The sequence below is a fragment of the Nicotiana sylvestris genome, chromosome 6, assembly GCF_000393655.2.
Source record: "Nicotiana sylvestris chromosome 6, ASM39365v2, whole genome shotgun sequence".
NCBI classification, from domain to species: Eukaryota; Viridiplantae; Streptophyta; class Magnoliopsida; order Solanales; family Solanaceae; genus Nicotiana; species Nicotiana sylvestris.
The window spans coordinates 141,132,731-141,276,909 of NC_091062.1; the positions used below are offsets into that span (position 1 = coordinate 141,132,731).

A 144,179-nucleotide genomic window follows, 5' to 3' on the forward strand; every position below is an offset into this window, starting at 1 on the left:
TACCCAATATTTTCCAATAGTTTGCTAGTATTTTTTCTTTATGATTTTCCCAAATATAAAAGTTACAATTAAGAACCCTCAATATATGCCAAATAAAACCCACTTATTCCTAACCAATTCTATTAAACAAGGTTTAAAGCCTTGAGTTTTTGTTATTCAATTCTACCAAGCCCTAACCCACTTTTCCAAGTAAAGATAGAGCGAAATGGCATTAGTCAATGTTTACAACCACCAACATTAAATGAAGCATGAGAAATGAATAAATATCAACCAACCATTATATATATATATATATATATATATATATATATATATATATATCAATAGTAACACCCATTTAGAGTCCACAATCTTAGTATTGAAGACTAGCTACTCATACTAGAATCCAAGAACAAAGCAATAAATAAAGCCATAAAGCTTATAAAGATGACAAGATTCTCTCTTCAAAAGCTTCCAAAATAATGGAGTATTCAATGCTCTCAATGTAGTCTCTTTTTCAGACAAGATACCCCACAAAATCCCTAGTTATTCTATTTATAATAGGCTAAAAATCGGGGTCAAGATATGACAAAAATGCCCCTGCATATCACATCTGGGACTGCAAAATAGCCGCAGAACACTTCTGCGGCCCACAGAGTTACAATTGTCATCGCAGAACTTAATCTCCAATTTCCCAGTTCTTCATCGCAGATCCATTCTGCGGTCCGCATATTGGTTTCGCGATCTCTTTTGATGTTGCAGAACTGCTCACGCAGAAATTCTCTTTGCAATTATGTGGTCATTATGCGGTCCACACAAGAGTTATGCGACCGCAAAATTGACTGCAAAGTTGATTCCAAAAATTGTATTTATCTGTTTCACTATGCGGTTGGTTTGCGGCCCGCATATCACTTTTGCAGTTGCAAACCTGCCGCGTTTCTTCACTTCTATGTATTTTTTTCGTCTTTTCCTTATTTTTGGTTCTTGAAGTCTAGTTTACTGCAGAACACCAAACTAAATAAGAATTGACTTAAAATGCTTTAAAAGACGAGCTACAGCCTATGTAATTAGTATCAAAAGTGCCGCAATTCTACGGCACACCAACACCCCTAGGTTAGACTTTTGCTTGTTCTCAAGCAACTAAAACAAAGTCATCTTATTACATACTAATCTATTTCTGATAGATCACAAAGCAGCAAGGACTATGGATGGTGCTGACTGTTAGCTAACAAGTATGTAATTTCTTTTATTCACCCTTCTTGGAAGACAAAGATCACTTAGCAGTTCAAATAATCAATTTGTAAACTTCGAGCCTCAAAAGCAATGACAGAGTGCTACCCACAGCTTGGTATGAACTTGTATCCTACTTCAAGAAACCCAGCTTCTACTAAATCTTGCAATTCATGCATGCTCACATCAAAGAAAATCCCCCACTCAGCAAGTATGTAAAAGGGATACAATCAAACACTCTTGCACACAGAAAGAAAGCTAAATGCTACAAGTATCAGTCCATATGCTTGCCCTTATTTTAACTCATTGCTATCCCAGGGATGATTGGTTATAGATTATAAAGGACTTTTCAGAGGTTGTAGTGTAGTCTTCGGGATGGGTTGGATGAATATTTGGGAATATAGTGGTTGTACCCTCCTTGAACTCTACCTATGCTTTGCTTCTTTACAATATAGCCCTTATTGACCTCTAGTTACCGACATAGAACCACCTCAACGTATTTCTTCAGTTTTCACAAGACTCTAAACACACATATTTGCTTCTTCTTTTTTATACATATGTTTTTCTTTTGTTTTTCTTTTTGAGCTTGAATATCTTCATATACACAACTTTGAGGTAGTTGTTTCTACACATAATGTACAACCCTACCAATTTCTAATTAACACTGACACCCCCAACTTAAGCTTTTAGCCTCATTCTTAATTGTTCTAGGAGGGACGGATTCAAAAGAGGAAATTATTTCACAAAGCGATAAAGGTTTGTAATGTAGTAGCCAAATAAAAGGATTGAAGGCTCAACGGGGGTAACTAGGATAATTCATTTACCAGGGAGGTTTATTTGGTCAAAACTTAGTTAGCAATCATAAAGAGGGTTTGAGATCATTTCAACACCCAATCATCAACTTGAGAATTGCATTGAGAAACCAACGGGGCAAGTTCTAGACATTTCAAGTTGAGCACAAGCATTATTTACACAAATTCTCACCCACTCACAATGCATGAACTGTTCAATTCGGCATAATTTCAGCCCTCAAGTGAATACAAGGCAACTCAAAACTTCATCACATGGTATTTGAGATTCTAGGTAATCACAAAGTCAAAGAGCGAGCCTCGATTTCACAAGAATGACTAATCGTTTATTTACAACATTTGAAGGGTGCAATTTTATTCAACAAAAACTTGTAACATGCTTAAAACTAGAACAAATACCAAACAAGTCAAAACATTTTCTGCTACCGCCATGGTTCTACTATTACACCATTGGAAAAGAACCCGATGAAGAAAAACCAAGGGGAATTCATTGCTATATACACGTCTACACTATTAAGGTAAAGAGTTTATATACATGTTGTGAGCACGTGATTTTTGCCTTACGAAAAACTACTCCAAAATAAATCAAAATAAATTTCTTTTACTGTGTAATTTCTGAATTTGCGTGATGTTAAAAATTTGTTTATGTCCGTAAAATGTTTGCTTTGTCATAATTAAACAAAAATAAAATAAAATACATATTTGCATGAATATAGGATTTAATTATGCATTTAAGAGATAATTTAAATAAAATCACAAAAATATGCATTGGTTTTATTTTAAATGTTTCACTGTGTGATTGATGTTTTTGTCTATGTGTTAAATAATTGTTATAGAATAATTAATATATTTGTGAAGGTAAAATTGTTTTATAATTACAATTAGAAATTTAAATTAGAAAAAATGAAAAAAAATAATAATAATACATATACATAAAAATCGGACCTGGATTTAAATCCAGGCCCAACTAAATTAATTCCCTTCACAGCCCAATCCCAACAGCCCCATGTCCGGTCCAATTCAAGCAGAATCAAACGGCGTCGTTTGGTCACCCCTTATCAAGGGCCGTTGGATTAAATACAACCAACGGCCAAGATCTCATCACCCTAACCCGTGATCAGTACCCGACCCACTGCCCCGTTTCAACCCGTCCCCCAACTTAAACCAAACGACATCGTTTGGTTAAGTGAAAAGATCCTAGCCATTCATTCTACTTGATCCAACGGACAACAACAATCCACCCCACCTCTATATAAATCCCAAACCTTACCCCGACCCCTAACCGAACACCCCCCTTCCTACACTGTTCATCATCGTCCCAAACCCCCACTCCTAACCCTAGCCGCCCTAGGATTCCACCGCCTGAAACCCGGCGGCATCAACGCCGCCGGTCACCACCTTAACACCCTAGGACCTCCTGAACCTCCCCTACACGAATCCGACCTTAGTTTCCTTCGAATCAGGCCCCAACTCTTCGAATCTTAAATCGAAGGTTGGCTTGAAAACCTGATCTAAACCAATCAGCCCCAAATTAACACCATGGCTTTCCCTAACAACCCTTGTTATGGATCTGAAGTTAGTTTAGTTCGAATCAGCTCTGAACTTCTCGAATTTTCTTTTGAAGATTCGGACCAAACAAGGACGAACTCAGATCCGTTTCAAACTAACACCAAATGACCCCTAGGCTACCCTCACCATTGTGTCATGTTTGGTTCTTCTCGAATCTGACCAGAAATGGTTAAATCCCAAATCGAGTTTTTAAGAACCCTAAAAATACCAAACTTCCGGATTCTGTGCATATTAAATGAAGATTGAGGTTTAATCGACCTTAGTCGAAGTATTTTCAGTGGAAAATACTTCGACTAAGGTCAGTTTGATTTTGAGTTCGAGTTTAATTGAAGATTTAGAGTTATTTTCTATTTCTTTTTGTATTATTCTACGTGTATTGTTGTCTGTTTTAATAGCTTTTTAATTTTTCATATTTGTTTTGATCAATTCTGTCATTTCTGTCTCCTACCTATCTACTTGATCCGAATGTGAATTGTTTCTATTGGTTGTGATTGTTTACAATGTGTGTAATCGACTCGATTAAGTTCGTCGATTAATTATATTACGAATTCTCATAATACTGATTGAAATTATCTGTTTTTATTATTATGTACTGTTAATCATCCTGGTTTATATGAATCTGTCAAAATAAAGGTTGTATATATGTTACTGTCTGAACATTAAAGTTTCAGGACATTGTCAGTATTGACAATGATCCTGTGTGTGTTTGATTCTAGTTCAGTGTTAGGTCCAGTCTGAATTGTTTTGATAATTTCAGTAATATGTTGTTAGTTCTGAATTCAGTGAAATATTGTTGTAATGTCAAGTTTGGATTCAAGTTTACAAAAGTTGGTCAGATACAATTGTATTAGGAGGTTAATAGGATTGGTTATAGCTGTAAATCTGAAGAATAACTGAGTTTGTACAGATTTTAGAATCTGTTTTGCTGTAGGTTCTGATTTTTCAGTAATAACATCAGGATTTCAGGGGCACTTTTGGGAATGAAACAGTAAAAAACAGGGTGTTAAGGCTAGTGTATTATAATGTAATGTTAATGGCTATATTTAAGTAATAAAGGGGGAACAAGGGATAATGGGGCTGCTGAAAATCATGTTAGGATCACATAAAGTATTAAAAAGAAGTTTCAATGGAAACTTTCTGGTTGTTAAAGGGATAAAGGGTCCCTCCAATACTAATGAGTATGGAACCAGCCCTGTATAAATACAGGAGCTGGACAGACTTTAAGAGGATCAGTTTTTAAGACCCTAGAGAATTTTTAGGAGAGTTTGGAAGGAATTTTAAGAGGGCAGTCTTTAATAGTTTTAAGAGAAAAAGAGAGTGTGAAATTGGGAAAGCAAACAGATTTTAGGATCAGTTTTCAGGATCAGTTTTTAAGGGAGAGAAAGATTTTTGAGGAGAGTTTTAAAGGAATCCTAAGAGGGAGTCTTGATCAGTTTTAAGACAAAGAGAGAATTTTAAGAGAGAGAGAGAGAGAGAAATCTGGACAGAAACATACAGAGGAAAACACACAGAAGCAGAAATAAAAAATCTGAAAAGAAAGAAGAAAAACAGAAAAAAAAAAATTCTGAAACATTATTTTTCTGGAATCTGTCCGGGTTTTGTTTGTTGATACTGCTGGGTTTTAAAATCTGAAATACTTCAAGAAGCTTTACTCTTGTGCATCTGGGTTCCTCGGGTCCTGTTTTTTGTGGCTCAAATCTGTGGAAATACTGATATATTTTGCTGCTTTGCTGTTGTTGTCACTGTTGAAATTCATTTCTTCTACCTCCATTTTCAGGTACATGCCTTTTGAATTTTAAGTTGGAAAGAGATTCAACATGACTCATCAATGAAGTTTGAATTGAAATTCTGTTTTTATTTGTCCAAGTTCATCAATTTAAATTTCATTTTTATTTTATGTTAGTTAATTAGTAGTGAATTCAATTTGATAGCTATGAGCTAATTGTCTTGCTGTGAAAGTTCGTATAAAGATTTGTAATAACATTAGCTCATTATCTCATTAGTTTAATCAATAATAATTGTCGAAGTAGGGAATATGGTATGAATGTTGGTCATTATTTAAATTTTGTTGTTGGTTAAGTAAAAAGTGATGTAGAAAGTGCCAAGATAACTATAGTAGTGATATTTATTGTTACATAAGGTTAAGATGGTGATGTTGATAAGATAATAGATGTGTGTATAAAAGTGGGCGAAAGGCGATATGATGTAGCTTATTACAATACGTTATGAATACGATATACAGTTAAGTTGCATGTAAGGTAATTTTATTGAATTAACTTGTATAATAATTCGGCCATTATAGCTCGATGTCTATCTACCTTCATAAAACAAATTAACCAAGTAATTAGGCCTATTAGATTAAAAGCAAGCATATAAGAATGAAAAGAGATGTATAAGCATAAATTGCCACACTTCATACCAATGATAATTAGAAGTAGAATTTGCATTAAGTAAATAATGAAAATTCTCGGAAAATATTTCCTTCCTTTATGAATCATTTATTTTCAGTTCCATATGCAATTTATTATTTGGCATATATATATATGTCATATTTGTTTAAAAATAGTATTAATCATATTTTTATTCCGTTCTTTGAATTTGAGTAGTCTTGGATAAACATGTTATATGCGGAAATTATAATCAATGGGTAACATTCAATAAATTGTGAATTCTTTTTTTTCAAAAATTAAGGATATCTTAGAGGAAAATTTCTCATAATATAATAAACATTTTATGGAAAAATCCGTAATATCGTTCCAAATATGTCGCGCGATTAGGGATACGTTCGCGTACCCTGATTATATTTTTAAAAAAGCAAAAATTCGGATTATGCGTACGCGCAATTTCGAACGAATATTTGACAAAAGGATTTTTCCAAAGGCGTTGAATCAATTTCATAAAAACCGAGATGTACGGTTCACTATTTAAGAAAAACAAATATTCTTGATTCGACACAATTTCGAAAAAATGATTGTTTAATAAATATATTATCAAAAGTTATCGTGTACACGTACGCGTGACACAATTCCGCATTTTTAAATTTATAACACGAATATACGTACGCGTAATTCGATTCAAAGAAGGGTCCTCAATCACAATAAGTATAAGCGGTAGTAAAATCATGTAACATCAATATATTTAATAAAATCAAGATAATTAAGCCAATAATAAAAACAGTTAAGCGACCGTGCTAGAACCACGGAATTCGGAAATGCCTAACACCTTCTTCCGGATTAACAGAATTCCTTACTCAGGATTTCTGGTTCGCAGAATAATAAACAGAGTCATATTCTCCTCGATTCAGGGATTGAAATTGGTGACTTGGGACGCCTTAAAATTCCCAGGTGGCGACTCTTAAATAATTAAATAAATCCCGTTTCGACTGTCCTTTAATTGGAGAAAACTCCCCACGCGCCCCGCGGGCGCGGCAAAAAGGAGGTGCGACACATGTTTTACAAAAAATGACTACCCCACCCCCAAGAAAAAGGCATGTATTGTCCCCAATGCATTGAGAAAGTAAGAGCAAATTTTAGGGGCATCCTGGGGAGCACTAGGCACTTGTGGAGCTGGGAGCTGACACTCTGGAGGCGTTGGGTGGATCATCTGACTGGAAAGTAGATGGAGCATCCAAAGTAGCCATGGGGCTGGAGGCTGACACTGTGGAAGCAGTGGGTGGAACCTCAGACTATACAGCAGTGCTTGAGACCAACAGAGGAAGATCTGCCAATTGCAAAGCTGGGTCTTGGAGATGGGAGATGCTACCCTTACCCAATGATGGTTGCATGGTTGATGGAGTGTCTTTTGCGACCATATCTGCAATGGAATGTGCAATAGCTGTCTGCACAACTGCTTCCTCCTCATCCGGTGTCTCTGTAGAAATATCAATATGCTTGCCTCTGTTGTCCCGCTGACCCTCATCCTCCTTAAGTAACCCATCTTCATCGTTTTCCTCCTCATACCCTTCGAACTCCTCTTTTGAATGCTCATCGATGTGCACAATAGAGCCTGGAGCTTGTGAAGTTGCAGTACCCTGGGCCACCTTACCTGCAGTGAGGTTTGTGATATCAAGGTTAAAGCTTGGAATGTGGGAGGTACCAGTGCCCTGCTCCTCTCCTCTAGAAAAAAAAGGGTCAAATCAAATTCCAAGTTCTGCATTTTGAGTAGATCTGACTTTAGCTCAGCTACCTCCTTTTTAAGTTGAGGCATGTCCCCAACTTCACCTCGCTCAACCCTCTTAAGGTGCACTTCAAAGTGCTTGAGTCGATCCTCATAAGATAGATGTTGTTTTTGAAGAGCAATGACTGAGGTTTGGATCGGGGCCAGTGCTTGCCGGATGAGAGATGGAAGTTCTTTCGTCAATTTGTCTACTATGGCATTTGCATGTTGTGCCAGTAGACCAAGCTTTGAGAGTGCAGACAATGAGGCGGGTAGTGGTGCAGTGGCTGGTCTAGGAGTGGATATTGAAGTAGCTGGTATGGAAGGAGTGCCTGATGAGGTAGCAAGTGTTGCTGAGGCTGGAGGAGGAGTGAGTGAAGGCTCTGGTGGATTGTCGACCACTTTATCTGTAGCATCATTGATCCGGGAGATGTCGATATCCTGCACAGCTTTTGCTATGATATCATGTTTGGGGACAGGAGGAACTGTCACAACTTTACACAAGGCATGGATTAAGTATGGAAAAGGGAGCGAAGTTGCTTTCTGGTTCGCCCGAATCCCAATCTCACGGTATATAATCTCTCTCACATCAACCTTGATGCCCGTCATCATGCATGCAATGAGGATCGCCTTCTAGATGCTTATATCTATTTCATTCCTTAAGGGAATTAGACGGGAACAGACAAAACCTAGCCAATGTCGACCTTCTTGGGTAAGATCCCTCTTGTAGATCGTTTGGCTCGGTGCAATCCAGGACGGAGTTCCCTTGGCTATGACAAAGGCTACCCAAGCATGCTCGGATTACTTGTTTTTAAGCTTTACGTCATATTCTGTGGTGCCTGGCTCCCAACCCTCGAAATATACATCATTAATTGATATTCCATCACAGAGGACTTCAACTCTTCGGACTAAAACAGAGTCAAAGAACCTACGGTTTCTCTTTTGTTCTGCGTTACTGGATGCAGCATAGGCAGCATAGAATTCCCTCGTGAGTGTCTCGTTGTACTCTCCTAGGACCTAACTGAAGGACTCCCACCCCCTATTTTTGATGTTTTCTAGTACATGGGGATAGTGTTCTTTTACACCGTTCAAGCTTAGCTACTTCTATTCAAGGATTTTTCTCTTTGTTAAGCCATCTCTGTACATGGTCCTATAGCCGGAAACCCCAAACCTGAGATCTTTATCACTTTTTCGGCGTGCTTCAGCATGAAGGTCAACGGGTGGCACAAGATCAGTTTGCCTCCTCATCTTCAGACTGGGAGGAACGTTCAGATGTACTTCTAGCTATGTCAGGCCAGGTGCGTTTGGATTGCTGTGCTTGTTGGCTCAAAGTAGCAGCCCATTTCTTTCCTTGAGTGGGAGGTTATCATGATGACACAGATTTCTTTGGTGCCATTCCTGCAATTCACCAACGAGTGAGTATATGATATGGCATGGATAATATGTTAAGAAAGAAAGAACAATGAATAACAAAGTTGGTTTTGCGATTAGGTCTGCTACCGCGTAACAACTCTGCGAGCTGCAGACCCCATCGCATAATTCAACACTCAGAAGCAAAACAAGTTTGCGGTTTGCAGAAGTGGTTGCAGACTAACTTCTGCTACCGCAGATTGGTCGCATTTTTCTCTTTAGACTTAGCATTTTGTTTGCCTCTGTCTGCAATCGTTTTGCGGTCCGCATAATGCTTCTGCGATCGTGAATCCCATCGCGCATGGACTTTTGAGGCAACTACTTAAAATGCAACATGCGATGACTATGGGGACCGCGAAACAGTTATGCGGCCCGCAAAAGTCATCGTTCTCAATCAAAAAGTTCCTCTCACTCAGTCAAAAGTATATAGGCTTTCCTAGATTCAGTTATTGTACTCTCATACGGACGAACTCTAGGCATAATGCTACAACTTTCCAACCCTTTTTCGTTTCTCCTACTCTTCAATTCAAATCCCCACATATCAATTTACCCACAGTAGCCCCTAACCTAGATTTTCAGTAGAAAGCCCCTAATCTAGGTTTTTAGTAGAATCACTCTCGATTGATTACCCTTAGTAAGGAGTTGGGGGAGATAGCAATGAGAGAAAATGGCAATTTTCACCTGGCAATATCCAATTGAAAGAAATAAAGAGGGGGAAAGCGACCATACCAGATATCAAGAGGAACGATGTTGGTCTGAAAGACGAGCAAGGTAAGCCCCTTCCTTTTCAATTCCTCATTGAATCTTCTTGTTTTGTTGTTTTAATATTTTTTATAATTTTTATCATTTCTTATGTGTTGTGCGGTGTGTCTGTGTGTGAGAATGATGAAAATGATTTAGGGAGTTAGGGTTAAATACCTGAGAGGTTCGCAGTGATGCAGTGTATCGCATAACACATTATGCGACCGCATATGTGTTATGCGATAGGTTAGCTACTGATCATTTCAACCCAACTTTGCGATAGGTTCTGCGGTCACATGATCATATGCGGGGGGCAGAAAGCACTTATTTACCGCATTTTTGAAGTCCCAGATTGCAATTTTTTCTACTTGTGTATGCAAACATTATGTGGTCCGCAAATCCATTATGCGGCTGCATATGTGGCCGCAGAAAACAGGTCTTGCTTTCCTTCATTTTCCTCTGCCCTTGCATCCTGTTTCATTGTATTTTGTGTCACCTGCATTCTAACACACACATCAAACTGCTCAACACTTACAATTAAACTTGCCAAAATTAATATCTAACCAAAAAGTGTTACCACACATGGGTTACCTCCCAAGAAGCGCTTGATTTAACGTCGTGGCACGACGATGTGGCCCCCCTTTTAGTTAAGCATTGGTGGGGGTTGGTGTAGGACCATATTTGAGTGTGAATTGTTCTATCAAATGCCTTTCTCCACTGGTTCCAAGGTAATGCTTGACCCTTTGGCCATTTACTTTGAAGGTTCGAGTCCCATCATCGGATTCCAATTCAATGGCACCATAGGAAGACACATTCACAACTTTGAACGGGCCAGGCCATTTGGATTTGAGTTTTCCCCGAAAGAGTTTTAGTCTTGAGTTGAAGAGCAAGACTAAGTCACCAGATTTAAATTCTCGCTTCTTTATCTTCCTATTATAAACAAACTTCATTCTTTCCTTGTACATGGCTGCATTCCCATAGGCATGAAAACAGAACTCTTCCATCTCATTGAGTTGTGTCAACCTTAGATTAGTAGCTTCAGCCTAGTCAAGATTTAACCTTTTCAATTCCCACATAGCTTTGTGTTCAAGCTCCACTAGCAAGTGACATGCCTTATCGAAAACCAACCGATATGGTGAGGTATCAATGGCAGTCTTGAATGCTGTTTGATATTCCCACAATGCATCATCTAGCTTTCTTGACCAATCAGTCATGTTTGCATTGATAGTTTTTTCTAGGATGTTCTTGATCTCCCTCTTGGACTTCAACTTGACCGCTCGACTGAGGATGGGAAGGGGTGGCCACCTTGTGCTTAACTCCATATTTCTCGAGTAGCCCGGCAAAAGCTTTGTTGCAAAAGTGAGAACCACCATAACTAAGGATTGCTCTTGGGGTACCAAACCACGTAATATGTTCTCCTTCAAGAAGGCGGTTACACTCCTTGCCTCATTGCTAGGCATGACAATTACCTCGACCCATTTGGAGACATAATCTACTGCTACCAGGATATATGTCATGTCGTAAGAGCTTACGAAGGGACCCATAAAATATATCCCCCACACATCAAAGATCTCCCCTCCATCACAAAGTTCATAGGCATCTCATGTCTTCTAGAAATTGACCCTTGTCTTTGACATTGATCACATGCCTTGACCATTTGGTTTGCATCTTGGTAGATCGATGGCCAATAATAGCCACATTCAAGCACTTTTGCCGCAGTACGATTTCCACCATGATGTCCCCTAAATGGGGAGTCATGACATGCTTTGATAATTTCTATGACCTCATCTTCCAAAACACAACGCTGAATGATGTTGTCGGTGCAAATCCGGAACAAAAAAGGTTCCTCCCAATAATATTGCCTAAGGTAATTTTAAATTACGCGCCTAAAGCAACTACGCATTTTTCAACTTTGCGAGGGCCATAGAAAATTCGCTAAATGGCATGCCTCGAATTCTAAGGATTTAAAATTAATTAAATGAGGGCCATGAGTTTTGATGTTTTATTGTGGATGGAGTGGTATAAATTGATAAGTACAAAAGGCCTAAAGAAATGGGTTAGCTACATGTATATCACTGGAGCCTTTTGTTATAGCATACTACAATTCAGAAAGGTGGAGTTGGCATTTATGTGAAAATAACAAAAGACAGGTGCCAGCTTTGGGTTCATCTCCATATCATCTTCAAAAGACCGACTTTCGTTTTCAAATTCTAGAAAGAAACTAACAAAATTTTATAACAAAATAATGAATCTTAAATGACCATATGAGCACAAAAAAAACCATGCTGAGAACTATTCGGATGAACCAGAAGGAACAAAACAAACATGGACATACAAAAATGCATTTTAAACTTGATTATAACAAAGAACACTTAAAGTAATTAATTTATTTAACACTATGCTAAAGAGAAAGTTGTAGTATCACCACTATAACTTCTACAGTACCATTTTGAAGCAGAGGAAGTTGAATCTTCACATGGTTAATTTAAGAAAATATGCAGCCAATAACATAAACTGAAGATAAGATCCTTCCACTAACGCAATTTTTTTTTTACATCTTAATGTTGACAAATTGTTCAACTTCACATACTTCTTTAAATTTCAAAATATGAACATGGTTCAACATGAGCTTGAAATCTAAATGTAAACAAAATAATACCTGCTAGTTACAAGTCATGAGCCAAGAAAAAAAAAAGTAAAAAAAAAATGAGACAGAGTCATGAACATACTAAAATAACGTTAACATTTGCAAATCTCAATTCACTCAATCAAAGAAACATCATTCATGCGAACAAATTAAATACGAAAGAAACTTTATCAAAAGAACCAAATCAATTTGCTTCTGCTTCAATAAAGATGCTCCGACATTTTTTAACTCAAGAGCTTGAATTACATACCTACAAGAGAGTGAATTCAAATGAATAAAATCTGAAAGTTGTAGAGTCAATACAGCAGCAACAACAAAATCCCTATCAACTCTTCTTCAAACCCAAGATTCAAGGCCCGAAATATTGAAAGAAAAATTTAATGAAAATTTTCAACCTAAATTTCTCTCCTCCCCCTCTCTTCTTTTTTTTCCTCTCTTCTCAAATTTTCTCTTCTATTTATAGCAAAATTTTCGAGATATTTCATATTTTATTTTTAAAAATATTTTATTAATTTTTAATTAAAAGAAATCCCACTTACAAATTGCTTTTATTTTTTTTATAAAAAGAAATCCCACCTTTCTTTACTTTTATTTTTTAAATTCTAACTTTAATTACTTTTATCTTATTTAAAATCTCACTTTTTTTACTTTTTAAAAGAGAATTCCACTTATTTAACTTTTCTTAAAAAAACAATCCACTTTCTTTTGCTTTTCTTTTAAAAATTCTACTTTCTTTTACTTTAAATTTTTTTAATTTTAATATACCTTTATATATTTTTTTTAATTCCAACTTTCTTTTACTTTTTATTTTTTTAAAATTTCCACAAAACTTTACTTTTATTTTTTTAATTTTCTACTTTCTTTTACTTTTTAAAAGAGAATTACACCTTTACTTTTATTTTTTTTATTCAATACTTCCCTTTTTCTTATTTTTTAAATCACTCCTGAAAATTAAAAAAAAATTAATATTTTTTCGGAATTTTTTTATTATTTTAAAATAAAAATAAAAATAAAATAATATTAATAGTAATAATTCTCCTTTTAAATTTTGTATTTTTACCCTATAATAAAAAGTGTAACAAAGCTAAAAATTGTAGGTTAAAACCCCTAAAATATTTACATAGAAGAAGTGATAAAAAATTAAATATTATCAAAAATTTGGTGCTCACAGCTGCCACTCTTTGTTTGGAAACATGAAGAGTTTTCAAACAAAGATAAGGTGAGCCATGTGACTAATTTTTGAACATATTTTTATTCAAAAGGGAAGAAGTAAGGATAAGAGAAAAGAGAAAGGGTGCAACCGAGTCTTGATTTTGGACAGCCTACATATCCCGGGTTATAGGGGAATCAGGTTGTGTGTAGTTCAAGAAGTTTTGGTAGCTGGTACTACCGAAGAGCTGTGATTTTGCTGCTATTGCTGTTGTTTCTGCTTACTGAACTCATTATTACACCGTGACAAAATAAAAGAAGCCAGACTAAACTATGATATACGAATTACAAGAATCCTATCTATATCTTGAACTTGCAGTTTCTGCTGCCCTGCTAACTTGTACTCTCTGAGTGAGATTCCTTTGTTGCTGACTTGAATTGCATTTTGAGATGCTTTCCCTTCGTTTTTCAGGTGGTTTCCTGATTGCTGAACTCCTTTGAACCTTGTTGCTTCCCTTTGTTCTCCAGGTGGGCTCCTAATTGCCAACACTTGCACTGCTTTTCCTCGAAACTTGAACTACTTCCCTTCGTTCTTCAGGTGGGCTCCTGATTACCAATACTTGAACTGTATTCCCTTGCTCTCCAGGTGGGCGCCTGATTGCCAAAACTTGAATTGTATTCCCTTGCTCTCCAGGTGGGCGCCTGATTGCCAAAACTTGAATTGTATTCCCTTGCTCTCCAGGTGGGCGCCTGATTGCCAAAAATGGAATTGTATTCCCTTGCTCTCCGGGTGGGCTCCTGACTGCTAAAACTCGAATGTATTCCCTTGTTCTCCAGGTGGGCTCCTGACTGCTGAAATTTCAACTGTCTTTCTCTTATTCTCTAGGTAGGTTCCTGATTGCTGAACTCGAAATGTATTCCCTTGCTCTCCAGGTGGGCTCCTGACTGCTAAAACTCGAATGTATTCCCTTGTTCTCCAGGTGGGCTCCTGACTGCTGAAATTTCAACTGTCTTTCCTTGTTCTCCAGGTGGACGCCTGATTTCTGAAACTTAGTCCATCTTCTTCTTGAAACTGCTTTTCTTTGACTTGTTCTCCCTCGTTCCTCCAGGTGGGCGCCTGATTACCAATACTTGTGCCAATCTTCCTTGAAACCTGATTTGTTTTCCCTTGTTCTCCAGGTGGGCTCCTGATTGCCGAAACTCGAACTGTTGTTCCTTGTTCTCCAGGTGGACGCCTGATTGCTGATACTTCAACTGTTGTTCCTTGTTCTCCAGGTGGACGCCTGATTGCTAGTACTTGGTCACGCTCTTATCTTTGATATCCGTGTTGTTCTCCCTATTCTTCAGATGAGCACCTGACTTCAACAAAAATAGACAAAACAAAAGAAAATTTTCTGCCCCAGTTTGGTAGCTGGGCGCATCTGTGAGTTTAAACTGAATCACATCACCAAATATTACTAAGAATTTGAAAGCTAGGTCCCATTATCCAGGGGGTCCTGACAACTCTTAACTAAACGACGATTTTAAATCTAAGCTATATCTTGTTATCTAAGGAGGTCTTAAACTACTCCCCATTATCCAGGAGGGTCCTGGCAATTCTTAATTAAAAGACAATTTTAGAGCTAAATTATATCTACTGAAGGGTATGTCTTATGCTAAATCTTGTTATCCAAACCAGTTTTAAACTACGTCTCATTATCCAGGCGGGCCCTGACAACTCTTAAATCAAGTCTTATCTTAAGAGTGACAATTCTACGGCTAAATTATATTACCCTACAACAAGAACTTATGCTAAACCTTGTTATCTAATGGAGATCTCAAAGCTAGGTCCCATTATCCAGGAGGGTCCTGAAAACTCCTAATTGAATCATATCTTAAACATGCGAACTTTAAAACCATCTTATTCCTTGGGATACATTTATGCTAGATTTTACTACTCATGACTGTTTTAAATTTTAAACTAGGTCCTATTTTCCAGGAGGGTCCTGAAAACTCCTAACTAAATTCTATCTCCAGAATGAAAATTTTGAAACTAACTTATATTCTTTTGGGGTACATTTATGCCAGATCTTGCTACTCAGTCGTGTATTTTGAATTTTAAACTAAGTCCCATTTTCCAGGAGGGTCCTGAGAATTCTGCGATCAAACCTGCATGGTACTTGTCTTCCTTACAGGGTGTTTCCTAAAACAAATGCCATCTTTGCCCTTGTTTCAAATCAAAGAAAATCTTGTCAGTTTAAACGTGGCGGTTAGTTGTGGCATTCTTGCTGGGGGTGGTTTTCTCTTTGCTAGGCTCTACTTCGTTTCGACTGCCTTGAACATGGTCGAAGGATTGTTTTGACCTTCTGACTGATCCTTAACTGCAGGATCCCCAACTATTGTTCTCCATTTCTGACCTTTCTGTCTGAACTCGTATACCTCCCACGACATTACTGAACCATTCCACCGATTTAACTTTTGCTTACACTATATGTCCCACTTTTCATCATATCATCTCTGGCATGTTCTAGCCGCATTTTGCTTTGTGCAATTTCGAAACTGATAGTAAGATTTGAAATTCCTTCTTATTTGTTGAAATAAGGCAAAACTTGGAAAAATTAACAGCAATGAAATGCAATGATTTTGGGAATTAAGAATAAAGAAGAAAATCCAAATTTGGATGACTGTTGGAGATAGGAAAAAGGAACTTATCTGAGTGGAGTCACTGGCACCAATGATCATGGTATGCATTTTGGATTAATCGGCCCAGTCTATTTAACCAATCTCTTTTCCAATTGTTTTACTTTGTGCTCCAAGATGTTCCACAACCCAATTTACTTTCTGCTAACTTTACGGATCTTGTTCGACTGCAGTGCCCTGAAGGGTTTTCACCGACAAACCTCTCTCATTTGTTGATTCCTCAATTCTTTGTCGCCTGATGGTGCCCGTGAAGGTTTTCACCAATAAGACTCTCTCATTTTATTTTCTCTCAGCTTTCATCGCCTCATGGTGCCCGTGAGGGTTTTCACCAATAAGACTCTCTTATTTTTATTACTTTCCCTGCTTGGACCAGAGTGTTACCCTGATATGAATCACCTCTATTTGCTCGACTTGGCATCTCTCAAAAACTGATCGGAAGGTCTTTCTTTGGACCGTAATGTGGGCTTTTGGATGGGGTTAGAAATAAAGGGTATCAAAGGCTCAAAACAATTTGACATGGGTTTAAAATTACAACTTTTGGAATCACATTTATTATTACAAATACAACCTCTGCCTCAGTTTCTTGCTTGGGGATCTTTTGTCTTTTATTTTACTATGGCCGAACCGTAAAGCTGCCTACGTATCCTTAATAGGAATCAGGTCAAACGTAGTTCACACCTGAATTTCCTTGTTGTTATACTTTTCACTTCTTTCTTTTCCCTTTTTCTTTTCTTTCTTTTTCGTGATTGATTCCAAAAGAGGGGTATGAAAGAAATAAATAAGGCTCATAAAGGGGAAACAAAGGGTAAAGTGTTTAGATAGCAGAACAAATTACCTTCATCATTTCAATCTTCGAAATAATGCCAAATACAAATAATCAACAATTATAACAAAGAAATCATACATAATATCTTTTTACTACATCAGAATTGATAGTCATGTCTATGCATATTCCTTCGATATCTGTTAAACATAAAGCACCATTGGACAATACTCTGGTTACAATGAATGGCCCTTGCCAATTCGGGGCGAACTTGCCTTTTGCCCCAGCCTGATGTGGAAGGATGCGTTTCAGCACTTGCTGGCCCACTTCAAACTTCCGGGGATGCACCTTTTTATTGTATGCTCTTGCCATTCTCTTTTGATACAACTGGCCATGACACACAGCTGCCAATCGTTTTTCATCAATCAAGATCAACTGCTCCAAACGATTTTTGATCCACTCATCATTATCAATCTCATCCTCAGCGACAATCCGAAGGGACGGGATTTCAACTTCCGCAGGTATCACTGCTTCGGTTCCATATACCAACAAATAAGGGGTTGCACCTACTGAAGTACGGACAGTAGTGCGATAATCTAGCAACGCAAATGGTAACTTTTCATGCCATTGCCTGGAACCTTCTACCATTTTCCGAAGTATCTTCTTTATGTTTTTGTTGGCTGCCTCAACTGCTCCATTCGCCTTGGGACGATATGGGGTGGAATTGTGGTGTGCAATCTTAAACTGTTGACATACTTCTTTCATCAAATTGTTGTTAAGATTAGCACCATTATCCGTGATGATCACCTTTGGGATTCCAAATTGACAGATGATATTTGAATGAACAAAATCGACCACTGCTTTCTTGGTTACAGACTTGAAAGTTTTGGCCTCAACCCACTTGGTGAAATAATCAATGGCTACCAGAATGAATCTATGCCCATTGGACACTGCTGGCTCAATTGGTCCAATGATATCCATGCCCCAAGCAACGAAGGGCCATGGTGCCGACATCGTGTGCAATTCCGATGGTGGAGAATGAATCAAATCTTCGTGTATCTAGCACTGATGACATTTGCGCACAAAACTGATACAATCTCGCTCCATGGTGAGCCAATAATAACCTGCTCGGAGAATTTTCTTTGCCAGCACATATCCGCTTATATGTGGTCCACAGACTCCTGAATGTACTTCGAACATGACAGCCGTAGCTTGTCTAGCATCTATGCATCTTAACAATCCAAGGTCTGGTGTTCTTTTATACAAAACTCCTCCACTTAAGAAGAATCCACTTGCCAACCGTCGAATTGTTCTCTTTTGGTCCCCCGTGGCTTGCACTGGATATATCCCCATTCTGATGTACTCCTTGACATCATGGAACCATGGTTCGCCATCAAGTTCTTCTTCAATCATGTTGCAGTAAGCATGCTGATCTCGTACTTAAATGTGCAAAGGATCGACATAGGCTTTGTCCGGATAGTGCAACATTGATGCTAGGGTAGCCAAAGCATCGGCGACCTCATTATGGACCCTTGGAATATGCCTAAACTCCACTGATCGAAACCGTTGACAAAGATCATGCAAACATTGTCGGTATGGTATAAGCTTCAAATCGCGTGTTTCCCATTCTCCTTGAATTTGATGTACCAGAAGATCTGAGTCTCCTAAGACCAAGACTTCCTGGACATCCATGTCTGCAGCTAGCCTTAAACCCAAAATGCATGCTTCGTATTCAGCCATATTGTTGGTACAATGAAAACGAAGCTGAGCTGTAACAGGATAGTGATGCCCTGTTTCAGAAATAAGCACGGCTCCTATTCCCACTCCTTTCATGTTAGCAGCCCCATCAAAGAAAAGTTTCCAACCTGGTTTTTCGGCCTGTTCTAGCTCGTCAATATGCATCACCTCTTCATCGGGAAAATAAGTCCTCAGTGGATCATACTCTTCATCGACCGGGTTCTCGGCCAAATGATCGGCCAATGCTTGGGCTTTCATCGCAGTCCAAGTCACATAGATGATGTCAAATTCTGTGAGCAAAATCTGCCACTTCGCAAGTCTTCCTGTCGGCATGGGCTTTTGAAAGATATACTTCAATGGATCTAAGCGTGAAATGAGGTAAGTAGTGTAGGATGACAAATAATGTTTCAATTTCTGTGCCACCCAAGTTAGGGCGCAACATGTCCTTTCCAGGTGAGTATACTTAACCTCATAAGCCGTGAATTTCTTGCTAAGATAGTAGATGGCCTGTTCTTTTCTGCTTGTGATGTCATGCTGCCCCAGTACACAGCCAAATGAATTTTCTAGGACAGTCAAGTAAAGAATCAAAGGTCTCCCTGGTTCTGGTGGTACCAGCACAGGCGAGTTAGACAAGTACCCCTTTATCTCGTTGAATGCTTCTTGACACTCATCAGTCCACTTGATCGCAGTGTCCTTCTTCAGCAACTTAAAAATAGGCTCACAAGTTGTCGTGAGCTGAGCAATAAACCTGCTGATGTAGTTCAACCTTCCTAACATACTCATCACTTTAGTTTTGTTCCTCAGAGGTGACAATTCTTGTATGGCTTTGATCTTTGATGGGTCCAATTCGATGCCTCACCGGCTGACTATGAATCCCAACAGCTTTCCGGATGGAACACCAAATGCACACTTGGCAGGGTTAAGCTTGAGGTTGTACCTGCGAAGCCTCTGGAAGAATTTCCTCAAATCCCCAACGTGGTCGGCCTGACGCTTTGATTTTATGATCACATCATCTACGTATACCTCAATCTCCTTGTGTATCATATCATGAAACACGGTAGTCATGGCCCTCATGTAAGTTGCCCAGCGTTCTTCAAACCAAATGGCATTAACCTATAGCAATAAGTCCCCCATGGCGTGATGAAAGCCGTCTTTTCTGCATCTTCTTCATCCATTAGAATCTGATGATACCCGGCATAGCAATCCACAAAAGATCCTATCTCACGCTTGGCACAATTATCGATCAAAATGTGAATATTGGGTAGTAGGAAGTTATCCTTCGGACTTGCTTTGTTGAGATTGCGGTAATCGACGCATACTCTGATCTTGCCATCCTTTTTCGGTACAGGCTCATACATTAGCCAACCAAACAAGATATCGAGTGACCCGAATAACCTTTTCATCCAACTGCTTGGTAATTTCTTCTTTAATCTTCACACTCATATCAGTTTTGAATTTCCTCAACTTTTGCTTCACGGGAGAGAATGCTGGATCAGTAGGCAATTTGTGGACCACTAAATCAGTGCTCAAACCCGGCATGTCATCATATGACCATCCAAAAACATCTTTGTACTCGATGAGTGCTTTGATTAACTCTTCCCGGATCTCTGGCTCGAGGTGGACACTTATTTTAGTCTCTCGGACATTGTTTGTGTCCCCTAAATTGACAACTTCTGTATCATTCAGGTTGGGTTTGGGTTTTTCTTCGTAATGAATTAACTCCTTACTAATCTCTTCGAAGGCTTCATCCTCATCATCGTATTCTGATTCGTAATCACAATCTACTTCTTGAACTAATATTTCGGAATCAGATTGATTTTTAAGACTAGGCTGAGGATTCCTTATGCATGCCATGTCATTAGAACCAGCGTAAAAAGAATTGTATAGAAAAGAAAAGAAAACAAAAAGGAAAACCATCAGGAATGATGAAGAAAGGGAAATTGTATTTCATTGAATGATAAAAGATAACAAGGTTTGCACACTCAAACAGACTGAAAAAAATGAAATCTGGATTACAACCCTGGAATAATCCGTACAAACTTAAAAGAAAATCAAAGCAAACTACCAAGACTCCTTCCGAGTAGGGAGAGGAGTAGCCTTCCAATTATTAAGCTTTGTTTTTGGCCCGACAAATTGCACTTCCGCGTTGCTAGAACCTTCTCCAATTTCCACCATGTTCACACTGTCGAACAACTTCTCAAATCTTTCAATTAACTCCTTGTCATGATCAATCACAGAACTGGGAATTGCTGTTACTGGGCGACTCCTCGTATCGGACTTGACAAATGATCTGGAAAGACGTGGGACCGGCTTTGGAAGGACACATGCCCTCTATTTCAATTTCCTGGCTCTTTTTATGTCTGCGGCTGTGGGCTTGAATCCTAGACCAAATGTTCCCAAGTTTTCAGGAAGAGACACGGGCTGTATGATGCCTTGCAGAGCTGATCCCAAACCCTTTCCTGGTACAAAACCATTCTTCAGCATTTCATACGCTACTATGACTGATATGGCGGTTATCTTTGGATTTGGGATACACTTCCCTTCTAGAACTTTCTCGACTGACATTGCGTCAGAAACTTGGTAGACCCATGGTCCCTTGTCATCTTCCATTTCAATGAATGGCACAATGGTGTTGCTGTGAGCGCAAAAATTATCTTCGCCGTGCACAACTATTTTCTGTCTGTCCCATTCAAACTTGACCATCTGATGGAGTGTTGATGGTACTGCTTTAGCGGCATGAATCCACGGTTGCCCTAATAGCAAATTGTAGGAAACAAGTATATCCAGCACTTGGAATTCCATTGTGAATTCTACTGGACCTATAGTCAGCTCCAACATTATGTCCCCGACGGAGTCTTTGCCTCGGCCGTCAAATCCCCACACACAGATATTGTTCTTATGGATCCTCTCATCTTCTACTTTCAGCTTGCTTAGAGTGGAGAGAGGACAGATGTTCGCACTTGAACCATTGTCAATCAATACCCGGGTAACCACGGAATCCTCACATTTCACTGTAAGGTAAAGGGCTTTGATATGCTCAGTACCCTTTACGGGCAATTCATCATCGGAAAAAGTGACTCTGTTTACTTCAAAAATCTTATTGGCTATCTTTTCCAGATGGTTTACCGAGATCTTGTCGGGGACATGTGCCTTATTCAAGATTTTCATCAGCGACTGACGGTGCTCATCTGAATGGATTAGCAATGAGAGCAATGAGATCTGAGCGGGTGTTTTCCTCAACTGCTCTACAACAGAATAGTCATGCACTTTCATTTTCCTAAAAAATTCCTTTGCCTCTTCTTTAGTTAGAGCTTTCTTTACCGGCATTGGATTATCTTTAGCTCTTCTTAACTCCTCGGGAGTGAAACACCTTTCTGAGCGAGTCAAACCTTGTGCTTCACAAACTTCTTCTTTGATTTCTTTCCCTTTGTAAATCACTGTCACCCGTTCATAATTCCAAGGAACAGCCTTGTTGTTGATCACTGGAAGCTGAGTTACTGGTTCTATAATAACAGGCTCTATGCGAGCACCCTTCACGACCACAACAGGTTTACTTGCAACCCCTGGTACTACCAAGCTTTCTCTGGTTTCACTGCAACAGTGTTTGACGACCCTTTCTCGGCTACCACAGCTGGCTTATTGTCTACCCCTTTCAACTGGACCACTGATTTCCCACTAGTTACCTTCTCCTTTGAACTGGTTTCGCTGGAACGGATCATCATTACCATCTGCGAGGGTTTCTTAGGCTCTTCTCCTTTGTGTATCAACTCAATCATATGGGTCTCATGGTGAGCTGGCAGTGGATTATGATTGATATTTGGTGATTCTGGGGCCTGGACCTTGATCCGATGAGTATCAATAAGCTCTTGCACAACTATTTTCAGTTTCCAACACTTCTCTATATCATGCCCAGGGGCCCCTGAACAGTACTCACAACTCACTGAGTGGTCAAGATTTCTAGGAGGGGGATTTGTCATTTTAGGCTCAATTGGATTTAGCATGCCCAACTTCCTCAACCTGTGGAAAAGACTGGTATACGATTCCCCTAGTGCAGTGAAAGTATTTTGCTTTTGTAACCTCTCATTCTTGAAGGCATGGCTTGGTCGGAAACCCGTTCTGGGGGAATTTCTGTAGGCTCTTGGGGGTGGATATGTGTTTTGTGGAGCTAGGTATGGATTTTGTGGAGCCGGCGCACGCCATTGTGCGTGTGCCGGGGTTTGGGTATAAGTTTGTGCCTGATGAACGAAAAAATGGGGATCTGGCGGTGGGTAGTATTGTTGTAGAGGGCTATATGGAGTGTGGGGGTAATTTTGGTGGTAGAGTCGGGGTTGGTTATAGTAGGGTGATGGGCCTCTAGATCTGAACCAGGCTCCGGACTCAATTGTCGCAACATCTTCTTTCTTCTTTTTCCCAAGTACACCCCCACTGCCGTTTTGGATGGACTGGGTGGTTGCCTTGATTGCTGAATAACTCATGATCTTTTTGGACTTAAGTCCCTCCTCGACCATGCCTCCCATTTTTACAACCTCATTAAAAGACTTGCTGATTGCGGACACCAAATGACAAAAGTAGGTCGGCTCTAAAGCCTGCAAAAAGTAATCAACCATCTCGCTCTCTTTCATTGGGGGATCTACCCTTGCTGCCTACTCCCTCCATCGGAAACCATATTCTCTGAAGCTTTCATTGTGCTTCTTCTCCAGTTTAGTCAAGGACAGTCGGTCTGGAATGATCTCAAGATTATACTGGAAGTGACAAGCGAACGATTGTGCCAGATCATCCCATGTGTACCATCTTCCGTGATCTTGGCGGGTGTACCATTCCAATGTTGATCCACTCAAACTCTGACTGAAGTAAGCCATTAACAATTCATCTTTTCCTCCGTCTCCCCTCATCTTACTGCAAAAATCTCTTAAGTGTGCTACTGGATCACCGTGCCCATTGTATAGATCAAACTTGGGCATCTTGAAACCTAGCGGCAATTGCACATTTGGAAATAGACATAGGTCCTTGTAGGCCACACTTACTTGACCTCCTAATCCTTGCATGTCCCGGAATGACTGTTCTAGGCTCTTAACTTTCCTGAACATCTCCTCATGTTCGGGATTTTTGGCTGGTCTCTCAGCTTCTTTCGGGAGATCAGAACGTGGATTATAGTGGTAGGTTTCGGGAGCTTTGAAGGTAGGCTCTGGGGGGTAGTACTGGTTGTCCTGAGCTTGGAACATAGGCTCACTCGAGGATCTATAGAGTGCAGTTGGTGGAGATGCCACAAAGACAGGGGTGACTGGCGGAGGGGGTATGGAATTGATTTTGGTAGTGGAGCTTGTGGCATATGAGAAGTAGTGCCATGGTAATGTTGGTAAATGGGAAAGCTTGGATCGATGGCAGGATGATCTTGAGCCTGAGCCGGTGGTGGGGTGGAAGCAGGGTTAGCAGGGTAAGCTGGGGGTGATTGTCCTTTAGACTAGGCCTGATACATCTCGGCCATCTGTTGCTTAAGTTTGAGCATCTCCTCTTTCATTTTACTGACGTCCAACTCCTTTACCTCAACACTTGTGTCGACATCCGGGATAGACATGATTTCTGGTATTGGTCCTTTTGATCTGGTTTGGTAATGATAATGTGCCATCCTCTAGATAAACTAACTGCTTGAATTCTCTGAAAAACAACAAACTTGTTAGTTTTTAGAGTTTAACACATATGCAATTACCGTTGGGATGCAATGCACCTAGGCAATTAACCATTTTCTATCATGCATTTGCTTCGGTTGCGTGCGTCATTCCGGCCTCTCATAATTGTGCCATTTATTTTAAGCTTCCTTTATTCTATCCTTTTTTATTTATTTTTCATTTCCCCCTTTTCTTTTTAGTGGTGGTCGAATCCTATAGAGATTGCCTACGTATCATGTCCCTGCATGAATCAGACCGTGCGTAGTTCTGGCAGATAAGTGCACAAGTAAACAGCTCTAAAAAAACAAATGCTTCCATTACAAAACTCAAAACTAACAAATTCCAAAAGACTAACAGATTCTGATGCAAAGACGAAATACAGACTCCGAAAATAAGCTATCATACTCCAACAAAAGGAAATACAGAACAGAAAGAAAATACAAGCTCAACATGACTGATAGACTTTAACCGAAATGGAAATACAGACTTCATGAGAAATCATGAATACATCAATGCTCCTGGTGCCCGCGGGACATCATTCAGTCTCGCCGCGGGCCTATATGCAAGATCCCTTTGAAGTCGATCCAAGTCACTCATTATCTGCTTAACAAATGTCATCACTGCTGCAAAGAAGGTAGTGCGAGTCATATCCTCACAGATCTGGCACTTCATAACGACGTAGTCGGTGATGTTTCTAATTCTCTCTCTTATGATGCCTTTTTCTTGTAACAAACGCCTAATCTGCTGGGCCCTGGCTTCCAAAGTTTGGTCGGCCACATGATTCTGCTCCTGAAGTTGTTGCAAGTCTATTTCTAATTGCGCCAAGGCCGTATAACAATGTTCCCTTTCAACCCTGAAGTCTTTTGCCTGTTTGATCATTTTGTTTTCTGTGGCGATGACCCTTTTCTTTAGCCCTGCAACCTCATTGTCATACTTTTCTTTCAGCTGTTTAACCAGACGTGCTCGTTCTGCCGAGTTTTTGGCCAATTGTTTTCGAGCCCTGGTTAACTCACTTTCTGCTTTGTTCAGATCAAAATTATATTTGCCCACTTTCCGCCTCAGGTTATCTATAAGTTTTTCATCTTTGGCACTTCGGGCGGGGTTTTTTGCAGCTATTTTCATCTTTTGAATTTGGGCTCGAAAGGCCTCATTTTCTTTAGCTAGTTTCTTTTTCTCCCCCTCATCTGCGGCGGCCTGCAGATCTTTCTCAAACTGCAACTCCATGACTTACTTCTCCAATCTGCCTATTGTGGCCCTGTACTCATGTTCTTTAGCCAACCAATCCCACTATTCTTGCGACGCCTCGACGAACTCCTGGAGATGGGGTCTCTTGGTCGGCCTCCCAAGCTCGATTTCTCTCCTATACCAAGCAAGGTATCCCGGCGAAACTTCACATTTGGACCGATCACGTACACATGTATTTGCCGTTAAGTATTGACACTCGCTCCAAATTTGGCGGACTGCTGCTTCGTGAAATTGTCCGTTAGGCCCAATCTCGACCACTTGGCCACTAAGATCTTCATCTTTCGGAACTATTTGGCATCTCCCCAACTGCCTCAAAACTCGATACGGGGCATAGGGCTGGATACTCCTGAGTCCCATCAAAAGGAAATGGGGTCCAGTGGCTGGCATATATATGATTTCATCCACAGGCAGCCATCCAAATGTCCACTCTATTTGGCTTGCAGTGACGGAACGGAGGCGCGCTATCCACTTTGTGACCCCTTCTGGCAAGCTGATTCCATCAACCCTCGTAGAAAATTCCTCTATGCATGTTTTCTTTGTCGACCCATAACTCATAAATTGAGGACGACGGCATAGGTGTTCGATCATCCACATCTGCATCAACACGTTGCACCCCTCAAAAAAGTCTCCCCCAGCTTTGCAGGCTGTGAGAGCGCGAAAGATTTCAGCTACTATCATGGGTGCGAGGGTGTCGTTGGCCTGAGTAAACAAAGTGCTGACAACCCCGGCTGCTCGTATGTCAATATTCCCATCTTTTCTAGGAAACACCAAAAGTCCCAAAAAGACCACCATAAATGCAAAACATTTGTGTTCTTCCCACTTAAGGCGGTTTCCCTTGCTGCAGATTTTGTTTTCCGGCTTGTTGAACCTCCCTATATGACCATATCTGTTGTATATAAACTGCAAAGTACAAAAACCAGCTGCCAAGTCTGGGTTGTGGACCTCCCTACTTATTTTCAAAGAGTCTAGGAACCTGTGCACGGCTATGGCCCTCGGAGCAATTAGGTACTGGTGTCTCAGAGGAACTTTGGGACCCCCAATATATCCGGCTATTTCTTCCAATGTTGGGGTAAGTTCAAAATCTGAGAAATGAAATACGTTGTGAGCCGGGTCCCAGAATGTGACCAATGCCTTTATGATATCCCCTCTGGATTAATTTTCAGCAACCCAGTGAGGCCTCCCAAGTATAGATTGACCGTGTCTCGCCCTGATTTGCCCAAGTCATCCCACCACATGTGCAACTCCAAAGGGATCTTGTTCATAATTGTTACTGGTAAATTCTGGCTTGTGCTCATTCTACACATTTATTAAGGTGATTAATCATGATTTACTCTATTTTGAATCAAAACTGACCCTTTTTTCAGATTTTTGTTTCTAAAACCAAAAGCCCAACTTTGCAAATACGGCCTTTCAGCACTTCCGGAGGGAGATTTTAAGACTGTGTCTGCTAACTGGCCAAAAATTGAAAAAAGACCAAAGGTGGCTGTTTATGCGAAATCAGCCTTCCGGCGTCCCTTTCGGGAACATTCGGCTATTTTTGATAAAAACGGCATCACCTTACCTATTTACAGTAAAATAAATTATTATTTTTTTTCGTTTCAGGCTATTTTTGGCAAAAAGAAGTTGGACCCGATGAGGGTTGCCTACGTATCCCACACCCTGTGAGAATCAAACTGACGTAGTTCAGCAAATAAAACAAACTATTTTTGAAAACAAGATTCTTTTTTCATTTTATTGGCAAAATAAACAAACTATTTTTGAAAACAAATCTTTTTTCTTTTCCTTCTCCTTTTTTTCTTTTTTTTTTTAAAATTTTCTCAAAAATTCTGCAGAGTTTTGGCATTATTTGGACATTGATTTTTTTTCAAAATAGGCGATTAACTCTGTTTAACCCTCATACTACTATTTCTCTTTCCTCAAAATATTCAAAAGCCGGTTAGCATGCAAGTCCGAAGTAAATAAATGCACAAGTAGCAAGTAAGATGCATCAGGATGGTCTTTTTCATTTTTGGTACACCTGTCCTAGACAGACCCAACCCCTGTGTTGAGCCTCCAAAGTCAAATGCACATGATGCACACAAACGTTCCTATTAGGGATCCGGCATGAAGCTAAGTTATTCTAGGTTCAAAGCCTGGGTATTTGTTCTAGACTGTGTACCTGAGCGGACAACTCGAGCCAAGGAGGGGGCTACGTACCGGGAACCAAAAGGTCATCCGGCTTAGTAACTTGTTCGAGCCTCTTTCTTATTTCAAGGTATGACACTAACAGAATAGGGAGTCTCGACCAGCGAGCACATCCCCGAAGGTGAGAAGAAAAGGGTTTCATAGCAGTTTATATACAGTTCAGATAATATCAAATCGGTAAAAGCAGCATTTAGCACATTAGGCCCAAACATGTAAAAATCAGATAATAAACAAAGCCAATTATAACAATTATTCCAAGCTCGAATTCTCGAACCCTGAACCAGAAGTTCTGGGTTCCAGTCCCCAGCAGAGTCGCCAGGCTGTCACACCTCCTTTTTTCCTACACCCCGAAAAGGGTATAAGGGAGTTTTTTCCAACTTAAAGTGACAATCGAAACGGGATTCATTTATTATTAAGAATTCAGAGTCGCCACTTGGGATAATTTATGGTGTCTCAGTCACCGGTTCAAATCCCGAATCAAGGAAAAGATTGACTCTGTTTTACAGTCCGCGAACACAGAAATCCGGGTAAGGAATTCTGTTAACCCGGGAGAAGGTGTTAGGCATTCCCAGGTTCCGTGGTTCTAGCACGGTCGCTCAACTGTTATAATTGGCCTATTATCTGATTTTAATACATGTTTTAGCTTATGGTTCAATTTTAACTTATTAACCGCTCTTATTCATTTTTAGGAAGATTGCAATGTCATTTAAAATATGTCTTGAACCACGTCACATAAATGCACCCGCGGTCCACGACACATTTTATTTAACGTTGTTAGGATTTGGATTTGGGTCATATGAAATGCACACCCGAGTTTAGGAAGGTAATTTCAAATTACGCGCCTAAAGCAACTACGCATTTTTCAACTTTGCGAGGGCCATAGAAAATTCGCTAAATGGCATGCCTCGAATTCTAAGTATTTAAAATTAATTAAATGAGGGTCATGAGTTTTGATGTTTTATTGTGGATGGAGTGGTATAAATTGATAAGTACAAAAGACCTAAAGAAATGGGTTAGCTACATGTATATTACTGGAGCCTTTTGTTATAGCATACTACAATTCAGAAAGGTGGAGTTGACATTTATGTGAAAATAACAAAAGACAGGTGCCAGCTTTGGGTTCATCTCCATATCATCTTCAAAAGACCGACTTTCGTTTTCAAATTCTAGAAAGAAACTAACAAAATTTTATAACAAAATAATGAATCTTAAATGACCATATGAGCACACACAAAAAAAAAACCCATGATGAGAACTATTCGGATGAACCAGAAGGAATAAAACAAACATGGACATACAAAATGCATTTTAAACTTGATTATAACAAAAAACACTTAAAGTAATTAATTTATTTAACACTATGCTAAAGAGAAAGTTGTAGTATCACCACTATAACTTCTACAGTACTATTTTGAAGCAGAGGAAGTTGAATCTTCACATGGTTAATTTAAGAAAATATGCAGCCAATAACATAAACTGAAGATAAGATCCTTCCACTAACACAATTTTTTTTTTACATCTTAATGTTGACAAATTGTTCAACTTCACATACTTCTTTAAATTTCAAAATATGAACATGGTTCTACATGAGCTTGAAATCTAAATGTAAACAAAACAATACCTGCTAGTTACAAGTCATGAGCCAAGAAAAAAAAAGAAAAAAAATGAGACAGAGTCATGAACATACTAAAATAACGTTAACATTTGCAAATCTCAATTCACTCAATCAAAGAAACATCATTCATGCGAACAGATTAAATACGAAAGAAACTTTATCAAAAGAACCAAATCAATTTGCTTCTGCTTCAATAAAGATGCTCCGACATTTTTTAACTCAAGAGCTTGAATTACATACCTACAAGAGAGTGAATTCAAATGAATAAAATCTGAAAGTTGTAGAGTCAATACAGCAGCAACAACAAAATCTCTATCAACTCTTCTTCAAACCCAAGATTCAAGGCCCGAAATATTGAAAGAAAAATTTAATAAAAAATTTCAACCTAAATTTCTCTCCTCCCCCTCTCTTCTTTTTTTTTCCTCTCTTCTCAAATTTTCTCTTCTATTTATAGCAAAATTTTCGAGATATTTCATATAAATATTTTATTATTTTATTAATTTTTAATTAAAAGAAATCCCACTTACAAATTGCTTTTATTTTTTTTATAAAAAGGAATCCCACCTTTCTTTACTTTTATTTTTTAAAATTCCAACTTTAATTACTTTTATCTTATTTAATATCCCACTTTTTTTACTTTTTAAAAGAGAATTCCACTTATTTAACTTTTTTTTTAAAAACAATCCACTTTCTTTTGCTTTTCTTTTAAAAATGCTACTTTCTTTTACTTTAAATTTTTTTAATTTTCAGATACCTTTATATTTGTTTTTTAATTCCAACTTTCTTTTACTTTTTATTTTTTTAAAAGTTCCACAAAACTTTACTTTTATTTTTTTAATTTTCTACTTTCTTTTACTTTTTAAAAGAGAATTCCACCTACTTTTACTTTTATTTTTTTTTATTCAATACTTTCCTTTTTCTTATTTTTTTAAATCACTCCTGAAAATTAAAAAAAAATATTTTTTCGGAATTTTTTTATTATTTTAAAATAAAAATAAAAATAAAATAATAGTAATAGTAATAATTCACCTTTTAAATTTTATATTTTTACCCTATAATAAAAAGTGTAACAAAGTTAAAAATTGTAGGTTAAAACCCCTAAAATATTTACATTGAAGAAGTGATAAAAAATTAAATATTATCAAAAATTAGGTGCTCACAGGTGGGAAGCACTATTTTGTAACCTTTGTTGATGATTTTTTCCGAAGAGTGTGAGTGTATACAATGAAGAGCAAAGATGAAGTGTTGGGAATTTTTCTCAAATGGAAGACGATGGTGGAGAATCAAACAGGCAGGAGGATCAAGTGTATTCGCACGGACAATGGAGGTGAATACAAAAATGATCATTTCAATAAGGTCTGTGAAAATGATGGCATCGTTCGACACTTCACTATCATACATACACCACAACAGAATGGAGTGGCAAAACGTATGAACCAGACCTTGTTGGAGAATGTACGGTGTATATTGTCCCATGCTGGCTTGGACAAAAAATTTTAGGCTGAGGCAATTATATATGCATGCCACCTTATTAATCGTTTACCATCTGCTGCTATTGATGGCAAGACACCATTTGAAAAATGGTATGGAAAGCCTGCTGTAGATTATGACTCTTGTCATGTGTTTGGCTCAACTGCATATTATCATGTGACAGCGTCAAAATTGGATCCAAGGGTAAAGAAGGCTATTTTTATGGGGATTACTTTTGGAGTCAAAGGATATCGCTTATGGTGTCCTATGACAAAGAAAGTAATATTCAGCAGGGATGTTACCTTTGATGAATCTGTTATGGTAAATAAGGTAACAGAAGATACCAAACAAAATAAAGGTGCTTCTAAGCAGGTGGAGTTTGAGGGAAAATTTATTTTTCCTACACAAGAAGCAGAGGAGGAAACAAATGAAGATTATCCTCTGGAAGAAGAGCCAGTAGAGAGGGAGATTCCAACTCAGGAACCTCAAAAACAACTTGAATCAATAACAACTAGCAGGCCAAAAAGGACAATAACAAAACTTGTTCGTCTTATAGAAAGGACAATAACAAAACATGTTCGTCTTATAGAGATGGTTGCTTGTGCTGCCTCAATTGTAGCTGATGATGTTCCTACCACTTATAAAGACGCAGTCCAAAGTTCAAAAGAATATAAGTGGAGGATTGCCATGAATGATGAAATACAGTCCCTTCATCATAATCATACATGGAGATTGACCAATCTCCCGAAGGGAAAGAAAGCAATTCGGTGCAAATGGATATTTGAAAAGAAAGAAGGATTTCCTAACTAAGAAGATGTTCGCTACAAAGCAAGATTGGTGGCCAAAGGATATGCTCAAAATGAGGGAATTGATTACAATAAAGTGTTTCTCCAGTTGTAAAGTATTCCTCCATTAGAATTATGTCGGCTTTGGTAGAATAGTTGAATTTGGAACTAGTTCAGATGGATGTAAAAACTGCATTTTTACATGGAAACTTGGAGGAGGAAATTAACATGACTCAGCCAGAAGGATTCAAAGTTGCTGGAAAAGAAAATATGGTATGCAAACTTGAAAAATCATTGTACGGATTGAAACAATCTTCTAGACAATGGTACAAGCGATTTGACAAGTTTATGTTGCGACAAGGGTACAAGAGAAGCAAATACGATCATTGTGTGTATTTGCGCAAGCTTGAAGATGGTTCCTTTGTATATCTTCTCCTATATGTTGATAGCTTCCAAGAATTCGGAAGAAATTGATAAGTTGAAGATTCAATTGAAGAAGGAGTTCGAGATGAAAGATCTGGGTGATGCAAAGAAAATTCTTGGCATGGAGATAAAAAGAGATAGACGTTCAAAGAAACTCTATTTATCTCAAAAGGAATATTTGAAGAGAGTACTACAACGTTTTGGCATAGATGAGAAGACTAAGCTAGTTAGTACTCCACTTGCTCCCCATTTTAAGCTAAGTACTATTATGTTGCCAAAAGATGAAGCTGAACAGGAGTATATATCAAGGGTACCATACGCAAATGTTGTTGGTAGCTTGATGTATGCAATGGTCTGTACGAGACCTGATATTTTACAAGTTGTTGGAGTTATTAGCAGATATATACATAATCCAGGAAAGGAGCATTGGCAAGCTGTGAAGTGGATTCTACGGTATATTCATAATAGTGTAGATGTTGGGTTAGTTTTTGAGCAGGAAGGCAATCAATCTGTAGTTGGATATTGTGACTTAGATTTTACGGGTGATCTGGACAAACGAAGATCAATTACTGGTTATGTGTTTACTTTTGCAAAGGCACCAGTTAGTTGGAAGTCTACTTTGCAGTCAACAGTTTCTTTGTCTACAACAGAGGCAGAGTACATGGCTATTACAGAGGCTGTGAAGGAGGCAATTTGGCTTCAGGGGTTTCTAAAAGAGCTTGGTATTGGACAAAAAAGTATCACAATTTTTTGTGATAGTCAAAGTGATATTCAATTAGCGAAGAACCAAGTTTATCATGCAAGGACAAAACACATTGATGTTCGGTATCATTTCGTACGAGAATTCATAAAAGCAGGCGGAGTCACGGTGAATAAAATTCATACTACAGAGAATCTTGCTGATATGCTGACAAAAGTAGTGACTGCGGTCAAGTTTCAACATTGGTTGGATTTGATCAACATTGTTGAACACTGAAAATTGAAGATGAACACACAACCAAAATTTGTTATTGAGAGAAAATTAAAGATGTGGAATTTTGCCAAGGTGAAGATTTGTTAAAGTTTTCAAATATCCCACATCGGTGGTTGACACTTTTGTTTGGGATTTTTTCCCTATAAAAGGAGGCCTAATGTTTAGGATTTAAACACACCACTCATTTGCTTTCTTATCTTCTTAAGGCATTTGTGTCTTCTCTCTTTAGTATTATTTCACTTGTATTTTTGGAGTAAAATAAAATATTGGTTGTGTCCGAGGAAGTAGGCAAAATTGGCCGAACCTCGTAAATTCAGGAGTTCCTTTTATTGTTGCTTTATTGTCTTATTTATTATTTGGTAGCTGCCATAATTTTTGGTAGAGTAGTTGTGACTCATTCACGCTACACATTTGGCTTCCGCAACATTGAACTCCTCCTTATTCTAAATTGATTTGGTTTTATAATTCTATTTCCATATCCAATAGGAAAACGACTAATAAACAGTTTGTCTGATGAAGGGATTAATCAGCCAAGTTATATCATCTAAAAAAGATAAAGGAGTAAAATAAGAGTATTATTTATTCTACCAACAAATTTGGTGCCCCAGATATGACAAGAATTCGTTCCTTTTATTCCTTTTATAACTAATGAACATACTTTAGCTAGATATTATTCTTTTTAGTGTTCTACCTGGAGAATGCATTGCATGATATGTTGATTTTAGTGTTGTTAAAAATATGCAAAAGAAAATAAAATTATACTGAGAGAGTAAAAAAAATTGCCTAAAACTTTAATATTATGTCAAACTAATAAAACAAAACCATGAGAGACCATTTTGGTCACAGAAACTTAACAGCTATAGAACTTCTGTTTCATGAGAAACCATTTTGGTCACAAAAACCAGGAGTATGGTAGTAATCATGAAACCTTCCTTATTTTATTTTTCCATTCCTTGCGTTACTTTTTCAAATAAGGAAGGTTTCATGATTACACAAAAGTGGGTTTTAGTTGATTTTAAAGTGTTAAATATTAAAAAAATAATTAAATTACAATTTTGTAAAATATAAAATACATTCTTAGATGGTAACAAAGACAATGCCATTTAGCTAAGAGTTTTTGTGCTTTTAATCATATAATATATATATATATATATATATATATATATATATATATATATATATTTTCGCGTGCATCCTGTACTAATAAGTAAAAACTTTAAAAGTCATTTAGAAAATGTGTTTGAATTATAGAATTAAAGAAAAAATTTGAGGTCTTGAAAATGAAAAATTAATGTCGATCTTTTAGTTCATCTAAATCCTAAAAGGTGAGTTTGAGTGCAAAATAATTGAATACTTTTTAAACTTGAATTAATGAAAATTTTAGTTTATGGTTACTTTCTTCATACAAAGTCCTAAACTTTTAAACCCGGAGAAAAAAGAAACATAGAACAGCCAAAAGGAAATTGTATGCCTGCAGGGCGTGCACGCATATTCTTGGTCCACAGTGGCCCTTTTATTCTTTAATGTTGTTGAAGATAAAGCTAAAAAAATTATTTGCTATCTTATTGTAAATTTTGTCATCTACATGTAAATAAAGGAAGCGGCCATTATTAATAAACAAAAGCTTAGAATGACTCTTTCTTCCTAAATCGCAACGGAATAAAGAGTGCATACATGCAAGTATGAATTAATTATCTTGAAATTCAGGAAAGCGGAAAAGAAATACTAGCAAATAGCTCATATAAAAAGAGTATTTAAAGAAAAGTAAGATGCAAACAACTACTACTTAATATGAGCATTCAAGAATTATTTATGTCAAATATCCCTAAGAATATTAGTGGGACATAGCGGTGCTTATTTACGGTACACGAAAGAAATTTTACTTAGCTCAGTGTATAAAATTACCATAAAAAATTTAAAAGGAAGTTCCAACTATCATAACAATTAAAGAATAGCTCAGTGTATAAAAAAAGAATATTACCTTTGGTTGCATTCACAGCGAAATCAAAAGGCAACCCATTGTTTATTCTTTATAGAGTCCTAATTGCCCATACATATGGACCAATGCGCGGAAACAGATTCCTTAATCCTAGCTCCTTGCTTGCTCCTTCTCTCTTGAATCATAGAACTTTCTTTACTCCTTGTATCCCTAAGACTTAAACCGCTAAAAATCTTTCTTACAAAATTTACAAAAGAGCCAATAGAAAATTTGGTCATAATAGGTAACAACCGAATCCGCTTCAGTTTTGAATTCCCTGTTCCCGTTCTCTTGGTTTTACAAAAGCAATTGTAATATTTGAGGCATGAGCAACAAAACTCAGATAACCAGACACTTTGTATACTGGTTGAGATTGAACCGGAAGTAAAACTAAGTTTAAGACTTAAGTAACAAAGCATAAAAGAAGACTTAGAAGAAAAGATATTTCTAAGAACTTATGTAAAACATCTAATGTAAAATTGTGAAGAAGATATAAATAACAAAATACTAATCTCAATTCTCAAGCCCAAAACTCAAAATACATGAGATTTCTTGTAGCTTGCGGTATCGAAAATTGCTTTTGTAACTTCTATCTCTTGGCCTCTTGAATTTCTCAACCTTCAAGATCATTGTTCATCCACCAAAAAGACGAATGATCCTGTAAAAAAAAATCAGGTGAGTATGAAGCAGACTAAGATTATTTTTACATGCATCTTTAAATGACATTAATGGATGACTTTCACATATTAATATCCAGAGTCGAAACAATTGAATTAGTTACTGCAAAAAGTACAAGGACGTGTATATTTGTTGGATCCTTGTGATAATCTAATCCTCCTTAACGAAAGATTTATCTTGCGACTTTTGCGAAGGTTAAATAAATGGAAGTGATTCCCTTGGACTGATTCTTTATTTTTGATGCATAGAGAATTAAATTACAAGTTTAGTATCTTTCTGAATGAACACATACTTCCGGCTTCCGCATATGTAAGTGAAAACCAAAAAGAAAAAAAATGAAGGTTATGGGAGGCGCAAGGATGAACATAAAGCATCTAAGAGACGTGTTCCTATTTCTTCCCTTAATATAAGAACTTAAATTAGATCATTTTCCTTGTCAAATAAGGTAGTTAATTAATTTTAGAGTTCTAAATATTATGACTTGCTATATTTTAGTAAAAGAAATATAATATAATTGATTTCAAATCTTAAATGTTAATAAAATAGTTAAATTACAATTTTGTCCAATGAAATATTAGTATTTTTAGGGTAAAAAAAGCGAATGACATTTCGCTAAGGGTCTTCGTACTTTTAGTTTAATAATAGAATACGTGTGTCGCGCGTGTACCTATATCAAGAAAGATAAATTTTTTAAAATAATATAAAATAGTATATCCACAATATATATTTATGATATAAAATAAAAATTAATAAAAAATTACAAGTTTTTAAAAATAATAAATATTAGTCATATTTAGGACTTGATATTAATCTACATATCAACGAAAATGAACTTTTTAAATAATTTAAATAATATTTAAAATTTGTGATTGAGTTATAAAATAAAAATTAACAACAGATAAGTTCCTAAACTAATAAATGTTGATCATGTTAGCATTTTGGATCACTCAAGTGATTTTTCATTCAGTTTGCTCCCGTTACTTAATTTTGTCGAATATTCTTTCATTTTTTAAGTTCTTATTTTGGCAAATAAGTTTTATATGAGATTAACAGTATTTAAATTCTAGAAGAAAATTTCTTGTTGATAGCAAGTACTATTATTTTTGGTTCTTTTTCCTGGTTGATTGTGTTAATTACTCAGTCGAATGATTGGCATTGGGCAATTTTAAAAAAAATCCTAAAAAATCAAAAAAAAATTAACAACAATTAATAAGTATAAACATTGAATAGAAGAAATAGTCCACCTGGCAGAGTGTCAATGATTCGGAAACTTATTTTGAGTGAACAAATAAAATTTTAAAATGATTGAATAAAATTTAGTGTATAGAGAAAATCTTAAATTAATAGAAAGATATTTAATAATAAAAGAAGATGAACAATCTAGAAATAATAATAATAATAAATTACAATCTTGAATAGACTTTCAATTTAGATAAGATGACTCTCCTAATATTTTATAATAAATTAGTTAATATATAAAAAACGATATGGAGTCATATGTTGGAAGGGGTGAAAAATGAAAGAAAATAATTAATTACAACTTACTCGGAATACATGTTGTCTAATGTCTTATCCACATTCCTTCAAGCACAGAACTATTCAACTTGAAGTAATAAAGGTTAAAGATAAGTTGATTTCAAACTTCGAAATATTAGACATAATTAATTAAAATACTATAATTTTGAAATCATTCAAAACTATAAATCTTGTTGAAGTCTAAAATGCATATTAATACCTCTTAATTCTGTCCAGGACACCTTTTTATTAAAAAATTTAAATTAATATACAACTTTTTATTTTTTATAAAAGAATAAGATGAGTACTATGCATATTGGTGTCTCTTTGTTTTTTCTCTTAAATTTATTATTTCTTTCTTTTATGAGAACATACCCTTATTGTTAGATAATTGAAAGAAGAAAATTTAGATTTAAAACACATATATTATATAAATAAATGAAAAATCAGTGAAATAATATACAAATAAATTTTTTTGTTAAAATCTTTCTAACATTTTGTTTATAAGAATAATCCTTTCCTATTAAATTATTGGATGTTCAAAGTAATTAGCTCGTCCGGAACTTAAGGTTTTCCTTTCGTTTCTTAGGATTATTTTAGGTTTATGTTGTCTTTCAAGTATAACTTTTTCTAAGGTTATAGCTTTCTTATCTTTTTTGCTTATACATTTTTACTGGAATTTAAAGTCAGAAATATTTATAATTCTTATATAATTCAAATTAAAAAAAGGATTTAGTGACTAATATTAAATAATTAATCAAATGACTATTCTTATAATATTAAAAAATTAATTAAATGAGTATTTCTAGATATTGAGAAATAATTAAATAACTATTTCATCCAATATCATATTTATTTTAATAAATTTTAGTTCACAAGTCTTTATGGACAGGAATACTAAATCGAAAAGAAGAGAATATGAGAGAATCCTAATCCCACACAAAAACTAAAATCAACCGAAACTTATTGTTGTCTGTAAAATTTGATATGATCAGAGGCGGATCTAGGATTTGAGGCTTATGGGTTTCTACCGTAATTTTAGATTAATATGCAATTATAATTGAGTTCACGGTTAGATATTTACAAATATTTAGTAAATTTCTTAATATGAATACATGGTGTACGCAAAAGTTACTGGGTTCCCGAAAACCCGTATTCTACACTCTAGGTCCGCCCCTGGATATGACATAACATTTAATTTTAAAAAAAAAAACTAAAAATACATAGTCACATCAACTTAAATTGGACCATTACGTAAATAATTTTTACATCTCATGAAACTTAAACTCTTTCTTAAATAATATTAGAACGTTACTTTCTTATGACTCCAATTAATATCATTATTATCAATGATCTAAATGATCATTTATTCAATTGAATATAGTCTAAATTATGCATGCGATGATTTTGAATACTTCGCCTTTCCTTTTCCATGATGAACTATTATAAAGCACGAATCTTTCAATGACTACACTAATTAATCACTAAATTTAAATAGGACTGAATTGTTAATGTTGCAGCACATCTCAGTAATAATAATTTAATTAGGATATGCTAGGTTTGTTAAATCGCACAGATAATTCAAGAAGTCTTTCAAATATAGACAAAATTAAATTATTACATTCCATTAATAAATTATCTATAATTATTAGTCAAGAATTTATAGAAATAAAATATTACTTGATTTTTAAGTTCTTAAATATTAGGAGTTTTTACCTAATTCAAATAAGGAAAGATTTAATAGTAAATTTTTAATTAATTTCAATGTCCTAAATAGTAGGAATATAATTAAATGATTATTTTGTCCGGTGTGAACTCTATTTTTAAAGGGTAAAAAAGACGAACGACATTTTACTAAGGGCCTTCGTGCTTTTAATATAATATAGATATAGATTGTATTTACGTGGTATGATATTGTTGTTGTATATAACTGGGTGGAAATAATGTATGAAAGTTGTAGATAAATTTTATAATCAGTGGCGGATCCATCCTTTAAGGTGGGGGTGGTATGGCACCCGCTATGTTGGTAAAATTATTATGTATTTATGTAGAATTTTTTTTAAATTAGGTTAAATATTTGATCCCGCCACCCCCAATTGCAGACTAAACAAAGGTGTCATGGCTAGTAGACCTTTTTGAAAGCTTTAATTTCTCGTGTGCAAAATTCAAGTTCGAATTTATCTTGAACCTTATCTCACTTTCCCTTTTCGTTGTGCTTTTTATTTCCTTTGTCCCGGTTATTTTTCTTTTTGGCTACCTCCTAATTTCCTATTTTTCGTTCATTATTTTTTATAGTTTTTCCCTGTATTCTATTATTTTATCTGTAATCTTTAACAAGAACACTCAAAAAGAGCCTCCAAAAATTAAAATTTCATAAAATAAGCATCTCTCTTAATTTCAAATCATTTAAGTTTTTCCTTTCAAAATCAAAAACTTGGGTCTTGATATGAATTTTGGATTGAGATCAAATTTAATTATTTTTAATTATAACATAAAAAATCATGTTATCCTATAATTGTTAAATACAACTTAAATCTCTTTACTATTAAATTATGATGACTATGTTGCAAGGATTGCCTAGAAAAATATGAGATTTATTATTTTAAATTTTGGGATCTTGTAGTTTATCTAATTCTGCATCTATTGGAGATATATATTTTTTATTTTTCTTATTTTGATTGGTGAAATTCCCTTTTGAAGATGTTATTTTACTTGTGCAAATTTATTTTTAGCACACAAAAAGATGTAGTTCCCAAGTGAAAATATTAATTGTACTTGAATTGTTAATAATAAAGGTGCGATTCTTTTTTTAAAATGTTAACTGCATTTGCTTCTTGACGTTTGGGATGTAATTTCATATAACAACAAAATAGCTAGTGAAATCTCACAAGTAGGGTAGGAGATAGAGATGTAATTTTCATATTTCCAAATAAAAAAATGCCTATTAAATTACCCGAATAAACCAAAAAAATGAACCGAACAAACTCTATATTAATTATTACAAAGTGCACAAAAAAAAAATTATGGTGGCACCCGCCACCTTCAAATCCTAGATCCGCCTCTGTGTATAATATATAATTAGTTGTATGAAATTTATTTTTACTATGTATAAATAAGATACAAAAGACATATTGTATAAAAATTATATTCAAATTGTATGATATTGTAGTTGTATTTAACTGGGGTAGAAATAATAATAATAATAATAATAATAATAATAATAATAATGTAAACAATATATATTTTGTGTCAATATGTTGAATTTGGTAAAATGAGCTATTTACATGCTCGATCCCCTCAGTCTGGAAATCACCAACAGTGGAGGCATTTGAAAAAACTCTAAGTAATTTATCATCTCCAGTGTTTGATTTGGAATTGGTCTCGGAAAAACAGCAACTTCAGGACTAACTGCAATTGCACAGTGCAAATGAGATGCAAAATCACAACCAGCGCAGTAGTAAAGCCAATTGTCGCTGTTCATTATTACATTGATTGCAGACATCACAAATATATGCAATACAATGTTGAGCAGTAGTACTGATGGCACGATCTACAAATACATCTAAGATCTTTAGTTTGCGTTAAACTGTCAATTATTAATGATTATGATTATGAGAAAGAAAAAGTTTGTCCAAGTTTGAAGTTTTCCAGCTGTTGTCCTTGGATCCTTATGTACCTATATGTATATCCTTTTGCAATCTTGAATTTTCAGACTTGCCGACGATATGCCGTAAGGAGAACCCAATTGATGTGGATGTTCGTCAATAAGTATTGAGCTTCCACACTGCAATTGGATATCAAATAAAGCAGAATCCATTACCAGCAGAGCCACAAGCTGTGCAAATATACGGACGGATCGAGTAGTCAAAAGATGGGATGACTGATTGAGAAAACGAGGAGCCTTAAACCAGGAAATATTGACATGTAACTAAATCATGAATTTGATGGATTGTATATATTTTATACACTATAAACATGGGTAGGTCGGGTAACTGTGTAAATATGAACATTTTTAGTAATAAAGTTTCTAATTTTGTATAGGTATGAAAAAACCTATTATTCCGAACATCACTAATAATGTATCTTTCTAATTGTTTGAGTTTCATTTTCTTCTAAGTTAGAGCCCCTTTGGATTGGCTTATTTTAAGTGTTTTTAAGCCAAAATAACTTTTAAATCATTTTGTAGTGTTTGGATAAAGTAAAAATATGCTTTTAAGCACTTGTTTTTAAGTTAAAATAGCAAAAACAAGCCAAAAGCTAGAATTCATAACTTATGGCTTAAAAGCTATTTTGACTTAAAAGTCACTTAAAATAAGCCCATCCAATCGGACTCTTAATCGACATTATTTTCACTTTCGGAAATAATTAAGTGTGCAAAACCTCTTTGGATAAGAATTTTTTTTGAATTTTTTCAATCAAAAAGTAACTTTGTTTGTTTAACCGATCAATATTTGTTTAAAAAAATATAAAATATCTCTAAGGTAAATTTTGATATTAAAAAAACTAACAAATGATCTCTAAAAATATATTGGGGAGATCACTTTTAGCCTGCAGCAAAAACTATTTATATCTGATAGCTGCAATAATGTATAAACTTTACATTTTTTTGTATAGAACATACAAAAAGTATTTTTATAATACATACATATATATATATATATATATATATATATATATATATATATATATATAAAAGTATATATTTTTGGGATCTTTACACAAATGACCGAGCATATTCATTGTTTACTTTTTCAAGTCATACACATAAATTATACATTAATTGTACATAATTATATACATATAATACATAAATTATGCATATATTATATCTTCACCGATTATTTTTAGTTTAAGTGGTTAGACGAGCGACTATTTATTTAGGTTAATTCTTCCATATTTATTTCGGCAGTGTCATTTTCCCATATATTTTCCTCTTGCAAATGGGCTGCCCGGCCTATATGTAAAAGCGGCCCAAGTTTTTCTAAAAGCCCAAAATAAACCTCCCTTGCACGCGCCCCAAAAGCTTGTGAACACCAAACAGCTCAATTTGCAGATTCCTCTATTTCTTCAACAAATCGAAGTACGCCCTATTAGTTTTCTCCTTCCTTTTTCTCCTGTTCCCATATTCCCACTGTTCTCAGTTTGTAAATTAGGAAATTAGCATTATTCCGGGTAAGTCATCTTTTACTTGTTTTTGGACTTTGAAATTGCATAGCTATGTGATTTTGTGTTTATGAGTAATGTAAAAACATCCGATGATTTGTTTGTCTTTTGTTTTACCTAGTATCTGATTTTTGTGTTTAGTAAAGTTTCAAACTTGGTGGGTCTTGCATATTTTGCTTCCCCTGTTTGATTTTTTTGGATTTATTATGCTATTGGATTTTGTCTTAGGTTATATATATTGATTTTTTACTAGATTATTTGCATACTTGATTTGATGGGAATTAATATTTATTGATTTAAGGACAGGAGTACTTTGGATTTGATGATAATGATAAAAATTCATTGTAATTTGTTGATACTGAAAATGTCACTTGTTTTGGGGTTATATGGGAAGTTAAATCACTAAGTTGCTGGAACTTATTAATGCATTGAGCCTTGAGACAATCACTGGATGAAGTTACGGAAAAATTTGATAATGCTAAAGCAGCATAATCTTGAAAAAGAGAGACTTTTAAGGGGAAAAATGAGGTAGAGCTGGTAAGAAAAATCCGAACATATTGTAACTTATCCTTTTTCTGGATATATGATTGCGATATTCCAGTTAAAAAGCATAACAACATAGATTGGCTCCCTAGCAAAAGATCCTTTGTTTTGGTTGGTTAGCTGTCTGCATTAGCTTTTGGTAACTACAGGGTGCATGAAACTTCAGATGTAAACTCATCTTAAGCTGTTTTCAGGGGCAGATCTAGGACCTTTGGCCAGTTGGACAATTAATGTGTAACTCTTTATGTTTTTCTTTTGCAACTTTGTATCAACATAGTACTGATTAAGCATGCCTAAAGAGCAATTACTGAGTATAAAATCTTAAAATTGCTTTGATTCGTACGTCTTACCGAACTTTTGAAAAATAAACAGCTTTTTCAAGTAGTTCCGTATAGCTCACTTTTCGCCTTTCTTTCCTTCATTTTCTCAAGTGTTGACCGCTATTCATCAATTTTGAGGGGTAAGCATTTCAAATTGACATGGGAACAAATAGTTCTTTCCAAAACTTGTGAGGGTGCAATTGTCCGCCCTCAATCATACATAGAGTCCATTTCTTGCTGAGTTTACTATATTGGCCTCAGCTATGCCTAAATGGCATTAGATGGCTTTACTTGGGGTTCCTATTGGAATTCAAGGCCTGTACTGGATATATCCCGCTGCAATGAGAAAGTGACAGTGATGAGAATGTTTGCCTTAACTAAACTTTGCTCCTGTTATCGGGGTAGAAGGTTGAAATTCTTATAGCTGGTTGTGAGTATGATCATGAATTTGCGTAACCATTTCTAGTCTAAAAATCTTTGTCCTAGTTGTTAATAACTCAAATTTGCAATCTCTAGTTTGTGCGTCCTTGGGCTCAAGAAAAGGCATTATCTTTGACAGGATAAACCAAACTCGAAAAATATATTATCATATAAGCCATTTTAAGCAACATTAGTGTTTATTCACTTGATGATATAGCCGGCTTTATTTGGGAGATAAACTTAAAATCTTATGCAAGGATGGTAAGAGTGCCCCGGAGAAAAAAAAAATTCTCCGCCTGAGTACCTTTTTTTCTTTGCTTCCTTGCAATTCTAAGACCCGGAGAAGTTGTAACTTCAGTTTCCTGTCCAAGCCAACATTTTCATATATGTTTATGCAAGTGTTTGCTTTGAATCTTGAATCAATAACAGGGACTCTGCTGCCCTTTGGTTTCTCTTTTGCACTAGTCAAAATATGAAGTGGTTGAAGTAGCTGAGCCTGGATATGATGTTTGACATAGTCTCTTTTTTTTGTCTCAGTGATATGGCTGCCAGAGCTGAAGAACCAATCAATGAGCAAGCAGTTGCTAACATATATGGATCCATGAGGGCTGAGATCAACCAAATTTACTCTAAAATCACGGAACTAGAGATGGAAGTTAGTGAACACTCACTTGTGGTCAATGCTATACAACCACTTGACCCTTCAAGGCGGTGTTATAGGATGATTGGAGGTGTTCTTGTAGAGAGAACTATCAAGGAAGTCCTGCCTGCTGTTCAACGCAATAAGGAGGGAATTGAGGAAGTAATAGCTCGGCTGAATGAAGCTCTGGAGAAAAAGAAAAAGGAAATATCTGACTTTGAAACCAAGTATAAAATTAGAATGAGAAAGCCTGATGCAGAAGTAAAGGAGGAGAGTGGTCGAAAGGAAGGCTCCGCGCAAGGAGTCCTTGTTGGTCCTGCTGGTTCAAATGAGTAGACCAGTCTGTTTGCAAAATCCATTTTGAGATACTTTGTTAAATATGGTCAAGGAACTATAGCATTTTAGCATAGCTATTCTGGATATTAGCGTGTGATTTATCGTGTTCATTTAGCTTACTCAGCGTGAATGCGAGGTTTTTGGTTTCTCATGATGAGAAAGTTTATATGATCAGATCAGAGGTCTGGAACCATGCTTCATGCCCTGTATGGCTTTTCACCAGATGATGGTGACCTCTGGCAATCTTGATTTCACTTCCTTGAACATTAGCCAAGTGCTTCTAAATGTTGAGACTTGTGGCATTTTTTTGCTCTGCTACGGATTGTAGTTTAGATTTTGATTACTGTTGTAGATGGTTGAATTCAGTTGCTTTTCCAGCCTGCTAGAAATTTTGGTAGTCATTCCTATCCACCGTTTTCGTATAAATTTCAAAATGATTAGCAGCGTTAAGCATTTGATCTGGCAAAACTTAGTCGCCTCACCTGACCTTTTCCCTATCAATGATGGGAGGGACACAGGCCCGATAGCGGAATGGCCGATACAACCTAGTGCTGTATTTTGTCCCGGGCCTTAGTGGGCCTAACGGGCCGGGCCTCGCGGTCCCGGGCTTCGTGGTCCCGGGCTCTGGCGGTCCCGGTCTTCGTGGGCCTAATGGATGGAACTGGCCCGTGACGGGCATAAGCCCACATGGTCCTGTGCTTAACGGGCCGGGCTCGTGGGCTTCGCGGGCCTAGCGGGCTTTTTTTTTTTTTTAAGACAATTTCTTGTAGTATCATGGCTATATTAAAAATATATATGTAGTATATATGTATATCTAATTATTAAAGTGCTTGACGAAAAAGAAAATAACAAAACAATAGTAAAACAATAAATTGTCATGCATAAATATCACTTCTTGAAGTATATTATATTGTATCTTATGTATATATATTCTCTTATATATTTTCTTTTAGTATATGTATTGTATCTTATGTATATATATTCGCATAATAATATATTTTCTTGTAGTATATATATTGTATATTATGTATATATTGTAGCATAATATATTTTCTTGTAGTATATTATATTGTATCTTATGTATATATATTCTCTTATATATTTTCTTATAGTATATATATTGTATTTTATGTATATATATTCGCATAATATATTTTCTTGTAGTATATATATTGTATATTATGTATATATTGTAGCATAATATATTTTCTTGTAGTATATTATATTGTATCTTATGTATATATATTCTCTTATATATTTTCTTGTAGTATATATATTGTATCTTATGTATATATTGTAGCTTATAAATATATTTTCTTGTAGTATATATATTGTATATTATGTATATATTGTAGCATAATATATTTTCTTGTAGTATATTATATTGTATCTTATGTATATATATTCTCTTATATATTTTCTTGTAGTATATATATTGTATATTATGTATATATTGTAGCATAATATATTTTCTTGTAGTATATTATATTGTATCTTATGTATATATATTCTCTTATATATTTTCTTGTAGTATATATATTGTATCTTATGTATATATTGTAGCTTATAAATATATTTTCTTGTAGTATATATATTGTATATTATGTATATATTGTAGCTTATAAATAATTCTAAGTATAGACAAAGAAATATTGCGAAAAGAAGCTCATGGGTAGAAGCAATAAATTTTATTACCAAAAAATGACATATCTTTCTTAGTCATCCTTCCCCCAATGGAATGAGCACAACAAGGTACTAATACCACCATTAGAAGGAAAAAAAACTAAGGAAGATGTGCCAAAATACAAGTTACATATTATTCTATGTATTATCTCTAACAAATCTCATAAATCCTTCAAGGTTCGGAGGAGGTTGCGTTGGTGGTGGTGGAAAAGAAGCTTGTTCATCACCACTTCCGGGCGAAGCCGAATCCTCCGTAAGTTCCGCTATCATTTCTTCATAAGCTTCATCTATCGCCGGTTGTGCTTCTGCAATTCCAAAGTTTCTTCTTTCCGAGCGGATCCAATCTCTAAACAATACTGATTTTTCCAAGCTATCCCTCATAGACGCTCTATGATCACCTATTTGCAGTCTTGCTTGACTGAAAGCGCTCTCTGATGCAACAGTTGAAGCTTGAATTGATAAAATATCCCGAGCCATCCTTGCAAGAACAGGAAAATGTTTTTCCCTTGCCTTCCACCATTCCAAAAGATCAAAAGAGCCGTCTGGATTCTCCTTTTCAAGTCCCTGAGACAAATAAACTTGAAGCTCATTTAGATGTGAAGTTTCATCATAATTTTCACCTTGAGACCCCCTGAACTCCGTCCAAGATTTAAGAGCTTTTAAGCCCGCAACTCTTTTAGAGGATTGTGAGCTAGACGAAGTAGGGGTTGGAATAGTTGGCCTAGCATGCTCTAAGGCAAGTTGATAAGCATTATAAACAGTTTGAGCGTTAATCTTAATTGAAGCTTTTGCATCTGCAAGTGTCGCAATTTCCTCATTTGAAAGATCTAAAGCCTTATAAATATTTGAATACCAAAAATGAGGACCTCCCAATTTCATTGTAGGATTTAGCATTGCAGCAAGACCATAAATAGGAGGGATAGGAAAAAAATATTTTTTAAACTTTTGTTTCATTTCATTTATAGCAAGTTCATAAATATCCCCACCCTCACTAAATTCAACAAACAAATCAGATAGTGCTGCAATATAAACTAAACAGTTTGAAATAGTAGGATAATATTGCCCAGAAAATGCATTTGTTGCAATTTGAAAATGTTCTAAAAAATCTAAAAGAATTTTAACATTAGTCCAATCTTGAGTGGTAAGCATTTCATCATCATCTTCACCACCTACCCGAGAATTAAACGTTGCATTAATTGGGTTTCTATATTCATATGCTACTACTAAACTTTCGTACATACAATTCCATCTAGTCGGGCAAGGTTTAGGAACCTTTCTTTCTCTAAGGCCATATTCATCACATTTTTTAAAATACTCTCTAAGTCTACTTCTACGGTTTGAATAAAAAAGCCAATTAAGAGCCATTCTAACCTTTTCAATTTCTATGTTTAATATTCGCATACCATCACCGACAATTAAATGATAAATATGACAAATACATCTAACATGGAAAATATTAGTAAATGCAGGATTTAGTGTTGTTGTAAGCATGCCTATAGCACTGGTGTTACTAGAAGCATTATCCATTGAAATTGCCATTATTTTATCGCTAAAGCAAAAATATCTACAAATATCTGCAACAGTGTTAGCTATAAATTTACCTGTGTGACGCGAATTAATTATTCTATATGCAATTATGCGTTTTTGCATTATCCATTCTTCATCTATCCAATGACTTGTAACAGTTAGGTAATCACAATCATTACCACTTCTACCAATATCAGTAGTAATAGAAATCCGATTAGGTATATGAGTAAATAAATAACGCAAATATTGTTCATATTCATGTTTGAATTTATAAATATCACTCTTAACTGTTGCGCGAGGCCAACCTTTATAAGTAGGATTAAACACTCTTCTAATATAATGAACCCAATTAGGATTAGAAGCAAAAGTATAAGGTAAGCACATAACAGTAATCATCTTTGCTAATTCTTCACGATCTCTATTTGGATCGTAATATAAAATACCTCCAGTGACAGTGTTAATTCCTGGTTGAACTAGATTTGAACCTGTACTAGGGTTAATCGCAGAATCTACACTTGTCCCCTCTAGATGCGCTTTCATTTGAAAAAATCTAGCCTTATCTCTAGGGTGTGTTTTTATGTGCCTAGTCAAACTACCTGTGCCGCTACGGTCTCCTACATATTTATGCGACATTAATTTCCCACAAGTTTTACACTTAGCCTTATTTTTTTCTCTTACTTGAGTAAAAAAATTCCAAACTAATGATGTTTCTAAGCGTTTAGCAGGTTCTCTATTAAAAGTAGGAGTTTCTACAGGTGGGTCGACCGGTGCATCACTTGGGTTATTAAGAGGACTAGTAGGTGTATCATCTAAATCCGGTGCTTGAGTTTCATCATCATCCTCATTTTCCTCATTATTTTCTAAGATGGTTTCATTAGGATAAAGAGCATTCATAATTTCATCATCTAATCTATCACCTGGTGCAACATTATGATAAAATTCACTATCGGTAAATTGAAAACAAGGGTGATCACTATCAAGAATTACGGAAGGAGGAGGACGTCTAGGTTGGCGACTACTTTCAACTTGCTTATCTTTTCTAGGTCGGGGAGCCGGGGGAAGGGTAGTTGGTTGGCCACTACTTTCACCGGTTTTATCTTTTCCTTTACCAAACATTTTTTTCAAAGTAAATGCCATATTAATTATAATTATGCAAACTAAACCACACAAAAATATATTCTAAAAACGTAAGAGTTGAAACGAGTTTACCGGATTGCCGAACAACTTCTTGAAAATTGAAAATCGTTGAACACTTGAAAACTTCAATTCAACAACTTCACAATTTTTCACGAAATTTCAACAATAAATTAAGTAATTGTAGTAGAGAGATTGAGAGATATTGAGAGATATTGATGAATTGGTGAATAAAAATGAAAGAATGAGGGGGTATTTATAGTTGAGAAATGGGGAAAAGTGTAATTATATAAAGTTTGGGGTTAAAATAAAGTTTGGGGGCCAAATGGCCATTTTTTTAACTTAAAAAACGGTCATATTTTCAGCCCAAACGGCTAGATTTTAAATATGGCCGTTTGAATTTTTTTTTTTTTTTTTTGAAAAATAGTCGTTGGGCCCGCCAGGCCCGCCTGCCAGGCCCGGGCTAAACGGTCCCGGGCTCGTGGGCTCAACCATGGAGACCAGCCCGTGACGGGCTTAGGAGGCCCACCAAGACCGGCCCACCAGGCCCACCAGGCCCGTTAGGACCGCGGGCCCGGTCCGGTTCAGGCCCGGCCCACCGAGCAGCATTAATACAACCTCACGAGGTGGATGAGGGTGAATTCTATCCCGTCCCTATCACCAAAATATCTCATTGACTACACTATTCTCCAAAGAAAGGGATGAACCTGTGCCAACGTACTTAATACCAAAAATCGAGCACGACCCGATCCGGGGGACCCGGTGCAAGAACGTGAATATACACACTCAAGAACCCCTCAACGTATGTCGTGATACTCTCCTCGGGGGAGGGTGCTCGCAAGATCATGCCTTCCCCCCATTCACACTCTTTTCTGATCATCTCGAGGTTTTTCTCCCTCACCGATGAAATAATCCTCGACACATGCTCTCGATGGCATGGAACATTGGGAGGTCTCCCTGGTGTGACAACTTTCTTCGAGGTAGGGCGACCCGAATCTCACTCTCCCAATATTGGGGGCGAGCCGCTGGTAACAACCAAAGGTAGAGCACAGCAGGGACTCCCCTCCGTCCGAGGATCAGCAGTCGAGGCAGCAGCCATGATTACAGCATAATAAAGGCGAAGAAGATGAGGATCCTGGCAAAAACTTTCTGAAGCTGGGGAGCGGAAGGACTCGCACAAAGCGCCGGGCTCTGCAGAAGAGATAGGCTTATAAAAAATTGCAGAATTGTCGCTTGAAGGGCGGGTGGGCAAATATATAGAGGCTGAGCGACAACTGCTCGTTTGCCCAAAAGGGCCAATTTATTCTGGCCGCATTAATGTTACCTTCTCCTTGGGGAGTGCACTGGCTGAATCATTCTAGGCTCCCATATAACTCATAAAACCGAAGGACCTCAGGAGATCCCTGACGTCATAAATATCGGATGGAACTATCGATTCCACCTCGAAACGTTGCTAGTCTCGGGGCCCCTGGTCGGTCCCATGAAAAGGCCCCGAAGGGCCGGAGCCAAAACACAAAAACAAAGAAGCAAGAAGAAGGACTGACAGAATAAAAGCTCCTTTTATACATTAGCAAAGAGAGAAAAACGTCATTAACCATTTGTTTCTCGGGAGGGGGGGACACATAAAGCAAAAAGAAAGGCATACAAAAAAGGCTCGGAGACTACTCCTTGCCACTATCATCTTCACCCTTATCAGGGGTATTCAGGAGCGTCAGTCTTCCCTCCACCGTACGAGCCTCCTCTAGATCGACAGATAGCTCGAAACCTCTGGCCTCGAGTTCTTCTAGGGTCTCCCTCTTCGCCTCCACTTTGGCGTATTTGACGACTCGAATTAACTGGCATCACACATATGTTCAAATGGAAGAAACCAATCGGGTGTGACAATAATAGGTGTCGTGGTGAGCCTCGCTTTCAATTCCTCAAAAGCTTTGAGGAACTTCTCATCGAAATCAAACTTTGTATCTTTTTCAAGGAGCATGCACATGGGACTTGCAATTTTGGAAAAGTCTTTGATAAATCGCCTATAAAAACTTGCATGCCCTAGAAAGCTTGGAATTCCTTTTACCGAAATGGGAGGAAAAAGTTTGGAAATGATCTCGATCTTTGCCCGATCAACCTCTATACCTTGCTTGGAAATTTTGTGGCCGAGAACGATATCCTCGTCCACTATGAAGTGGCATTTTTTCCAATTTAGCACAAGGTTTGTTTCCTCACATCTTTTGAGCACTTGCCTAAGGTTGTCAAGGCAATGCTCAAAGGAATCACCAACTATAGAAAAGTCATCCATGAACACCTCTATGAAATCCTCCACCATGTCAGAGAAGATTGACATCATGCATCGTTGAAAAGTAGCCGGAGCATTGCATAATCCAAATGGCATCTGGCTAAAAGCAAAAGTTCCATACGAGCATATGAATGTTGTATTATCTTGATCTTCTAAGGCAATGTTGATTTGGTTGTAGCTAGAATAACCATCCAAGAAGCAATAAAATGATCTTCCTGCTAGCCGATCAAGCATTTGATCAATAAAAGGCATAGGGAAATGGTCCTTGAAATTAGCACTATTGAGCTTCCAGTAGTCCATGCAAACTCTCCACCCGGTCATTGTCCTCGTTGGGATGAGATCATTTTTTTCATTCTGAATGATGGTCATGCCTCCTTTCTTTGGCACACATTGCACCAGACTTACCCAGGGACTATCGGCAATGGGGTAGACAACCTCGGCATCCAACCATTTAATGAATTCTTTCTTCACCACCTCTTGTATAGAAGGGTTTAAACTTCTTTGATGCTCTACGCTAGGTTTGCTTTCTCGCTCCAATTGTATCTTGCTCACAAATTCCAGCGGGAATCCCTCAGATGTCCGCTATTGTCCACCTAATGGCCTATCTATGCTCCCTCAAGATATTCAACAGTTGTTCAACCTGCACATCATTCAACAAAGAAGAAACGATTATGGGTAGAGTGTCATTAGAGCCAAGAAATTTATACCTTAAGTATGGCGGGAGTGGCTTGAGCTCAAGTTGTGGCGGCTCGATAATTGAAGGTTTAACGGAAGGAGTGAATCAATTCTCTAAGTCAAGAGGAAGTTTCTTTGGTGCATAATTGTAGGACCCAAGCCCTTCCAATGCATTCACCGATTCCATGTATCCTTCCATATATTCACCATCAAAGTTTACCAAAATAGCCGCCAATACCTCACCAAGGCATTCCTCTTCCATCTCCTCGATTGCATCCTCTACCTCATCAACAACCTCAATGACTAATATACTTTCGTATGCATGTGGCAATTTCATGCCTTTACTAGCTTGAAAAGTAACCTCTTCATCATTGACTCGGAACTTGATCTCATTTCGTTCTGAATCCATGAGTGCTCTTCCAGTAGCAAGGAATGGTCTCCCTAAGATGATAGCGATTTCTTTATCAACAACACAGTCGAGGATAACAAAGTCGGCAGGGAGAAGGAACTTTTCCACTTTCACAAGAACATCATCAACAATTTCCACCGGTCTTTTTATTGAATGGTCGGCCATTGTAGGCCTAGGCATACCTAATCCTGCTTGCTTGTAAATAGCAAGAGGCATTAAGTTGATGCTAGCCCCATTATCACAAAGGGCTCGTGCAAAGTCACACAACCCAATGGTGTATGGAATGGTGAAGGTTCTCGGGTCCTCTTTCTTTTGGACGGTGGTTGTTGCAATAATGGAACGAACCCGGTGAGTCACATTCACCACTTCATTCCTGGTGGTTTTCTTTTTAGTGATCAAGTCTTTCAAATACTTAGTAAAACCCGGCATCTCTTGAAATGCTTCCATAAATGAAATATTCACCGATAATTGCTTGAGAATGTCATAGAACTTCTCAAGTTTGCTATCATCAACCTTCCTATCAAGTATTTAGGGGAAGGACGAGGAGGCCTAGGAATTGGTGCTAGAGTTTTTGGTATCTCTTTCACCTTTTCCATAACCTCTTTACAGTTCACTTCTTGAATTTTCACCTCCTTTGGGAATCTTTCAGCTTCAACAACAATTGGCACCTCAACTTGTGCCTCAACTTCTTGTTTAGAATCTTCCACTTTGATCACTTGTTCATTCTCTCCTTGAAGTAGTTTCCCACTTCGAGTTGTGATTTCCATACAATGAGAAGTCGGACCACTCCCACTACCTTTTGGGTTCACTATTGTGTTACTTGAGAGTGTGGCCTTCTGCTTCGGATTTTGCTTTCTTGATAGATCTCTCATTTGCAATTCTAAATTTGTATGGATGCGGTGTGAGAACCCACACACTCGGTCATATTCTTCATTGAAGTGTCGGATCTTTCTTCATTTTGCAATACTCGTTCAAGCATGTTTTCTAACTTGGACTCACTTGAAGAACTTTCCTTCCAATGCCGAGAGTTGGAATATTACCCCTTTGGTGGAACATAGGGGTTTGAACTCCAATTTGAAAAGTTGTGTTGTTGTTGTTACTCCAATTCCCTTGATTTGAACTACTTTGTTCGTTTCACCACTGCTGGTTGCCTTGCCCTTACGGGTCCATTGGTTTTGTTGTTCGGAACCTTGGTAGGGTTGTCTTTAATAACCTCCTTGAGAGTTGTTGACATAATTTGCTTCTTCGTAATCCTCATTTGACATGGGTTGCACATCTTCCACCACGTTCACCTTTTTTGTTTGGCTTTCAGTGAACATCTTCATCAACACATTGACGTTGGTGGCAAGCCCAACAATTGCTTGGTCTCTTTCTTGGTTCTCCTTAATCTTGTTGGTCAAGGAAGGAGTGCCATATGCAGTTTCACCTGTGGTGTCATCTGAGTGCCAAGCTTGGTAATGTTTTGCCATTTTGTCAAGGATTTGTGTGACCCTTGCAAATGATTTATCCATAAAAGATCCATCAGCTGCATTTTTGGCTATGGATTGATTCATAGGATCCAAACCCATGTAAAATTTCTCCAACAAGATAGTATCTGAAAAACCATGATTCGGCAACCTCACTAAATATAGCTTGAATCGATCTCATGCCTCATATAGATGCTTTTTCGAAAATTTCTTAAAAAAGAAAATTTTATCCCGGAGCTCAGACTTCTTGCTATGCGGAAACCATTTTGCTAGGAAAGCTCGGACAAGCTCGGGCCAAGTATGAATGGAATTATGCGGTAGATTTTGGATCCATTGTCTTGCCTTGAACACCCTCAACCTTAGGTCATCACCTGAAACGTGATTCTGCTTGTGCATCGCACACACACCTAAGAAATTTCTGAGATGTTGTGTTGGATCATCATCTGTGGAATTTCTGAAAAACCCCTCTGCCTTGAGCATTAGGATTAGACTGTGTTCCACCTTTGAAGGTAGCAGCATCAACTCTTGGAGGGACAATGGCATTTTTATCCTCAATATACTCATCTATATCTGCAAAAATATTCTCTTTTTTCAGCTCACTCATGTTTACCTAATTAGCAAACAAAATGTGATGGAATAGAAGAAGACATAAAGTAAAGCACACACTAATTAGTAATTTCAAAACCGTATTCCCCTGCAACAGCGCCAAAATTTGATACGCTCAAATTATACTTAAATAAATACTATAAGGCGGTTGAATCCCATAGGGAATAGGTGTGAAAAGGTTACTTGAATAGTGTGAAACTTGACTTAAGTCATAATCCTACTCTGTTAGCTTAAAAGAGAGTGTTGTGATTGTGAATTATCAAGAAAACTATTTTGTTATGAGATTGTAATTAATTTAACTAAGGAAACCAAGGTTGTGTCCCCATCAGTGGAATGTAATGCTATCGGCGTTAATATGATATATTTCTAGTGGAAGGTCCTTTGATATGCAAATAATTTCTAAATGACTATCCAATATTTCTCAATATTTTGGTAGTATTTTCTCTTTATGATTTTTCCAAATATAAAAGAGTTACAATTAAGAACCACCAATATATGCCAAATAAAATCCACTTATTCCTAAGCGATTCTACTAAACAAGGTTTAAAGCCTTGAGTTTTTGCTATTTAATTCTACCAAACCCTAACCCACTTTTTCAAGTAAAGATAGAGTGAAATGGCATTAGTCAATATTTGCAACCGCCAACATTAAATGAAGCATGAGAAATGAATAAATACCAACCAAACATTATATATATATATATATATATATATATATTCAATAATAAACACCCATTAATATTACATCCATTTAGAGTCCACAATCTTGGTATTTACGACTAGCTACTCATACTAGAATCCAAGAATAAAGCAACAAATAAAGCCATAAAGCTTACAAAGATAACAAGATTCTCTCTATAAAAGCTTGCAAAACAATGGAGTATTTAATGCTCTCGATGTAGTCTCTTTATCAGACAAGATACCCCACAAAAACCCTAGTTATTCTATTTATAATGAGCTAAAAGTTGGGGTCAACATATGACAAGAATAGCCTTGCAGATCACATTTTCAACCACAGAACAGCCGCAGAACACTTCTGCAGCCCACAGAGTTACAATTTTCATCCTAGAACTTAATCTCCAGTTCCCCAGCTCTTCATCGCAGATCCATTATGTGGTCCGCATAGTGGTTTTGAAATCTCCTTTGATGTTGCAGAACTACTCCAGCAGAAATTCTCTTTGCAATTCTTCGGTCATTATGCGATCTGCACAAGTGTTATGCGACCATAAATTTGACCGCAAAGTTGATTCTAAAAACTGTATTTATCTGTTTCACTCTACGGTTGGTTTGCGGCCGGCATATCACTTTTGCGGTCGCAAACCTGCTATATTTCTGCACTTCTATGGATTTTTGTCATCTTTTCCTTGTTCTTGGTTCTTGAAGTCTAGTTTGCTGCAAAACATCAAAACTACATAAAAATTGACTTAAAATGCTTTAAAAGACGAGCTACAACCTATGTAATTAGTATCAAAAGTGCCGCAATTCTACGGCACATAAGGTACCCAATAAATGTGGGTGCCATCATGTCGGCCAATATGTCAGTGGTTGTCCAGCAGGGTGAGGCTCCTACATGTATCCAAACACCATCATAGAATACCTTACGGATGCGAGAGTGGAATCAAAGCCATTTGATACAAAGGTTCGGGCAAAACAACCCTTTTTATGGTACTTTCTCAAGGACCCGAGGAACCTAAAGAATAAGAGCAAGAGTCAGCCAACTACTACCGACGACCAGTCTGAAGTGCCTTTGGTGGTAGCTACAGCTTCAGCAGCCATACTTTTAGCTGATAGGCCTGCCACCTCAACCGGGCCTTCTAGCAGTACAGTTGTCATACCTCCACCACCATCTGAAGGGCCACCATCAACTTCAGTGCCTTCATCTTCTACCTATCCACTCACAGCGCTGAGAGTCTCCCAGACTCTGGAAAGTATCAACAACTAGATGCAGACAGTTACTGCAAAGATGGCTGACTTATCCAGTACTGTTGCAGTACAGTCTTCCACCCCAGCACCCCAGACTTCTCCCATAGTGGAGGAGAACTTGAAGAAGATTTTGGAAAACCAACAGAGTATTATGGATTCTCTAGTGGCACATGGGAGAGTGATTGAGGAGTTAGGCAAAGAGGTGAAGAAGAAGAGGAAATCACAGGCCGCGAAGAAAGCACTTGACAAGCTGACCAAAGAAGTGGACAAGATAGCATCAACTAGGGATCTTCCACTTAATCTACTAATGGAGTCAGCACCAGCAGCACCATCAGTACCAAAGGCATCAGAGGCAACAACTGGCCAGTATGAGGGGCCAGACCTCGCTGCCCACACTACTGAGGCAGTGTTACAGATGTTCACCAACCCCGCTACTCCCCGAGCAGAGGACGATGAGATACAGTTGGAGGAGCATGGGGATGGTGATGATGCTATGGACATTGAGGCTACATAGGGAGTTTTTCTACTCTTTCCCTTCTTTGATTTTATTTTGTCAAGAATTGGGGACAATGCTCATTTTTATTTGGAGGGTGGAGCCTATTTTGATTTGATGACAGTTGGCCTATAATAACTTGATAGCATTCTCTTTTCTTCTTTTTATTTATGTACATATTCTTCTTTCTCTCTACTGATGTATATATTCTCTCCCTCTTCTCTTATCTTGTATATTCATTTCATTTATGCTTTTAGTAGTTTATTCTATAGCTTATTTATCTTGCTTTCTTAGTAGTTGTTGTTTAGATTAATAGTTTCTTATTTATGTTGTTAGCTTTTTTTGACTTGATAGCTTCTTTTTATGTTTAAGTGATCAATAAACCTTTGGTTTTCTTAATGACACTGTTCTTTTCAAGAGTGGTTTTTGTGTGAACCGGGTGGCTCTTCCCAACTATGGATGGCATGATAATCTTCTTAAAAGATTGAGTCCGTTTTTTATGTTTAGGTAAAAACAATAGTAATGAATAAAAGGGTCAAGCATGCTTCACTTGGTACCAACACATTTAACTACGACCTTATGGTTAAAAATAAGTTCTTGGCAAGAAATAGTTCTAGTTAGTGACCTTTTGACTCTTGTGTTGACTTGAGCAATTATCGAGTGGTTTAATTGAACCATTAGTGATTTTCAATCTTGAATATGGTTGTTGTGGGCCCTCGACTCTATCTTCTTTAACAATCCAGTGGTGTAAGAAGTGAGATATTTGTTGCAAGTCCAAGTACCCGTGCGGATGGTCTAGAACTTGCGCCGAATGTGTTTCTAGGCAAAATTCTAAGTTTTGCTCTGCTTGAGAAGTACTTGTAGGCTCTCCTTGGCCCTCTTGAAATTTTTCATGTCCCACCAATGTTACTATCCCTAGTCAACCCATTTGATCCTAAGACGTTTCTCATTTGATAGCCACGTTACAAGCCTTTACCTGTTTTGTAGTGACCCTCTCTTGGCACCCTAGCTTTCCTTGACACTCTTGAGAAGTAATTGGCTAAAACATAAGTCTAGGGGATGGACGAAGAGTTTGAAAGTGGTATCAAGTCACAAAAAGATAAGAAATGAAGAAAAGGAAAGGCAAAGAAAAAGAAAGAAATAACAAAAATAAAAATGCAAAAAGAAAGTGCATAAAGTGAAGAGTTGAAGAGATTCAAAGAAAAGCAATGATGCAAAGCATGGAGAAAATAAATAAGGAGAAAATGAATATCATGATCAAGAAAGAGTGATGTTAAGTCTTTCTAGTTCCCCAAAGGAAAAATAAAGTGACTCAAAGAGTCGGCAAAATATGAGCCAAAAAGAGAAAAAAGGAGTGCTTAAGGAAAGATGAACCCGTTTCTATTCCAATATTCTCTATCTTTGTCCAAAAGCCTTCATTACATTCCGAAAAAGCCCTACGTGATTTCAAGCCGAGTGAACTTACATTAGTGGTGATTTACATAAGGAACAAGCATATGGTACTTAGAGTCGTACTTGTGACGTTCTTTTGAGAGAGATGAGCGAACTTTTCACAAATTCTTGAATTGAGTGAAACATTTTTAAGTGAGTTATGCTAACAGAGAGTAGAGGAGGAGTTTGGGATCCATAATGACCTATATAAAAAGTGAACTTCCTCGATGAATAAAGTCAACTCTTGATGCTCTAGTGTCATATTAGAACTATTGTGCTTAAAAATTCAATTCATTGCCTTGGTGATAATTCATAAGTGTTGTGGGTAATTTGTCGGTATCAATTGATGTGTGTTTGATTCACCTTAGCATAGTTGGAATAGATATTTTCTTGTGGAGGTGGGAATTGTCTTATTTGCTTGAGGACAAGCAAAAGTTTAAGTTTGGGGGAATTGATAAGTGGGGATTTTGACTACTTATTTGTGCCTTTTTACTTTCATTTTACCTCAAAAATGTTAAAAGGTATTATCAAAAACTTATAAAATATGCTTTCTTGCAGAAGTATTGGAAGATACCAAAGTGATGAAATTCAACTCAAGAAGGAGTAATTTTTGGACAAGGACTAAAACCAAGAAAAAAGGCCAAAGTGCGGACCGCAGAATTCTGTGTGTAGCCGTAGATCATGAAGGACCTCTATCAAAAAAGCTATGCAAAGTGAGATCCTCACAATAATTGTGAGACCGCAGATGTTGAAGATCAGAGAGTTCCCAGTCTTAGTCCATCAAGAAGTGTGAACCACACTATAATTGTGCGACCGCAGAACTTAAGAGTGCGACCGCACTTAGAAATGTGCGGTTCGCAAAATTTAAGAAGTGCAGCCGCAAGTCAGAATCGTGTGGTCACAGAGGTCCCTCCTATCAAGACCTGCATCAAAGTACGGATCACACACAGAATTGTGCGGCCGCAGAACCTCTGAAAGAGCAATTTTGTCCAAAATTTTAGCTATGTATAAATAGTCTTATTTTGACAAAATTAGGTTAAGTTGGAACATCTAAAAGTTGGTAGCCATTTTTCTTAACTGGCTTTAGCAACATTAGCTTACTTAGTGATTAAACATTAGATTTTTGTCTTTTAATCTTTCAATATAAGTTTAATTATCATTTCTTCTCTATGTTCTTCATTACCCACTATGAGTAGCTAAATTTCTAGCTAGGGTTGTGACTCAACCTTAGTGTTGGTATCTAATGGGTATTTGATTTAGGGTTTGTTTATGGTTGGGATTGTAATATTTAGCTTAGTTCTTGCTATAATTGTAGAATTGGTGATTACAAACATTGATTCAAGCCTATTTGACTTAGTCTCTACTTGAGAAAGAGAGACTTAGTCTAGGAAAACTAAGCTAAAAAGAAATTGGGATGAAATCAAGAGATAGATAGTCCCAATTAAAAGGTTGAACCTAGAGATAGTAAGACCCGACTTGATCATTTATCAATTATTTTGTACAATACCCATTTGGGCTTGAGAAAGCCAAATTGGGCAAAACCACTCTCTTACCGAGAGGTATTGAGTGGGCAATTATGTATTGATTGATATAATACACCCCGACCAACGAAACTCACTCTAAAGCCCACAACCCGTTAGGTAAACACCTAAGTGGAAGTCACAACCCTAAACCTTTTAGATATTGGAAAAACAACCACAAAAACATTATTCTCTAGTTTCATATTTTATAATTGCAAACTGTAGCATAATTTAGAAGTAGAATCAAAACAAAGTTTGTGGAAGTGCAACTTAGACACTTTATGCGTTTAGTCCAAATATATACCATTAATCCCATCTACGCTCCCTGTGGATTCGATCTCGACTCCTAGTTGGATAATTATTATTGCAATCGACCGATGCACAACCTCAATTTGTGATTTGGGAGAGACTAATATATGCATGGCTAAAGGCAAACAAGTTTGCGTTAGTAGTTAAGAATTGACTAAATTTACCTAGTTCCTGAAGTTTGCAGCCGATGTAAACTTTCTTGTTGTGGTTGTTATTGTCTAATTGAATCGGGTTGAGGTCTTCTACAGTTGATCCAGCAGCTTTGACCGTATCGAGTTCTATGATGACGTCCTCGCTATCATCACATATCGACCTCGACCCTGGTGATTTCTATGCCTCTTTTTCTTTGTCCTTCGCTTGTTGATTAACCGTGCTGCGATGTGGTAGCATTCCTGGGAAGTGCGTTGTTCCAATCATATGCTGAATATTCCCCATAGAGTTGTGAAATTGATGACTTGGTATAAGCTTGAAGGGATGGCTCTCATATTATGTATCCATGGTCACCCTATTTTGACATTGTGCGTTATGACTTAGTCCATGATGTGGAATGTGGTTTCTAGAGTGACGCCACCAGCTGGGACGAGAAGTGTGATTTCGCTAGATGTTCACTCAACTGCATTGTTAAAACTTGTTAGCGTTATGCAACGCGACACTATCTTATCTTCGCGTTTCAATCGTATAAGTACTCAAGGGTGGATAATACATGCTCCACTTTTATCATCTACCATAATGCATCTCACATCGGTATCTAAAATTCGTAAAGTGATAACAAGGGCATCATAGTGAGGGAAAACTAAAACGTTGGTATGTGACTTATCAAAGGTAATACTTTCTTCAATTTCATCATACCGTTCGTAGGTGATTGACCGTTGTGCTTGTGGGTTGTGGTGAACTTCACACTATTGATGGAAGCATCATCAATGACGCCGATGATCATGTGGATGGTACGGGTTGGCGGGGGCAGTTTTGGCGGTCCTTGATATTGTTCACGTCCTCTGGCAAAGTTGGTCCTTCCCCTGTCACTCAGCAACTCTTTGAGGTGTCCCTATCGTAGTATGTTTACGACCTCCTATCTTAGGGCAACGCAATCTACGGATGTAATAATCCGACTTTTTTTTTTACTTATTAATTGTGAGACTAGAAACTTAATTTCTATTATAGCTATTGGAACAAATATAAGTTAGTGGGAAATAATTTATTAAAATAAATATAATATAATGTAGTAATAACTTTGCTAGTTGGCCAGTTCACATTACATGTGGCAGTGGGATACTCATGGGCTTTAGTTAATAAAAGTAAGGTACATGGCCCGACCATCACAATTGTTACCCACCTTTTAGTAGAACATTAGGGTATTAGAATATTAAAAGTTAATACTAACAAGTAAAGAGGCTCTGGAATACTAAGGCGGCGTACATAAGAAACCTACAGACTACGAATTGTCTTCATTGACAATCACGGTTAGGAGCTCTAACTTTTGAGCAAAGGAATTGGAGTACTTGTGAAAGCTCCAGGTATTAGTATGTTTTGTATGCTTTTTAGTTGGTGTTTGTGATAATATTAGCGTGTAATATAAATGTTAATAATTAAGCAATAATGGAAGGCATCATGAATTAATTATGAAAACAATTTGCTACTGTTAATTAGGGGAAGTAAAAGTACGTATTATGTGGAAAACCATTGTAGATGCACTTTAAGTTTTACTTCTTTCTAGTAGGAGATAATGATTTATTTTTAATTAGACAATGAGTGGATACATGTTTAAGGAAACAATGATTGAATATAGTTTTTAATTATGTATATTCCAGTGGCAACTTTCCATGTGAGTTAGTAAACCAAGTTTTCAAGGTTTCGAAACTGTTGCGTCTATAAGCCACAATATCACTTTATTCTATTTCATACTCTACGATTATTTTTCGGGCCTACCTTTAAAACTATAATATTTAATAGGTAGAGTAGTAAGAGTTTAAAAGTTAGGGATATTGAGAGTTGATCCCGACTAGCATCATTGACATTGTTAAATAATATTTTGGATAGATTGAGGTCATTGGAGGTCGTTTGGTCAGTGTTTTAGACGTTGCAAGGTTGGGAAGCGTTCCGCTAGCGAGGTAAGTGAGACTTTAAGCTTTGATACTTGCTTTTCTAAAACCCGTTGTGAAAGTGTGTTTTCTCTGCCTGGTTCATGTGTTGGGACAAGCGTGCGCTTGGCAGAGTCGGTGGTCTCAGACTAGTCGCAAATATATTATTTTATGAAAAAAAAAATTATTTTATAAGTTGTTTGATAGTGTGATACGGCTGTGCGCTAGGATATTAAGTTTGATACGGCTGTGCGCCATGATATTGAGTTTGATACGGCTGTGCGCCATGATATTAAGTTTGATACGGCTGTGCGCCATGATGTTGAGTTTCATACGGTTGTGCGCCATGATGTTGAGTTTCATACGGCTGTGCGCCATGATGTTGGGGCATTGTGTATGCCTTTGTACATCACCTGAGCATTGTGTATGCTCTGTTACATATTTGAGGCATTATGGTGCCATTGTGGACTCGTAAGTGTGTTGGTAAATTTCTTTCGCTGCAATTATGATAAGTTCTTAGTGGGTATTCTTGTTAGTTAATTCTTAATAACTCTATTGATACACATATATTGAGTTATTGTATAATTATTATATTTACTATATCATTCGTGTTGTAGTGTGTATGTATTTTCTAACACTTGTTCCAGAGGTATTTAAAGTGGCGGGTCGAGGATCTTACTGGGTTATATTTACGTATAACTCACTCCTTACCTGCACCTCTATGCAGATATCGTTGCGGGAGATAGAGCTAGTGGCTGACGAGTTTGTTCGAGTGGATTCTATTGCTGAGGTGAGCCACCGCATTGTTCGTGGAGGCTTTATTTTGGACTTTCTTAGTTCGTGTTAGTTATTTCTTTTTTTGAGGTTTGCAACACGTCAATAAAACTCATATTACTCTGTTAGATGCTCCATGGTCTTAGCGTGGGATTTGGGCTAGAGTTTGATTGTTTGAGTGATTGTGAGTTTTTCTATCAATTGACTAAGGTATTGGGCAATAATCATTACCTCTTTAATTATTAATAATACTTTAGGCCTGTACTTTTTCTCTCAGTGTTTGTGTGTAAATGGTTAAATGTTAGAGAAAGGGGTTCGCCTGGCAAGTAGTGTTAGATGGGTGCCAGTCACGTCTAGAAGGTAGTTTGGGACGTGACAAAGTTGGTATCAGAGCTTAGGTTTTAAGTCCAGTGTCATGGAGCAGTGTTTAGTAGAGTCTTGTTCATGGGTATGTAGGCGCCCATACTTATGATCTTGAGGCTGCTAAGCATTTAGGATGTTTCCCTTCTTTCATTCCTTGATCGTGCATTGAGATAACATGAGTTTGACTTCGGATTGTTTATTTCGCAGATGGCTAGGACACACACACCTTCATCTGCTAGACGTGGTGCTGGACGGGGTACTACTCGAGGTGGTGGTCAAGTTGGGGCTTGTCACACCTCCTTTTTTCGCACCCGCGAAGGTGCAAGGGGAGTTTTTCCAATTAAAGGACAATCGAGACGGGATTGGTTTATTTATTTCAGAGTCGCCACTTGGGAGATTTAGGATGTCCCAAGTCACCAATTTTAATCCCGAATCGAGGAAAAGAATGACTCCATATTACAGTCTGCATACCAGAAATCCGGATAAGGAATTCTGTTAACCCGGGAGAAGGTGTTAGGCATTCCCGAGTTCCGTGGTTCTAGCACGGTCGCTCAACTGTTATATTCGGCTTGATTGTCTGATTTTATACAAATATGAACTTATGTGCAAATTTTATCTTTTAACCGCTTTATTATTATTGTTTTTAAAAGAAATATGAACATCGCTTAAAACACGTCTTTGGACTGCGTTACATGAAATGCACCCACAATCCGGAACACGTTTTATTTGATGTTTTGGAATTTGGATTCGGGTCACATGAAATGCACACCCAGGCTTAAGAAAGTAAAATATTAAACACGTGCCTAAAGAGACTATCGCGTTATTATTTTGGGGAAGACCGTGAAATTCGCTAAACGGTCCTTCCGAATTCTAATTAAACCATACATTTTGTGAGGGCCCCGCAATCTATACGTTTTATTTGGCGAGGCTCGTCTCATTTTTATTTTTACAGGATAAACCTACAATGACTATATTTTCTATTAAGTTCGTCTCTAAACTAAAAGAAAATCTCTTAATTATTTACATGCTGAAAAACGTAACTTATTAGTTATTAGTTTACGGCTAATGCGAATGGAAAATTGCGATCGAGTTTGTACAAAGAAAAACTGCTTTCATTTTATATTCTGTTATTCAATAATACTAGAACATGAGATTGACCATAATATCAAAACAGATTAATTATTCTCCGTAATTTAAACTAACATTATTAGATGAAGAAAGTATACATATGCAACCTCATTATTCATTAATCATTCAACTACATCTTTATACGAAGAAAGAAAAATTATATTCAACCACAAATCTAAACAGGAGGAATTCAACAGGAACAAAGCCTGATTAATATTTCATTTTTTGCTTCAAGCCGAGATTGTACAAATGTGTACCTGGAAACAGCAGTACAAGAACAAAAGAAGGAGAAGTCAGCAGCAGTAATAACACAGCAACAGCAGATTCAGCAACATCGCAAACCAGTACAGTAGGAATAGCAGAAAACCCAGGAGACTATAAACGACTCCAAGTATAGTGAAGAAGTAAAAGGCAGGAAGGTTCTGACTATTTCAGATCTTAAGCGAGGCAATGAAGCAGTAACTATTTTTTTTCAACTTCAAAACTCTCCAAAATGAATTCTGCCCCTGTATATTCAGTGTATACAGAATGTATATCGGGTGTATACTTCTCACTCCGCCCCCTCTTTTTTTCTTCTCTCTATCTAGTTTTTCCTCTCTTTTTTTCCACCCTTCTTCCTAAATTTTCTCTTCTATTTATAGCAAAATTTTCGAAATTTTCAGATTTGTTTTTTTATTATTTTATTATTTTTTTAATTAAAAGAAATCCCACTTACAAATTGCTTTTATTTTTTTAGAAAAAGAAATCTCACCTTTATTTACTTTTATTTTTAAAATTCCAACTTTAATTACTTTATCTTATTTAAAATCCCACTTTTTATTTTTTTAAAAGAGAATCTCACTTTATTTAACTTTTCTTTAAAAAATAAACCACTATCTTTTCTTTTTCTTTTAAAAATGCTACTTTCAATTACTTTAAATTTTTTAAATTTTCAGATATCTTTATATTTATTTTTTAATTCCAACCTTCTTTTACTTTTAAATTTTTTAAAACTTTTTACTTTTTTTTTTTAAATTTTCTACATTCTTTTACATTTTTTAATTTTATTATTTTTTATTTTTTTAAAATCATTTCCGAAATTACTATATATATATATATATATATATATATATATATTTAAAATAAAAATAATAAATAAAATAAAATATTTTCGGATTTTTTTTTATATATATAAAAAAACAAAAAATAAAACTATTAATAGTGATAATTCACTTTTTTTTTTTTTTTATTTTTTTTTTTGGTTTTGTTTTGTGTTGGACAAAAATGAAGAAGGGGTGTTGGGTTAATGGACTGGGTCGACCCAGTTCGAAATGGACTGGGTCGTAGGGAAGATTGGGCCATTTTTTGGGCCTATAGCTTGAAATTGAAGAAGAGGCCCAATTCCGACTTTCTTTATATTTTCGCTCTCTTTTCTTCTTTTATTTTTCTAAAACTAAATTATAAAAATACTTAAACTATTATTAAGAACTAAATTAAGTTATAAAGGCGCAAATTAACTCCCAATAACAATTAACGCACAATTAAGTATTAATTAAGCATAAAATTGTATATTTGGACATTAAATGCTAAAAATGCAAACGATGCCTATTTTTGTAATTTTTAGTTTTTGTAAAACAATTTTAATTACTAACAATTGTAGAATTAAATCCTACATGCAAAATGCGACATATTTTTGTATTTTTTATTAATTTAGCGAATAAACACGCACAGACAAATACAAATAATTCTTCAAAATATCACAAAATTGTACACCAAAGAAAAATCATTTTATTTTTGAATTTTTTGGGAGTAATTCTCATATAGGGCAAAAATCACGTGCTTACAGGGCTCATCAAACTAGAGCTCAGACTAGTAGACGGGTCGCTCCTCAACCAAAAGTTGTAAACACGGGTCAGTCCCAAGCTACTATGCCAAATCGAGTGCAAGAACAAATGGTTCAGGATGCTCCACCATCAGTCCCAGTTGATGTGCCTACGGTTACCTTACCTGCAGATGCAGTGGTGAGGTTGTTGAATGTGTTGGAGGCATTAATGCCTACTGAGGGTGGACTTCCAGCTCCCCAGACTACTTCGCAGGCGCAAGCACAGGTTCAGCTGAATGTTGCAGCTCCTCAAATATCCCCTCAGCAGGTCGTTCAGCTAGTTGCAAATACAGGGCAGTCTAAGGATCTTAAGAATTTCATAGATCTTAAGCCACCAGAGTTCGATACTACACAGGCTTCTATTGAGCCCTAGAAGTTCATTCAGCGTTGTGAGAAGATACTATCTACTTTGGGGCTAAAGGAGACTCGAGGGGTGGAATTTGCCACTTTTCTATTTTCAGGATCTGCAGAGTCATGGTGGAATTTAGTTCAGAGAGGTAGACGAGCAGGTTTGTCACCTATTACTTGGTTAGAGTTTTCAGCTATGTTTATGGATAGGTTCGTTCTACTGAGCAAGCGAGACGACATGAGACGTCAGTTCGAGCAACTGCGCTAGGGTAGTATGATAGTTACAGAGTATGAGGCTAAATTCAGTGACTTAGCCAGTTATGCACCTTTTCTAGTTGCAGATGAGCATGAGAAGGTGGGGAGGTTCGTGGATGGGCTTGAGCATCGTTATCGGGGTCCTGTGGTTAGGGATGTTCGAGGTGGTTCGTACGAAGAGGTAGTGGATACTGCTCTCCGTTATGAATCTTATCAAGAGAGGGACAGGACCGAGCGAGAAAGCAAAAGGGCTCGTAGCACCGGTAGGTTTAGTGGTGCTCCATCTGGGAGTAAAAGTGGCTTTAATCGTGGGCAGTCCAGACCTACTCAGTCAGAGTCAGTGGTGCAGTCTTCTAGGAGTACTTATCCTGCTAGACAGGGGCAGCAGCAGACACAAAGAAAGGATAATAACTCATATCAGTCAGGTCAACATCCGAGGTGTTCGAATTGTGGTAGAAATCACAGTGGTCGTTGTTTTGGAACAGATGGGGCTTGTTTTACTTGTGGTCAAAAAGGACATATTGCTAAGTATTGTCCTAGAGGATATTCTGCTACTAGCCATGCTACTCCACAGCCGCAGAGAACGTTTATAGGTACACAAACTCAGACTCAGCCAGCTAGAGCCGCTCCGCAGGTTTCTCGTGCACAAGGTCGACAGGGTACACAGACTGCTGAGGGAGTGGGTGGACCTCCGAGATTCTTTGCTATGGCCAGACAAGATGCCGAGGCATCTAATGCAGTCTTCACAGGTATTATCACTATCGGTTCTTATGGATCTTACGCTCTTATTGATCCTGGTTCTACATATTCATATGTATCTCCATCTTTTTCCATATACTTAGAGCGAGGAGTTGAGTCTCTTAATGTGATTTATATTGTGTTGACCCCAGTGGGGGAGACTATATCTGTGGATAGAGTCTATAGAGACTGTGTGATATTTATTCAGGGCAAGGACACCGTAGTCGATCTACTAGTATTGCCTATGTCTGACCTTGATGTAATTATGGGTATGGATTGGTTAGCTTCATGTTATGCTTCAGTTGATTGTCATTCCAAGCTTATACCTTTTGACTTTCCTAGAGAACCATGTTTAGTGTGGAAAGGCATAACTCCTCTGACTCGGGGAAAGATAATATCATATGTAAAAGCACGTCGAATGATTAATAATGGGTGCTTGGGTTTTATTGCTACCGTTCATGATACGCGCTTGGAGGATGTTACTATTGATAGTGTTCCAGTGGTTCGAGAATTTGCTGATGTGTTTCCAGAAGATTTACCCGGGCTGCCTCCGACAAGAGAAATTGAGTTCAGTATTGATTTGGTGCCAGGAACTCAACCTATCTCTATTCCTCCATACTGTATGGCCCCAGCGGAGTTGAGAGAATTAAAGGTTCAACTTCAAGAGCTACTTGATAAGGGATTGATTAGGCCTAGTGTGTCGCCTTGGGGTGCACCTGTGTTATTTGTTAAAAAGAAAGATGGCACGATGAGAATGTGTATTGATTACAGGCAGCTGAATAAGGTGGCGATCAAGAATAAATATCCATTACCACGTATTGATGATTTATTCGACCAGCTACAGGGTGCAACTCACTTTTCAAATATTGACCTGAGATCGGGTTACCATCAGCTGAGAATTAAGACCGAGGATATATCCAAGACAGCGTTTCGGACTAGGTACGGGCATTTTGAATTTTTGGTGATGTCCTTCGGGCTTACTAATGCCCCCGCAGCATTTATGGACCTCATGAATCGGGTGTTCAAGCCATTCCTAGATCATTTTGTGATTGTATTTATTAATGACATTTTGGTCTACTCTCGAAGTGAGGCAGAACATGAACAACACTTGAGAGTTGTGCTACAGACACTTAGGGAGCGAACGCTTTATGCCAAGTTCTCAAAGTGTGAATTTTGGTTGGATACAGTTTCCTTTTTGGGACATGTGGTGTCACGAGATGGGATTCAAGTTGATCCAAAGAAGATAGAGGCAGTTCGAGATTGGCCTCGACCCACTACTCCTACAGAGATACGTAGTTTCTTAGGCCTAGCAGGATATTATAGAAGGTTTGTTGAGGGTTTCTCAAAGATAGCCACTCCATTGACTCGATTAACTCAGAAAGGTGTTGCATTTCAGTGGTCGAATGAGTGTGAAGAAAGTTTTCAGAAATTGAAGGTCGCATTGACTACGACTCCAATTTTGACACACCCTACAGGTGCAGGGTTTTTTATTATTTATTGTGATGCGTCTCGAGTCGGTTTGGGTTGTGTGTTGATGCAGAATGGCAAAGTAGTAGCTTATGATTCTCGACAGCTAAAGAACCATGAAAAGAATTATATAACTCATGACTTGGAATTGGCTGCGATCGTATTTGCACTTAAAATCTGGCGTCACTATCTTTATGGTGAGCCATGTGAAATCTATACTGATCACAAGAGTCTGCAATATATATTCAAGCAAAGAGATCTGAATCTGAGGCAAAGACGGTGGTTAGAGTTACTTAAAGATTATGATCTTACTATTTTATATCATCCCGGAAAGGCGAATGTGGTGGCAGACGCCTTGAGTAGAAAGTCTATGGGTAGCTTGGCCCGATTTACTGCTGAAGAACGACCTATGGTTATGGATATTCAGGCGTTGGCCAATCGGGGAGTGCGTATTGATCATACATTGTCGGGCAGATTACTTGCGGGTTTGGTAGCACAATCATCCTTGGTTGGACAGGTCAAGGCTCTTCAATTTGAAGATTCCCATCTTGCTAAACTCCGAGATCGAGTGCAGAATGAGGATGTTAAGTTATTTGCTATTGACAGTGAAGGTGTGTTACGTCGACATGGTAGATTGTGTATCCTCATGGTAGGTGATGTAAAACAGTTAATTCTCGAAGAGGCTCATAACTCCCGCTACTCTATTCATCCAGGTGCTACTAAAATGTATCAAGACTTGCGTGAATTGTATTGTGGAAAGGTATGACGTATGATATTTTGAAACATGTGACTAGTTGCTTAAATTGTCAGCAGGTGAAATATGAACACCAAAAACCAGGCGGTGTGATGCAGAATTTAATTATCCCGGAGTGGAAGTGGGAAATGATTACTATGGATTTTGTAGTTGGGTTGCCACGTACTTTTAGAAAATATGATTCAGTATGGGTGATCGTGGACAGACTCACAAAGTCCGCGCATTTTATACCAGTTCGAGTTACTCACGTTGCAGAACAGTTAGCAGATATTTACCTCCGCGAAATTGTTCGACTTCATGGTGTGCCTATTTCTATAATATCGGATCGGGGTGCACAGTTTACTGCTGAGTTTTGGAAGTCTTTTCAGAAGTCATTGGGTTCTCATGTTGAATTGAGCACAGCTTTCCATCCACAGACGGACGGACAGTCCGAGCGGGTTATTCAGATTTTGGAAGACATGCTTAGAGCTTGTGTAATTGACTTTGGTGGTCATTGGGACGATCAGTTGCCGTTGGCAGAGTTTGCTTATAATAACAGCTATCAGTCGAGTATACAAATAGCGCCGTTTGAAGCTCTATATGGTCGTAAATGTCATTCACCAGTTGGATGGTTTGAACCTGGTGAAGCACAGCTATTGGGTCCAGATTTGGTTCAGCAAGCTTTGGAGAAAGTTGCATTGATACGTGAACGACTTCGGACAGCTCAAAGTAGACAAAAATCCTACGCAGATAAGAGAGTTCGTGATTTGGAGTTCATGAAAGGAGAAAAAGTCTTTTTGAAGGTGTCCCCTATGAAAGGAGTCATGAGATTTGGGCGCAAAGGTAAGCTAAGTCCGAGGTATATTGGTCCGTATGAGATTTTAGATCGAATCGGGTCGGTGGCGTATAAACTTGCCCTGCCTCCGAGGTTGTCTGCGGTTCATCCCTTATTTTATGTGTCTATGCTTAGACGATATGTTCGTGATGATAGTCATAAGATTCAGCCAGAGGATGTGGAGCTTGATGAGAACTTAACTTATGAAGAAGGTCCGATATCTATTCTTGATAGGCAAATGCGGCAATTGAGGTCGAAAAAGATTGCTTCAGTGAAAGTATTATGGCGTAACCATCCCACAGAGGAAGCAACGTGGGAGTTTGAAGCGGATATGCGAAGCAAGTACCCTCAATTGTTTGAGATGTCAGGTACACTTTCTAACTCGTTCGAGGACGAACGCTTGTTTAAGTAGGGGAGAATGTAATAATCCGACTTTTTTTTTTACTTATTAATTGTGAGACTAGAAACTTAATTTCTATTATAGCTATTGGAACAAATATAAGTTAGAGGGAAATAATTTATTAAAATAAATATAATATAATGTAGTAATAACTTTGCTAGTTGGCCAGTTCACATTACATGTGGCAGTGGGATACTCATGGGCTTTAGTTAATAAAAGTAAGGTACATGGCCCGACCATCACAATTGTTACCCACCTTTTAGTAGAACATTAGGGTATTAGAATATTAAAAGTTAATACTAACAAGTAAAGAGGCTCTGGAATACTAAGGCGGCGTACATAAGAGACCTACAGACTACGAATTGTCTTCATTGACAATCACAGTTAGGAGCTCTAACTTTTGAGCAAAGGAATTGGAGTACTTGTGAAAGCTCCAGGTATTAGTATGTTTTGTATGCTTTTTAGTTGGTGTTTGTGATAATATTAGCGTGTAATATAAATGTTAATAATTAAGCAATAATGGAAGGCATCATGAATTAATTATGAAAACAATTTGCTACTGTTAATTAGGGGAATTAAAAGTACGTATTATGTGGAAAACCATTGTAGATGCACTTTCAGTTTTACTTCTTTCTAGTAGGAGATAATGATTTATTTTTAATTAGACAATGAGTGGATACATGTTTATGGAAACAATGATTGAATATAGTTTTTAATTACGTATATTCCAGCGGTGACTTTCCATGTGAGTTAGTAAACCAAGTTTTCAAGGTTTCGAAACTGTTGCGTCTATAAGCTACAATATCACTTTATTCTATTTCATACTCTATGATTATTTTTCGGGCCTACCTTTAAAACTATAATATTTAATAGGTAGAGTAGTAAGAGTTTAAAAGTTAGGGATATTGAGAGTTGATCCCGACTAGCATCATTGACATTGTTAAATAATATTTTGGATAGATTGAGGTCAGTGGAGGCCGTTTGGTCAGTGTTCTAGACGTTGCAAGTTTGGGGAGCGTTCCGCTAGCGAGGTAAGTGAGACTTTAAGCTTTGATGCTTTCTTTTCTAAAACCCGTTGTGAAAGTGTGTTTTCTCTGCCTGGTTCATGTGTTGGGACAAGCGTGCGCTTGGCAGAGTCGGTGGTCTCAGACTAGTCGCAAATATATTATTTTATGAAAAAAAATATTATTTTATAAGTTGTTTGATAGTGTGATACGGATGTGCGCTAGGATATTAAGTTTGATACGGCTGTGCGCCATGATATTAAGTTTGATACGGCTGTGCGCCATGATATTAAGTTTGATACGGCTGTGCGCCATGATGTTGAGTTTCATACGGTTGTGCGCCATGATGTTGAGTTTCATACGGCTGTGCGCCATGATGTTGGGGAATTGTGTATGCCTTTGTACATCACCTGAGCATTGTGTATGCTCTGTTACATATTTGAGGCATTGTGGTGCCATTGTGGACTCGTAAGTGTGTTGGTAAATTTCTTTCGCTGCAATTATGATAAGTCCTTAGTGGGTATTCTTGTTAGTTAATTATTAATAACTCTATTGATACACATATATTGAGTTATTGTATAATTATTATATTTACTATATCATTCGTGTTATAGTGTGTATGTATTTTCTAACACTTGTTCCAGAGGTATTTAAAGTGGCGGGTCGAGGATCTTACTGGGTTATATTTACGTATAACTCACTCCTTACCTGCACCTCTATGCAGATACCGTTGCGGGAGATAGAGCTAGTGGCTGACGAGTTTGTTCGAGTGGATTCTATTGCTGAGGTGAGCCACCGCATTGTTCGTGGAGGCTTCATTTTGGACTTTCTTAGTTCGTGTTAGTTATTTCTTTTTTGAGGTTTGCATACCCGTCAATAAAACTCATATTACTCTGTTAGATGCTCCATGGTCTTAGCGTGGGATTTGGGCCAGAGTTTGATTGTTTGAGTGATTGTGGGTTTTTCTATCAATTGACTAAGGTATTGGGCAATAATCATTACCTCTTTATTTATTAATAATACTTTAGGCCTGTACTTTTTCTCTCAGTGTTTGTGTGTAAATGGTTAAACGTTAGAGAAAGGGGTTCGCCTGGCAAGTGGTGTTAGCTGGGTGCCAGTCACGTCTAGAAGGTAGTTTGGGACATGATAGGTTTTGTGCCCTCGCTCTTGGTGGAACTCGCAAAGGGCCTTCGATTTTCTGGTACTAGGGTTTGACCTCATCTTTTGTGGACACTTCACCTTTGGTCCGAGCTTCTCCAAGGAGTAGATTATTTCTATAGGTGACACACAAAAATTGTGAGGGGATAATAAATGGGGTATACCTCTTTCATTCCGGTGAGTCCCTATCCTTCATCTGGGTGGGCCCTCTTCAGGGAGGGAGGAGAACACGATGGCAGCTCTGACATATGGTAGATGTCGTTCCCTGTTGGGTCGCGGAGCTGCGAGGTCCCTTCTGATATCATTTCTTCGATATGTCCTAGATTCGGCCTGTACCGAGTCAATCGATGAATCAGTCCATTAAGGTCGTCCTCGTCTGCTCGGACCTCGGCATAATGCGCATTGTGTATTTCATCCCAAGTAGATGGGGGTACTTCATGAGCCAACTTAATAATTTTCTTGTCGCCCTTGAACCATTCTTGCTCAGCCCGTTCTGAAAGGCTGTGACCGCCATCCCTTCCGATACATTCATCAAGGTCATCCTTACTCGGTTGAACCGAGCGAGGAAGTCCCTCAATCCCTCTCTCGGAGTGATAATAGCAAATATGTCATTTACTCTTACCTCGGCCTTCTTGGCCCTAGCATGGGCTGTGACAAACTTGTCGACCATCTCTTCGAAAGTTTCAATGGAACACGCAGGAAGTTGTGAATACCACGTTAACGCTCCCCCTATGAGGGTTTCACCGAATTTTTTCAACAAAATGAAAGACACTTGTTCTTTGGTGAGGTCATTACCTTTCACGACAGTGACATAGTGAGTCACATGATCTTCAGGGTCGGTCGTGCCATCATATATCCTGAGGTAGGGTGGCATTTTAAAGGTTTTTGGTATGGCATGGGGGAGGCGTCATCACTATACGGTTGTTCGACGAACCGTCCAGCATCTCTCTTTGACAAGAGCTTAGGGGCGTCCGACATCTTGTCGATCCTTTCCTGATGTTCTCTCATTTGGTCCCAAAGTGCATCCTTTTCAGAATGGCTGAGAGAGTGTCGTCACCTGCACTATAAATGACATTGTGAGTAATACATGTCGTTGGAGGAGGAGGAAGTTGGTTATGCTGCTTTCTGATGGTTGTATAATGCAAGTCCTTGTGCTTTCTATAGTCGTATCCCGAGCGGGCTTATGGAGGACGCTGGTTAGCATATCAGTTAGCCAAGCCTCAAGGAGCTTTTTTACAGCCGGGGGAATCTCCTCCGCCACAGATGTGGAGACTCCCTTACTAAGAGATTTTGTGATGCTGCAGTGAAGAGGAGGTGACCCATCTCGTCTAGGGGATGCATTGGGCATTGCATGTTCACAGCTCTCATTGGTGACGTTCACGAGGTTGGTTGGGAGGTCACTTATTATTCTCGTCCTTTGTTCTCTGTTACCTGCCATATTGAATTTGTGCATATAAAAAAGGAGATCTTGCTCTTGTTTTTTTTTTTACTTTAGTGATCTGTGTTAGTTATAGATCTAGAGGAAACTAAAAATTTAACTAGAAAATTCCCACAGACGGCGCCAAATTATTTGACCAAAAGTGTAGCTTTCGACAAAAACATTTGTATTTATATAATAGTGGATTAGACTTAGTTAATAACATTTCTAGATATGAGTTCCGAAAATGTGAATAACATTAGACAAATCTGGTGGTGGATTGATAACAACATGCATTAACTATTTCAAAAAGTATGAGCAATAATGGAGAAGTAACTAGCAATAAATAAAAATAAATAACATTTATTCTCTGATTTTGATGGAAAAGTGTGGAATAATATGTACAAGAATTTTGATGAAAAGATAGTGTTTGTATCTTTATAAAAGAGAGAGAGAGAGAGAATCGTTTATCAAAAATTTGTTCTTATCAAAATGAATATCACATGCCCCTTTTCATTATCTTTTTTCCTCTCTACATGGGACATATCCCTAACAAACCCTAATAGTATATGTGCAGAGAATATTCCCTCTATTATCCTATTCTAAAAACTAACCGTTACAGTCCTTTCCGCGGTGCTCGACCTCGATCATTGTTGACATCCCGACCACGAGCTTCGCCATTTCCTGATCGACCTCGACTGACTCTTTCTTCAATGCTACCTCGCCCTAAATGTTCCGTGACGGATTTCGACCTATACATAGCCGTCTTCAAGAAAAATTATGAAGAGCAGAGGAAGAAGAAAGAACAAAGTCATAAAAGAGAACATTTTCTCCTCGATTAAATTCCTTTATAATGAGCTACACTAATAATCGAGTAAAGCTAATATAACGAAGAAGGTCCAAGATTGAAATATGTCTTTTTTGTTAATTGAAATTTATTTTTTTAGATTGTCGCATGTAAAATAGTATTCACTCTTTTTTAGCTACTAGTTTTACGGTACGCGCGTTGCGCGTATAACCTATCTAAATGAGTATAAATTTTTTTAAAATATATATAAATATTATTTTTGAATTAAAATAAATGTGTAAATTTATTTCGACAAAGAATATTGATTCTATATAGCTAATTCAATAAGGAATATCAATTTATACCTTTCGCTCTCTACGTTTTCTTTTATCTCTTTTAACTACTATCTTAAATTACTTATGAATAAATGTATCTAATTTATTTCCATTAATTTCAATATATAAATTTGTCTTATCTATGTTTTACTTTTCGAGTATTGTAATTGGATTTGTAATTTAATATGTGTATAAATTTACAATATGTATTCAACTTATTCAAATAATTAACTTAAAGTACATTATAGTATTTATTACTTTAAATTAAAATACTACTATTATTTTCAAAATGTAAGCATATCGTATTAAACTCATTTATATATTTTTTCATACTCGGCCTAGTATGTTGTAAGTTTGGTTTATATATTGTTAGAAATCTTTAACTTTTGAAGAGTTAAATCATATCTAAAATTTTATTAGTAGATTTCTAAAATGTTTATATATATTTTGTCTAATACGCATAAGAAAAAGTTATAATTACTTTACACAATTTATTTAAGGAAAGGATATGTAAATAAATTTTTATTTGGTTTTAAATTCCTAAAATTTTGGAGTTTCTATATATGCAGTTTGAATAGGGAAAATTTAATGACTAAAATTTAGTTGATTTAAAGTCCTAAATATTAGTAGAATAATTAAATTACAATTACAACCAATATAAAATCTATTTTTAAAGGATAAAAAATGCGAACGATATTTCGCTAAGGGGCTTCGTGCTAGGATATGCACGATCCGCGTGTAACTTCTATCGATGCATATAAAATTATAAAAAATATAAGCCCTTAAAAATAAGATTTTTAAATATATAAGCTCTTGAATATGACAAATATTGAGCCTACTTAGTCAAAAAAGTTAGTGGATGGCCTATCTAAGCATGACAACCACCAAGATAATCTTGAAATTTTAGTGTTATTATGTATTTTGTTCTTTTATATTAATTTCGTATCAAAATAGTTGTCTAGGTACCATGTATTCTAAGACAAGTTAACTACAAAGAGAAGAAAAATTAGCAATAGATAAATTATGTAGTTAAATAATAAAATTCATCGCTAATCCTACTTAGTGACGTAATCAGCTATATATTATAAAAAATCCTATTAGTTACAAGATGAATTTAGTAATTAATTCCTGTTTTGTAAAGTTAAGTTATGTCACAAATTTTCTTAGTAATAATATTAGTTTTTTTCTTTACCAAAAAATAAAAGTCTTTTTCCATCTATTTATTTTAACATATGCATTGAGGTAATTTAGGTATCCTCTAAGTGATTGGCATTTTAAACAGGTTCAAAATTTTAAAAGCCACGACACAACAAATTAATAAGATGTTAAAATCCAAATAATATGAGGCTACTTGATTATGTGCAATCAGCTGCTATTAGATTTGTAGAAAATGCACATTTATATTATATAAGTACAAATTAATAACTTATATCTATTAAAAATAAAAAAACAACTATAAGAATTCTGGTAAAAAAGACTATAAATTTGTTTGGAGAAATTCTTTGATGTGAGAAGAATTAAGGTTGATTGATCTTCAACTTTGCTTCTTTCCTAATGATTAAACAACTCATGAATGCGACATGCTAAAGTTACTATCGAACTAATATAATAGTACTAATTAAAGCAAGCATAATCGAATTATAATTCTGCATGAAGTGTTATTATAGAGTTGTATGATATACCTGAATGGACGAAGATACATTAATAAAAATTCTCAAGATCTAAGCAGAGCGATGCATTTTACTGCATTAAAGCAATACCAACTAAAGTTTATTCTTAATTAAAAGTACTAAATCATAACAATCCACGAGTAGGAAAAATAGTTTTTCTTAACTCAACGTTTAATAATCATAAAATCTAAAATACAATCTCACATAGCTTCTATTTTGCTAAAAAATAGAGTTTGCGTGGTGAATACGTGTTCACCTTAAAAAAAATTCTCTATATTGGCATTCCCAATTTTTTCAAGTTAATATTCCCTAACCATGAAATAGAAAACATAGATAAAGCACCAAGAATTATCAGGAATTAGAAATACAACTCAAAAATTATGAATGTTGTCCACCGAAATCAAATATATAAGGTATAACGACATATAGCATAGAACTTAGGAAACCACATAAATTGCAGTAAAACCAAAGAATACATAATCAAATTTATAAAGTTACGGTATCTAATATCAAGGCGATAATCAAACCAACTTAAAGTTAGATAAATTAAAGTAATGCAGTTGATAGCTTGATAAGCAATAGAGTTGTGGGCATTGTGGCTAAACTCAGTTTTACATTCATCGTTCTTTTATAGATGTGATTTTCTAACCTAAATAGAATTTTATTTAGATCTAATAGTAAAAAGTTAATTTCAAATAAGGAAAAGTATCTTGGAATGTGTTATGGAAGTTGCGTTAATTTCAAATAAGGAAAGGTAACGTGGAATGTATTATGGTAATTTTATATAGTTTAAGTAAGAAAAGAATCTAGTTAAAAAATATTATTTGATTTGAAAGTTCTTATTATTAGGAAATTATGAAATGACTATTTAATTCAATATAAAATCTATTTTTAAAGGGTAAAAAAGATGAACGACATTTCGCTATGGAGTTTCGTGCTTTTAATATAATATAGATAAGTGCTAATAGGAGGTTACTAATGTCAAAATGGTTTAATTAATGGAGGATAATTCGGTATCACTACATATAATTGGAAGCTTTTTATGTGCATTAACAGTTTTGTGTTTCCTAAGAACTAAATGAGATCTAGATGTATGCAAATCGAAAGATTTTCATTTTAAAAATTATAAAATTGCAAAATAATTTATATAGGAGTATGATATATTCTAAAACTTTGACAAAAATAGACCATGCAAAGCAATTCTAATTTGATTTTGTATCATCCTGGGATAACGTCTCTTGTAGAAAAAGTAATGAGGATAAAATGAATTAACGGTAAATTTAGCACATTCATTCTAGTTTTAATAGAGTATATAGCTAGTGCCTCTTTTTGTTTAACAAACAGTTACTCCTAGTTACTTTACTACAACTTTCTCTAAATAGAGTAACCTATACTCTTTTAGTCTTTACTTTTCTAAAGCTAGATCTTTTAATAATGTTTGCTAGTGGATATTCTTATTGGTCCACACAGTTTGATTAAAAACTTATCAAACCTAAGCTCCCTCACCTTTGTTATTACCCTCACTCGATTTCATATGTTTGGTTTTGGTGAAGAAATTGACTGGAAAACCAAGAGGAAACATGATAATGATAACACACACAGCAAAAATCCGAAAAGGAAAACAAAGAATGAAAGACCATAAGAACTAGTCCAAGATTTGGTGGTCCAGTCCTGAACTTGACTTGCCCAAAAGACAACCTGAAATCCTGCATACATGTGGGATCTTGCATTAATTGGTAGTTTTCACTTTTTCGGTCACAATTTTCTCTTTTTGGGATCCAACTTTATGTTAATATTGAAAGGAGAATACAAATTAAACTTAATACCCAATTCACTCCTCTCAGTAATTTTAGCAAACCATGCTAATTTGCCTTGGCTAAATGAATTATACAGATATACATTCTTATACCGTCAACCAAACATAATATAAATTTAGTACCATAATTTATCCCATCTTATCATGCGTACCAAACGATCTCACATAGTATGAAGTTAAATGGCAAATGCCTTGGTCCAATTATGTGGTACTTTACCCTGTTATTTTATTTTCTCAAGCGAAAATGAAAATGAAGAAAGAAAAAAGAGGGACAAGAAATCAAGAATGATATCATTTTTATGGCCTATGATATGCAAACATATAGAGAATTTCTCTGTTCATTTCTTCTTCAGCAATTAGGGATATTAAAGGGGGAATTCCTTAAGACAATTTCCCTTCTGGTCTCCAAACAAACCAACCAAAAAACAAAGAAATTATAATTGCACTTATGGAAGCTTTCTTGTTGTTAGAACTTCCTCAATTACGAAGTCTGTAATTAATCTCATAGTTAGTGGCTTAAGTACAGTTTCAAAAAGTAAAAATAGAAAAGAGAGTAATTATGTCTAACTTCTCCTTCTTCATTCGTTTTTTGACAGAAGAAAAGGTCTCTTCCTTGTTTTAAATAGCTATGATGATACTATAAAAATATTTGTCTTTTTTTTTTTATTTTATATTTTTGTTCTCTTTATGTTTTTTAAGTTTTGTGATAAGTGATCTTACTTAAAACTTTTTTAATGGTACTTTAGACCTAATGGCAATACCTAATAAAAGTACATGTAATCATACTGTCTTTTGACATCTGCAGCAGCTTTTGGGTTCATTGATTTAACACCACCAACGAAAAGGAATCATAATGTCATCCATTTGGCATACTAAATATATGCATAATCTACAAACTCATGCCCCTCTTTCTACTCTTGACACTCCCCTCCCCCCCCTCCCAAAAAAAAAAAAAAAAAACTCCCAAGACCCCAAAAGAGATTGAAGATACTTACATAATATATCCGATGTTTAACCCCCGTTTGTCCATAAAAAAAATTCTTTTTTTACAAGAAAAATTGAAAAATGGATTTGTCCATGAAATTTTACAAGTTTTTGGAATTTTTTCGAAAATGAGTTTTTCAAACCACTTTTTCAAAATTTTCAGAAAAACTATTTTTTCTCACTCACAAAACTGCAATATTTTTTCAAATGAAATGCATGTCCAAGCATAATTTCAAATTTCAATATTATTTTTTAACTTAACTCAAATACTAATTTTTAAAAAATTTATGTCCAAACGCCTGCTAAATCTAATCAAACAATTCAAATTTCGCATTAATAACAAATTTAAAATGAGAATATACAATTAATCATGGTTAAATGATAAATATATTTATATACGTTTATTTGTTTGATGCAAATGTTAAATGCTGATAATTTATTTCCTGTACGCGGGTGCCGTTGAGATTGGCATATTTAGAATTCCAAACAATTAGGAAGCAAAGCGTGAAATCCAACTGATTTGATCTAACCTCTCGAACATATATTACCCAGCAGGAAAAGAAAAAGGGATAAAGCTTGAGATAGTACTCAATGATTGTTCTAAAGTAATAGTAAGAAGAAGCACAGACACAGAAGGCTTTAAGTACATACTCCCAATCATAGCATATAATAGGAAATTATATGATTATGAACAGCGTTTTGGTGCAGTCGAAACAGATAAATTACTACAATTTGGGATCATAACATGAACTCAACTTTCTTAATATTCTGGTAACGGGAATGAGGAAGAACTAATACCTCTGAAGGGTTGAGGAAGAATTAAAGTGCGAATGCATATTAAATAATCAAGCAGCATTCCTTTGCTTGGTGTAATATTGGGTGCATATAAGTTTTTGTCGTCTCTTATTATCATCGCTGTAGGATCAGGAGGTCCCGGTTTCGAGCAGTGAAAATAACCTCTTGCAGAAATGCTGGGTAATGCTGTATATAATAGACTCTTGTGGTATGGGTCTTCCCTGGATTCCGCATATAGCGAGAGCATAGTGCATCAGATTGCTCTTTTTTTAATTATTTAATTAGATATTACACAGGCTCTTCCTTTGATATTTTTGTTTGACTAAAAAGAGTTAGGTCTTTTTATAAACTAATTAAATAAGAAGATTTGAGGTAAATCCTAGCCAAAGATAATTCATCATAGATTTGAGACAGAGAATAAGAACAAGCAAGCATAGCTGAACATAAAGTTTAACCATAGCAATAGTTGAATCCCGTAATATAAGAAGAGGGTGATGATTTTCATAACATTGAATAATAATGAAGAATACATAGACAAAAAAGGTCACCGATCTTTAACAAGGTTGACACCAATACATTTGATATGATGAGATTAACGATGCATATTGAGGATCCGAGCTTCCTTGCTTCTTTCTCCTCAGCGAGGAGAAAGAGATGAAGATCCCTCTTCCTCCCTGAAAATATGTCTGTGTGTGAGAGTTTGTTCCGGCGCCCGTTCTTTATTCTCTCACCTAGTAGATACACTAGATATTTTTATTTACACAACGGTCATTAGCCAGAGTACCTAAGTTATTTAGTTGTTTTACCGATTGACCCTCTGACATACCGTAACATCCAATTCTCCATACAAGTATTCTGAGAACACCACCTCGGCCTTAGCCAAGGTGCTCGTTGCTATAGCATTGTACGAATACGACTTCTTCCCAAATGACTTTACCGTTCCTCTTTACGCAGATTCGTGTTTGGTCAGATTTCTACCCATACAGTTAGTCCCTCCGCCTATTGGGTTCGTCTTTTGGCGATCTCGATGGACGGACTTTGTCGATTCGAAAGTTGTGAGAAATCTGAGCACTTTGGGCGATGGGCTAATACCTCGTGGTGAGGTAGCGACGTGACATTTTGGGAGCTACATCAGACTGTCACGTCAGTTCAGAATGTCATTAAAACTCATCATATGTCATTATGGCACACATTTTCTATGTATCGCATCGTTTCCCGTGCCATTTTCGTTTTCAAAATGGCGGCGTTTGGTTTTCCCGCTCGGGGTATTTATATCCCTATAAATAAGGGAAAATCTTACATTTAAATGTTGTGCTTCCCAATCGCTCAAGAAAGACTCGCAACTTTCCTTCTTCTCCTTGGGTTTCTCGCATTTCCCTTCCTGTTAAAAATTCTTCTGACCGCTACCTTTTTCCTTTATTATTCTCGATTTTTGCAACCAAAGAAGAGATGGCTAGTGCATCCTCCAACCCCGATAGTGTCGTTGGTGCCCCGGTACTGGAAAATGACATTCCCCCACTCGAAGAAGGAGTGGCTATGGTAGAGGATGAAAGTTTTCCGACGGTGGATGAAGTGGTGCCCCGCCCAAAGAACGCAAGGACTGACTTCAAGAGCCCTGTTGAGGATGAATTTGAACCTATTTTTCATGATGGATGTTGCGGCGCTCTCGGCGTTTAAAGCCAAATGGGCTATCCCTGATCACATTGAACTGGTTCCGGCGGATCGTGACATAGTGTATATACACCGTCCAAGCTACTATGCATTTTATGCGTATCCATTTGTCATCGAATATACGCTTCCTCTTCCTTCCTTGGCGGTGGAATTCTGCCGCTTCTATGAGGTGTGTCCGACTCAACTCTCTCCGTACATATACAAGCTCTTCCTTATGCTCATCAAGTACGCAGAACTGGCCAACCGAGTAATTTCTCTACAACACATGCTTCACCTCTTTGCCCCTCCCCCCCCCCCATTTTTATAGGGGAACGATGATTCACCTTCGTCACCGAGGAACCAAGGGTTTGGTGGTAAAGATGGATGACAAGGCCAATCACCGCTTCTGGGAGAACTTCTTCTACGTCCGAACAGAGCATGTGGTATCGAATCCTGCGGGGTTTTCTAAGATGTGGAATTTTGCCTGTAGGTCTTCCTTTCTTTTTACTTATTTTTTTAAAAATGGCGGTTGGTCGTCTCCCTTTAGTGACCTCGTCGAGTGTTTTTTTTTGTGTGCTTTTGCAGCCAAGAGAGTACCTTCTCCGCAAGTTGCAAATATTTGTGAGTGGGTGATCTCGATTCTGCCCCACACGATGGTGATTCGCGAATGGGCACCTTTCCACAAGAGGTTTGGGCTCAAACCATCTGCTAGTGAGTCGGTTTGTTTCGGCCTTAGTTACTTTATTCTCCGCTCTGTATTTTTCTTTAACTTATATCTCCGTTTGATTGAATTTCTCTCCTTGGCAGGTCGGAGAGGAGTGAGAAGGGCGAGGGCTCTTGTCCTTACTTTTCGTCAGTCGGTTTCTTCTACCAGGCCCGTACCAAGGGTAGCTGTGGTGAGGGCATCCAAAGTCTGGCTATTCCGCGGACCGCATCCGTGTCTGAACCTATTCATTCGGAGGCTGCTCTTCGGTCAGACACTCCGGTCCCCACAATTCATTCGGCGGACAAACTTTCTCATGATGGTGGCGAAGAGGCTCCATCAAAGAGGCGGAGGATAGTGTCGGAAGGGGCGTCTTTGATTGAAACGCCCTCGAGGGACGACCCTATTTTGGCGGTGTCTGAAGCCGGCGGTGATGTCAACTTGGGTGTGGAGGCGATGCCTGTTTCGATCGTGGAAGAGGCTGGTGTGGCAGGGGGACAGAGTTCGGAGGCCGCCGCATTTGTTCTGAGCGGTCCATCATCGTCTCGGCAGGGCCGTGCCCGCTCTTCGGCTAATGAGAGGTTGAAGGGCGTAGTGGTAGATGATTATATCTGATTCTGACATTGATTCTGAGGATATAAGGATGTTCAAGGAAAGTTTTACCAGGGTAAATGTGAGGGCGGAAGGTCCTTCTCGTGTGCTCAAAATTCCATCGAACCTTAACCTGTTGGAGGACACGGTGAACTTGATGCCCCAATTTGACCTTCTGTGCTCTTCCGCCAAAAGCATGTCTCTTCGGGAGATTAGTGATTCCGGTTTGTCACACGACATGGTTGGGATGGCCTTCAGGGTGAGTTTCCTTTTGCTATTTTGTTGTTTTTTGCCATTTGCTTTTGCTGATTCTTCCTCTTTTTTTTAGACTTACATGCTGGAGATCGAGAGTGCTCGTCGGGCTGAAACGCGGGCCGATGTCTTACTAAAAATGGCCGCGAATTATCGCCGATATCGCGACAGGTGCATGAGATGCACGTGCAGCTTAGGGCGGGCAGTAACACTCAATCCCTCAGGGAGGAGTTGGAGAAGATGGATGATGATTTGATGCATTCTATCTGCAGATGTTGCGAGCTCGAGGGGCTACTATGGGCCAAATATGAGGAGCTCGAGTTGGGCAAAGAGGTTGCGGCGGAATGCGAGGATATACAAGTGAAGGTATTGTCTTTGTGAGCCGAGCTTGAGAAGAATGCCACTAGAGTTGCCAATCTAAGTACAGAGTGGACGAAGAAGGTGGCTGAGCTAGAAAGGAAGGTGATCGAGTTGGAGAGGGCTTAGGGAGCCCGAGTAGCGGCTTTGGCGAGGGTAGCAGAGTTGGAAAACATTATCCGCGTCCTTAGGTCTGAACGGGAAGCCGAGAGGGCGACGACCACACTGAGGGAGGCAAAGCTCGAGGAGCAGATTGGTAAGCTCGAGTGGGATGCTTCGAACCTGGGAGACCAAGTTGTGGTTCTCGAGGCCGAGAAGGCGCATTTGTTAGCTCAACCCCCCCCAATAATATGCTTTGTTGTTGTCCCCCGCCGTTTTTTGTACAAGATATGGGTCCATGAGGAGGCCCAACGAGATATATACAAGGGTTTATGGGTGGCGGGGAGCATTCCTAAGGCCACTTTTGAACATGCTCGAGTTAAGGCACGCGAGACTCGTCTTGACTGTGGTTACGACCCTGCGACACCGGAGGCTAGCGAAGACGCTGAGGTCGAGGATGAGCTTGCTTCCGATGATGACGATGTTGGAGGGGGCGATGATGGAGACAAAGTGGTCGGCCCGAGCGTGAAGGGAGGTGGTGTCATGGATAGTGTTGATGCTAAGTGAGACCTTTGTGCATTTAATTTGTCCTTTTGTACTTAGTTTAGTTTTTTTTGTACTTGGTAGGCTGGGTGGGGGGTCCGCTTCTTTGGCCCTTTGTCAGATACTTATCTTTTCTTTGAATGAAATAGTCGGCTCGTCTTCGTTTATATGTTTTTGGCTTTCCCTTCTCTTTTCCTTTTCGAATTTCTTGGATTTTCTCGCAATAAGTCCCTAACTTCTGATATTTGATTTGAGCGGGATCGAATTCGACCTACTAATTTGAAGACTTTGTTAACCCGATTGGGGTCGAATTTCATCTTGTAGATTTGAGCGAAGTTAATTTGGACTTGTTAATTCGATCGAGGTCGCATTTTGTCTTGTCAGTTTGAGCGAAGTCAACTTTGGCTTGTAGATTCGAGCACGATCGAATTTTGACTCGCCAACTTGGGCGGTGTTAGTTTTGACTTGTAAATTCGAGCAAGGTCGAGTTCTGACTTGCCAACTTGGGCGGAGTCAGTTTTGACATTGTAAATTCAAGCGAAGTTGAATTCTGACTTGCCAACTTGGGCGGAGTTGTTTTGACTTTGTAAATTCGAGCGAGGTCGAATTCTGACTTGCCAACTCAGGCGAAGTCAGTTTTGACTTTGTAAATTCAAGCGAGGTCGAATTCTTATGCAATTTTAGTTCTTAAGCACTAAATTTGCCATATCATTTGTGAGAACTTCATTAGTTCATTTCTTTCTTATGCAATTTGCTTTCTCTCGTTCCCCCATGTAAGAATTTTGAAAATGTTGTGCTTTAAATTATATTTTTCACTTAAATGGGCCCTTTTTAAGTAGTTGATCTGATAATGGGGTCCTAAAAATGACCAATGGTCTAAATGATAATTTTTCAAGGGTAAAAAAAAAGAAAGAAAAGCAACCAAATAATAATCTCACTCTCACTTTGCACTTTTGAAATTTGAATGTCAGCAAGAATCATTTGCCTGCTAAAGCAAAAAGGAAGAGCCTTATAATAAAGAAAAAGGATTATTATTATTAGGAAAAAAGAAAAAGAAAGCTCTAAATTAAGTTGCCAACCCATATTTCAGAAACTCTGTGTGTGTAGTTGATTATCATAAGTCTTTTCTTTGTTTCTTTTATAGTAAGTGTATTAGTATAATCCCAGATGAGAACAACTTTCTTTATTTATCATACTCTTCTTCTTCTTCTTCTTCTTTTCTCTGAAATTTCTCCATATCTTTATTCACTCACACCATCTTTGATCTTCTTTGTTAATGCAAGATCCAAAGAACTCTTCACAAGCAAGGTAACTTCTCTCCTTCCTCTTCTTCCTTTAATTTCAATTTTTTTTTTCTTTGAAGTTACATGCTGTCAATTTTACCCTGGGGTGGATGAAGAATCCTGAATTATAAACAAATGGTTTATCTTATACAAACTGGCAATATAAAGATTTTTACACTATTACTATAATTTAGTGTCAATTAATAAATATGTTGTAACACAAGAAGAGTTGTGATATGTGTCTTCACTAGTTATCCGGCATCACAAAATGTTTTGATCCCATTACAAAAAGAAAGTATATCGATGTTACTTAATTTTCAAATTAACCTAATTTTCATGACCTAACCAAGAAAACCTTGAGACATCAACAAGAAGAACCTGAGTTAATTTGATCAGTCGTGTTTTATAATTCCTATATAATTTACCCATAGAAAAAATACTACTACTACTCCTTCATGAGAAGATACGATCAAGATCAATTAGTGAAAGATATACTGACCTGACGAGGTAAGAGAAGACTAGTTGTCTCTTATGTTTCTCTTATTAACAACAAGGATATTTCCCTTGAATTGAGAAATGTAATATGCCTCAAGATGAGTTGTATTATTGCTCCCTAAGTCAAACTAGTCCAATTTATAAATGCGACACCTCCATACATTTTCAAGTTATTATTTTATCATATATTAGGGAAGTATTTTGGATTTGAATACGTAAATTGATACAAGACGGAGTTGCAATTAGCAGAATGCAATTCCAATCCCAAGTTGAATCCACCCCCGCCTCCCCCCCCCCCCAAAAAAAAAAAAATTGATGAAAAGTTGTTGTGCATAACTTAAAAGTGAATTCACTGCCTGTTAGTTGGGCTTTTTTACCTCAGCAAATGGCCCGATTTTCAGTATAGGCTGGTCTCTCCATGTGACGTAGAAATGACTCCAGGTAGTCACTCTAAAAAGGCTGCAATTTAGGAATTAATCAGTGCGTTCTGAATTTTAATTTTTCAGGACAAAAATATTATGAATTGTCCTAAATTCACGATAAAAATAAGTATTAATTAATCTCTAAATAGCATATATGAGAATGGGTATATGTGCACTTGCCCCTCATGTGACACAATACATTTTAGGCGCATATTAAAAGCCTTAACATCCTCTAAGATCAATGATTTCAACTGTTTGATAAAGACTGAATCAAACTTTGACCTAATCCTGAAGGACTTGTTCAACAGAACTGTCTAATGTCTATTCGTCCATCAATTAGAATTAGAAGTCTAGCCCTTTTCGAGAGTTCGATACAGTCTAGAGAATTTCAATTGACCTGCTTTTTGTGTGTCTGTGTGTGCTTTTTTTAATTTTATTTTTATGCTTGATGAGGACAACCATATTAAATACTCGTAGATGAATTAAACTTATACAGACAGACAGTATAAATATTAACCCGTTTTAGCAGGTTATTTGCATACTTCTTTTGGTTATTAGTTTATATTTACTATTGACAGTTACACGCGATTAAATTTCGTAATTATATAAATATTTTTTACGTCATATATAAAAGTTAAAACTGATCAATATATATACATATGTTTTTGTAGGAAGGCTTGGTACCAAAAAGCAATGGAAATGGCCTCTCTATGGAAAACCTTTGCCAAGCCAAGTGAAATTCCCACAAGAAATCCAACATTATGGAGAAGCATTTCAAAATCAACAGAGATTTCAACCACTACAAATAATTCCAATAATAGACAAAAGCTAAGAAGATGCACCTCTTTAAGGGTAGCAACTTCTTTTACTAGAGTTTGTCTATGTGCACCAATTTCTTCCTATACAGAAGTATTTCAAGTAGATCATGTTCCACCTAGAAAAAGTAATAGTTATCCTCCAATTAGATCAAAGCAAATCACCATTTCACAAGAAAGAATTCCAAGTGGAAGAATGAGTATGGAAGGAAGGAAAATATTTAGAGGAAAATCATTGACTGATGATGTATTAATGAGGAGATTTGTGGTTGAAGAAGAAGCAATGATGCAAGTTAGGAGAAGGAATCAAATGGAAGTTATTAGGAGAAGAAATTCTCTTAGAAGAAGAAAAAAACTTGGCCCGAGTCCTTTAAGTAGAATGGTTTTGGCTGAGGAAAATTGAACTTTTAGTTTCTAAATTACTACTTAATTTGCCATTGCCATTTGAGTTTGTCTCAGTTTTTTCTTAAATGGTGTTTGCCTCATGGTTTGTGTCTCTTGATGACACTTTTTTGACATTTTCTACCAAAAAGATAGTGATAATGAAAAATCTAAGGTTGTATCAACAAATATTATTTCGTGTAACATTAATTAATTTTTCGAGCCGAGGTTTATTGGAAACAACCTTTCTATCTTCATAAAATATGGATAAAGTTTACGTACACAGTACCTTCCCAAAAACCCACTTGTGGGCCGCACTGAATATGTTGTTGTTATTGATTAGTTATAATATTTCACGAAAACTCTAATACCAAGTAAATCGATATATATGTTTTATATCTGTATAAGCTTTTCCCATGAAGAGAAAAAGTAGGAAGTCAATCTTAGATAATAATTCCTTATTTTATTTTAATTATTCTCTTAATTAAGTTTTAGTCCTTGTCACATAGCTCATCAATCTAACATCAGAATTCACCATATTTTATGAATTTATTGTACCTTCTTAAAAGGGTCATAACTCAAACCAAAGGACAACAAAAATTCTTGGATCCTTTTGTGTAAGAAAGGGATGAAGTTGACCAGTATCTTAGTTAGGTGTTGCATCACCTAAACTACTTGATTTTGATTTAACATGACATCGAGCAAATTAATAAAAGAATATTGGTGATGCAATTGGAAGAGTATATATCAAGTAATGAACCGCAGCAACCAACGATCTCTAGCCCATGTTATGAGCATGAATTGCACCTGTGTCATTTTCAATTCCCTTTTGCTTTCGAACAGATCTAATTATTAAAGTTAGAAATGTTATAAATGAAGGTCAACCAGCTCTAATTTTGATCGTGTTGTTTTCCATTTGTATTAATACTGTATGTTTTTGTAAGTGGTTATTTCATTTATTATCGTTAATGTCGTAATTTAATTACGTAATATGGTGGTTTTACTTAAACTCAAACCTCCGCTTAAATACATTGTAATATCATGATACTTATTAGATTTGTTCTGGTAGCTTTTTTGCATTAAAATGAGTCGTGTGAATAGGTCATTTGGAGGCTATTTAGAACCACTAGGAACAGTGCTAATTTGATTCTGTCTTACATTTAGGAGAAAAACAAAAACAAAAAGTGAATGATAAAAAGTTTATTTATATTTGTTTAACGGAGCAACACGATTAAAATTAGTAGAGGACAAGAATGTCCATTATTGCTTGAGATAAGGAGATCGAAGTTCTCTAAACTGAGGGTCCAATGCCATCCATAATTTGTGATTAGAATTTGATTGCTATAAGTTTTTTCAAATATGGGCTATCGTGATGGCCAATTTTAGAAAGTAACATATGCCAAAAATTCAGTTGGTAAATTAAGCTTCAAAAGAAAAAAAAAAAAAAACAATAACACTAAAGTCAGGCGTTGGAGGAAGAAGAAAAGGAAATGCCTTGCTTATGTTATGTAGTGAAATTGATTTAGATTTTTCCAAACATAAAATTATTCAACTCGAAAGACTTAACATTAACAGCTGCAAATTTAAGCACAAATGACATAGTGATTAATTTGTAGATACTTAAAAAAAAATTCTCATGTTAGTGTCTCGTTTTACTGCAAAAGCGCTTGTGGTGTTTCGGTTGTGAAAACTAAGCTAGCGTTTGGATCAGTGGCGGATCCAAGAGTTGTCAAAATATAAATAATTAGATACATCAAAAAATCAAAGGGAGTCAATGTAAATAAATATACATAAAATAAAAAAAAATTATCTAGCAAAATAGCGTAATTTTCCGGCGAAGGTGTGTCGTTCGACACTCCTTGCTTCAATATTGCTCCGCCACTGGTTTGGATATAGATTTGGTTGAAATTTGAAAAAAAAAAGAGTTTTTGAAGATTTTGGATATGTATTTTACTTGAAAAGAATTTGAAGTTTTGTGAGTAAAAACATTCAAAATTTCAAAAACTACTCTAGAACTGTTTTTAGGATTCTGTCAAAAAAATAGTTAAAATCTATAGATAAATTGTATATATTTGAGAACATCATTTTAAAAAAAGCTCCCAAATTTTATGGCCAAATCGGGAGCTAAAAATTGTAGTATCACGTTTGTACTATGTTTCCTTTTAATTGTAAAAATAGCGCAAGATATCACTGTCATTGTCACCCCAATGTTGTCAAGACAAAAAATAATCCAAACGGAAATACAGATAAAGAACCAAACCTAATAGCTGAGGCTGGCCAAATTATTGAGTGACAAAGTGGCCAACCTCCCCTACCTCCAACCCCTGCCAAAGAAAAAAAAAACTTTTATTATTAATGTTTTTTATACTACTAATTAAGCTGCTCGGGTCAGCCTCCATTTCTAGTTTCGACTAACTAATTTGGTATTTGGGTATGTCTCCGTTAGTATTCACCAGGTAGGAGGAGTAGGGGAAAAAAGAAGTCAAAAAACGACAAAAAGAAAGGGGAAATCCAGCAAGCAACAAAGAACCAGATTCTGAAGTAGTTGGCTAATTTAGAGTCGAAAAGTCTAAAAGGAGCACCATCTTATTTTGTATATATGGAGCTGAGATTCTAGAGAGAGAGAGAGAGGACAAAAAGGGTAGCTGAAGGTGGAGGTAGCTCATCTTTTCTTCTAGCAGTTGCCTTTTGAGCTGTCGTTTCAGCTTTCTGAAAGGTTTTTATGGAAGAACTAAACCATCACTTGAGGTATACATACAAGAGTTCTTTCTTTTTTGAATTAATTTACTTTTCTGGGTCGATTTCTTAGGATTAATTCTGCATACTCTTCATGCTAATTTTAGGGATAAAAATGTCACCTTGTTTTTTTCTTTTTCAAAGATTCTTTATGGGAAAATTCAAATTTTTCTTCTTCGTTTCAAGTTAAGGATACTATTTCTTCTTGAAAAAAAACCCTTCTTCTTGTTTTTTCAACTCACTGTGTGGATGTGTGTTTCTGTATGGTGTAAGACTTGGTAGTGAAAATTGTGGGTCTGTCGTTTTTTTTTTTTTTTTTGTGAATGGTTTTTTTTTGGGGGGTTCTTGTATAATTTCTAAAATATTCTTTGTCCGTTACATTCTTCGTAACTGTCAAGGAAATAAGGACAAAGTAACATACTTTCCTTAAACCCTGTAATTTTAGCGTTACTGTAATAAAGTACCTCTCTTTATCTGTCGTATTCCTTGTGTGCTTTTTGTTAAAACCAGAAATTAAGCAGAAAAATGGACATCAAGGGTGAATAATTCTAATTATCTTGGTAGCTTGCAAAACAGCTAAAGGAATTGAAAAAAGATAAAGAAAGAGTATTATGAAATCATTTGGATGATAGATAACCTGAACTTCTGTTTGTTATGTTTCATTGCTAGTGACAAATTTACCCTTTTAGTTTGGTTCCATCTAGTTTTTGAAGGTTGAATTTGAAAATCAACTCAGATAATGAAATATCAACAGAAGAAATTAAAGGAACCATAAAAATCATTTTCCTGTTTGTCTTTCCCTTTTTCTTAATGGTTTTGTAAGCCCCCCCCCCCCCTTCCCGATCACCTTGTATCACCTGAATGTGCAAATTTAAACTTATGGAAAAGTCTCTACCTGATATCATTTACATAAAATACTAAACAAACAACTAAGGAAATTAGACGATTTGCAAATATTTGTGTTAGGTGTCACTGCCTTCTCATTGACATGCATCAAAATGCCTCCATCTGGATTTCGTTCTAGAATATTTCTGTTCAGTATAATAAGAAATTATGCGAATTTCATATGTGCACTTTTAGTATTATCAAATGTTGCTTTGGCGCTGGATGTGTTCAATTAAGTTTATTTTCCTTTTCTTCAGGTTGACACAGTAATGCTAGAAACATGGGTAAAAAAGGAGGTTGGTTTTATGTCCTCAAAAGGATTTTTGCGTGCAACTCCAGGAAGAAGCTTACTTATGTAAGTTTATAAAAATCCGATTCCTTTGAACTTGATTGTGTAAGATCATTGATGTTAGCTCATAAAGAAATAAACTACTTCAACAATTGATTCAGTTGTCCTTTTTTTTTCTTCCTAACTTCTAAAACTAGTTGAGATCCTGTTTTATAAAATGGACCATGATCGCCTTAAATATTACTGAATAGATTATATCAGGACTGGGGGAAGAACTTGCAGGATATCTATGGTTCAAACATTGTAATACAACCCTTACCTTAATTGGATGATTGTTACAGGGATCAGCGAAGAAAAATGCTAAGGAAAAGAAGAAGGCTCGTAGAATACTGAGACATGGAGAGTTCAAATCATTCCTCTTTCGAGAACCAAGCAGTATTGAGAAAATACTGGGGGAAGTTGATGATCAGAAACTACTTGTTAGGCCTCCTGCTTCTGAACAATCTGGCGTTCCATCTGCATTGCCTGTGAGACCAACTTCCCCGAGAATCAGTTCACCTAGAGCTGCATCTCCTCGAAGTTCTTATAGTGCTGCATCTCCTAGGGCTGCTTCTCCAAGGATCGCCTCTCCAAGAGCAGCTTCTTCGAGCGTCATCTCTCCTAGTGCAGCTTCTCCAAGGGCTACCTCTCCTAGGGCAGCTTCTCCAAAGGCTACCTCTCATAGGGCAGCTTCTCCAAAGGCTATCTCTCCTAGGGCAGCTTTTCCAAAGGCTATCTCTCCTAGGGCAGCTTCTCCAACGGCTACCTCTCCTAAGGCAGCTTCTCCGAGGGTCTCTTCCCCTAGAGCTACTTATCCTGAGGTGAGTAGGAACCACAAAGAGATTAGCTATGCTAAGAGACTAGAACCAACTTTGACGCTCCATCTTGCAGCAACCAAGATACAGGGAGCCTACAGACGGCACATGGTAAGGTTCAAGATAACTCCCTCATGCAATGTTTGGCTGAAAATAGCATTTAACAACATAGCTTGATTTTTGTGAGCTAGCTAGATCTTGAGTGATAAGTTATAAGTCATGTTATTGCAAACTCATGATATAACTTTAATTAGCCTGCCAAGTAATCGTTTCCATGTCTGCTGCAACTATTTATTTTTGGCAAAGATAAGCATCAAAATGAAAGAGTAAATTAATTATGTGATGAGCTTTGTGCTCTCTTAAATATTTGTGGCTCTCTTAGTCTAAGATTTGGGCGCTTTTTCTATGGAGAAATTCCCTACTGTATGTTACAGAACCTGGTAACAGGTAAACAAAGTTCTAGCCCTCTTATTAAAGCGTGTATGAGTTTCATGGTTTCAGGCACATTTCTACCTACAAAGTTAGTTTCTACCACTATTGGTCTTATTACTGCAGTTCCACTTGATCTGCAGAAATCCTTTGATCTTTGTCACTGAGTATTTACTTTATGATAGTTTGACTTGAGCATTTAAGCTTCACGATTCATTCTTATATTCTGAGCTTCTGGAGATCTTATACCTGTCACTATTTCTTTTAGTAGATTGTCTGTGAAACGGACAAAATTTAACTGATCATAGAAAGACCACTTTCCTTGGCCAGGAACTCCTTTCTTTATGAAATTTTCATAAAAATAAAGTAACTTGCAGATTATCTGAAATAGGGTATAAAACCAGAGATTGAATTTTTTTAAAATCGTTTTCAAGAAACTAGTGAGTTCCTCCATTTCTGGTACTAATGGCTTTACTGCTAAAGAATTATGCTCGTGAAGCATGGAAAATTCAGAGTCTGCATTCGTCTGTCAAAAGCTTCTTGGATATTCGAGTAATTTAGTTATTTTCAGCTTGTTAGAAAATCTTTTTATGTCAAAGAAAACAATATAGAATTGCGCGTTATGATTGTTACTCCTCTTGATTCAAGTAGGGGGTGAATAGAAGTTCACTGCTCATAAAAAGATTGAAAAGAAAAACATTAGACTCCTTTCCCATTTTCTCCCTTTCCCTGAACAGTTCATATTGGTGGGACAAGAATATATTTGGTTCCAAAGAGAGTATATCAATTGCTAATAATAAGTGTTATATGTCCTATGCGAATGTCCTCTGCTTTACAGGGAAGGAGGAGTTTCAGGTCTTTGAGGGGTTTAGCAAGACTTCAAGGAGTGGTCAGAAACAGAAATGCAAAGCGGCAGACAGCAAATGCCATGAAGCAAATGCAGCTTCTAGTTAGGGTTCAAATGCAAATTCAGTCAAGGAGAACTCAGATGTTCCAGACACTCCAAAGTCAAGCTTACACGAATGATAAAGAAGCTGAGAGCACCCTAAGCAAATGGACTCAGGTGGTAAGTTTAAACTGCTACATATCTTGAGGTGTTCACCTATTTAGTGGTGTTGATTTAGGCTGATGCCATATCTTGGAGGAACTGTTTGCGTACATTCTTTAGTTGATTTAATTTTATTCAATTAAATTGTGTGTTTTTCCTCATTATTGGTGCTTTTGCTCCTTGATTATCTTGTGAAAGAATTGATGGATTCTTCCAATGGTCAAAGATGGTATGCAGCTTCTTCAACAATGCCATTTAAATTCTAGGATTTTTGCACATATACTGCGGTATAAGGATATGAGAGTTCTCGAATCGTTCTTTTCTTTTTCAAACATATTTTGAATTACCTCTGATGTTAAAATCGAAATTTTGGTTTAGACTGAGGCAGGTAACCATGATGATTGGGATAATAGTGTGCTAACTAAAGAAGAGGTAGAAGCAAGGCGTCGAGAAAAAGTGGAGGCCGTAATCAAGAGGGAGAGAGCAATGACCTATGCATATTCTCACCAGGTACAAGCTTATGTCCTTTAGCAATTAAAGAATCTGTGGTGGGAAAGAGGTCCATAGGTGTAAATTTGCTTTTATCATGCCAGAAATTCATCATTCTATTTCGTGCAACCTGTGGAAATGCCAAGTTATTTAGATATTTTCTCTTAGCGCTTCTCTTGCTTACCACTTCTTTCTATTATACAAGTTGCAGTACTAAGTGCATCATAACAGTTTCTCGCCATCTGTTTCGCCAAGTTATTTAGATATTTTCTCTTAACAGTTCTCTTCTTACCAAGTCTTTTACATAATACAAGTCCTGGTGCTAAGTCATCACAAAAATTTCTCGCTGTTTGTTGCTCTTGTTGTTTTTGGCTAACCTTAAGCCAGCGCCTTTGCACTTCAAAGACTTCAAAAACAAAATGCCCTTGGCAAATTGCCACAAACGTCAGAACTTTCAATTATCTTGTTTCCACTTCCTATTAGTGATTATCAAGGTAGGACATTTAATATCACATTGGTTCAAAGTACTTGAACATTGTGTGTTATTGTTGGGTAAGACATGTTGACAAACTCAATACACTTATTACTCTATGATGGCTTACCGTGTCTGCGTTCCTCTTTCTATCAGTTGGGGAAAAGCAACCCTAAATCAGCTGTGGACATCCGAGCTAGTGGAATTCCTTGGTGGTGGAACTGGTTGGATCACCAGCTACCTCCAGGAAATGATTCCGAGAGCCAATCTGCTGTGAAAGACGTCCATGTAACTCCACCAAGGGAAATTTCAGAGCACAAACCAAGTCCATGGCGTCTAAGTCATAACTTCAGACGCCTCCATTTAGATAATGACAGTCATGAATCAGTTACACCGAGGTCAACTAAGTCCGCAGTTCCACTAAGGGGCAAACTAATGCATACTCCCAGAAGAGCATCATCACCAATGAGCAGCATGAGCGTATCAAATTACTCAAGACGCCGAGCTAGTGCTGCTAATTCCCCTTTCAGTCACTCCTTTAAGGATGACGACAGCCTCACGAGCTGTCCTCCTTTTTCAGGTCCCAGTTACATGTCACCAACCATCTCAGCCAGAGCTAAATTCAGAGGAAAAAGCATTCCTGAGGAGAGAAACACAGGTAGCACCCCATCAAACAGCTCAAGGAGGAGGTTATCGTTCCCTTTGACTCCAAGGTCGTCTGGCAAAGATGCTACTTCTCTAAGGGATCACGAGTCTACGGGAGATCATATGAGTGTGGGTTCTACTGCTTCGACACCCTCTGTAGTTGGAAGGAAACCATTTAACAGATTTGTGTGATTATATATCTTGTATGACTTCTTTTGACGTCTGTATTTAGCTCCGAACGTGGTGGGTTTTTTCTTTTCTTTTTCTTTTGATGTGTATTTATTGGTGTATGATGTTCACACAATACTGATGTAAAATAATGAAGTATGTCAATCTAGACGGTTTTGCAAAGATTCAGTGTGCCCATTCTCTTTATTAAGGGAAAGAAATCAGGTGTTTCAATGATCATATGCTTGAACACAGATGTTTACATTTTTTGGAACTTTAGTGTAAGATGTTAGAATGTTTATGAGACAAAATTTGCGTGTACTCCTAAGCTCCCAGGGGGTACCTTTTTTAATTTTTCATAAAATGAATGGGGGTGTCATTTGTGTTGAAGACTATTCAAAGTTGGAGTCGAAAATTTAAATTATTTAGGATTTTGTATTTGCTAGTTTTTTAGATTATTGTTTAAATATTGGTCGCCATGACCGAAATTCTTGTTCCCCAACCTATAACAAATAGAACGTACATTGATATGAAAAAAAGGAAAACTTAGTGTCATTTCTTCTTCTTTTATTTCATAATTTTTTAAAAAGTAATTTTGTTATAAATTCTACAATTTTAAAAGAAAACGTATTAGGTCACAAGGACTTACTTGGTAGCTATATTTAAACTTTAGGTAGAACATAAAAATGCCTATATTTTCACTCTGCAAATATAGTAAGTAATTTTCCTTATAGTACCACACCTTTAAATTAATGATCCCTGTTAAAGAGTTTTTGATAAAGAATATGAAATAGTGAGTATCTCTAATAGAAGTATTGAATGTTTGAAGTTGTCAAATATCCCACATCTGTGGTTAACACTTTTGTTTGGGATTTTTTCCCTATAAAATGAGGCCTAATGTTTAGGATTTAAACACACCTCTTATTTGCCTTCTTATCTTCTTAAGACATTTGTATCTTCTCTCTTTAATATTATTTCACTTGTATTTTTGGAGTGGACTAAAATATTGGTTGTGTTCGAGAAAATAGGCAAAATTGGTCGAACCTCGTAAATTCAGGTGTTCCTTTTAGTGTTGCTTTATTGTCTTATTTATTATTTGGTGGTTGTCATAATTTTTGGTATAGTAGTTGTGACTCATTCACACTATATACATTTGGCTTTCGCAACAATTGATATCAAAGCCAAGGTACTGTCTAAGTATGCTATGTGGTTGCAACATAGTCTGATCTTCCATATCAGAAAAGATTTATCTTGGTAACTGAGTCAAGGTTTTGTCTGAGTATGCTCTGTGGTTGCAGCTTAATCTGATCTTCCACACCATAAAGGAAATAATCTTGATTTGTGTCGTCAGCTATTAAATAATATTTGTGTCAAAGATGGGAGACAATAAACAAGAAGAATCTACATCAAGTGTCAACAATACGTCATTATTGGCATCTTCGCTTATGACAAAAATTGTGTCAAATGCAAAATTTGCGGTAGAAATTTTTGACGGGTCAGGACATTTTAGGATGTGGCAAAGCGAGGTTCTAGATGTCCTTTTTCAATTGAAGAAAAAAGACCAGATGTTATTGGAGAAAAGATTGGAGAATTATCAACCGTGTTGCTTGCGGTACCATTTGATCCTACCTTGCTAGAGAGCAGAAATATCCATACACAAAGGAAACTTCTGCAAGTAAATTATTGGAAAGTACTGGAGGATAAATTTTTGAAGAAAAACAGTCAAAATTGTACATGAAGAAGAGACTGTTTTACTTCACCTATGTTCCTGGTACCACGATGAATGAACATATCACCAGTTTCAATAAGTTGGTCACATATTTGCAAAATATGGATGCAACTTTTGATGATGGTGACTTGGCCTTGATGTTGTTGGGGTCACTTCCTGATGCGTACGAGCACCTTGAAACTACTCTACTCCATGGGAATGACGAAATTTCTCTCAGAGAAGTTTGTTCGGCTTTGTACAGCTATGAACAAAGAAAGGGAGAAAAACAGAAGGGCGGAGAAGGAGAAGCACTAGTTGTGAGGGGTCGTCCTCAAAATCAAATGAGGACAAAGAAAGGAAGATCCAAGTCAAGATCTAGACCCAGCAAAGATGAATGTGCATTTTGTCGAGAAAAGGGGCACTGGAAGAAAGACTGTCCGAAGTTGAAGAATAGGGCCAAACATAACAATGGAAAGGCCATTATGGATTCAAATGTAGTTGATGGTGATGATTCAGACTTCTCATTAGTTACAACAAATCCATCAACATTATCAGACATATAGTTGATGGACTCGGCTTGTAGCTATCATATGTGTCCCAACAGGGACTGGTTCGTGAATTTTCAAGAAGGAGAATATGGAGTCGTCCACACAGCGGATAACAGCCCTCTTACCTCATATGGAATTGGTTTAATATGATTAAGGAACCATGATGGAATGATCAGAACATTAACAGATGTTCGATATGTACCGGGTTTGAAGAAAAATCTCATCTCTATGGGAGCCCTAGAATCAAAAGGGTTCAAAATCATTGCAGAAAATGGAGTGATGAGAGTATGCTCTGGTGCACTAGTAGTAATGAAGGCTAATTGGAAGAACAATAACATGTACCGTTATCGCGGTAGTACAGTTATTGGGACAACGACAGTAACATCCAGTGACGAAAAAGAGGCAGAAGCAACCAGGCTATGGCACATGCGCTTGGGACATGCTGGAGGAAAATCCTTGAAAACTCTATCAGATCAAGGATTGTTAAAAGGAGTAAAGGCTTGCAACTTGGAGTTTTGCGAGCATTGTGTCAAAGGGAAACAGACAAGGGTTAAATTTGGTACAACGATCCATAATACTAAAGATATTTTGGATTATGTACACTCTGATGTTTGGGGTCCTTCCAAAACACCTTCATTGGGTGGTGTCACACCTCTTTTTTTCCTACACCCCGGAAAGGGTATAAGGGAGTTTTTTTCAACTTAAAGTGACAATCGAAACGGGATTCATTTATTATTAAAAATTCAGAGTCGCCACTTGGGATAATTTATGGTGTCCCAAGTCACCGGTTCAAATCCCGAATCGAGGAAAAGATTGACTCTGTTTTACAGTCCGCGAACACAGAAATCCGGGTAAGGAATTCTGTTAACCCGGGAGAAGGTGTTAGGCATTCCCGGGTTCCGTGGTTCTAGCACGGTCGCTCAACTGTTATAATTGGCCTATTATCTGATTTTAATACATGTTTTAGCCTATGGTTCAATTTTAACTTATTAACTGCTCTTATTCATTTTTAGGAAGATTGCAACGTCATTTAAAACATGTCTTGAACCACGTCACATAAATGCACCCGCCGTCCACGACACATTTTATTTAACATTGTTGGGATTTGGATTTAGGTCACATGAAATGCACACCCGAGTTAAAAGGAATGAAAAGCTTTACTAAGGAAAGAAAATTTCCCATCTATTCTTGTTTGTGCCAAAATTTAAGTAGATGCCAAAAAGCTCTGCTACAAGCTCGGTTTAAATGGATTGCAAAAGAAATCAAACAATTTATGGCTTAGCAATCCCTTCACATTTCGCTTAACCTTGCTCGAAGATAGAATACGAGCGAACAAAGTTTAAGACTGGCACTGCCTAATTGGTTGAGAAGTGAACTTAGAGAGAACTAGAGAGCACTATTACCTTGCTATGTGTAACGGCTACAAAATGGTTGTTACATTTCTTACGGTCCAACTTAGCTATGGCTAATAGCTACCCTTACAGACCATTCATCGGAAAAGAATCTGCAAGTGTGAAAAATTGTAAAGCAATTGGTCTATTAATTCTGAGAGTTATCAATTTCAGTTTTGCAAGGGCTAGATCGAATACAGTACGATGGTAGAATTGAAACTCATGATATTCCCCCATCATTGTGAAAGAGAAACATCAATGCTAGCTATCATAATAAAAGAAAACGTTTCTCGTTTCACTAGTCAATTTTGTCTTCTATTTCAAAAATCTCAAGAGTAGCTGGTTGTTCTAAAACCTCAAGAAGAAGAAGTTGCAGCTACAGAGTTGTTCATCACTTTCCATATCAGAGTATTCAAGAATAGGAACACAAGCATAGCAAGAATGTTTCAGACGCCACAATCAAGTTACTATGCAATCACTCTTCATCAGTGATGGAAAAAGATTCAGTGGTTTCAAAAGTATCCTTTGTTGTAGTGGCTTCCTGTATACCGCACATGCCATGCACCTCTTAAGAGTATATCTAACTGGGATTTTCAGCTACATTGTACTCAATGCACAGATACATTACGAAGATGGTCCTCGAGGTCTTGGCTTTGCGTAGCCTAGACTGATAAGCTTTTGCATCAACTTTTTCTCAGCAGCAGCCTGAATCCGCAATAAAGGGAGAGTGAGAATCATACCAACAGTTAGGGAGATACGCACAAGATCCAAAAGATAGAAATCTACTATTCCATGTAGTTATCAGCTATATAAACTGAAATGACATCCAAATAGAATTTTGGAAGAGGGATAACAATTACACAAACATGCAGAGGGGGAACCTAGAAAAAGGAGGATAAACAGAGTGGAAGTAGAAAGAGATCAAACCTCAAGCATGGGGCTGTTCTTGGGGATATTACAAGCTAGTACAACATTGAGTCCAGTCTTAAGAACTGCAAAAAGAGTCATGTCAGACAATATATCTTAGAAAAAGGAATGAAAACTGACTTAATTTGGCTGGTGACATACCTAATCTACGGGCAATACCAGATCCTGTATTATCAGATGTTCCTCCGGTCAAGGAACTGACCGCAACGGTACCGCTCTGCACAAGACAGAAAGAGTGTAACAACTGAAATAGACAAGCCAAATCACAGCCATCGTCACCCTCTCAACGATAACATACATCCCCCACTAAAAAATCTATTTGTTTAAAGGGATACGAAGAAAAAATCTATTTGTTTAAAGGGATACGAAGAAAAGTCTATGTGCGAGTATATTTCTGTGGAGGTTTTTGAAATCTCATTTTGAGTTTTCCTTGTTCTCAATCCAAGTTATTTTCAGTGTTCTTTTCAATTTTGTTTCGGATACTTACATAATCAATATAGCGTTTTCTTTAGGAGTATAATCCAATATTACTATCTCTGTTCTCATTAACTTTATTCAAAAGCAATTACAAAGATGGGCAAGAAAGGTAGCAGTAGAAGGAAAAAGTTGAAGAGCGATATAAGTCAAGTTCCAAACTTACAGGTCTTGCTGGAGCAGCTGCATACAGATTCCCAAATTTGGCTGAAGTGCAACCGATCCAAGCATATATCTAGAAAGGATGAAAAGAGATTATTGCGAATGAAGAGTAACCTGTTTTCAATTTTGAAGACATTCCACACTTGTAATTAACAAAATCAATAACCATAACAACTAATCAAGAAATTCGTTCTTTCTATACAGTACATTTAAGTCTGTCTGGATTAAAGATGTAAGCAAGTCACAAATGTATCAACAGGATCATTAATGCTCCTTCAAAATGCTAACATTTGTATTAAATTAAAAACTCTCAGTTTTCTATCGTATTTGTTGTTGAAGGTAAACTTCTAACAGTGATACACAAATACAAAGAATAACCAAAGAAAGCCCTCAAATTGCAATAGTATGATCCACATGGACCCCCTCTATAGTTTCAGAGATACAACAATTACTATGCCTCAATCCAAAAAAGTTGGGCCGGCTATATGAATTCTCGCTGACCATATTTATCCAACTAAATTCATCTCAGACCAACATATGAAAAACAAAAATAAAAATAAAAAGTACTAGAAGTTCTCTTTATTTTTTTAATGGCATAAAATCAGGGCTAGAAGACTCCTGGGCATTGGACATAAACTACCTGTACTAACATAACTAAAACATAATTTTTACTAACTTCTTCCACGTGATGTTAGACCAACCTCGTTCCCTTTTAACACCTTCACTCGTCATGGTTTCACACCAACAGACCGGTACATATGGAGGTCGACGCATGATAAGACCAAGCTATCTCAAGCGACTTTCTCTCATTTTGTCCTCAAGGTATACTATTTGTACCTTCCGGTGAATGTAATTATTTTTAATCCTATCCAACCTTGTATGGCCATACATCCATCGAAAATATATGCATCTTTGCGACACTAATCTTGTGTATGCATTGGACTTTAGCAGCCCAACATTCACTCCCATATAATATTGTTGATCTTATAATTGTTCTATAGAGTTTACCTTTCACTTTGGTAGGCATCCTTTTATCATATAACAACCCAGTAGCACTTCTACATTTCAACCGTCTGATTTTGATCCTATGTGTAACATCTTCATCTATAATCTCAAAAATAAAGAAAAACATTCCAGAGCATAGTAAACCAGTGTCTCTCAACTAAATTCAGCACCCTTCGCACATAGTATTAAGTACGTGACAAATCAAATACCAGAAGTATTTATATAGGAAGTATCTGACTTGTACTTTTAGTACCTCGGTAGTTAACCTTCCTGTGACTTCAGCTGCTACTTTCGTTCATAACCAATATAGAGTTATGAACATTAATCAATCACTAAGATGTCACTCACAACTAAAGTTAGGATTGGTCAAGTGAATTCTCTGAAACCTTTTTGCTCAATTTGGACCTATATCATTCCAATACTACTTTGCTCATATATGATTTTTGCCTTTTTAAGGCAAATTCGAGTTTTTTTAGAACTAGAGGATCTCTGAATCTCACATTTATTCTTACACCAGTATATAAGCCTTTAACCATACTAAAAGTTCTTGGCCAACACTATAGCTAATGTAAGAGTACTAACAGTAACCAAACCTTAACCCCAATGAGTTGGTAGTCTATACAATTCCTTAGCTTCCATTGCGTTTCGTCCTTAACTAAGTCCACATTAACTCCGTGAAACTGCAGTGTTTTCCGAGACAAATTCCCTCCATGTGATTTTAGATCAACCTCATTTTCGAACACCTTAGGCCTCATTTATCGAAGTGTAAGTATTTATGGACCAATGGCTGAACTATCTCGGCCGATATTTGCACCATTTGTTGGATGTAGCTACTTCTAGTCTTGTTAAATAGTGACTAGTTTGGCTTTTCACTAAGTTCTGATAATTAGATAGCAACATAGCTACTTATTACTAGATAAAAAATGGAGTAAGGGAGCTAAGGAAACCTGTTTCTGAAGACGAATGATCTGAAAGTGAAGAGTAGCATCGTCAGAGACTTCAGAAAAGCACGTGACCTGCACGCCACTTCCATCATCATCTTTTTCTGCAATTTTCAACTGATTCATTGTGTCCGTAACAACGTCAACTCTTCCGTTGGAGAATGAGGAGGAGGATGGTGATTCCTCTAATCCTTCTCGCAAATCCATTCTCAGAAAAACTAGCGAAGAAAATCGAATTGAACTGTGAAGATTAACTAAATCTGTACAAAACGAATAAGCAAAATCAAAATTTCAGAGTTGAACAGGGGATTTTGGAGTGTTACACAAGAGATGAGTCTCGGGTCACCCGTGAAATGCCACGGGTAGGGAAGATCCGAACCATGTTAAGGTGCTATATACTGTTTAAACCCAAATCACCAGACGTGTCAAATGGACTTTGATTTACAAGAAGCCTTGGAAATGAATTTTGTTTTACAAGAATAGCCTTGAAAGTGGGTCATCTTGAATTTTTTACGCGTTTACCTATGGGCAAACCTTCAAGTTTAAAAAGTTTTGTTCATGCGATAAAACTTTTAAATTTTGATGGTTTGCCCGCGAGGCAAATAAGAACAAAAGAATTGCCCATGGACCCGGTAGCAGAGCCAGATTTTTTATCAGGGTATCAAAATATATAAAAATAAATATATCATGAAATTAAGACCTTTTTTTTTTGTGTGTGTGGTTAAAATAGACGTATAAGCTAATAAACAAGTCATAACTCGATTTTGTTCAAATATTGTTCACAACGAACATGAATTATAACTTAATATGTTTAACTTAGGGGTGTTCAAATCGAATCGGAGAACCGTACCAAACGAAAAATCAAACAAACCGATTAAAAAACCCGACTAGGTTTGGTATTGAGTAAAAAAATCCGAACCAAGACATATAAATATATAATTTTTATATATATTTTAAAGACTTTATATTAAATTTTCTTTAAAGAATGTAGAAATATTTGGGATCCTCTCATGTGTTAACCTTGAAAGCGTACATTAACGGGAAATAATTGTTACCCGACTAAGAAAATAACTATCATGTGTTACTAAAAAAATTCTCCCATTAGAATATTTTAATAGATCATATGTTTGTCAATTTTTTCGATATTTACTAAACATATATTTGTTTGACTCAAAAGATATTAGAACCTTTTTGAATAAATCAATTAAAGAAGATGAATAGGTAAATCTTAGCTAAGTATAATAAACTCTAGAAACAAGGATATAAAAGATGAACACGATGAATAATATTTTTTGATCTTGTGAAGATGAGTGATCGAACACTTAGGATGCTAATCATTTATGTAGAGAGGTATTACAATCAGTGTTCATAGTTCGAAAAGCATCAAAACGATCCCCTTTACAAGGTTGTTTTTCCACTATATATAAGGGACAAACCCCTTCTGAACCCTAAAAGAAATATATCATAAGGAATATTCGAAAGAATATCCCTAATGCTCCCTATTGTAAGCACGTGATTTTTGACCCTCCCCGAGGATTTTCACATTTTTTTAGCATAAATATGAAATTGGGTCTAATATAGCCATTTTAACTATTTTACTTTATTTCGTTGCAAAAAGAAAAAAATCACAAAAATATATATATAAATTTTAGTTTATGTATTTCTCATAAACTTGAAAAATACAAAAATTGTACTTTATTTTGGTACTTTATATAAATTCAAAAATTACAAAAAATATAATTCTATTAATGTTTTGTAGTCGATTTAATTTTGGAAAAATACAAAAAATATTACTTTATATTTTTGTCTTTATTAAAAAACGAAAATTACAAAAAAAATAGTTTTATTAATATTCTATAGTCATTTTAACTTTGAAAAATACAAAAAAAAATATTACTTCATATTTTATCTTAATATTTAAAAAACGAAAATTACAAAAATAGTTTTATTAATATTTTGTAGCTATTTTAAATCTTGAAAAAATATTTAAAAAGATATAGTTTTGTTTGAATACTAGTCTTATTTTTGGTAGTTATTTTGCTTACATAGGACTAGTTAAGCAACGTGTTCCTATTTCTCGGGTCCGGGCAAAAGAATAATATTCGGGTTCAAACTACCCGGTTTTAGGCCTAATTTTCGGACCTAGCCCATATTAATCCGAGTCCGCCACACGTGGGGAACACGGACGGAATCCCATACACGGGGAACCCCACCACGCGTGGGGAACATAAGTCTCGAACCCCACCACGCGTGGGGCTCATTTTTTCTTGGCACACACGGACATTTTGCTGAACAAAAGGGGCAGGACTTTGGAGATTTGAAAGGGGTGGGTTCTAAATTTTTTTGCACAGGGACTGTTTACGCTTCTTCTTCCTGAAGAAGAAGAAGCAAAAACCCTAGCAACGAAAACCAGCAAACCTCCATCCATAACCCAGCCCGACGAGCAGCAGCAACGTCGTCACTGTCCAAACTCCATCTCCATCAACAAACATTCAGCTCCCATCACCACCGTCAACTGCTCCACGCCATAGCCACCACCCAAACGACACTACCCGTAATCTCCACCTTTCCAAACTTCCCCGTCGAGCAGCAGCGACAGCTTCGCGTTCTTCTTCATCAACCAAACAACCAGTCCGACACCCCCTCGACCTTACTGTCATCGCCACCACCCAAACACCATATCCGAAAACCACCCTCAAACCTAACCCAAAACCACCGCGAAACCACCTATTGCAACCAACTCCCACCTCCCTCACCACCTGCGGAACCAACCAGCCCTACGACCATTCTTCTCCTTCGCCATAGCCAAGAACCAGTCCGGGGATCCTCCGTAACCCCTCGACCCCATTCCCTCGCATCCAAACACCATAACCAAACAGAAACCAGTAGCAAACCCTCCCTAGCGCCTGAACTACCACCAAACAGCCCCGTTGGCAGCTCTTCCCCCTCGTTGTCGCTGCCCAATTCGTCAGCCCCACGCACAGCCCGAACAAGAACCAACAGTTCCGCTATTTTCAGTCCAACGAGCAGCTATCGCTGCGTGCCAAGCAGTCGTTGCTGCGTTTCCGAGTTTTCTGTTTTCCGTCGAAGTCGACTTTGGGTCCGAGCCTTCTGTTTTTCCGGTGAGGTTGCTTTTGGCTCGTCGAGGTCCGGTACGTCGAGGTTGTTGTCCGAGGCATCAAGGTTCGCCTACGGTTCGTCGCGTTTCAAGGATAACGCTGCCTCGCGGTTAGTTGTTTTTTTTTTTCCAAATTTGTTTAAGGCATTGTTGGCATTTCCCCTCGTTGCTTCAGTAGACTTTTAGTTGTTCCCTGCTCATATGTATATGGTTATTCACTTGTTTCGTTTGATATGAGCATATGGTTGAGATCCTGGCAAAAGGTGCATAATTATGCCTAGTTTTCTTTTGTTGTCGTTTTGCTTAAGTTTTGTTTCTGTTACTTGTATTATTAGGGAACATTGAAGTTAGGTTATAGATTTATTTTTACGCGATTTTGCTCAATAGACATAGTCTAGTGCCATGCTCTTAGGAGTTGCGTAAATATGGGTTTAAACCTTGGTAGGAGTAATCCTTTGAAATCAGAATCCTAAATGTGTCATTTTAGCAAATTCTATGTCCATCGCAAAGTAAAAAAGAAGAAAAAAGAAAAATAAATAAATAAATAAAATGAGGCGAGCCTCGAAAAAATGCACAAGCTGCGGGGCCCTCTAAATGTATATATTAAAATAATTAGAATTCGGGACATGCCGTTTAGCGAATTTACGGCAGTTCCCAAAATAACAATGCGCTAGTTGCTTCAGGCGCGCCTTTAATAATTTAATTTTCCTAAACTCAGGTGCACATTTATGTGACCCAAATCTAAATCTCAACGGAATCGAGATGTGTCTCTAATCACGGGTATATTGATTATGGCGTGGCCCGAGATGCATTTCCATGACGTTGTAAATTCCTTTTAATAATAAATGAGACGAGCCTCGACAAACAAAAATGTAGAAGCTGCGGGGCCCTCTAAATGTATATATATTAAAAATACTTAGAATCCGGGACATGCCGTTTAGCAAATTTTACGGCCTTTCCCAAAATAACAATGCGTTAGTTGCTTTAGGCGCGTCTTAATAATTTATTTTTCTTAATTCGGGTGCACATTTATGTGACCCAAATCTAAATCTCAACGGAGTCGAGATATGTCAATAACCACGGGTGCATTGATGTAACGTGGTTCGAGATATATTTTCACGACGTTGCAATTCTCGTAAAAAATAATAATAAAAGCTGTCAAGAGTTTAACTTGCATATAGGTTTAACATGTACAAAATCAGATAATCAAGCCAAATATAACAGTTGAGCGACCGTGCTAGAACCACGGAACTCGGGAATGCCTAACACCTTCTCCCGGGTTAACAGAATTCCTTATCCGGATTTCTGGTACGCGGACTGTAATATAGAGTCATTCTTTTCCTCGATTCGGGATTAAAATTGGTGACTTGGGACACCCTAAATCTCCCAGGTGGCGACTCTGAAATAAATAAACAAATCCCGTTTCGATTGTCCTTTAATTGGAAAAAACTCCCTCGCGCCCTCCCGGGTGCGTAAAAAGGAGGTGTGACACCTATTAGGACTCTGCTGGGGATTAGTTAGGACCCAGAACCACTGGTTCAGGGTTAAGAATTTGAGCTTAGAATAATTATTATTATTTGGCTTTATCTATTATCTGATTTTTACATGTTTGAGCCTAATGTGCTAAATGCTGCTTTTACCGCTTTGATATTATTTGAACTGTATATAAATTGTGCCGAAACCTTTCTCTTCTTACCTCCGGGGATGTGCTTACTGGTTGAGACTCCCTATTCTGTTAGTGTCATACCCTGAATAAAAGAGGCTCGGAAAGTTTCTAAGCCGGCTGGCCTTTTGGTTCCCGGAAAGGAGCTCCTTCCTCAGCTCGAGTTGTCCGCTCGGGTACACTGTCTAGAACACCGACCCAGGTTTTTGAACCTAGTATAACAAAGCCACATGCCGGATCCCTAGTAGGAACGTTTATTTGCATCATGTGCATTTGACTTAGGGGACTCAACATAGGGGTTGGGTCCGTCTAGGACAAGCAACCTGAAAATAATAGACCATCTTTCGGCATCCTATGTGCTACATGTTGTATTTAGTCAAGGGCGAATGGGTCATTTGGTCATTTCCAGCATGGTGTTATTTTAATCAAAAAGCATGGGGAACATTTGTGGAATCCAAAAAGCCTTGGAATTCCCCTATGTCCCCCACGCTTCGTTTTTGGGAATGCACATGGGGAACATTTGTGGAATCCAAGAAGCCTTGGAATTCCCCTATGTCCCCCATGCTTCATATGTTGGGAAAAACTCATGGGGAACATTTGCGGAATTCAAGAAGTCTTGGAAATCATTATGTCTCCCATGCCACATTTTTTTTTTGAAAGTAATAATAAATATAAAAAATAAAAATACATATAAAAACAAAGCATGAAAATTCAAAAGATTTTGTATGTTTTCATTATTTTCCACAGATTAAAAAAAATCGTGAAAAAGAGGAGAAAAATGACAGTGTAGAGATATAACTACTTATTTTTAGAGAAAAAACAATGTCCAAGTAGTATCGAAACTCTGCCGAAATTTTGAGAAAATGAAAAAATACCTTATTAGTTTGTTATATTAAAAGCAAAGGAAAAATAGAGGAAAAAAATCATCATTGTTCCGTCTTGTTTTTTTTTTTTAAAAAAATATAGAAAAGAAAATAGTTTGTTTTGCAAAAAATAAAAATAAAAAGAGTCGGGCGTTAAACGTAATTTTATTATTTGTTCCAAAATAAATATATATATAATCCAAAAAAAAAGTTCAAAATAAAATTCAAAAATATTTTGATTCTTCTTTAAAAATTCAAAATTCAAAAAATATTTTTTTAAGCATTTCTTTTATTAAAGGTAAAAATTCCAAAAAAAACATTTTCTTTTTCTTTAGAATAAGAAAACAAATGAAAAAAAAGGAATGTTTTATGTTTTACGTTAGTTAGTTAGTTTGTTATGAATGAAAAATAATAGTTTGTTTGTTTGCTATATATAAAAAAAAGAATAGAAAATGGAAAAGGGTCTTCTCAAAAATAGTTTATTTGCCCGAACTACGCGGGTTTGATTCTCACCGGATGTGAGATACGTAGGCAACCCTCATCGGGTCCAACCCCACCTTTTGCTAAAATAGCCAAAAATCAAAAATTTTAATCTTGTCATAAATAAGTCGGGTGATGTCCAACCCACCTTTTTGCTAAAATAGCCAAAAAACAAATAAATAAAAAATATATGTCAAATTTTAATTTTGTCATAAAGAAGTCAGGTGACGCTGTTTTATCAAGACATAGCCGAATGTTCCCGAAAGGGACGCCGGAAGGCTGACTTCGCATAAACAGCCACCTTTGGGTCATTTTGAGATATGGACCCACACAGCCTAAAAATCTTCGTCCCCGAGACGTTGAGAGGCCGTGTTTGTAATATTGAGTTTTCTAATTTGAAAAACAATAAAAAGAGTCATAAAGAAGTCGGGTGATGCTGTTTTGTCATAAATAGCCGAATGTTCCCGAAAGGGACGCCGGAAGGCTGACTTTGCATAAACAGCCACCTTTTGGGTCATGTTTAGGATTTTTGTCCAGTTGACCCACACAGCCTTAAAAATCTTCGTCCCCGAGGCGCTGACGGGCCGTGTTTGCAACACCAAGTTTTTATTGCAATTTGAAAAGAAAAAAAAACAAAGTGTCAGCGGTCAGGTGAATACCGTTTGGATTTTGGTCAAAATAAGCCGAGCCAGCTTCGGCCGCGTCTTAAACCGTTCTTGCCGAAATAGCCTTAGAGTATCTTTCAGTTGTCGAAAGGTTATTTTTGTAAAAGAACGGACAAGTTTGTAAAGTGTCATAAAATAATCCTCCCCGGCCTCAAAATTCATATGAATTTGGAAGGGGCCACATTTGCAAAAATAACCGTTTGGTTGCATTTGTCAAACGGAGAAAGGGAGTTGGTCATTTGTTTTTGGAGTTTGTAAATCTTTGGGTTGTTTGATTTTTTTTTTTTCAGCTTGTAGGTCATCTTCAAACCTTTGAAACCTAGTTTGTTTTAATATGAAAATTGAAAAAAATGTTTAGTATTGTTTATCTTTTATTGGTCCGAACTACGCAAGGTCTGATTCATGCGGGGTCATGATACGTAGGCAATCTCCTTAAGATTCGACCACAACAAAAAGAAAAGCCAAAAAAAAGAAATGAAAAAAAAGAAATGAAAAAGAGAATGAAAAAAGAAAAAAAAAAGAAAAAAAAGGGAAAAATGAATGAAAAAAAATCGAAAAAAGAGAAAAAGAAAAAAAAGATGTTGTCAATAATGAGGACCGACTGAGTCCATTCTAACCTGTTTGTTTTGCAAATAAAGTTAAGGTGGTTGGTTTGTGGTAAGCCAGACAATGACACCCAGAATCCTTTACTTGCATCTCATGATACACACTCTGCTGGGATCAGGCCTGATAACAGAAGCACTCGAATCCTATTGGGGACTTGCTGACGGAGGTTGATGATATTGAAACTGGTAATGGTCTTGGCAGTATTGATGCAAAGCTCAGTGGCTAAGATGCCAGTTTTTGATGAAATGAGAGGCCGCTCCGTTCCCTGGTTAGCAAGAGAGAAGCTGTTGGTGGTTTATTTTGTTGTCATTTCTGTTGTCCGGATTATTCTTAGGGTTGTAATCCGAATATTGTTTTGTGTCAAACCTTCCTATCTTTCCATTTTGTCATATAAGTTTGTTTAAGTTACGTCAAGGCTGTGTTAGAATTTTATTCTGGTTGTTTTGTTTGTCTTGTCATTCAAACCATTTCACCGGTAATCTAATGCAAAATCCGGTCCCTTTTATTTCCAGTTTTCTTTGGTTTAGTCCTTTTATCATTTTATTCAATGCTGATTCTAGTGACATGACATGCGCACACAGTTTGGGCCTAATCTTAAAAGTTAATCATAAAACCCTGGAAAGGCGATCAGACCATTTAAAGGAAATAAGGACGGTTGAGATTATTCAGAGCTCGAGTCATATGGAACTGGGGCAAGTAAAACACAAAGAAAACCGTTAAAAGCAAGATTCGCCAAATTGGCATGAGGGTCGGTCATGATAATGAGAGTGTCGCCCAACGGTGCTTTAGAAATGACAAAGGAAAAATAAAACGTTTAACATAATTGTCAAGTCCAGCACCATCAGAAGAGACTACAAGTTTAAATTGTGTTGTTTGCACTTGGCATGTTTTGAAGACTGGAATGACGAAGGCATTTTGTTCTGCTACCCAAACACTTTTATCCTTCGTTACCCCTTTTGAGCCTTATTTATTTTCTTTCATACCCCTCGTTCGGAATCAGTAGCAACGACTAGAAGATGCGAACATGGAAGATAAAAAAAAAAGAATAGCAAAAAAAAAGAAAAAAAAAGCAAAAGGAAAAAGAAAAGAAAGATAAGAAATGAGTGAAAAGAAAGTCACAATGAAAAAAAAAGAGGAATTGGGAACTACGTTTGATAGAGGTACTATGGTGCATTTGAGGCACCGTGGGACAAAAGGGCTGGTGGTTGGGATCGACGATCGAGCAAGTCGCAAATTTTGGCATAAGTATTTCTTTGTCAAAACTGAACACATCCCTGCTAGGTTCCCGGAGCGGTGGAACGAGAATCGTAAGTATCGCCACTTATTTTACTCTTTCTCTTCTTCTTCATTCCTTACAGTGTTTGTTCGCTTCTTGTTTGCAACTATGGAGCGTCCACCCCGCCATATTGCAAGTATAAGGGATTGGGTAGCTCGTCTGTTACCCCATGCAGCGAAGACTCAAGATTGGCCCGTTTCGTGAAATGTTTTGGGCCAAGAGTTTCATCTAGTAAGTGTCTTCCCCTGTATCACTTCGTTAATTGAATATTGTTGTCTATTGTTATGACTTTTCATGATAATAGATTGAGGAGATTCTAGGCGGAGGGCCCCAGTCCCTATATTCTGACAGGCTGTCACTGCTGCAGGAATGCAGTTTACTTTGAATGAATCCGTCCGAGAGAGTCATACTCAACTGACATAGATGGAAGGTCCTTCTCGAGATATGGTCGTGAGGGAAGAGGCCTCTTCTGTACCGACCCCTCACCTCATGGACGAATCCTCTAACGGGGACGAGTCGTTACTGAGAAAAAGGAGGAGAGTGGAGCTTGGGAAGGATGTGGTCGTGGACACTGGTAGAAGTAGGGTGGGTGCGTCGTAGACGGCACCTGTGCCCACATTTATGGCCGACGCTATCTTGGCGGGGAGGTTTCCCCAAAGGGAGGGGGTTTACCCAGGAGGCGGCTCCGTGCACTCCGCTGAGGGTGGCACGTCATCTAATGTCAGAGGGGGCCTACATGTCGAGGGAGAAGGCTAAGGTTCGGATGTCAACCCGGAGGATGTTCGTGAATTTTCAGAACGCCATACTCATGTGGAGGTCCGAGTGGAGGGTTTTGATCAGCATATAGTTGTCCCAGAGGACTACAACTTGTTGTCAAACTGTGATCAGGTGGCGCCTGCTTTATCCCCTTTATGTGCTCCCCCTGAGAGCGAGGCTCTTAAAGAGATGAGTGGCGTGGAGTTATCTCGGAGCGTCGCCGGAATGGCCTTGCGGGTAGATGTCTTTTTTTTCATTTTCGTCATTGGGTTTGCATTGTTATTGTCGACCTGTCTTTTTATTTAACTTCTTTCTTGTTGTGCCAGACCCTTATTGTGGAGGCTGAGCGCGAGCGCCAGGAAAGGAAGAGGACAGCCATCTACGGGAAGATGTCTTCTAAATATCAAGAATATCGCACTAAGCACCATGCGATGGCCGACATATACAATTAGGACTCTGACTTCCAACTGTTCTGCGAAGGGCTTAAATAGAGGGAGGATCAATTGGCGCGCAAGGTCGAGGAGTTGAGAGAGCAAGATGAGGACCTTATGAAGGCCGTCACCCGCAATAGTGAACTTGAGGCATCCCTTAAGGTGAAGGAGGACGAGCTCGAGTTAAGTAGGGGGTGATGGTTGAGAACGCTAATTTACAAGCAAAGGTGGCCAGTTTGACTGTTGAATTAGGTACGAAGGCGGCGGAGATTACTGATCTCAAGGGTGAGTTGAGCGTGAGTGCCGATAAACTGGCGACTGTTATTTCTGAAGCGGCGGTTTTGGAGGATACCCTCTGTGTCTGTAGGTCAGAGTTGACCAAGGAAAAGGAGGCATCCACGCTTAAGGTAACTGGGCTTGAGGGTCGCGTTAAGGAGTTAGAAGCGGAGCTATCCGCGTTGACCGAGCAAGTGGTGTCACACCTCCTTTTTATCACCCGAAGGGTATATGCGAGTTTTTTCCAATTAAAGTGACATTATTCGAAATGAGATTATTTTATTCAATTTTAGAGTCGCCACTTGGAATAGTTTATTTGGTGTTCCAAGTCACCGGTTTATTTTAAAATCCCAAATCGAGGAAATTTTTATTTTTTAAAGTCCGCGAACCAGAAATTCTAGATAAGGAATTCTGTTAACTCAGGAGAAGGTGTTAGGCATTTTCGAGTTCCGTGGTTCTAGCACGGTCGCTTAAACTATTAATATTGGCCTAATTATCTTATTAATTACATATTTTAAATCTATTGTGCATTTTAGCCTTATAACCGCTTTTAGGATTTATCGAATTATTTTCTTGAACAAGTTACGATTGTCGTACACTTACCGTTTTGGGACACACCGCAAACCACGCTACATGAAATATACCCGCGAGTCGCGACATATTTTATTTTTATTATTGTTCAAAGTTGTTGTGATCGGGTCACATGAAATGCACACCCGAATTTGGGTTAGGTATCACGACCATGCCATGGGAACCGTACCCATAGTCGTGATAATTTATTAATCGCGCCTAAAGCAAAGCTACGCGTATTCATAGTTGAATTATTTCCTAATGTTTGAGATTATTGCAAGGTCATGAATTCTGGAATGGAATTAATTATGGATGAAATTTATGATTTTAGCTATTATGAATCTATTGAAAAAGATAATTACCCATTAATGTCACAACCCAACAATTTGTGCCTAAGTCTTCACTAACTAATGCGACCAGTAAGAAGATGAAATATAGAATGTGCCTAAGTCTTTACTAACTAATGCAACCAGTAATTTCTGTCTAAACAAATTACTTCTCCACTCAAAAAGCCAAATAGCCCAGAATCTTTAATCAATGCAAATCTCTTAACAATAAAATATTATTGGTTTAAATCCAACCACTTATTCTAATGAAATCAACTAACAAAGAAAGATCTACCATAACAATTGAATATCTCCAAATACAGCAAAACTAAGTAATATCCAAAACAATAAGCAATTGAAGTAAAATGAGGGCATGACCAAACAAATACACATTCAACAACAAATGAATCCATTATATTCTAAAATTGGCAAATAGCGAAGACAACAAAAGAGTAGAAATGAACCTGAAGGTCATGTTACTCTGAACTTTGATTATTTTACAGCATTGAAGTCAAAAACAAGGCAGGATCTGCGGACAAGCACGAACCGAAAACCTCACCGAAAAATCGATCAAAACCTCGATTGTTTCTCGACCCAAAAACGTTGCTACTTTGGAAGGAATAGAGGGTCGCTTTCGAGCTATTTGATGGGGTTTTTCAGCTCGTTTTCGGGATGGAATTGAAGCTCTTTTCGCTGGTTTTCATGGTGGTTTGGAGCTCGTTAATGGACTGTTTTTGTGCAGATTTTCAGGGCTGTCTTTTAGACTCGTTTTAGACTATTTTTGTACAGATTTTCGGGGCTTAGGAGTTTGGTTTTCATGGTGATTTTGCTGGTTTTCAGCTGAAAAACAGAGCATGTTTTTGCTGGGTTTTAGAGCTAATTTTTAGGCGGTTTTTCAGTACATTTAGGATGTTTTTGGGGGGTTGATTTGAGCTATTTTTTGCATCAGGTTTTAGCTGAATTTTTTGGGCTAACTCTCATGGGGTTTGGGGCTGGTTTAAAGATGATTTTCAGTTAAGTTTGGTTGGCTTTTTCAGGCGCTTTGAAGCTGGATTTCATGAGGTTTTATGGCTGATTTTGGAGGTGAAGAGGAGAGATTTTGATGTTGAAAAGGTGAAAAAAGTTGTAAGATTCAAGGTGCTTTCATGGTGGCTTTAGGCTGGAATTCTATGGAGGAAGAAAGGGATTTTTTGGGGTTGCTACTCTCTGTTTTTGGAGTGAAGAAGAAGAAGTTCAGGGGTCTTTCTTTTGGTCCAAAACGGCTGATTTTTGCTTAGGGATCTAGGTCTAGGGGTCTAGCTAGGTTAAATAGAGCTAGGGTTATTTTTAATAGTAGGGAATGGGTATTGGGCTAAAATAAATGGGCTTGAAGGTATTTGGGTTATGAATTTGGGCTAATTAACTATGGGGTAGGAAGACTTAAATCAAAAATCGTTTTTTCCATTTTTCTTTTTCTTTGATTTTAAAATCTAATAAAATCCTAAATCGATCTAATTTGTAAAAATTAAAATTGTTTATCTATTAAAACAACTAATTAATTTAAAACTCAATAAAAATACTACTTTCTAAAGACTAAAAGCTAAATATGTAAAAATGACCATTTTTATGATTTTTCTTAATAAAATTAATTTCTACATGCAAATTGGACCTAAGATGGCGTGAAATTAAAACGTGACAATTTTTATGATTTTTTTATGATTTTAAAATATTAAAAATGCATGGAATGCAACTAAATAAAGAAAAACTTCTAGAAAATCAATTAAAATTATTTTTGGTCTATTTGTAGGAGTTGTTTTCATGTAGGGCAAAAATTAGGTGCTCACAACTGCCCCTCTATGCTCGGAAATATGAAGAGTTTTTCGAGCAAAGAGAAAGTGAGCAATTACGGGTAATTTTTGCCGGTTTGAAACTCCATTTGGAAGCATTTTGAAAAAGTTTGACCGAACCTTACTTTAGAGGTTGCCTACATATCCTTGGCTATAAAGGAATCAGGTCGGTGTAGTTTTGGAAGTTTTGGTAGCTGGGACTACCGAAAAATTGTGATTTCACTGCTGTTTATGCTTGCTCAGCTCCTTATTATACCAAAATAAACAATAAAAAGCTAAACTAGTTAAGCCTATCAACTACGGGTTAGAAGATTCCTATCTATAATCCTTCTAGAGCTTGATCTTGAGTCTTGGCTGGTTCTTCCTGCAGACTCTGATCTGAATCTTGATGCTCATTAGCTGCAACCGCTGGTTCATTCTTCTTCAGCTTTTTGGATCAAGGCTGGACATGCGAAGCTTGTGACTTCAACCAAATTTTGAGCAGTCCGCATCTTTTCTCTGCTTCGGTACCTTGAGTCCAGCTTCTTTTCTTGTTTCTTCTTTTGTTTTATTTGAGTTGAGACTTCTTCCTTTGGTCATCTCAAACCTTGTGCCTCATGGTGAAAACCTGTTTGGGCACCAAAGAAAATAAACAAACGAAATTTTTCTGCCCCAGTTTTCACTAGGAAAATTTCATGAGTTATTGTTACAAAATCTAAACTATTTCTTTACTGAAAGAAATAAAATCAGGATTGTGTATCCTTGGGAAAAAGAGATTAGGGAGTGGAGCCCTATATCTATACTAAAAATCAACCAAGGAGTGGAGACCCTATGTTGGAAAAGCGACTAGGGAGTGGAGACCCTATGTCTAAAATAAAATCAACTAGGGAGTGGAGACCCTATGTTGGAAAAGCGACTTGGGAGTGGAGACCCTATGTCTAAAAATAAACTCAACTAGGGAGTCCTATGTTGGAAAGGCGACTAGGGAATGAAGACCCTATGCCTAAAAATAAACTCAATTAGGGAGTGGAAACCCTATGTTGGAAAGGCACTAGGGAATGGAGACCCTATGTCTAAAAATAAACTCAACTAGGGAGTGAAGACCCTATGTTGGAAAGGCGACTAGGGAGTGGAGACCCTATGTCTAAAAATAAACTCAACTAGGGAGTGGAGACCCTATATTGGAAAAAGTGACTAGGGAGTGGAGACCCTATATCTAAAATAAAGTCAACTAGAGAGTGGAGACCCTATGTTGGAAAAACGACTAGGGAGTGGAGACCATATGTCTAAAATAAAATCAACTAGGGAGTGGAGACCCTTTGTTGGAAAAGTGACTAGGGAGTGGAGACCCTATATCTAAAATAACTTCAACTAGGGAATGGAGACCCTATGTTGGAAAAGCGGACTAGAGAATGGAGACCCTATGCCTAAAATAAAATCAACTAGGGAGTGGAGACCCTATGTTGGAAAAGCGACTAGGGAGTGAAGACCCTATATCTAAAATAAAATCAACTAGGGAGTGGAGACCCTATGTTGGAAAACAAGACTAGGGAGTGGAGACCCTATGTCTAAAATAAAATCAACTAGGGAGTGGAGACACTATGTTGGAAAAGCAACTAGGAAGTGGAGACCCTATATCTAAAATAAAATCAACTAGGGAGTGGAGACCCTATGTTGGAAAAGCAGACTAGGGAGTGGAGACCCTATGTCTAAAATAAAATCAACTATGGAGTGGAGACCCTATGTTGGAAAAGCGACTAGGGAGTGGAGAACCTATGTCTAAAATAAAATCAACTAAGGAGTGGAGATCCTATGTTGGAAAAGCAGACTAGGGAGTGGAGACCCTATGTCTAAAATAAAATCAACTAGGGAGTGGAGACCCTATGTTGGAAAAAAACATAACTAGAGGTTGGGGACCCTAGGCTACCATGTTTTTGAATTTTCTTCTCTTTTTTTCTTTTTCTTTTTTTTTGTTTTTGTTTTAAGAAGATGAGTAAAAATGCAGGAAAGAATTCGGAGGAGACTTCCCTTTTGGATTGATTATTGCTGCAAAGTTGTTTCTAGCCCTTGCGCAGTTTCTCTTTGGTTGCACCTCCTTCTTGCGAGGTTGCTTTGAATTGTACGTGTTTCATGTTTTCAAACAAAGAACAATTGTTAGTTTGAAACGGTGGTTGGTTTTGTGGCCTTGATTGTTTCAATCACTTGATCTCGGTCCGGCTTCTTTGATGAAGATCTCAATTGCAACTGCTCGTTTCCTGGGGACCTATTTCATTTCAGGCCCTGAGAGTCTCTGGTTTTTTCCAGATTTTGCCATGACGGTTGGTCGATGGAACTCAACCTTTTCGACTTTATTTTTCCTTCGTAGGCCTTTCACTTTTGACTTGTTTTTTTTTCTTTTTCCTCTTTTTTTCTTTTTTTTTAATCATTCAGAGCATTGGGGAACTTTTGTCTCCTCAAACTTGTTGCAATGGCTAGTCCCGTGGGACATAACCTTTTCCAACTTTATTTCACCTTTATAGGCCTTTCATTTCTGGCTTCTTTCTTCCAACTTCAATTTCAGAGCATTTGGGGTACCTTGGCTTTTCAAACCTTTGCCAAGACGGTTAGCCACGTGGGACTCAACCTTTTTAACTTTATTTGGCCTTTGTGGGAATTTGACTTCGATTTCCTTTCTTTTTAGGAGTTTTTCAATTTCAAAACATCAGCCGTCATGGGCGGTCGAGGTTGACTTGATGTCCCGCCGAGGCTGGGTGCCTTTTGCATATTAGCTTGTATCAAATGAGAACCCTGTAAATCAGTCTTACCATCCTTTCTTTGTCTTAGTTTCGGAACAGAGTTAGACCAAAAGGGATTCAAAGAAAATAAAGAATGGAATGGAAAATGAGTTTAAAACAAGAAGTGTCCCTTTTGGGGAAAGGAAAGGAGGACTTATCTGGAGTACCTGCGAACTACAATGAACATGGCATGCCTTTTGGACTGGATTCCTGATCTGTGTAAATCGTTCGACTCTCAGAAATTCATCACAACTTTTACCTCAAAATTGAGGAACCTTGCCAGGACTCTATCGATGCCGATGGTTGTGAGGATCCTCTTTTCGATCAGGGGCGCCCTTTGCGGGTTTTCACTAGCTGACCACTCTCATTTCTCTCCTCACCATCGCCTTATAGTGCTCTTTGCGAGTTTTCACTAACAAGACTATCTTATTTCTAGTTTCTCTGCTTACTGTCGCCTCACGGTGCCCGTGTAGGTTTCACCAATAAGACTCTCTCATTTCATTTCTCTGCTTACCATTGCCTTACGGTGCCCATGTGGGTTTTCACCAATAAGATTCTCTTATTTTATTTCTCTCATTTTGACTATATCGGATCCAAGTAACTGTATTCTTCGATTTTTGAACATTCTCACCGATTGGTTGGAAGGACTTGAACGGGGTTTGGGTAAAAAAGGATTTGGATTGAGTTACAACTTTGGAACCTTTTGGGCGGGATCATCGCCGGACCATTATAACATTTTCCCCAGTTGTACTTTTGGGGGAAATTGAATTTTTATTTTGGTGTGACTGAACCCCAGAGAGAGGCTGCCTACGTATCCTTTCGGAATCAAGTCGAACGTAGTTCAAAGAACTTTGTTTTTGATTTTCTTTTGATTTTCTTTTGTTTTTCTGTTTTGTTTTGTTCTCTTTCTTTTTCCTTTCCTTTTTCCTCTCTTCCTTTTTTCATTTTTTTTCATTTCATTTTCTTTGTCTTTTCTTCCTTTTTTTGTATTTTTTTTCTTTTCTTATTTTTTTTCTTTTTCTTTTTTTTTTCCATTTCATTTTCAATAACACTTTCAGGTTCCAAGAGGGTAATCAAAAAATGGGAGCCGACTCAAAGGGTTTGCAAAGGGTTGATAGTGTTTGGGTAGCGAGAATGAAAGCCTTCTTCATCCCAATCGGAGAATATTAGAACTATTTGGAGGATCCAACATAGTACCTTTTGACTGCATTTGCATTGACATTTATTTCAGGGACATTTCTTCCGATGTGTCCCAAGTACAACACACTCTTTTGGCAATACTCTTGTTGCAATGTATGGACCTTTCCAATCCGGGAACCAATTTTCCTTCAGTTGTTCCAACTCTTTGTTTTATTTCCTTAAACTTTATCTTCATTGCGATCTAATCCTTGATTCATTATTTCGAGGTCTGACAACTTTTAAGATCTAGGCATGAAGTCCACAAGCATGTCATGTTATTGAAATCCGCATTTAACATAACTAAAAAGAGAATAAGAAAGAAAAATGACAAGATTAAGAAAAGAGACATTCCTCGACAATGAAATATTAATTTCATTTGATTTTTGATTTTCTTTTTCAATTTTTTGAAGATAGAAGGGTTTACATCAGAAAGTAAGACAATAAGGTAAAACATTCGGATCACACCCTGAGATAATTCGGATGCAGAAAGGATAGCAAGATTGGCTACTAAGACTCCCGTCTGATGGGGAACTTTCATGCTTGGCGACCATTTTTGGCTTTTCTTCTGTTTCGGCAATGGCTGCAATTCCCTTTAGTGCCGGATCAAATTCCTCAGCTTCACAAATCATTCCGACTATTGGCCCGCTATTATGGCCAGGCAACAGATTGTTCGTCATATTAGGATCTTCTTCATCCCAAAAAACGATTCTTTCAGCTTCAATCAAATCTTCAACTGCCCCTTTTGAGGGTCCAACAGTCCTCTATACTGTGTCCCACTACTCCAGAGTGGTATTCACATATAGCATCAGCTCAGTGTAAGGGGGACTCGGGGTTTGGCCGGTTCGGGGCCACTAGCTACAATAGATCTAGCCTGATTAGCTTTTGGAACAAGTTTGAATACGATTCACCAATAGGGGTGAACTGATTCTTTCTGAAAAACTCTCTTGGGCTAGGATTGTATTGGGGATCATTTGGTTGAGGATTATATGGAGCTTGGTAAGGATGGGCATTTCTAGGAGGTGGAGCTCGGTTTTGTGTATAATGTTGTGGCCGCGGGTAAGGTTGCGCATTCATCACCGCATATGGAGGTGGTGCCACGGCATAAGCATCATCTTGAAGGGGATAATAGTGTGGTAGGACCATAGGAGGCACATATGACTGGCTTAATGACCCGCGGGCCCCCCTCGAGCTGGAAGCCATCATGGCTCCTTCTTCTCTCTCGTTTTCATTTATAAAATCCTGTAAACCATTTTGGACATCTGGTGATGTGGCTTTAAAAGCAGTATGACTTAAGATTCGACCCGTTTTTAGCCCACTTTCTACCATCTCCCCAATTTTGATAGCCTCAGCAAACGGCTTTCCCATAGTGGACATCATGTTCTGGAAGTAGTCCGCCTCTTGGGTCTGTAGAAAGACCATGACCATTTCAATTTCGTTCATTGGAGGCTTTACCCTGACAGCTTGCTCACGCCATTTGACAGCATATTCGCGGAAACTTTCCGCAGTTTTCTTTTTCAAATTGGACAAAGAGTTTCTATCGGGAGCAATGTCCACATTATATTGGAACTGCGGACAAAGTCTCGGGCCATATCGTCCCACACATGCCAATGGGTAATTTCTTGATCTGTATACCACTCAGAAGCGATTCCGGAGAGACTTTCCCCAAAATAGGCAATTAGCAGCTCCTCTTTTCCACCAGCACCCCTCAGTTGGTTACAATATCGTTTCAGATGAGCGACCGGGTCTCCGTGCCCGTCTTACTTTTCAAATTTTGGCATCTTAAAGCCAGCTGGCAAGTGAACATGGGGAAATATACAGAGGTCAGAGTATGAGCCACTCTTTTGGCCACTCAGATGCATGTTTTTCAGGATTTGTTCCAAGCTCCTCATCTTCCGAGCCATTTCCTCTTGCTCGGGATTTTTAAACACCTTTTCTTGCTCTACCAAGAGTTCATATTGTGGAGGTTGAGTGAAGGAGTACGGGGTCACATATGTTATTTTTGGTTGAAGCTGTGGACCCTGAAAGATGAACATTGGAGGCTCAACTTATGACCGTGGTAAAGTTGGTTGTGTTTTGGTGCAGACTGGTGCTGTAGAGAATAATATTGGAGGTGCCCTGGAAACTGGCGCCTGGGGGCGAACCATAGAAGGCATACCAGGAACATTGGACAGCATTGGAAGGTGCCCGTATGGGATGGGCGGGTTGGGCACAAGGGCGTTGGTAACCTCGCCCGACCTGGAGATCAACTCAAGGAACCCAGGGATTGCACTAGGAGGTTCCCTACCATTAGACCAGGCATCCCAAATTTCCAATATGCAGAGACGCAACATCCTATTCTCTTAAGCAACTCATGATTCTAGTTGTGGAACAGCCGGTGTTGGGCTATCCTCAGGATCGATGATTTGTAGATGGATTTCAGAGGCCATAGGAATCTTTCCTTTGGATCTTATGAAGTAAGGGTGGGAGGCCAGATTACCAACAAAACTAACCACCTGAACAAAACCTGGCTAATTTGCACATCCAACAACCTTGTTAGTTTTGAGATGCTTAACAGATAGGAAATTACATATTGGGATGCAATGCACCTAAACAGTTAAACGTTTCTACTATGTGTTTGAACGAGTTGCATGTGTCATCCCGGCCTTAACTAACCCTATTTTTCGCTCAATATCGCTTTTCTTTTATTTCTGCCTCTCTTTAATTACTCTTGATTTTTCATCACATTTTTGCCGCTCTTTTATTTTTGGCACTCTCTTTTTCTCTTTTTGTTTGTCACCTTTTTTATTTTTGTACTCTCTTTTTTGTCTCTTTTCTTTCTTTTTCACATAATCAGTTTTTTTTATTTCTCTCTTTTTTTAAAAAAAAAAATTATTTTTCACCCAGTTTTATTTTATAGCTATGATCGAATCCGATGGGATTGCCTACGTATCATGACGCCGCATGAATCAGATCTTACGTAGTTCGGGAAGATCGAAAATGGAATAAATAAGCTAACCCTTTTTTTGGTTGGAATTTTTGAAAGAAATGCTTTAAAAGAAGAAAGGAAATATTTTTTTTTATTTTGATTTTTGTTTTGTTTTTTTTCAAGAAAGACTTATAAAAATTTATTTGCTTTTAATTTGAACTTTAGGAATTTTAAAAGTAAAAAGAAAATATTTTGTTTGAATTTTCATTTGTTTTCTCTTTTTCTAAAGAAGAAAGAAAATATTTTTGGCTTTTGGAAGTCGCCCCTTAATTTTCGAAAGAGGGGCTTTAAAGAAAATATTTTGGATTTCTGACTTTTTTATTTATTTACAAAAGTACTTCTAAAGAAAAGCAAAAGAAAAATCAAAAAAAAAATTGTTGACATTTATGAAAGAAATACTTTTAAAGAAGGAAGACTATTTTTTTTTGGTTTTTTTAATTTTTTTGGAAAAATACTTCAAAACAAAGGAAACCGTATTTTGGATTTTTATTTCTTTTGATTTTGTTTTTTTTAAAAAAAATTTTGGTATGAAATACTTTAAAAAGAAGGAAACTACTTTTTTTGAGTTTTTTTTTTTAAAAACTTTTTCCTTTTTTTTTGAATTTTGTAAGGAAAGATTTATAAAGAAGGAACTAAAGAGAAATATTTTTGGATTTTTGAAAATTGGAGTCGGAACCGATGAGGTTTGCCTACGTATCTCACATCTGGTGAGAATCAGACCCGCGTAGTTCGTCGGTTTTGACGAAACAGAGGAAACATGACTTGAAAAATTTGGTTCATTTTAAAATGACCTCTTTTTTTTTCTAGAATTTCGGCAGAGTTTCAGGATTTTCAAATACCTACCTCACTCTTGTTTTTGATTTTTGATTTTTTTTGATTTTTTTTTTTATTTTCTTTCCCTATTCTAGAAGCCAGTCAACATGCAAGCTGAATCAAACAAATGCGCAAGTAGCACGTAAGATGCATCAGGATGATCTTTTAAATTTGGGTACACCTGTCCTAGATGGACCCAACCCCTGTGTTGAGTCCCCAAAGTCAGATGCACATGATGCAAACAAATGTTCCTACTAGGGATCCGGCATGAGGTTATGTTATTCTAGGTTTAAAAACCTAGGTGTATTGTTCTAAACCTGGCTTACCCGAGCGGACAGCTCGAGCCGAGGGGGGTAGCGTACTGAGAATACAGAAGCTTCACCGGTTTTTCAACTTGTCCGAACCTCGTTCTAAAATTGGGATATGACTCTAACAGAAAAGAAGTCACACGAAGTGCACACTTCTCAGATGATTTAGAATACCCATGGAGAAGAGGGTTTCATAACATTTTTTATATACAGTTCAATAAATATCAAAGCGATAAAAAGCGGCATTTAGCACATTAGGCTCAAACACGTAAAAATCAGATAATAAATAAAAGGCAACTATAACAGTTATTCTAAGCTTGAATTCTGAACCTTGAACCAGAAGTTCTGGGTTCTTATCCCCAACAGAGTCGCCAGAGCTGTCACACCTCATTTTTACTACCCGAGAGGGTATATGGGAGTTTTTTCAATTAAAGTAATATTATTCGAAATGAGATTATTTTATTCAATTTCAGAGTCGCCACTTGGAATAGTTTATTTGGTGTTCCAAGTCACCGGTTTATTTTAAAATCCCAAATCGAGGAATTTTTTATTTTTTAAAGTCCTCGAACCAGAAATTCTAATAAGGAATTCTATTAACCCGGGAGAAGGTGTTAGGCATTCCCGGGTTTCGTGGTTCTAGCACGATCGCTTAAACTATTAATATTGGCCTAATTATCTGATTTTTTACATGTTTTAAATCTATTGTGCATTTTAGCCTTATAACCGCTTTTTAATTATTTTAACCGCTTTTAGGATTTATGGAATTATTTTCTTGAACAAGTTACGATTGTCGTACACTTGCCGTTTTGGGACACACCGCAAACCACGCTACATGAAATACACCCGCAATTCGCGACATGTTTTATTTTTATTATTGTTCAAAGTTGTTGTGGTCGAGTCACATGAAATGCACACCCGAATTTGGGTTAGGTATCCATGTCACGGGAACCGTACCCATAGTCGTGATGATTTATTGGTCGCGCCTAAAGCAAAGCTACGAGTATTCATGATTTAATTATTTCCTAATGTTTGAGATTATTGCAAGGTCATGAATTCTGGAATGGAATTAATTATGGATGAAATTTATGATTTTAGCTATTATGAATCTATTTAAAAAGATAATTACCCATTAATGTCACAACCCAACAATTTGTGCGTAAGTCTTTACTAACTAATGCGACCACTAAGAGGATGAAATATAGAAAAACATTTTAAAACATCAAACTTTTAATTTCATGAGGTTAAACAGATTAGTTCTCCACTCAAAAAGCCAAATAGCCCAGAATCTTTAATCAATGCAAATCTCTTAACAATAAAATATTATTGGTTTAAATCCAACCACTTATTCTAATAAAATCAACTAACAAAGGAAGATCTACCATAACAATTGAATATCTCCAAATACATCAAAACTAAGTAATATCCAAAACAATAAGCAATTGAAGTAAAATGAGGGCATGACCAAACAAATACACATTCAACAACAAATGAATCCATTATATTCTAAAATTGGCAAATAACGAAGACAACAAAAGAGTAGAAATAAATCTCAAGGTCATGTTACTCTGAACTTTGATTATTTTACAGCATTGAAGTCAGAAATAAGGCAGGATCTACGGACAAGCACGAACCAAAAACCTCGCCGAAAAATTGATCAAAACCACGATTGTTTCTTGACCCAAAAACGTTGCTACTTTGGTAGGAATAGAGGGTCGTTTTCGAGCTATTTGATGGGGTTTTTCAGCTCGTTTTCGGGATGGAATTGAAGCTCTTTTCGCTGGTTTTCATGGTGGTTTGGAGCTCGTTAATGGACTGTTTTTGTGTAGATTTTCAGGGATGTCTTTTAGACTCGTTTTGGACTATTTTTGTGCAGATTTTCGGGTCTTAGGAGGCTGGTTTTCATGGTGATTTTGCTGAGTTTTCAGCTGGAAAATAGAGCATGTTTTTGCTGGGTTTTAGAGCTAATTTTTAGGCGGTTTTTCAGCACATTTAGGATGTTTCTGGGGGCTGATTTAAGCTGTTTTTTGCATAAGGTTTTAGCTGAATTTTTGGGGCTAACTCTCATGGGTTTTAGGGCTGGTTTAAAGATGATTTTCTGTTAAGTTTGATTGGCTTTTTCAGGCGCTTTGAAGCTGGATTTCATGAGGTTTTATGGCTGATTTTGGGGGTGAAGGGGAGAGATTTTGATGTTGAAAAGGTGAAGAAAGTTGTGAGATTCAAGGTGCTTTCATGGTGGCTTTAGGCTGGAATTCTATGAAGGAAGAAAGAGATTTTTTGGGGTTGCTACTCTCTGTTTTTGGAGTGAAGAAGAAGAAGTTCAGGAGTCTTTTTTTTTGTCCAAAACGGCTGATTTTTGCTTAGGGATCTAGGTCTAGGGGTCTAGCTAGGTTAAATAGAGCAAGAGTTATTTTTAATGGTAGGGAATGGGTATTGGGCTAAAATAATTTGGCTTGAAGGGATTTGGGTCATGAATTTGGGCTAATTAACTTTGAGGTAGGAAGACTTAAATCAAAAATCTTTTTTTTTTCATTTTTCTTTTTCTTTGATTTTAATATCTAATAAAATCCTAAAATAATTCTAAATCGATCTAATTTATAAAAATTAAAATTTTTTATCTATTAAAACAACTAATTAACTGAAAACTCAATAAAAACACTACTTTCTAAAGACTAAAATCTAAATATGTAAAAATGACCACTTTTGTGATTTTTCTTAATAAAATTAATTCCTACATGCAAATTGGACCTAAGATGGCGTAAAATTAAAACGTGACAATATTTATGATTTTTCTATTATTTTAAAATATTAAAAATGCATGAAATGCAACTAAATAAAGAAAAACTTCTTGAAAATCAATTAAAATTATTTTTTGGTCTATTTTTAGGAGTTGTTTTCATGTAGGGAAAAAATTAGGTGCTCACAAGTGGCATCACTGAAAACGGAGGACGCACGTCGACACTCGCAACCCTCTACGTCTCGTGCTTCGACCGATCCTATCGTGTCTCGTCGTTTATATGAGTTATGGGTTTATGTTGAGGCCTAGTTGGATGTGTATAAGGCTCCTCATGCCGACGGGAAGGCATCTGAAGTAGAACTTCGGGATAAGCACGCCAAAGCTCGTTCAGCTCGTGAAGCATGCGAATATGATCCGCTTATGCCTGACGGAGATGATATCAACTCTGATGACGCGAACTATCTCGCCTCTGACTCTTGGTACGAAGATGTGTACGGTGCCACGGATGATGTGTAATTTTTGGTTTGTATTTACTTTTGCTTCAGGGTTTTTGTAAGGGCGTCTTTGAGCCCATTGTAAAGATAGATGTTGGTAAAATTTTGTTGTAATGAAAAACTTGTTTTGTCGATCCAGTGGCAATCTTTGTTATATTTTTGTCGATTTGAGTGATTTCGGACTGTTTCCTTTGGCGACGGCCTTAGCCTTTGGGATGTTACCTTCGAGACGATATCGAAATAATATCCCGTCGTAGTTCGAGTGAAGTCGAACTCATATTTTTGTCGATGGCCTTAGCTATTGGGATGTTACTTTCGAGCTAGCGTGGAAGTAGTATCCCGTTGTAGTTCGAGTTAAGTCGAACTTTATGCTATTGTCGATGGCCTTAGCCAGTGGGATGTTACTTTCGAGCTGGCGTCGAAGTATTGTCCCATCATAGTTCGAGTGAAATCGAACTTATGCTGTTGTCGATGGCCTTAGCCATTGGGATGTTACTTTCGAGTTGGCGTTGAAGTAGTATCCCGTCATAGTTCGAATGAAGTCGAACTTATGTTGTTGTCGATGGCTTTAGCCATTGGGATGTTACTTTCGAGCTGGCGTCGAAGTAGTATCCTATCGTAGTTCGAATGAAGTCGACCTTATGCTTTTTTCAATGGCCTTAGCTGTTGGGATGTTACTTTCAAGCTGGCGTTGAAGTAGTATCCCATCGTAGTTCGAATGAAGTCGAATTTATGCTTTTGTCGATGGCCTTAGCCAGTGGGATGTTACTTTCGAGTTGGCATCAAAGTAGTATCTCGTTGTAGTTCGAATGAAGTCGACCTTATGCTTTTGTCGATAGCCTTAGCCGTTAGGATGTTACTTTCGAGCTGGCATCGAATTAGTATCCCGCCGTAGTTCGAATGAAGTTGAACTTATGCTTTTGTCGATGTCCTTAGCCATTGGGATGTTACTTTCGAGCTGGCGTCGAAGTAGTATCCCGTCGTAGTTCGAGTGAAGTTGAACTTATGCTTTTTGTCAATAGCCTTAGCCATTGGGATGTTACTTTCGAGCTGGCGTCGAAGTAGTATCTCATCGTAGTTCGAGTGAAGTCGAACTTATGCTATTGTTGATGGCCTTAGCCATTGGGATGTTACTTTCAAGCTGGCGTCGAAGTAGTATCCCGTCGTAGTTCGAGTGAAGTCAAACTTTAAGCTGTTGTCGATTGCTTTAGCCACTGGGATGTTACTTTCGAGCTGGCATCGAAGTAGTATCCCGTCGTAGTTCAAGTGAAGTCGAACTTATGCTGTTGTCGATGGCCTTAGACATTGGGAGTTTCATTAATACATTTGAGATTTGATTAAATTCTTGTAGGAAATACACGTTGACTTTGTACATACAATGGAGATTTGGCTATCTACACCTAGTCCCTTCATTACTCGACCTGGAGATCTCGTCGACGGGCGGGGTAATGAACAAAACTTTGGACCTCGAGACGTCTCCCTTGTTGCCTCATTAAAAACCTCACCGAGAAAACTCGATCGGGACAAAACCCGGATGAGGGAAAAAGAGTACAACTTAGGTAGCGCCTCTTTTCAAAAGTGGAAGTGTTTGAGATGGGTGACATTCCAATTGTTTTGGAGTAGTTTTCCTTCCATTGTCTCTAACTGGAATGCTCTTTTGTTTGCTACCGCCGTAATTTTGTATGGCCCGTCCCAGTTTGTTCCCAGTTTTCCCTCATTAGGGTCGTTTGCCGCTTGTGTTTTAGCCTTGAGAACGTAGTCTCCGACCTTGAGTGGTCGTACTTTGGCCTTCTTGTTATAGTACATTTCTGCTTGTTGCTTTTGGGCTATCATTCTTACGTGAGCCATATCTCTTCGTTCTTCGACTTCATCCAGGTCTTGTAGACTACTTTCGTCATTACTTGGTCCGCTTTTGTTGGAGTATCTCAGGCTAGGCTCTCCGACTTCGACAGGTATAACCGCGTCAGTTTCGTAGACTAGTGAATATGGCGTCTCGCCTGTGCTAGTTTTTGGTATGGTGCGGTATGCCCATAATACTTCTGGAAGTAGTTCAAGCCATAACCCCTTGGCGTCCTCGAGCTTCTTCTTCTATATATTCAATATCGTTTTATTGTAGGATTCGACTTGGCCGTTGCCGGCGGGATGGAATGGTGTAGAGAGTATTCGCTTAATGTGCCATTTTCAAAAAACTCGGTTGTCTTCTTATCGACGAACTGAGGTCCGTTGTCACAGCTGATTTCTTTGGGAATTCCAAAGTGGCATATAATATTTTTCCATATGAACGCGATAACTTCTTGATCACGTATTTGTGTGTATGCACCTGCTTCCACGCATTTAGAAAAATAGTCAGTTAAAACCAAAAGGAAGTGTACCTTACCTCGTCCTATTGGGAGGGGTCCGACGATATCTATCCCCTACTTTATGAACGGTCATGGCGAAGTGACGGAATGTAGTAGTTCTCCTTCTTGGTGTATCATAGGGGCGTATTTTTGGCATTGTTCACATTTCCTGACATAATTTGCGGCTTCTTTTTTCATGGTAGGCCAGTAGTATCCTGCGCTAATGAGGTATATGACGAGGGCACAATTTCCCATATGGGAGCCGTAATGCCCCTCGTGTACTTCTTCTAATATCCGCCTTGTCTAATTCGGCCCAAGACAGTTGGCCAAGGGGCCACCGAACAACCTTTTGTAAAGATCACAATTCACTAGGTTGTATCTAGCCGCCTGTATTCAGAGCTTTTTGGCTTCTTTCTTATCTTGTGGAAGCGTCCCTTCCTGCAAAAATGTTATGATACGGTTGCACCAGTCCCAAGTTTAGGTTTATAGAATGTATCTCGACATGGTCTATTGAGGAATGGAGAAGGGTGACCACGTTTTCCTTGTTTATATTTCTGGTGGCTGATGCTAGCTTGGCGAGACCGTCCGCTTCGATATTCTACGCCCTATGTATCTGGTCAAGATGACATTCATCGAATTCTGGTAGCAGTTTGTTAATTTTTGACTGGTACTTTTGTAGTCTCTATTCTTTGATTTGGAAAGTCCCAGTGACTTGGTTCACCACGAGTTGAGAGTCGCAATGAAGGACAAGTCGTCGAGCGCCATATTTTAGGGCTAATTTCAATCCTGCAATCACAGCTTCATACTCGGCCTCGTTGTTAGTCATCTCGGGGCACCATATGGACTGGCAAATTGCTTTGCCTGTAGGGACTTCGAGGATGAGTCCCAGTCCCAATCCCGATGCATTAGATACGCCGTTCGTGTAGAGGACCCAGGGGTCAGAATGTGCGGAAGCGCGGAGCACCTCCTGCTCTACTTCAGGCAATACTTCTGTGCTGTAATCAGCGACGAAGTTGGCGAGCACTTGCGACTTTATAGCAGTTCACGGTTGATATGTTATGTTGTGCTCGCTTAATTCTATGGCCTATTTGGCCAACCTACCCGATAGTTCGAGTTTGTGTAGGATGCCCCTGAGTGGGAAGGTTGTCACCACCTTTACGGGATGACATTGAAAATATGGTCTAAGCTTTCGTGAAGCTACGACTAAAGCCAGGGCTAGTTTCTCAAGATGGGGGTACTTTGTTTCGGCATCAATTAAGGTTTTCCTGATATAATAAATTGGAGATTATGTACCTTTGTTTTTGCGGACCAGAACTGCACTTACCGCGACTTCGGAGATTGCTAGGTGCACCAAGAGGCATTCGCCCGGGTCTGCCTTGACGAGCAGTGGGGGCGAGGACATGTACGCTTTCAGTTTTCTTAAGGCGTCAACGCATTCTGAATTCCACTGTAGCCCGTGATCCTTCCTTAGTACATTGAAAAATTTATGGCATCTGTCTGATGATCGTGAGATGAACCTCGACATGGCGGCTATTTGTCCTGTCAGTTTCTGTACCTATTTTTTATTGGTTAATGTCTTCGGTATTCCTTCGATGGCCTTGATCTGATCCGGTTTGACCTCGTACCTCTTTGCGACACCAAAAACCGAGGAACTTGCCTGAGGTTACGTCGAAGGCGCACTTATCGGGAGTTAGTTTCATCCCGTATCGTCTCAATATTTCGAAGGCTTCCTCCAGATGACCAATGTGGTTCTCTTTCCTTTTCGACTTCTCTAGCATATCGTCGATGTAGACCTCCATAGTCTTGCCAAGTTGTTCTTTGAACATTTTGGTGACTAACCTTTGGTACGTCGCCCCCGCGTTCTTAAGTCCGAATGGCATGACTCAGTAGCAGTACGTTCCTTGGTGAGTGATGAAAGTGGTATTTTCTTGGTCTTCTTCTGCCATTAAAATTTGGTTGTAACCAGAATAGGCGTCTAAGAAGCTTAACAGTTCGTGCCGCGCCGTTGCATCGATGAGTTGGTCGATATGTGGTAACGGAAAAGAATCCTTTGGGCACACTTTGTTCAGATCAGTAAAATCGACACACATCTTCCACTTCCCGTTCTTCTTTTTTACCATGACTACATTGGTGACCCACTGAGGATACTTTGATTCTCGGGCGGAACCATTAGCGAGCAACTTATCAACTTCTTCGTTGACTGCCTCATTGATTGCGGCATTGAAATTTCTCCTCATTTGCTGTATTGGCGGGAAAAGAGGGTCAATAATCAGCCTGTGTGTGGCGATGTCTCTTGGAATTCCCGGAATATTTGAATGGGAAAAGGCAAACAAATCGGCATTTTTAGTTAAGAACTCATGGAACTTACCTGGTTTTGAGAGGTTATGTCCGATATAAGCTTTTTTGTGTTGTCGGTGTGGTCCAATTGAACGGGGTCGAGGTCTTGTACGGTTGCCTTGCAGGCCTCTACGACATCCGAGTCTTTGATGGCCTCTATTTGTATGTCGGGTTTGGTTCCCGATATAGCTGATTGCTATGCTTCCGCACTTGCCCCCTTTAGTTGTTGGGTGTGTGTGCAATCTTGGGCGATTCGGTAGCACTCTTGGGTAATGCATTGCTCGCCCTGGATGCTGAATATACCCCATGGGGTAGGAAATTTGATTACTTGATAGAAACTTGACGGGACAGCTCGCATGGCGTGTATCCATGGGTGCCCTATAATAACGTTGTAGGTTGTTTCCTGGTTCATAACGTGAAATGTCATTTCCAGAGTGACTCCTCCTGCCAGGACGGGTAACATCTCTCCAGAGGTTCATTCCACTGCATTATTAAAACTCATTAGTGTTATGCAGCGTGGTACTATTTTATCCTCGAGTCTCATCTGTATGAGGACTCGTGGATGAATAATACACGCGCCGCTTCTGTCAGCCACCATTATTCTTTTTACATAGGAATCCACGATACGTAAAGTTATAACCAAAGCATCATAGTGGGGAAAAGACAAACCGTTGGTATCTGACTTATCGAAGATGATACTATCTTCGAGGTCATCATACCATTCGTGAGCGACTGTCCGCTTGAGTTTGTGTGTGGTGGTGAATTTCACATGGTTGATTACCTTATCATCGCCACCGCCCATCATTTGTATGGTACGAGCTGGTGAAGGTGGTTTTGGGGGTCCCTGAGGTTGATCGCGTCCACGAGCGAAGTTAACCCGCCCTCGATCGCTCAACAGTTCTTTCAGGTATCCCTGGTTTAGCATTCTTACCACTTCATGTTGCAGACCTATGTAGTCTTCGGTCTTGTGTCCCCTTTCCTAGTGGAATTCACACAGAACGTTCGATCTCCGAGTGTTCAGATCTAACTTCATCTTTTGTGGCCACTGCACCTTTGTGCCGAGCTTTTCTAGTGCATACACTATTCCTGAAGAAGAAACACAAAAGTTATGAGCAGATAATAGTGGAGGCATACCTCTTTCATTTTGATGTGGCACGACATGTTGAGGCATGACGTCTACATGTTGTGGAGGATGTGGGATGGATGTCTGGATGTAGGGCTGATGCCTTTCCCGATTGAAACGGGATAGTTGATCCCTTCGACCATCGTTGCGGTGATCTCTCCTTGTTTCGGTTTGGACCGATGTTAGCCGTTGGATCGGACCATTTAGGTCATCCTTGTCTGCCCTTACTTCGGCACAATAGGCATTATGGATTTCTTCCCACGTGGTGGGAGGGTACTTCATGAGTCTGCTTAGCAGCTTTTTGGTTGCTTTTGACCCGTTTCTATTTAACCTATTTTGGAAGGCTTCTACCACTATCCCTTCTGATATGTTTGGTAGGCCCATTCTTACCCTGTTGAATCGGGCTAGGAAATCCCGAAGTCCTTTGCATGTTGTCTGCTTAATGGCGAAGATATCATTTACCCTGGCTTCTGCCTTTTTCTCTCCCGCGTGAGCGGTGACGAATTTATCCTCCATTTCTTCGAACGTTGATATTGACTGTGCCGGTAGTTGGGAATACCATGTCAACGCTCCCCTTGTCAAAGTTTCGCCAAACTTTTTCAATAGCACCGATGGCACCTGTTCTTTTGACAAGTCGTTGCCTTTTACTGCAGTGACGTAGTGGATTATGTGATCTTCCGGGTCTGTGGTGCCATCGTATATTTTCAAGTATAGTGGCATTTTGAAAGTTTTTGGAATAGAGTGGGGGGCGCCCCATTATTGTATGGTTGCTCAACGAATCGGCCTACGTCACATTTTGGTAGCAATTTCGGAGTGCCCGGTATTTTATCGACCCTTTCTTGATACTCTTTCATCTGATCACGGAGTGTTTTGTTCTCGTTTTTCATTTCTTCCATTTTCTTTAGGATGGTTGCAAGTGCATCATTGTCTGCATTAATGACAGTATGAGTGTTACCTGTATGTGGAGTTTTTGGCTCATCAGCGACAGTTGCGGTTTCTGCGTGTATTGTACCTCCGATATCCCTTTGAACGGGTTTGTCGAGTATGTTGTTCAAGGTGTTTGTCAACCACCCTTCTAATAGCCTTTTCACAGCCGGTGGTGCTTCTCCCGCTGCGGATGTTGAGGCTTCCCTCGCACGCGAGACAATCACGCTTTCGTGTGGGAGGGGGGGTTGAGGCATCTCCCCCAGGTGTAACGCTTGGCGTTGCGTTTTCGTTGTCTTCCCGGCTGGCTTCGTTGAAGGAATCCAGAAGGTTGTTCGTGACACCTACTATTGCCTTTAATCTTGCTTCCCCATTTACTGCCATTGCTAGTCTTTTCGAGGCTAAGAAGAGGTGATTATCCCTTTAAAGGATCTAGACGAAACTAAAATCTCAGCTATAGAAATCTCCACAGACGGCGCCAAATTATTTGAATCAAAAGATATTAGAACCTTTTTGAATAAATCAATTAAAGAAGATGAAGGGATAAATCTTAGTTAAGTATAATAAACTCTAGAAACAAGGATATAAAAGATGAACACGATGAATAATATTTCTTGATCTTGTGAAGATGAGTGATCGAACACTTAGGATGCCAATCGTTTATGTAGAGAGGTATTACAATCAGTGTTCTTAGTTCGAAAAGCATCAAAAAGGTCCCGTTTACAAGGTTGTTTTTCCACTATATATAAGGGACAAACCCTTTCTGAACCCTAAGAGAAACATATCATAAGGAATATTCGAAAGAATATCCCTAATGCCCTCTATTGGGCCTACACTACTGTAAAAGTCGTACAGTCTCTGTTTGCTTGTTTGTCATCCCCACAGGACGTCAAGCTTATGAGGACCTCATCGTCTGTCGTATTCGCTAATGGTCGTGGTCGTCCAAATTTGGACCTATACAATATTCACTTATCAAAACTTTATCTATAACTTTAACAAAGTAAGATTCGAATAATATTCATCTAACAAAAAAAAACCGAAAAACCCGACAAAATCAAACCATTCCGAACCGATATAGTTGGTTTGATTTGGTTTTTAAAAAAAACGAACCAACCCGGTCCATGTACACCCCTAGTTTAACTCAATATTATATTCCATTCGTTTGTTTGTTTCTTATAATTTGTCTAATCATTTGAGTGAAAACTTCTTTTTTGGATATAGCGACAAAGCATGTAAAATTCTGGAGAGAAATATACCTAAAATGCAATAAAAGAGTTCTAACTTTTTTCACACGATTTAGGTAGTCTAAAGTTCATTCAAACCTGTGAACAAATCAATTAAAAATTAATATATTTATTATCAACCCGCTTAAGCTTAGACGTATTGAATAGATTGAAGTTTTTATGTGTTAATTTTGACACTTTTATAATCAATATTTGAAATGATTTGAAGGCAATAAGGGACCATTGTCCAACCCACTTGTACAAATAAACAAATATTCAAATAACATGTTTCTCATAACATGTTTCACAATTAATAGTGTCTAATTTTAATAGTCTAAACTTTTAAATGTAGCAGATTATATTATGTGGTATCAAAGTAAGCAAAGGTTGAGAGTTTAAAATTTTCAGTCAGCCATAAAACCAAATACCCTTGAATGCTTAACCTAACTTGAAAAAAGATAAAATGTCAGCGTGAAAGAGCATAGTGAGGATATATTAAAAATTGCACGCGGTCCTATTTGGTAACCCCCATTTAATCTATACCTATTTTTTTTAAACTTTTAATTTGTACTCACTTTTTAAACAACTTCAGCCTCCTTTCTCCCCTCTTCAATAAAGAGAACTCTCCTTCCATTTGCTATGCTTATTGTCACACCTCCTTTTTCCGACCCCGCGAAGGGCGTAGGGAGTTTTTTCCAATTAAAGGACAGTCGAAACGGGATTTATTTCTTTATTTCAGAGTCGCCACTTGGGAGATTTAGGGTGTCCCAAGTCACCTATTTTAATCCCGAACCGAGGAAAAATGACTCTGTATTACAGTCCGCGAACCAGAAATCCGGATAAGGAATTCTGTTAACCCGGGAGAAGGTGTTAGGCATTCCCGAGTTCCGTGGTTCTAGCACGGTCGCTCAACTGTTATATTTGGCTTGATTATCTGATTTTATACAAATATGGACTCATGTGCAAGTTTTATCTTTTTACCGCTTTCATTATTATATTTTTTAAAGAATGTGAACATCGTTAAAAAAACATGTCTTTGGATTGGGTCACATAAAATGCATCCACGATCCGGAACGTATTTTTATTCAATGTTTTGGGATTTGGATTTGGGTCGCATAAATGCATACCCGTGTTTAAGAATGTATTATTATTATATCGCGCCTAAAGCAATTAGCGATTTATTACTTTGGGGTAGGGCCGTGAAATTTGCTAAAACGACTCCTCCTTAATTCTAAGCAATTAAATGTACATTTATTGAGGGCCCCGCAATCTATACATTTTATTAAGCGAGGCTCATCTCATTTATTTTCCTAAATGGATAAATCTTAAAGCGACTACATTTTGCTATTTAAAATTAGTCTCTAAAATGAATAAAGAAAATCCTAATTAATTACGTTTTTTTTATTATTATTATTTAAGAAAACATGACACGCTAATTGCTTGATTCATACAAATATTGATGAAAAAGGGATTTTATTCTTAATTTCGAAAATTATAAATTAAATAAAAATTCAACAACTAATATTCAAAATAAACAAATATAGCTAGATTAAAACTTAGCATTGTTATTTTTTTAAAAAATATTATTGAGATTAATTATTCACAATCATTTGAAACTAAATTTAACCATAATTACTAAAGCTTATTAGAAAGTTTATTAGACTTAAACGTTCTTCTAATCTTGCTTAAGCTCAAGTCATGCCTTAATGCCTAATTTACGATGTTTAATTTAAATTCGTGTCTTAGCTAAATTTAGCTACTTGTTCATGATCAACCTATAATCTTGAAGCCTTCATAACTAGTGAATTAACCTATTTTGCCGAACCGATTTATTACAGACTAACTTATGATATTATTTTCTTATTCCAATTATTATTTAGTAATTCATGAAATAGCTTAAATACAATCAACAAAAGGAACAAAGAAAAAAAACGAAATTAAAACTTCAAATTTTCATTCTTCATATGTATTCACGCTTCATATTTCGGATTACAATAACCAGCTTTTCAGTTGTGTACCTGATATTGGAAGCAAAAGAAAATGAATATGAGAATCAGCAGCAGCAGTAAAATCAGTACAACACAGCAACAATAGCCCAGCAACAGTAACAACCCAGTAACGGACCGGTGGAGTAGTAATCCAAAAAAACAAAAGCTTCCAGCTTTGATGGAACAACAATTAATTCTGATTTCAAACAACAAAAGAAAGCAGAATATTTTTTTAGTTTTTTTTTATTTGAAAGCTTAAATATTTTTCGGAATTTTCTATCTCTTAAATGTTCAGCCCTTTTCTCTCTCTTATTTTCAGATTTGTTTCTCTCTCTCGTATCTGTGTATTTTTCTCTATCTCTCTGTATTGTCCCTTGTCCTCCCTTTTATTCTCATTTCAAGACTTCTTATAACCCATCTCATAAAATCTTTCCATTAATTAAAATCAACCCATTTTCTCTACCAAACCCATTATCTTCCCACTCATTCCCATTACATTAAATAACATATCACACCACCCCATTTCATTTTGTCCCCCATGCTTTATTTAAAATAATGCAAGATTCCCCTTTAAATTAAATCTTGTCCCCCCTTTATATTAAACAACTATATCACAACCCACCCCATTTCATTTTGTCCCCCATGCTTCAAATAAACAATTTCAAAATGTACAATTCCTAAACTACCCCTTCCGACCTTACTGAAATTATCAAACTACCCCTGAACGTATTACAAATTTACCAAACTACCCATCAGCTATAACACATCAATTAATCAAACTTAACCAAAATATAGACAATATGATCAATTTCTAACAATGTTCAAACAACAATATGAACACGGATGAACATCATAACAACAATATCACATGAACATGATTTTAACAACATTTCAACAACAAATCACATGAACACAAATTGAACAACCAAGAACAACTAAAATTTGATTGAACAATATTTTAGCAACAAACAATCCTATTTTCGGATTCAACAACAACAACAAACAAAGTATGAAGATTTCTAAATTCAATCATATTGAACTTAAAATCAACTCTAACAACATTACAACAAACAATTCTTATATTAAACTTTAAACAAGATTATGAGAACAATTCAAGCAATAATCATAAATGGTAAACAAGAAATCAAACTATACAAAATTCGGATTCAAGATCATCCAAACAAAGTATGAACATGAATGAATCTATTTTAAGACAACAAACATGACGGATTAAACGATTAAAACAATATATTCCTTTAATACAACTAAATTCTTTAAACAAATAACAAGATCGACAAAGAAACAATTATGAACTTAAACTTGAACTTAACAATATTAACAATTTCTAACAATACATAAACACATGAAACAAATTGAAGAAATAGTTGATTAAATTTCAATTTGAATCTAACAAACATCAAACTAACAAATACTTACTTAAACAATAATACAAACATGAAATAAACATGAAAACAACTAATTAAACTTCTATTTTGAAATCTGAAAATTAATTTAACGAAAGCACATGAACATGAACAAACTAGAAAAAATGATTTCAACGATAAACAACGAACAAAACAAGAATCAAATATTTAACGATTTTAACTTTTAGAAATATAAAAACGAAATATGGACAAAATAAAACTCAAAAACAACTAACCGGAGATGAATCAACGAAGAACTTTGATTGTAAACAAATCTGTCCGAGCCTCGACCAAAGCTCGAACAAATGACGACGAAGACGAAGAGAAGATGAAGCAGCCCGTAGCTACTGCCGCGACGAGCAGCAGCAGCAGTCCGTCCAACACCTGCTGCGACGAGCAGCAGCAGCATGACGTCAAGACAGCGGTCACGGCGACAGGCAGCAGCACATCGCGGACAGCCATGGACGACGACATGGTCGACGTCGAAGCTCGTCCATGGTTGTGTTCGTTTGGTCGTTTGATTGAGACAGAAGCAGCAGCAGCTAGTTGATCTTGGCAGCGGCAGTACATCGAGGAGGATGACGGGAAGACGACGCACCGACAGAAGCAACGGGGAGCAGAAACGGGCAGCAGTGCGCACAACGGAGGTTTGACGAAGAAGATGAAGCAACAGAGAAACCATGGACGACGTCGACGGAAAAAATGAAGACGTGAAGATGGAGGGGAAGCCATGGTTGGGGTGTAAGGGGGGCAGCCATGGTTGTGTTTTTTTTAGCTTGGGGAAGATGATGAAAAAGAGAGAAAGAGAAGAAAGGGGGGGGGGGCGGATTGGTTAGGTCTTTTTAGGGTTTTTTCTCTTTTTTTTTTTTGTATTGTTTGTAAGATAATAGGATGTTGGGTTATGGACTGGGTCGACCCAGTTCGAAATGGACTGGGTCGTAGGGAAGATTGGGCCATTTTTTGGGCCTTTGGCTTGAAATCGAAGAAGAGGCCCAATTCCGACTTTCTTTATATTTTCGCTCTCTTTTCTTCTTTTATTTCTCTAAAGCTAAATTATAAAAATACTTAAACTATTATTAAGAACTAAATTAAGTTATAAAAGCGCAAATTAACTATCAATAACAATTAACGCACAATTAAGTATTAATTAAGCATAAAATTGTATATTTGGACATTAAATGCTAAAAATGCAAACGATGCCTATTTTTGTAATTTTTAATTTTTGTAAAACAAATTTAATCACTAACAATTGTAGAATTAAATCCTATATGCAAAATGCGACATATTTTTGTATTTTTTATTAATTTAGCAAATAAACATGCACAGACAAATACAAATAATTATTCAAAATATCACAAAATATCACAAAATTGCACATCAAAGAAAAATCATTTTATTTTTGAATTTTTTGGGAGTAATTCTCATATTGGGCAAAAATCACGTGCTTACAGCTGCCCCTCTTTGCCCGGAGACACGAAGGGTTTTCGTGCAAAGATAACGCGAGCGATTTTTGCCCATCCGAGTACTCCGTGTGAAGCATTTTTTGAAAAAGATTTGACCGAACCTTTGCTTCAAAGGTTTCCTACATATCCTGGGCTAAACAGGAATCAGGTCAATGTAGTTCGGGAAGTTTTTGGTAGCTGGGACTACCGTGAGACTGCGATGTTACTGCTGTTGCATGCTGTTATCACTGCTTACCGATCTCCTTGTTACACCGTGCTTAAAAGAAAACAAGAAGCTAGGCTAGACTAAAATTTGTTCTTGTTGCCTTGCTTTCTTGTCGGCTTGTGTTTCCTCCGGTGCTTTTCTTCCGATGCTTTTCTTCCTTTTGACACATGGACTTGAGTTTATGCTGGGACCTCTTGTCACAACCTTCTGCTTCCCGGTGCTGGGGATTTTATTGTTTACTGCTGGGGATTCCTGTTGTAACCTTCCGCCTTCTGGTGGGGTTACTGATTCCAAACTCTGTAATACAAGACTAAAAAGTTGCTTCAATGCAAAATTATGAAATGTATGCCCGCATTATACTGGTGGGCGACCTAGAGCTGAAAGTATTCCCGCATTTTACTGGTGGGCGACCTAGAACATGAATGTATTCCCGCATTTTACTGGTGGGCGACCTAGAACTGAAATGTATTCCCGCATTTTACTGGTGGGCGACCTAGAACAGAAAGTATTCCCGCATTTTACTGGTGGGCGACCTAGAACTGAAATGTATTCCCGCATTTTACTGGTGGGCGACCTAGAACAGAAAGTATTCCCGCATTTTACTGGTGGGCGACCTAGAACTGAAATGTATTCCCGCATTTTACTGGTGGGCGACCTAGAACAGAAAGTATTCCCGCATTATACTGGTGGGCGACCTAGAACTTAAAAGTATTCCCGCATTCTACTGGTGGGCGACCTAGAACTGAAATGTATTCCCGCATTTTACTGGTGGGCGACCTAGAACAGAAAGTATTCCCGCATTATACTGGTGGGCGACCTAGAACTTAAAAGTATTCCCGCATTCTACTGGTGGGCGACCTAGAACTGAAATGTATTCCCGCATTTTACTGGTGGGCGACCTAGAACAGAAAGTATTCCCGCATTTTACTGGTGGGCGACCTAGAACTGAAATGTATTCCCGCATTTTACTGGTGGGCGACCTAGAACTGAAATGTATTCCCGCATTCTACTGGTGGGCGACCTAGAACTGAAATGTATTCCCGCATTTTACTGGTGGGCGACCTAGAACTGAAATGTATTCCCGCATTCTACTGGTGGGCGACCTAGAACTGAAATGTATTCCCGCATTTTACTGGTGGGCGACCTAGAACTGAAATGTATTCCCGCATTCTACTGGTGGGCGACCTAGAACTGAAATGTATTCCCGCATTCTACTGGTGGGCGACCTAGAACTGAAATGTATTCCCGCATTCTACTGGTGGGCGACCTAGAACTGAAATGTATTCCCGCATTTTACTGGTGGGCGACCTAGAACTGAAATGTATTCCCGCATTCTACTGGTGGGCGACCTAGAACTGAAATGTATTCCCGCATTCTACTGGTGGGCGACCTAGAACTGAAATGTATTCCCGCATTTTACTGGTGGGCGACCTAGAACTTAAAAGTATTCCCGCATTCTACTGGTGGGCGACCTAGAACTGAAATGTATTCCCGCATTTTACTGGTGGGCGACCTAGAACTGAAATGTATTCCCGCATTTTACTGGTGGGCGACCTAGAACAGAAAGTATTCCCGCATTTTACTGGTGGGCGACCTAGAACTGAAATGTATTCCCGCATTTTACTGGTGGGCGACCTAGAACAGAAAGTATTCCCGCATTATACTGGTGGGCGACCTAGAACTTAAAAGTATTCCCGCATTTTACTGGTGGGCGACCTAGAACTGAAATGTATTCCCGCATTTTACTGGTGGGCGACCTAGAACAGAAAGTATTCCCGCATTATACTGGTGGGCGACCTAGAACTTAAAAGTATTCCCGCATTCTACTGGTGGGCGACCTAGAACTGAAATGTATTCCCGCATTTTACTGGTGGGCGACCTAGAACAGAAAGTATTCCCGCATTTTACTGGTGGGCGACCTAGAACTGAAATGTATTCCCGCATTCTACTGGTGGGCGACCTAGAACTGAAATGTATTCCCGCATTCTACTGGTGGGCGACCTAGAACTGAAATGTATTCCCGCATTTTACTGGTGGGCGACCTAGAACTGAAATGTATTCCCGCATTCTACTGGTGGGCGACCTAGAACTGAAATGTATTCCCGCATTCTACTGGTGGGCGACCTAGAACTGAAATGTATTCCCGCATTTTACTGGTGGGCGACCTAGAACTGAAATGTATTCCCGCATTCTACTGGTGGGCGACCTAGAACTGAAATGTATTCCCGCATTTTACTGGTGGGCGACCTAGAACTGAAATGTATTCCCGCATTTTACTGGTGGGCGACCTAGAACAGAAAGTATTCCCGCATTTTACTGGTGGGCGACCTAGAACTGAAAGTATTCCCGCATTATACTGGTGGGCGACCTAGAACTTAAAAGTATTCCCGCATTCTACTGGTGGGCGACCTAGAACTGAAATGTATTCCCGCATTTTACTGGTGGGCGACCTAGAACAGAAAGTATTCCCGCATTTTACTGGTGGGCGACCTAGAACTGAAATGTATTCCCGCATTTTACTGGTGGGCGACCTAGAACTGAAATGTATTCCCGCATTCTACTGGTGGGCGACCTAGAACTGAAATGTATTCCCGCATTTTACTGGTGGGCGACCTAGAACTGAAATGTATTCCCGCATTCTACTGGTGGGCGACCTAGAACTGAAATGTATTCCCGCATTCTACTGGTGGGCGACCTAGAACTGAAATGTATTCCCGCATTTTACTGGTGGGCGACCTAGAACTGAAATGTATTCCCGCATTCTACTGGTGGGCGACCTAGAACTGAAATGTATTCCCGCATTTTACTGGTGGGCGACCTAGAACTGAAATGTATTCCCGCATTTTACTGGTGGGCGACCTAGAACTGAAATGTATTCCCGCATTCTACTGGTGGGCGACCTAGAACTGAAATGTATTCCCGCATTTTACTGGTGGGCGACCTAGAACAGAAAGTATTCCCGCATTTTACTGGTGGGCGACCTAGAACTGAAATGTATTCCCGCATTCTACTGGTGGGCGACCTAGAACTGAAATGTATTCCCGCATTTTACTGGTGGGCGA

At 37.5% G+C, this 144,179-nt stretch overlaps 8 protein-coding genes across 9 annotated transcripts; 4 read left to right on the plus strand and 4 right to left on the minus strand.

The window, feature by feature from the left end:
- Window positions 1-10,936: 10,936 nt before the first annotated feature.
- Window positions 10,937-11,410, minus strand: LOC138871396 (uncharacterized). The gene has a single exon (XM_070149270.1). It carries the CDS (start codon window positions 11,408-11,410, stop codon window positions 10,937-10,939), a length of 474 nt encoding a protein of 157 aa, XP_070005371.1.
- Window positions 11,411-20,218: 8,808 nt separating this feature from the next.
- On the minus strand, window positions 20,219-25,758 carry LOC138871397 (uncharacterized). The gene is made up of 3 exons (XM_070149273.1): window positions 25,402-25,758; window positions 21,754-22,042; window positions 20,219-20,355 (listed from the first exon to the last, which is right to left on the minus strand). The coding sequence occupies exons 1-3, from the start codon at window positions 25,756-25,758 to the stop codon at window positions 20,219-20,221; spliced, it is 783 nt and encodes a 260-aa protein (XP_070005374.1).
- Window positions 25,759-42,429: 16,671 nt separating this feature from the next.
- Window positions 42,430-45,124, plus strand: LOC104219991 (prefoldin subunit 2). The gene is made up of 2 exons (XM_009770761.2): window positions 42,430-42,572; window positions 44,384-45,124. Exon 2 carries the CDS (start codon window positions 44,388-44,390, stop codon window positions 44,820-44,822), a length of 435 nt encoding a protein of 144 aa, XP_009769063.1. The 5' UTR covers window positions 42,430-42,572; window positions 44,384-44,387; the 3' UTR covers window positions 44,823-45,124.
- A 7,107-nt stretch (window positions 45,125-52,231) lies between these two features.
- Window positions 52,232-52,963, minus strand: LOC104222114 (uncharacterized). Its single transcript, XM_009773304.2, has one exon. The coding sequence runs from the start codon at window positions 52,961-52,963 to the stop codon at window positions 52,232-52,234; it is 732 nt and encodes a 243-aa protein (XP_009771606.2).
- Window positions 52,964-67,107: 14,144 nt separating this feature from the next.
- Window positions 67,108-84,195, plus strand: LOC138871398 (uncharacterized). Its single transcript, XM_070149274.1, has 9 exons — window positions 67,108-68,584; window positions 69,014-70,053; window positions 70,107-70,885; window positions 70,997-71,229; window positions 71,423-71,484; window positions 72,990-73,052; window positions 73,166-73,246; window positions 73,342-73,466; window positions 83,685-84,195. Exons 1-9 carry the CDS (start codon window positions 67,108-67,110, stop codon window positions 84,193-84,195), a joined length of 4,371 nt encoding a protein of 1,456 aa, XP_070005375.1.
- A 2,339-nt stretch (window positions 84,196-86,534) lies between these two features.
- LOC104238426 (uncharacterized) lies at window positions 86,535-89,034 on the plus strand. The gene is made up of 2 exons (XM_009792775.2): window positions 86,535-86,730; window positions 88,294-89,034. The coding sequence occupies exons 1-2, from the start codon at window positions 86,699-86,701 to the stop codon at window positions 88,838-88,840; spliced, it is 579 nt and encodes a 192-aa protein (XP_009791077.1). The 5' UTR covers window positions 86,535-86,698; the 3' UTR covers window positions 88,841-89,034.
- Window positions 89,035-91,097: 2,063 nt separating this feature from the next.
- On the plus strand, window positions 91,098-97,016 carry LOC104238436 (protein IQ-DOMAIN 13). Of its 2 annotated transcripts, none has more exons than XM_009792788.2 (6): window positions 91,098-91,566; window positions 92,697-92,794; window positions 93,070-93,693; window positions 94,850-95,077; window positions 95,438-95,569; window positions 96,177-97,016. In XM_009792788.2, exons 2-6 carry the CDS (start codon window positions 92,720-92,722, stop codon window positions 96,855-96,857), a joined length of 1,740 nt encoding a protein of 579 aa, XP_009791090.1. In that variant the 5' UTR covers window positions 91,098-91,566; window positions 92,697-92,719; the 3' UTR covers window positions 96,858-97,016. The 2 variants fall into 2 exon arrangements, with proteins under 2 accessions (XP_009791090.1, XP_009791097.1); XM_009792795.2 differs by having other exon boundaries at window positions 94,850-95,074.
- A 3,591-nt stretch (window positions 97,017-100,607) lies between these two features.
- LOC104222110 (uncharacterized) lies at window positions 100,608-104,409 on the minus strand. The gene is made up of 5 exons (XM_009773300.2): window positions 103,996-104,409; window positions 102,048-102,116; window positions 101,549-101,624; window positions 101,408-101,472; window positions 100,608-101,185 (listed from the first exon to the last, which is right to left on the minus strand). Exons 1-5 carry the CDS (start codon window positions 104,194-104,196, stop codon window positions 101,105-101,107), a joined length of 492 nt encoding a protein of 163 aa, XP_009771602.1. The 5' UTR covers window positions 104,197-104,409; the 3' UTR covers window positions 100,608-101,104.
- Between the last annotated feature and the right edge of the window lie 39,770 nt (window positions 104,410-144,179).

What these genes read in the sequence shown, in the direction of transcription:
- LOC104222114 (XM_009773304.2), bottom strand. Translation starts at nt 52,963, where the DNA reads ATGCCGGGTTTTACTAAGTATTTGAAAGACTTGATCACTAAAAAGAAA.
- LOC138871398 (XM_070149274.1), top strand. Translation starts at nt 67,108, where the DNA reads ATGATAGTTACAGAGTATGAGGCTAAATTCAGTGACTTAGCCAGTTAT. An exon ending in GAGTGGATTCTATTGCTGAG is followed by an intron (nt 73,053 to 73,165) that starts GTGAGCCACCGC and finishes TTACTCTGTTAG; the next exon opens with ATGCTCCATGGTCTTAGCGT. An exon ending in TTTTCTATCAATTGACTAAG is followed by an intron (nt 73,247 to 73,341) that starts GTATTGGGCAAT and finishes GTTAAACGTTAG; the next exon opens with AGAAAGGGGTTCGCCTGGCA.
- LOC104219991 (XM_009770761.2), top strand. Translation starts at nt 44,388, where the DNA reads ATGGCTGCCAGAGCTGAAGAACCAATCAATGAGCAAGCAGTTGCTAAC.
- LOC104238426 (XM_009792775.2), top strand. Translation starts at nt 86,699, where the DNA reads ATGCAAGATCCAAAGAACTCTTCACAAGCAAG. An exon ending in AAGAACTCTTCACAAGCAAG is followed by an intron (nt 86,731 to 88,293) that starts GTAACTTCTCTC and finishes ATGTTTTTGTAG; the next exon opens with GAAGGCTTGGTACCAAAAAG.
- LOC138871397 (XM_070149273.1), bottom strand. Translation starts at nt 25,758, where the DNA reads ATGGAGTTGCAGTTTGAGAAAGATCTGCAGGCCGCCGCAGATGAGGGG. An exon ending in AAAACAAAATGATCAAACAG is followed by an intron (nt 22,043 to 25,401) that starts GCAAAAGACTTC and finishes GAGCACCGTCAG; the next exon opens with TCGCTGATGAAAATCTTGAA. An exon ending in GATCCATAAGAACAATATCT is followed by an intron (nt 20,356 to 21,753) that starts GTGTGTGGGGAT and finishes CTACTGATCCAG; the next exon opens with CATTCTCTCCCGTGAAGCAA.
- LOC138871396 (XM_070149270.1), bottom strand. Translation starts at nt 11,410, where the DNA reads ATGACATATATCCTGGTAGCAGTAGATTATGTCTCCAAATGGGTCGAG.
- LOC104238436 (XM_009792788.2), top strand. Translation starts at nt 92,720, where the DNA reads ATGGGTAAAAAAGGAGGTTGGTTTTATGTCCTCAAAAGGATTTTTGCG. An exon ending in CCAGGAAGAAGCTTACTTAT is followed by an intron (nt 92,795 to 93,069) that starts GTAAGTTTATAA and finishes TGATTGTTACAG; the next exon opens with GGATCAGCGAAGAAAAATGC. An exon ending in TAAGCAAATGGACTCAGGTG is followed by an intron (nt 95,078 to 95,437) that starts GTAAGTTTAAAC and finishes ATTTTGGTTTAG; the next exon opens with ACTGAGGCAGGTAACCATGA.
- LOC104222110 (XM_009773300.2), bottom strand. Translation starts at nt 104,196, where the DNA reads ATGGATTTGCGAGAAGGATTAGAGGAATCACCATCCTCCTCCTCATTC. An exon ending in TCATTCGTCTTCAGAAACAG is followed by an intron (nt 102,117 to 103,995) that starts GTTTCCTTAGCT and finishes CATCCTTTCTAG; the next exon opens with ATATATGCTTGGATCGGTTG. An exon ending in TGGTATTGCCCGTAGATTAG is followed by an intron (nt 101,473 to 101,548) that starts GTATGTCACCAG and finishes CTCTTTTTGCAG; the next exon opens with TTCTTAAGACTGGACTCAAT.